The 144,179-nt window shown below is 45.1% G+C and overlaps 2 protein-coding genes across 2 annotated transcripts; one reads left to right on the top strand and one right to left on the bottom strand.

Moving 5' to 3' along the window:
* Window positions 1–25,879: 25,879 nt before the first annotated feature.
* On the top strand, window positions 25,880–37,510 carry UPK1B (uroplakin 1B). The gene is made up of 8 exons (XM_041410938.1): window positions 25,880–25,943; window positions 31,111–31,198; window positions 31,724–31,924; window positions 33,414–33,488; window positions 34,211–34,321; window positions 34,606–34,785; window positions 35,562–35,645; window positions 36,270–37,510. The coding sequence occupies exons 2-8, from the start codon at window positions 31,130–31,132 to the stop codon at window positions 36,318–36,320; spliced, it is 771 nt and encodes a 256-aa protein (XP_041266872.1). The 5' UTR covers window positions 25,880–25,943; window positions 31,111–31,129; the 3' UTR covers window positions 36,321–37,510.
* Window positions 37,511–43,295: 5,785 nt separating this feature from the next.
* On the bottom strand, window positions 43,296–103,384 carry ARHGAP31 (Rho GTPase activating protein 31). The gene is made up of 12 exons (XM_041410806.1): window positions 103,184–103,384; window positions 67,501–67,603; window positions 66,874–67,018; window positions 62,227–62,309; window positions 61,504–61,611; window positions 59,658–59,803; window positions 58,148–58,346; window positions 56,278–56,402; window positions 53,814–53,873; window positions 52,351–52,971; window positions 51,732–52,042; window positions 43,296–50,832 (listed from the first exon to the last, which is right to left on the bottom strand). Exons 1-12 carry the CDS (start codon window positions 103,281–103,283, stop codon window positions 48,379–48,381), a joined length of 4,455 nt encoding a protein of 1,484 aa, XP_041266740.1. The 5' UTR covers window positions 103,284–103,384; the 3' UTR covers window positions 43,296–48,378.
* Between the last annotated feature and the right edge of the window lie 40,795 nt (window positions 103,385–144,179).

Here is a 144,179-nt window from a genome sequence, read left to right as displayed (position 1 = left end):
AAGAGCTTAATGGTGGGAGCTCCTGGGGGATAAGGTATTTCATGCCTGAAGAGTATTGCCTTCACCAGTCTCATAAATAACACAATAGGAACTTCAGTAAGATAGACTGTATCTTTTTCTTCAGGCAGAAAATCACACACAATTCCATTATTTATACAAATGCAGAGCAGCCATTTGCCTTGTAAGACAGATGAACATTATGGAGATCTTTTCTCACATGTTGTTGGAAAGCTGAAAGGCAATCTACTACACAATCGATAGTAAGGCTTTGCCAAAGAAGAAGGAAATAGTTTGTCCTCCATATCCTGACTGGAGAGGGCAATATACTGACAAGGTGGATAATGACAATGAAACACTGGAATAGTTGCTGAGTTGTGGGGGGTGTGGAGCCTCTAGCCCACAGATGCTTTGGGAAGTAGTTTTACATCTGTCAGGAAGGACACTAGTGAAGCTGTTACTATCTTTTGAAGAATTGATTAGCCTAACTTCCCAAAATCTGTGAAGGCCTACAGTTCAGTAAAAGCTACAGTGTCAGGATCAAGGCCCCCACAGGCAGGCACTGTTAAGCCAAGATGGTTGACACATTAATATGAGGCCACCAGCTCACACTGCACTGACTTCTGCACTGCAAAACATCTGCTGAAGACAACAAGAATTCAGATATGAAGAAAAGCAGGACTTGTCCTTGATATTCAAATAGCAAGAAGCTCCTAGGGTTTGGGCAGAAAAGAGCACTCTGTCTCACACAAAGACATTGCAAAATCCTTCACTTGAGTTACTTGATGCAAAATATCTTTGCTCATTCGTGCTGGAGCAGCTAAATTAAGTGTGTTGCTTTCTATAAATCCTTCCTGTTGTCAGTGGGTTGCCTTTTACTTATGGCCATTGTCCCTTTTGTTGCTACCAAGGAAAGAAACATAGCAGAGAGCTTTTGTTTAATGAGCCATCACATTTAAACATCATTTGTCTCAGTTGTTTTCCTTTTCTCATCTACCTTTGCTCATTAAATTCCACCCTGCATGGCTGTTAACAGCATAATCATGGGGAGCAATAGCATCACGAGATTCCTTGTACCAGCGTGATGCTGCTACCCCTGCTGCTTTCCCCCTATTCACCAGCTCTGATGGGGCTGTGCTTGCCTAGCATTACAGTCAGGGTAGCAGCAGCTTCAGAGCCAGCTTACTCTGAAGGCTGAACAGCTGGAACTGTACTTCCCCATATGGAGCAAGGTTTCAGATGGATTTTCTTGGTGCTGCCTCTGACGTTCACCTTGTCCTTCTGCCCGTCTGTCGCAGCCAGTTGCCAGCCCCTTGCCTCTGCAGAGGGCAGAGGGCAAGGGAAAGGGCCATCAGTCTGCTCAGTACAGATGGCACGTCAGCTGTGGCGACACTCATTGGGGACAGGGACAAAAAAAAGCGAGGTAGAGGAGTGGCATTTGTGCCCCTCTGCAGAGATGCTGCAGGAGAGTCTACAGCATAAAGGTTCTCTTGTGCTTCTTTCTCTGTCCAGGAACTTCAGCAATCCTAACCCAGGCCACCTAAGCCAAGCAGGCAGGGGAAGCAGTAACAGGGCAAAGCTTTGGGATAAGGGAGTTACTTGCTCCAGTCATTCTATGACTGCAGAGATCTTAGCCAGAGCTAGAGTGAGCAAAGACAAATGTCATTTCCACAGTTCTAGTCTTCATGTGTGTGCCGAAATATGAGCCAAAAAATTCCCCTTGCATCCCTGAACCTCTTGCTTAGTCAGTTTTGGGGAGGAAGGGTACACCCATTGACTCTTGCCATGGCTCGTTTTTTAGCATGAAGAATTATAATGAAACTCAGACTCAGAGTTTGTTATTTACCTCTGTGGCTTACGCTGCCATCTCTTCTCAGCACAGGAACATTCAGATGGTACTTGGATGGTACTTGGTATCTGTGATGGTAGTACTAGGACCAGGAAGCTGCAGCAGTATCCTGCAGTACCTGTTGCTTGTCATATTACCTGCATGAAGGAACACATGATGAGTTTAGCCTGCAGCTCACAGCAGCCAAGTCCAGGAATTGATGGTGGGAGATGCCAACTGTGCAGCTGTCACTCTTCTGGCTTATGGGCAAACAGCTGAGTCTGGAACAGCCATGAGTGGGACAGTGACCCCACAGTGCTAACACAGGCCTTGTTAACCCTGGCAGGAAGGCAGGTCCTCAAAGAGAGTGGCCACGTCCTTCCATCTGCATCACCATTAGCTGGCTCTGTTACATTTCTTGCCTATACCAGACAGATTGAGGGTTTGCATGGGATCTCATCAGAGGATAAATCAAAGACCCGAAGTTCATTAAAACAGGGAAGAGTAGACACAAGGAAGATATTTCTGAGAACACATTGTAAGATCAAATCCCTGCAGAGATGGTCAAATTTGAATATTCTTCCCAGACCATTAGGAATACTCAGTAGACCCTGTTACCTCCCACCAGTGGGAACATTAGCATCAACCTCAAATAAAGTCCACATGCCAGTTCTCCAGTCACTCAACCTTCCTTGAGCTGAAGGCACAATATTCACACAATTGGATGTGCATATTCCCATTCCATATGGAGCTACTGTGTGCAAGCAACCCTGCCTTGACCCCTGGGTAACCCGGAGCCCCTTTTCTTGAGCTGAATTGGCCGTTACAACTACCAGGATCACAATAAAAAGTATTCCCATGGCAGAATGAGGAACCAAGAGGCAGAACTTTTCTAATGGATGCCAATTTTGCTTCTTTATCAGCACCCAAATCACACCACATATACATGCACACAGTGCTGGGCCCATCTTTCTCAATTAGACAAGTTGTGGCTACTTTCTGCAGACAACTCAGCCTCAGCAAGGCAGAGTTGAGCATCTACTTCTCCAAGGCTTAACCCAGTGAACACTGTGAATGGGGCTCAACCTCTTTCATAGCACAAGACCACTCTAGACTTACAGAGGGGCAGAAGAGTTGCAGCTCTTCCATACTCACCTTACGTTCCTGATCTGCATCTCTCCTTTATTCACCCACCCAGGTTGGAAAAAACTCTGCCAGCCTTCTTAATTATTCTGTGTACCTTTCCTTCTCAGGAAAAAAATGGCACTTCCATAATATCATGTCCAACTGGCACAGCACAGCTAATTTCTCTTTTATGAAGGGCTTGATCCAGAGCCAGTGCAGTCTCTCCTGCTCCTCTTTGATTCTTGTTGTCCAGACCCAACTCATTCTTCTCAAGCTAAGCTCTTTATTCAAAAATACCCTCTATTTAGTCAGTGCAGGGAAATTTTACCAGTATAAACTAGGTTATGAGATTGAAAACTAAGTAGTTTTACTGGTGAATATATGGATAGAAACTCCTTTGCCCCTTTGTTTTAGTGATGTTTTGGAAGAGGCTTAAATTAAACCAGAAAGTCATTTATTCTAAAAGAATGCCTGCCGGGGACATAAACCAATAGTGCCTTAATTATGCCTGTATGCTCATTTTGATTGCTTTAATGTTTCTAATTACAGTGTTAACACTTTTCCCATTTGACAAGCAGGGAAGACAATTTGGCTCAACCAAGGAAGCTGGAGCATGGGTTATGGGAGATGTACATCACCTTCCAGAATGACTTGCTCCTGCCAGCTTGGAAAGAAAGGATGCTGTCATTGGCATTCTGTTATTTCAGCTTGTTCTTCCGCTGGGGCACTGATGGGGCAGCATTTTCAATGACAATGTGGTGGCAATGAAAATGCTTCTATTGCCACTTTTGGCAAGAAGACTTTGTGGACATTTGCAGAATCATAGAAAACACAGTTGAAAGAAACTGCAAAGAATGGTCTCTGCTTTCCTTGTGGGAGAAGACAAGATTCAGTGTGTTCATCCAAACTTCTCTACAGGCAGAAGGCCTCGAGCCATTTATTCCTGTGCTTAATTACTGTACCATTAGTAAAGGCTTCTTAATGTCTAACGAGATCTTCCTTCTGTTTAAGCCAATTACATATTGTCCTATCCCCCTGGAGACACAGCACTGATTATTACTTCAAAGCATGTTAAGGCCAATACAAATTTAACAGCAAAGGCTGGATTGTGAGTGAGGTATTTCAAGACTGATACTTACATACATTTGGATGAAAGCCATTGTCTGGATAATTTTTAAGGGGTCTCTGTGGATAATATAAGTGCTAAAAAACTTCACTACAGAAAATTTTAATCCAATTTGTTTAGATGGAAGAAAAGGATGGGAGCTTTTAACTATTGCCTGCAAAAACATGTTTCTCTTACATCCAGAAGAATGCTAATTCACATCCCTTAATAAAATAATCTAAACTATAATTTAGTTGGTAAGCAATAGATGATATTTTATCTTAGGAAACTTAATCAATGTATTGAATGCAGAAGGGCTTCTAGTCTCTCAGCTCTAAGATTGCAGTGCCCAAGGTTTAGACATAGCCTCATGATCGGACAAGGTTTTTGTCACCATGTCACTGCTGAGCCAAGACAGCCCATCTAAAACAGCAACAAGGGCAAGAGAAAGAAAAAACCCCACAGAAGTCAATAAAGTAATGCTTCAGATAACTGCATCACTCTCTTTGTAATCAGTTCCACCCCATTTTTAGTCTCAGATTTAGCCCCTGTGTGTGCTCAGAGCCAAAAATAAACCTTTTTATTTCCCTCTGAAAACACTGAACTTTTAAAGGTAAGTGGGTCAAACACTCTGAAGTCAACATTTCTTTCCTGGTTCATTCTCTAATGCCCTCTTTGACCACATCCCAAGAAAGTTGCCAGTATCCATCCTGCCTCCTTCCACCCATCATCCTAGAAAATCACCTGTTTGCAGCATCTGGAACCCCATGCTCCCAGGAGAGCACATCTGGTCTGATTTCTGTTGGCACTGAGACTGCTCCAGGTTTTCCAGGAACAGTAATTATTCAGGCCAGGTGGAGCATGCACTTCTCCAATCCCTGCAGATTAGAGCATTCATGAAAGTTAAGGTAAATTACCTAAAATGTGAAATGAGTGCATGGGAAAGCATGTTAAGCCCTGCATGGATATACACAGAGATAAACTGACCTTTGCTTTGCTTTTGTTTCATTGTCCCCACAGTGAACCACGGCCATTCTCCTTTATCAGAGCCCGCACACAGAAGTTAAATGCACTTCAACTTCTGCACATTACCTCACACCTCACACTAGTTTGTCTAACTCCCCATGTAAACAAGCTCTCAGAGGACTGGTTTTTTCCTCCCTCATGTGATGGTTCACTTTGTCACAAAGTGAAATGCATTGGAGAAAACCATTTGCAGTGAATTTTCCCTCAGTTGTGCCTGCAGTGACATCTTTGTTGTGAACTGCTGCAAAACTTCTCCCTCTGCCTAACTTTATCTGTTTTTTTCTCTTTCACACACCTATATTAGAACAGCTTATAGTTAGTAAAGCACCATCCCTCTACCAGGCAGAGAGGGAACTGCTGGCCTGGTCTACAGGTGAGGTACAGAGCTGATCTAGGGAGATTAACTGCTGGGCTAAGGATCACACAGGCTGTCTACATCTTAGCATAGAAAACATCTAAACCCAGACCTCTTCTGCCCCTGGAAACATATTTTCTCCTCCTCTCAGTGAATTTTTCCTTATTAGAAATAGTCAATGAGCTTCTTCAAACCTCAGGATCATGCCAGTTTTGTGGGAAAGAAAAAAAAAACAAAAATTACTGCCATCTGCATGACTACCATCAGGGGACAAATCTTTCCCCCTCTCTCTCCCCCTTGTATTCCATCCTCCCTTTTTACTTAAGAGCAGTAGGAGACCTTCACATTAAGATACTGAACTCATCACAGTTGGAACAGACAAAGTGAAAAGGGAGGTGATGGAGGCTGAGACAATGTATTTTTAGTCATTTTGATGAATTATGGAGATGTGAAGCTGATAATTTATTGAAGAAGGGAAACGGGGGACTCTATGTAAATGTTTTCAGATGAATAATTAATGTGCCTTTCTAGCATCAGGGGGTCTTTAATTAAAGCCTCTGTTAAACAAGGAAAGGCAGACAGGCCTGGCTCCTTGCAGCAGCTAATTGCACCTTTCCCATGTACAGCTACGAATCAGAGACAAAGTATCATTTGCACCAATAAAGAAGGACAGATCCTACCTAGGGTGAGTGGTGGGAGGCTGTAGAGGCCAGCTGAGTGACCCCAAGGCTGAGGTGGTCTGCATCATGTTTTAAATTAGCACGGCATACAGGCCAAATAAGGGGGTGTGGGGAAGAGAGGGTGAAGAGGGTTCTCTGGCCACAAGGCATTGAAGAATGCAGAAAGCCCCTCACCACCATCTGTGGATTACAGGCTCTTCAAGAGGGACATACTGACAGAGTTATCCACGGTCTTGCTGTCACTGCATGATACATTTGCCTTCCAAAATCCTGTTCCGTATCATGCCTGCCTCCCTTTCCAATGCCAGGAACGGGTTCACAGTAGAGGGGAGCACAGCAATGAGGCAGTGTTCACAGGATGGAGCAAAAAAGGCAAACCGGAGTCTTCCCAGTACCCAGCTGCTGTCCTTATGCCCAGCATCCTCCACAGGCACCACTCATTCAGCTGAACTTCACATCTGGACCCTTCCTTCCTTCTGAGGCTTCACAGCTGATGGAGACATGATTGGAAGAAGGGTCATTGTGGACTTCAGCCAGAACACAGCATCCCCTCTCTCTCATGCCATGTGATGGTGAGACCAAACTTAAGCCCTCTGCCTTACAAGGACTGGGCCTCCCAGAAGGTCTGTGATTATTTTCCAAGATAATGTATAAAACCATAATAGCTTCAGGAACTAGAATGGGACAATTAAGAAATGACAAAACCAGTCCCAGTTAATACTGTTGAGGAGCTTCTAATACAATCCCAAATTTGACTTATTTAACTTCCATAGGAACAGCAGGTAAATTTCCAAACAGGGAACATATCTTGTTTTCCTTGAGAACGTCATCTAAACTAGACACAGATTAATTTGTTTTGACACCTGGGCAAAGAAACTAGCCCACTTTTTTCATTCATCTTTATCTCCAGTAACATTCTTGGTAATATTACAAATGAGGGAAAAATAGTCAGTTGAAACTTTATTTTTAACAGAAAGGGTTAAATCTAAGCTAGGGTAAAGAGGTTCCCAAATCAAATATTTCCAAACACAGAAGCTAATAACACATCTTTTTCCTGCACTGCGGAAGACTGGACTCAAGGAGACCTTGAGGGGTTACCTAGTCCGTGTTGGTCATCTATGAAAGAGGTTTGCTTATCCTTCTTCCCCCACTTTCTGAAGCCATACTTGAGGCACTCCCTTTCAGGAAACTCTGAGCAGAAAGACAATTCGGAAAACACCCCTTCAAGAAAGGTCTCACTGATTTCTGCAAACATCTTGGTTTCCAGGAAAGCCCTGAATCTTCGCTATTGAGAGCACGTGTCTACTGTTTGCCCACACCAATGCTCTTGACAGGACTGGCATGCCTGCGAGCTCAGCGAAGGTTTACTGCTGTGCTTTGCGGAGGCAAGCGCTGCCACAAGGTCTCGGAGGCTGCCGCACCCCCAGGCCCTGCGAGCAGCGACGAGGCTCTGCTGCTCTCTGCTGGGAAACGCGGGCAGAGCCCGAGCTGCGGGAAGTGCTGCGGGAAGAGATGCATTTGCCAGCACACAAACACTCAGAGCCACCTGTACAAGCGCAGACACCTGGGTACAGGTGTCTCCTCTTCAACTTCGCAGCCAGAAGCACACCTACATCAAAGTTTACTGGTACAGGAGCAGTCTAGATGCAAATCAGCAGCCCCAGCCATCTCTCTTCCCCTTGCCCTCTACCTCATACAGGAGCTGGCTTTCTCCACTCTCTTGCACTAACACCTGCTCTCCTCCCAGCCTGTTTTTTTTCTCAAAACTCTCTGGATCGAGAGCAGAACAATTAACCCACCATTGAGGTAAAGAACCAACGTGCAGGGCAGCCTCATTACCCCCACAGATGAGCAGAGATGTCTCTCCAAGGGCCCCAAGCCTCTGCCTCACAGCCTGGGGTTTTTTTTGATCATTGTTCCATGACCTAAACCTGCTCTTTGTTCACCAGAGCTCAGGAAGGCTTTAACGATGTCTGGCTGCAACTGTGCAAAAGCACAGGTCACAGAGTTTTGGGACTGCAGTGTACAGAGAACAGCAAGGCCCCGGCTGTGGACATCGACTGGGCTGCTGCAGCTCACGGATCATGCGTCAGGTAAGCTCCCTGCCCCGACCACCAACATCAGCCTGGGGGAAACCCCAGCTTCAGACAGCAAATCCCGCACAAAGGAGAGGAACAAATCACCCGGCGTGGTGCTGATCAAGGCCCTCTGGCCCTTTAAGCAATGCCATTTAAATTTGCTGATATGTTTCATTCCATGCATCTCATTACAATTTTCAAGCAGCGGATGAGGTGACCAGAATTTGAGATAGGCACTTTCAGGATTTGGCTATTACATACGTATATTTACAGCTCAATAAAATAAGAAGAAATATATAAAGTAAACAGACTGTGGAAAGTGATTTCTTCCAACTCTCCACTGCAGACTTGCAAGAAACCAATCAAAGAGGCTCAAGAGTGGTTTGAGCATAATTTATTAACCCAAAAAGGGCCGCATTGTTAACCAACATTATTTATAGTGAGCAGCTCAACCATCTCTACTGAACAACTGTGTGATACTGCAGGGACAAATGCAGTGAGTTACTGCAGAGATAGGACAAAACCAGCAGCATGTCTTTGTTACAGCTGTTAGAAAAAGCGTCCCCAGGAGACAGGCACTGAATCTCTAATGGCTATCTTATTTCTCTGACAATTTATTTAAGTTTTAACTTAACAGCAGGAATGATAGCCACAGTTACACAGTGACGCCCAATAAAGGAGTGTATTGCTAATCTGCAGCTGGTGTTTTCTTATTTATTTCAAAGTCTTTAAGTTCCAGACTTAGCATATGGTGCCATATAAATAATGATATAATAATATGCTTTTGCTTTCCATGTGCCTCTATAGAAAAAAGCCATGTGATTTATCTTACATGAGCCTTGTATTTAAGGCATTATTTTGCTCAGAATTTTTAATGCATTTAAAATGCATCTTCTGGTTTTTTTAATCTGTTCTTTTGAAAGAATAAACAGAGCAGTGATGTTTATTTAATAGAGTCATTCATCTTACTTCCCTGTGCAAAATCCTAGCTTTCCAGACCCAGCAGCCAGACCCCTGCAGTAGGCAGTGGGGTTGGAAATGGAGAGATCTGCTGTTTACCAATGAGGCACAGATGAAAGGAACACATGGGGCTCGAGATTTACCCACAGCACGACACTATTTGAAGCCAGCAGGCAGCTGAGAACTGCTTAGTCCCGTCCAGTAGAGGATAGAGAGGAGAAACCCATGGGAGAAGTCCTGCAGGGAGTTATGCTGTGGAGAACACAGCTCTGGGACAGCTCAGCACACAAGCACCCTAACACACAACGGATATCAAGATGCCTCCTTCAGATAAAACTGTACCAGCGGTTACAAAAAGCTGGCAGTCCCGTGCTGTCTGGAACCATCGCTGTCACATGGAGAAATGGGAGATGCAAGAAGGGATCAGAGAGGGAATGACCTGGCATCCCATGAGTGCAAACAGCAGTGCTCCAGTGCAAGATGATCTAAGTGGTCAGCGTGGCTGAGGATTTGAACAGCACTGTCATGAACCTGGTACTGGAGCAGTGAGGCAGCTGTTTCTCTTAAAAGGCCAATGGTATAACCTGAAAAACACACACAAAGTGAACTACTCTGAATGGAAGTGACATCTGTAAGTTTAGAACAGCTTTTGAAGTCCTGTATCTCCCCTCCTCTCATCCCCATAAGCCCCCATGGCATTTTCAGCCAGTTGTTTCAAACCCAGCTCTTGTCAGACTGGAGCATGAACCAGAATATGTCAGAAGCTGGTTACTGTGGTAACCCAGCAGAGCTTTTATCTTTATCCTTTCATCTCCTCTTTGGGGAAAACTGGCAGAATGTTTATTTGCTTTTTCTGACGAAGTTCATCACGCAGAACACAAACTGTCTGGATCTATGTAAAACTGAGGACAGGAAAAAGTACCTCTCACATCAATGTACATGGAAATATTTCTCTCAGCACTCAACTACTCTACCTCTTGCTTCCCTGCTTTCCTGTACAAGCTATCTGATGTGTCCTTTTTCAGGACCGAAACCAGAACTAGAACCACACCAGAACCAGAGCCAGGGCCAGGACCAGGCCCAGGCACCACCAGCAGTGGCCTGTATCAGGAATTGTGTGAGCAGTGGGACCAGGGCAGTGATTGTTCCCCTGCACCCAGCACTGGGGAGGCCGCTCCTCAAATCCTGTCTCTTCTGAATCGAGCCCATTTCTGGGCCCCTTCACTACAAGACATTGAGGTGTTGGAGAGAGTCCAGAGAAGGCAATGGAGCTGGTGAAGGGTTTGGAGCACAAGTCCTACAAGGAGCAGCTGAGGGAGCTGGAGGATGCTCAGCCTGGAGGAGAGGAGGCTCAGGGGACCCTTATCACTTTCTACAACCACCTGAAAACAGACTGTAGCCAGGTGGGGGTTGGTCTCTCCTGCCAGACAACCAGCGACAGGAAAAGCGGACACAGTCTTAAGCTGTGCCAGGGGCGGTTTAGGTTGGACATCAGGAAGAATTTCTTCATAGAAAACGTGAATAGAGATTGGAATGGGCTGCCCAGGGAGGTGGTGGAGTCACCGTCCCTGAAAATGATTAAGCAAAGACTGGACATAGCACTTACTGCCATGGTCCAGCTGCCAGGGTGGCGCTCGTTGATCTTTTCCGATGAACTCCGGGATTCCCGCCGCCCCCGCCCTGGAACTCCGCCCACAATTCCGCCCTCACCCAAGATGGCCGCGCGGCACTCAGCGCTCGCGTGACGCCGGCGGCACCGCGCGCCCAGGCACGTGACGGCGGTTACCCCGGCAACCGCCGCGGCTTCCCGCGCCAACCCACCTCTCCCCGGCTACGGCGAGCGGCGAGCGGCAGAAAGAGCCGGAGCGGGCGGGGGGCGAAGCGCCCCCTGCCCTTCCCTGCAGAGCCGGGGGCAGGTGAGGGAGAGCCCCGGCCGGGAACCGCTCCCCCCGCTTCCCGAGCTGCAGCCGGCCCGGCCTCCCACGGCCCGCCGCCTCCCTTGTGCACGAAGCGATCCCCGTTGTCAACAGCCCGTTGTCCCCAGGAACTGCACCCTCCTTCCCAGTTCCAGGAGGGCGAGCGCAGCTCCTGCTCCCCCTCGGTCCTCACCCAGCGCCCCGCTTCAGGCAGCATTGGAGCAACCGGGACTCGGGATGGAAGAAGGAAACAGGGCGAGACCGCCCGCGCTCGGTCACAGGGCTGGGGATGGGCGTGTGGGGCATGGACGCAGCACAGGCCACGGCCAGCTCCTCCAGGGGCAGATGCGTAAAGCCTGCACAAATTCCAGCTGCTGCTGTCAGGGACCAAACCTGGAGCTGCAGCGAGCAGGGAACGAGGCAGCAGCTGAGGACAACCACAGTGCAGGCAGCGTGCACATAAGAGGGCTCGCCAGGAGTCACAGGCAAGGAAGGGTCATGAGTCGGGTCTGGGATCCATCCAAGGGACTTCCGCAGACACAAAGCTACCTAGAATATACACTCAGACTCACCCTAGGAAAACTAGTCAGTGCGGATCAGGCACAGATACAACTGCTGCATAGTTCACACTACTTATGAAGGTTTGGGCCAGAGCTTAAGTAGAGTTCTTGTGATCATACAGAAGGTGCAGCTGGGGCCAGCCACAGAAATAAACCCTATTAGTGCATGCTCTAAGTGTGGCTGCAGCATATTTGCAGAGGATGGAGTAATATGCTGTGTCTACTCTGTGGAGGTAGATGTTTAAAATACTTTTGTTCTTTATCTGCTAAATATTGTAGCAAGGGTTGGACGATCATTCAGAATCTGAAGTGGAGGAATCTGAGGACCACACATCTACAGTTGAATCCCCACCATCACTTAGCTGGCGTGGAAGCACCAGCATCTGCAGCCCAGCCATCTGTAGTGGAATTGCCAGTGTCTGCAGACCAGCTGGCTGTCAAGAAGCCACCACGTTCTGATCACCACTTCCTGCTCATTGTATAGTCTGCATCCAGGGAAAGCTCACCTGTAGGTGAGCTTCAGGTTTCAAAGTCAAGATGCACACCTCTGAATCCACACAGGATGGCAGTAACACCGTTGAGACTGTGTTGTCAGCAGCAGAGATTACATTTGAATCATTGGAGAATCCAGAGGCTTCTGGAGACCCCTATCAAGTTGCCATGAATTATGTGGAGGAACATAAAATTCTACAGATATTTCAGGTGAAATACATATTTCTCATCTCTTCCAGAGGCTTACATGAGGAGTTTGGCCTAAAGTTAGCTTGAACCAAATTATCTCTGCCCCAGACCCCTCCTTGTCCTGTGCTTTCTTAAGTATAGACTTAAGAAAAAGCAGTAGAAAATTATCCTAGATAATATTTTGGTGTGTGAAGAGATTCTTGCTTTTTAAAATGCAGATAGCATTGGAACAGGAACTGCAGGCACCCATCTATCCAAAGATCAATAATTCTCTCCTCCTGTTTGTCTCTTTCGCAGGAGATCACAGAAAAACTGCTGATCCATAAGCCTGATGACCCCTTGCAGTTCATATTGCTGGAGGTAGGGTGCCTTGCTGGGGCTCTGTGGGGATGGAGCCAGCTTTGCTGGGCACACCAGAATCATGGTCAGCCCGGGACCGTTTCTCTGATTGTGTGTCTTGGGAGGAAGAAAAGCACAGACAGCAGCAGAGTGCCTGGGGTACAAGGGACCATATGTGCTCTGAGAGGAAGGAAAGGTATGGGAGGGTGGGGGAACAATGGAGTGAATATGCCCTGGAATTACCTGAGAGGTGAGGGAAGCTTAATGACAAAGATCTTTGTGACCTTCTCTAGCTGCCTCTATTCCAAACTGGGAGGGAGCACTTTTTCTGCCCACACCCCCCTATTCAAGAGAGCTGTCTCTGCTGATCCTGAAGGGTATTAAAACAGAGGTAATTCAAAGTCAGTGAAGTGAGACAATAGTTTGGGAGTGAGTTAGAAGTGTGGGTTGCTTCTTGGGAGAAGGAGGATGTTAGAAGAAAGAAAGCAGACAGAGTAAAAGAGTGAATGTCTTCCTTCATTGCCCTCTAGTCAGTCAGGAGAGGCACCATCTTTGAGGTTTGCTGCTGGGTTCATGGTGTACTAAGCACAAAACCTCCAGAGGAATGGCAAGGTCAGTTCTGGGCATCAGTGTGAAAGCAAATAAGCTCCCAAATGACTCTTTTCCTTTTCCTTTTGGCCAGGTGCAGTCTATGATAAATTCCAGGCAAGCAGAACCGGAGAAACTATCGGAATAGAACAAAGATGTGTAGGTGTTTCTAGAAGAGGGCTTCTGCACTCCTTTTGGCCCCCATTGACCTTGCTGTTGTGGTATTGCCACAGCATGCCTTCACAGCACCGTGTAGTCATTAGCAATAACTTGGAAAAGATCTGTCTCTTGCCTCGTTTCTCTGTTTTGTAAGCTTGTGCTTCCCCCGGGTTTAAGTCCTGCAACTAAGTTTTGGGTTGGAATCACAGACTGAGATCTAAGTGTGCATGGATCTGCATGCATATGTGGCACGTCTTGAAGAGGCAGGTCTGCTGAACTTCTAGGCATATAAATGCATAAATCTCATATTTTGACCAATCCACACTCTGCCTCTCTGTGCAGAGAAACCTCACAGCTCAGACAATGCAAGGACAAAAGCCAGTAGAGTTAAAAAGCAGCCCTGGACAGCCCACAGCCTTCTTTTTTCATGCTGCATCAGTGGCTTGCTGTGTCCAGTTATGCAGCAGCACCAATGCCTATCTCGTACTTTGATAGCTTGTGTCTGGGTTTTCCCACTACCCCCAGAGCTCCTCTAATGCAAGAAGCTGCCTCTCTGCCTCTTCCACACGCTGGATACAGCTGTCTCACCCTTAATCATCCCTGCTGGACACTGATCACTCTGCTTTTTGGGGTGGCCCTGCCTGTATCATTGTAAGTACAGTGTATAACCAGAACAGTAAAGCAACAGTTGCACACACCCTTTATGCTTTCAGGAGACATTGTCACTCAGGTATGTGGCAGGTGAATAAAAGCAAACAAACCAAAACCAAGCACTGGTAGAGAATTAAGAGTCAAGGTACATTTCGCAAGCACATTATTTGAACTGTGTTTGATTTTTTAAACACTTACAGTCCTTATTTTTATACTATCCAAGTGCCTGCTTCTACCCTGTAAAAAAAAAACCTTTTTCTTTCTTTTTGTTGTCTCTTGCCTGACAATTATTCAAAATGTGCAACAGAGCATACTGTTATTTTGGCTTAATAGATTGTCTTATATGCAGTAGATGCCAGAAAGGGTTTTTATGTCACTACAGGCTTTTCTCTTTTTTAGGCAAGCGCTCTAATTTCCTAATGAATGGTGGTGTATTCCCAAATGACTGTTTCTATGGCTATGAAGAGAGCACCATAAAAACTTCCATTTATCTATTTAAAAAAAATGTATGATGATTGGGCTGTGTGATTCTACACAGCAAAGCTTGGGCACCAAAATTCTGGGAATAACAGAGGGCAAGTATTTGGCATACAAATTCCATGTGTGAGATGAGTTTCCTTTCTATCTGAGTTTCTCAAAAAGGATCAGTTAACTCATGTGTTTCAAGATTGAAAACAGGTAAGCACTCCTGTCATTCATAGGGAAAGGAGTTTTTGAAGGTTATTGTGAGCCTAAAGATGGCTCAAGATTCAGAGTAAATCTTCATTGGTTTTATAAGAGTTTTAATGTAAACTTAGGCATCTACGTCCCACTGCAGCAGTGAGATGCTTTTGAAATCCCTGCTTATCTCCAGCAACTGGAAAAATCTGACATTGAGAATCTGAGATTGATCTGCTGACAAATTCTTAACCAAAAATGTATCAGGCTGAAAAACAATGCATACATGCCCTGTCCTAATGTATCTCTGTGGAACAGGAAATGTATGGAAGATGAAGATAGTGTTTGAAGCCTTCTCATCTCTGTGGTCATTTGTCAGCACATTGTCCCAGGAGACAGAGAAGATGACATGTCTTTGAATTTTGTTGCAGAGCAGGATTAGGGTGCCTTGGGGTACAGCCTTCACTGTGTATTTCCTGTCTGTCATTTGGGTATTGCAGTTTGTTTTTGTCTCTTGCTTACGAAAAGCTTTTGACCTGTAATATGTTCTCTGACTATAAGTATATGCCTTCAACTTCATGTCAGCATTAAGGGAGTTATGCAAGGGAAGATCCTTAATTCCTCTCTCAGGTAGGATGAAATGAGCTTGAAAGCAGTCTTCTTACAGGTGACAGAAGTTTTGCAAGAGAGGCCATACCCAGTGTTCCTCAGTAATCTCAGGGCCACAATTTTCCTTTGGTGGCCTGGCCACCTCACCTCATCATGCTAACAAAGTTGCTGTGTGGCAGCAAGAATTTCTCCCCAATACAGATAAGAGAGAGCGTCAGTCTTGTCTGTTTCTCAGAAAAGAGAAACAGTGTTTTCTGTTCTTTTCTTTCTATTAAGGAGAGGTCCTTCTCCTTTGAGGAGCAGTTTTCGAGAGATGAATGAGGCTGTACCCAGGACAAGTTCTGTGTGCCTGGAGTTGGCATGTGTAGATGGCATGAGACTGAGGAAGGCAGTGGGCCAAGGGAAATCCTTCGGCATTCAGAGTTGGGGTGAGGGGGATATAATCTCTGAGCAAGGACTCAAGGACTTAGATCAGAAATCTTGGGGTTCTTACCATGAGCTAAGAAGAAATGTTACCTCCTTCACCTCAAGTTTCTCAGATGATCAAACTTAATTTTATGAAAACAAAAAAGCACTCTCCAGAATGTTTGCAGATTACAGTGTTTAAGGTAGTGTCACACAGCTGTATTTTTTATCTGCTTCAGACTTATTCTGATAAATACACTCTAGCTCTAGAAAAAAAATCTACTTCACATTAAGGCACTGCTGTTTTTGTATAAGAAGGCTTTTCTGTGCTGAAGAAAAGAAGAAAAGTTAGATTTAAAATGGAAACTTTTACTGTAGTCTTAATTCCAGAGTGACTGTCCCTTTTCCACAATTTCTTTCCAAAACCATTGGATCGTTATTTCTTCTTTGTAAATGGACATTTATCAACAGGACATTAAACTGTCATTAAATTTCTTGCCTTGAGTGCTCAGAAGGAATGAGCAGTTCCTCGTGTGCAACCGAAACTCTTCCATATAAGTCCTTTCAGCACACTAGTCACAGCACATTTGAATGCCCTCCAGAGTGCTAGGCAACGTGACTAACATCTGCTGTTTGCTCTTTCTCCTCTCCACAAGGGAAACGGCTGTGCACTGAAGTGCGTTCTTTTGGAAAGGGTGGTTTGGGTTTTTTTACCACACCTGTGTATCTCTGTGTACTTCTAATGGATAAGTCATGAAGTGGAAGGTGTGGAAGTTGGAGGTAGTTTGTAGTTCCCAAGGATGATTCCTCTGCAGTATGAGCTGGGTACTGAGAAAATGCATTATTTTCAAGGAAGAGATTTTTTTGTTCATCCATGGACAGGCACAGAGGTGCAACACCCAGTTAATCTGCCAAATGGCATGGTGTTATGGTGCCCAGACTCTTTCTGTTGTGAACCTTCTGCTCCTCCAGAGGCAGGAGGCAGAGGAGCCAATCAGGAGGAAAGTGCAGTCCTTGTAAAATAGGTCTCTTGGACCAAAACATCAATTTCTTTTTTCTGCCATCTCTGTATGGAACTTGAAAAGACTCAGCTGCCCCAAGCAATACTGAAGTTACTGTGTACTGCTTCTAACCAATGGGGGGAAAAAAGTGGTAACAGCTGAAAAAAGTTGTAACCGCTGATTAAAAATCCTTTGAAAAGTTCACGCAGCCTCTGCTCTGGTTCTTAGGTGGAGGGCACAGGCAAGATCTCCCTTCAATGGGCAGCTGCTTACAGCATGAGACATTTCATTGTGACTCACTGGATATGAATCACTGCCATATAACACCAACTTTAAGCTAGTTAAATGCCATTGATTTCAAAGTTTCACAATTGTGTGGAACTCATAGTAGGCAGCAGCAACTGCTTTCATGTCTGAAATTGAAGAAAATAACCTCTGGGTAAAGTCCAGCAAAGAGGTTAGCTAAAGAGAGCTCCAGCTGAAGACTGGAGAATGTGGAAGTGCTTGGAAAGGGAACATACTGGGGCAAATTGATCACACCCTGTCTGACATGCCTCCAGGTTGTATTCCAGAGAAAGCTTCTCTTCACCATTCTTTCATCCAGATGAAATGCAGGAGAAAATGAAGAAATATTTCCTTAAGGTCAGGCATTATTATCCATGGCTGCATTCCTTTTTTGGGGACTGTCCTTGTGGACAACACTGATGTAGCAGCATCACCAAAAGCTCACGGCCACAGTTTGTCACACAATAATTAAAAGAAGGACTTTGAGTTGTTGAAGAGACATAGGCTGGATGAACAGTCTTTCATCATCTCCTGGGGAAAGGCTGGAATGTCACTGCAGAACAGATGAATTTAGGCAAAGCAGATGCAAGAGATTTCTGTATACATAATTCAACACTGGAAACTGACTGTGGACACCCCAGTAGTTGTTCTGCTTTAGAAATTCCTGGTATGAATGAATGGAGTGGCTCTTCTCCCTCACGGCTGTCATCTCAATTCCCCATGCAACTCCTCTCACAGGTGGGAATGGCTCACCCTCTTTTGTCACAGACCCTATTGTTCTCAAGCACTAGGAAGGACATCTCCATGGCTTATTCATCCAGGAGTCTGAGATAAACTATCTTCCAGGGCAGAAAAGAGGAGAAACTGGTGGTGTCATGTCATAAACTGCAGTGAAATAATACCAGGAAAGAAACAATGAGATGGACTAATTTTTTTTTTTGACATTGTTACTTTGAGACCAAAATTAGCATCTTTTTCATTGTCATTAAAGAGACAATAGGTAGAGGGACATAGGGCTGCACAGAGCCAGACTTACAAAGGTGCACAGCTATCTAGTGCAGCTCTCAAAATAAAAAGGGAAGCAATTGGGAGTGCAACTCTCAGTTCACACTTGCCATGGAAACTTCATTATAAGCTTACAAGTCTTTAAGGCAAATGCCTTATTTAGAATCATGTGGTCCAACCTTAAAAATTATTATTAACTGGGAGGCAGGATCCATGTTAGGGTTAGGGAGTTTGTAAGGAAAAGAGGTGACCTCTGTCCTTCCTCCTTCCTGTTGCTCAGCTTAACTTCTAGCATAAAACAGGAAATGGGTGAATAAAGGCATGTGTAATACTGCAGTTGTTTGTTAATGGAAAAAACAGGTCATACCAGCCTTTGAAGAAAAACAGTTCCCACCTTGAGGAGCTTTTGGAGTTCAGACAGGTGAGTAGACATTAGGGGGAAGGCTGTATTGCATGCAAGCAAATGGTCAGAGACTCAAAGGTTTTTAAGTGTCTCAAATTTACATAAACATAATGAACACCCGAGTCCCTCTGAAGAGCAGATCAATCCCACTATTGTTTATACAATATATATAAGTATATCCTTGGGTCTGGCATAGTATCCTGCCTCCTTTTAAGGAGATTAGTGAAGGACAGCATTGCCAGTTTGTTGAAACCCCACAGTATTGAAAGCAAGCACTGCCCATTGGAGAACCGAGCTTTTGGCACTGTTATCTAAATCCTTGGTAGCATAAGAGAGCTATCTTGAGAGACTCCTTGACCATGGTGTGAAGCCATGATGATAATATATGTTTGCCTTGGCAGATAGGAGCACATATAGTAGAAGTTTAGCCATAGATCCCTATGTTATGCACCATTAGATGATTAAATCTTTGTAAATGAAGAGCAAAGCCCTTTAGAAAGGTAGAAGCTGAGCTAACTTTTCCTAGTTAGCTTCCATAGACCTCTTAGTAGTTGTTCTAAGCCTTCCTGGCTTTTCAGAAATCACATGTGGAAAAACAGCGTTGGAGTAGCAGGTTAAAAAACATCTTGAACTAAAAAAAAAAAAATATTCAAAAAACCAGAATAAAACATAACCTTGCCTATGTGTGCCCATGAGAGGGCAGCACAGACCGGCTGAGCCTTTGCTAAAGGCTATTCAGAGGCATGAGTTTACATTCCATGGAGTAGCTACAAGCAGAGGCAAAAATATCTGTGTAGAAGGGATGGCCTAAAGCACAAGCTCATCCATCGTCCACCTGAAACTAAAACCCAGGTACAGCTCGGTACAGACCTGACTGGATAAGACCCCAGGTGCACGGCAGGGTCTGAATCTCACAGATTTCTCAGGGTAGTTTCCCGTTACGTACTGGATCCTTGAAAGAGTTTCAGTGGAAGAATTTTGGATAGTGCCTACATTTCTGTTAAAGCTATGAGTCGGTGTGAAACATCAACCACACCCTTGCCGAGGCAGAGGCTGCCACCCCGGGAGCACTATAAACTCGCCCGAGGCGGGTGCTATTTATTTCCATCACAGTGTTGCACCAGCCAACACCCCTCTGCTATTCCCGTTCCTCCCGCTGCCCAGACTCTTGTGATGCAGCTTTAATTGACTGTCGTTCTTCTTTCTGCTAGGTGCTCCAGCCCTCTGATAAGGTGGATGGTGGAAATGCTGAGATAAATGAGACATATGCTTGCAGCGAGTGTGTTGGAAACTGGGTACTGACAGGCAACCATATGTAGATGGCAGTGCTCCACTGCCAGCCCTTTGTGGCCTCCTGCATCAGATGCAGCTAATGCAGAGGAGGCAAGCAGTGGGTTCGGGAGGAATGAGGTATCCCCAAACACTCTTCAATAATAAGCTGGAATCAATGTGAACAAATTTCTTTGGCCCCTTGCAAACAAGGAGTAAACGTTCCAAAACAAGATTCCTTCTTTGAAGCGTGTTGTGGCTCATGACTGACAGAGGGGATTTTGGAGGAGAGGTTTTTAACCATCAGCAAGAACAATGCAGTCACTAGATCCAGACAGAACAGCTTGTTCCCAGTCTGTTGGGGGAAACTCGACTGAACCAACAGTAGTAAAGGACCATCATAGTGCCAAGGCTGTTTGGGAGCAGGACCACATCCTAATGGCTGTATTGACACTGACATATGCAGCCTTTCAGAGGCCAGGTTTCATAACCAAGAGCAATACAGAGACACTGTCTAGCAGATCTTCCCTGGACAGCCTTTTAGAGAAGCTATCTGAAAGGCAAGCAGAAAATTTCTGCCTTCTCAAAAGTCTTTTCTCCTGCTAAAGATCTCTGAAAATCCCAGGCAATCGTTTGCCAAGGCACAATGAGATTTCTATCCACCTATAGCCTTCCCTGTGAGCTCCTCCCCTATGAAGACAGGCTGCCAGAGGTGAGGTTGTTCAGCTTGGAGAAGAGAGGGCTTAGGGGAAAACTCATTGTAGCCTTCCAGTGCAAGGGACTTATAAAAAGGAGGGAGATGGACCTTTTTATATGAGCAGGTAGTGATGGGACAAGAGGCAATAGCTTGAAACTGAAAGAGGGCAGGTTTATATTACATGTTAGGAAAAAATTCTTTACTCAGAGGATGGTGAGGCACTGGAACAAGTTGCCCAGAGAAACTGTGGATGCTGCATCCCTGGAAGTGCTCAATGGCAGGTTGGATGGGGCTCTGAGCAACTTAATCTAGTGAGTGGCATCCCTGCCCAGGGCAGGAGGGTCAGAACTACATGATCTTTAAGCTCCCTTCCAACCCAAACCATTCTATGATTCTGTGATTCTATGGTTGCCTGTGGCCAGGCTCCTCTTCAGAGTGAGCTGCCCTGCCCTCATCTGAAGATGAGATGTAAGAGAACACCATGTCCCATTTACTGGCCCCTTTGTGCCCTCAAGGGTGTTGGCCGTGGAGCGTCACTCTTGGGCTTGGCTCCCCTTCCCTGCCAGGAGAAACTCCTGCTGGTGGTCGGGGAGTCAGGGCAGAGCTTGACCTCTGCACTCTCCCATGCTCCTCCATGTTTATTTTATCTAATAGTTCTTGTGTATACAAAAATGTGACCTGTCGGTTGCTGAAAGACCTGGATGAGATCAGCCGCTCTAAGATGCAGATTCTTTGGTCTGGATTTTTCTTTGCAGAAATTGGCCTTGGGCATGTGTTGAGGCTCTCCTACAAATTCCCTTCATAGTCAGCAGAGTAAGAGACATTCTTAGGGTGAGATTTAGAGCCCAAATGAGTACAATTTAGAGCCCTCAGTGAGTACAAGAAGGCACCCTGAGGGTCTCCTTTATTAACAGTAGTAGCAGCCAATATAGATTAATCTTTACAAGAATCCACTACTTCTCTATTCTCTTGGTTTGAGACCACTGAGGAAGGGAGCAAGAGCAATTGGTATAATTGTTAGCAGCAGAGTACTGAGATTTAATTTGTTATTGCCTTTACCACACGTGCAAATATCACTATGAATACTAGCCCAGATCTCCCAGGGGAAGCAGTTCCCTGCCTGACCTCAGTTCTTTACCAGACAGAGCGTCTTTCTCCGAGTTGTTTGTCCTTTCTGCTTGCTGACATTCAGGAGAAACATTCTCTTCTGAAATGCTGAAAGTACAAATTTTCAAGCAATCTCATGATTGCAGTAGCTTGGGCTTTATGCAACTACCCAAAATTGCAAGTTTTAATGATACCAAAATACAGACGTGGTTATAAGCTCATTAATAAAGCTACCCTACAAAATTGGAAAGATAAGGTGCCTCACTCTCCTAACCCAAAATATTAAAAAAACCCAGTCCTTGAGAGTGTGCCCTATAAGTACTCTTCTTAGGAATGAAGAGTGCAATACCATATTCATTGCTAAATGCAAAACCCCAGCATTGCCAGCATTGCTTGTATCTGTGTTCTCTGTAACGCTCTTCACCAAGGTAGCTGAGGTTTCAGACAGAAGTTACTGACTGCATTCCACATCATACTAAATATGTATATACGCAGTTCTGCTTTTCAGCCTGTATGTTTGCAGGTTTAGCTGGGGTGGCCAGCCCAGTGACCCGGTGGTTTATCCTAACCCACTATAATTAGCCCATGGTTGTTGCTCATGGTATGCCATTTGTCTCCCCACACTCAGCACTGTTTGGTAAACAATTTCAGAGACAGAGTTGCACTCCCCTGATCTCACTAGGTGGTGTTCACTTATGTATTCTCTGCACCCCACAGTTATTCCTCTCTCTTGAGGTTGTGAGGTATAGAAGTGGCAAAAAAGGGCAACAATTATGCCAAAAGGGGGAGGCAGCTGTAGCAAAAGACACAGCTCAACTGGGGAGGCGGGATGCAAGGCTGGCAGGAGGCCAGGCCAGCTGCAAACCCAAGAGGCACAGTGGACATCTGTCCCCCACTGCCTGCATCCTCACCCCCTGGGTGGATGCACTGAGATGGGAGAGGAGGTAGCCATTAGGAATTCCCTTCTACTCCGAGGAGGATCTGGCTCCCAGCCATGGCACGTGGAGGCCTGGGGTGGCAGACACATGCCTCAAACCCAAATCTGGCCCAGGGAAGGAAGGTCAAACTGCGGACTGGGAAGCAGCTGTTCACAGCCCTCCCGGGAATGCAGGAGCAAAGCTGGGTGGCAGGAATTGGGGCTGGGGCTACTGGGAGCAGTGCCCTCAAGAAGGAGGTTGCTGACTCAGCTAATGAGGTAGGGACTCTACCAGGAAAGGTGGCAGCCCCTCCACTCATCAGCAGCCCCTCTGCAGCATGCTGCAACAGGGATGCTTGGCTTTACTCCCAGCAGTGCTGCCATGAACTTGCCACCATATGCTGGAGGGATAATCGTTTTAAAAGTCCCCTCCCTGGGACAAACAGACAGTGTGTAAAGCTGAACCTGTGCATGGGAGCACGGGCTTGGCCAACACTGAAGCCACATTGGTAGGGACAAGGGATTTCCCAAGCCCGGTTCCTCAACTGTGAGCTTTGATCTTACTGTGCAACACTGCAAATGCAGTCAGGAGCCTCCTGCTCACGGATGGCAGTGGCTCCATCATGACACTGATATGAGGGGGTCACAGAGATGACTCCTGGGAGTCTGCTACTTTGAACACAAGCTCCTTTTCCTCTCTGTGTGCTCACTCCCTCCCTAATTCCTCCCTCTCATAATATCTCAGCCTTAAATCATTATTTCCATGCTATGAAGAGAAGAAATTCAAAGGATTCAGGAATGCAGGAAAGTATTCTTAGAGGTGAAGAGTGGAACCAGCATACTGGAACTAACCACAACATCTAATCAGCCCTTCTCAGCAGCTTTGGGCATCCTCTAGCATGCCTTCCACACCAATTTTGAATAAACACAGCATACTTTGTGACAGACATGTTCTAACTTTGCCCTGTCACCCACTGAGCCCATTACAATAACCAAGTGATAGATCTCCTGAGAAATCCATTTTCCACCTCCATCTGAAAATAGGCCAGGCTGTGGCCCCAACATCTGACCATCCCTACAGATGGAACCCCAAACGTCAGCATGTCTTCACTCCCAATTTCCACTTTGCCTTTAACTTACTTGCAGCAGAGGTGTGCACATCTGTGGACCTGTGACTGGATACACAAAGCACACACAAAAACACGTGTATGGGTTTGTACCTGTGCACATACACACGTATGGTCCTGTGCAGCGTGTGCACACTCAGCAGTCTGGAGCCTTCCCAAGTGCAAGAGCTTGCACAAATCTATGGATCTGGCTGTATAGAAGTGTTGTTCCATCTGAAGTAGGCCAGCACAGACACAGTCCTACAGAGGAGGCTTTAGCAGCTGCAGGCACCCCACTGGAGATACCCCTGTGAGAACGGGGGCTTCCCAGCCCTGGCTTGTCAGCCCCACTGTGCTCCCTCCCCAGACAAGGCCTCTCTTTGACCCTCTGCTCTGAACAGGCATTCATGTAAACTCATAGTCTGATCTTGTTGGCACACGCCAAAAGAAGTGCAAAGAAACAAACAAAACCCTCATCCCAAGCCTCTCCTTTCCTATATCAAATTTCTCTCCAGAGATCATAAAAAATATTCTTACCCAGATTTTAAACCAGATTAACAAACTGTGAGAGCCAAATGGTGATGGCACCTGAAGGGTGACCACCACCCAGTCCAGCCTGACCCACTCTTCCAGCCCAAACAAGGGTTCACTCTAACAGCTTTTTGCAGTGTACTGGACAGGGCTACAGAGCTGCAAGAACTTAGCTGCACCTGGGTTCTCTCCCAGCAGCTACTTTCAGTGCTGGTGATTTGCAAGACTGTGAACTTCACTGCCAGCTTCCCCTTCCCTCTCCTCTCTTTCCTCGTCTTATTTTCTCAAGACATTATTTCCACAGTTGCAGCCTCTTTTCTCCTCCCAGCTGAGATGTGATGGGGTGTTTTACCATGGCAGGCTTTTGTCTAATCACTGCCCCAAGATCAGCCCAACTGTGATGCTCAAGAGTGCTGCAGAATGCACTGCTTTTTCCCCTGCCAGCTGCTCTCAGTGTCCAACAACAATGATGTGAGCCTGCCTTCCTAGAGCCCAGGACACCAGCTGGTGTGAAACACCTGGTCCCACCAGCATTGCCAAAATATGGCGCAGCAACTGCATCAAAATAGAAAGCATGGGTTGTAGGGAGCAAAATTAGTGGGCAAAGAGGTCTGAGTCATTTAAGTCTAGACAAATCTGCATCTGTATTCTTGAGGACCCGAGGGACTATGTTCATGTCCCTTTCTACTAGATCAGGCTGGCTACAATGGCTGTGTCTCCTTTTGCTTATGGCTGTGGTGCCTCATGGAACTGGAAATGCCAAAAGTACTGTCCTTTGTTCAGAGTTAAATCTCACACAGACCTCATGGGAGAGCAGCATCTCTCTTCAGTTGTCTACAAGTACCAAGCATCCATAAGACTTTAGAACCATTGCTCACTAATTTCACACAAAATATTTGCCAGGATGGCCACAGATAGGACATATACAGGTTATTTTTGTTCTTGCTTTTTGACTTGTGTTGAGCTCTAACATCATGGAACTCCCATTACCCTTCCCAAGCCTGTTATTTATTTGGCTGGTTTTTGCATCAGCAGATAAAGAACTACAAGTACAACCACCTGTGCTTTTGCCAGAGACATGTTCAAGGCACCAGTAATGTGAATCTTGACTTTTGGCAAACTTGTGCTGGAATGACGGTGAGAGGGGAAGGTGAGAGACATTCCTTTTTTTCACATTCTTGTGCTCCTCAGCCTTAGCTGTTCTCAGTTCATCACAGGCCAATTAATACATATATCTGTTATTGATTTTGCTATGTCTTAATAGGACTGACTACATGAAAAATCCAGAGTGCCCAAGGAAATGAAATATTCTCCCCACTTTTCATGTCATCCACAGTGTCCTGCAGAGTAGCCAACACTTACACTTCTGTTTCCAAAAAAAATCCCAAGCTGAATGAAACGAAAATGGATCCAACCCAAACAACTGGATCTTTCCCATGCTACATAATTAAATGAAAACATTAAAATTAATTTGCTTTATTTTTCTGTTCAGTGCATTCTTTTTATACCTATATTCAAACAGTGATCCAGCAATCCTCGTATATTTACGTCCTTCCAACTTGCCCATACTCTTTAAAGTTCAAGTGCCTCATATGAGTGACTCACTCATCCACCCTTTTGAGAGTATAATAATAGAAATTCTTTAAAGCTTTGTGTTTTCAGCACAACAGCATTCCGATATGATCTAAGAATCACAGAGACACCCTTTGGTTCCAGGAGGACCGGGGAACAGGTTTGGCTAGAAAAAAAAAGTTTTCCTCATGTGATGGGCACCCCACCAATCACACAGCACGCTCTTCAGCAAACTGGGCTCTTTAAAGAGCAGCGGAGGTGGGAGAAAGGGGCCTTTTCAGCTTTGCAGGTGGGTTGGGATTTCTGCTGAGAAGCATCACGAGAAGAGAGCGGTGAGTGCCTTGCTTTGGTCATGGTCTTCCTCTTAAAGAGGCATGTGAGCCAGAAGTGTCTATTAAGAGAAAAGACAGGTCTTATGTTCAATGTTTTTTTTATTTTAGTCCCTGGACTGTGTTTGGTATGTGGGAGTCTGGTACCTGGCTAAGGTTAACTGCATGAAATTATTAAGTATTTCATTTTTCTTACCTCAGGCTGTGTCTTCTCTATGGCTATTTTAATTTGTTTCATATTTTTTCTCCTAAAGACTGGGGAGAAGGGAATGGAAAAATTAAATCTGTTGTAAATCTGAGTGTTAAAAGAAAAAAAAAGGAAAAATTTTTGTAGAGGAAGATGAATCTTGTAGTTCCCCCTCACTTGTGAAAATAGGAAAGTTAAAAAAACCTGCTTGTTTTGGCTGTGCTGAATTAATAAAGGAGAGAGGAAAAACGTACCTCCCAGCTCTACTTACGAGGTAATTATGCTTGATGATGATTTACCAGCCACACCACTGTTCACACAGGCTTCATTTCATAGCAATCTCTTCGAAAGGAAACTTAATTAGTCTGTGACCCCTGCTTGATGCTGAGCTATGTTTTTGCTTTATTTTTCTCCTCTGGTAGCACAAAATAATTGTCTGCCTCTTCCATGTCTGAGTATGGTTGACTCCTAGCACACAAGAAGTTTTCTGTCAGAGGTGGAGCACTGGGGAGAGTCCAGCAGGGCAGGAGGAGTGTGTGAGTTTGTGTCCACTGGAGATGTTTGCTTTGAAATGAGTAAACAAATGATGAACTGACATTTGTAAAGCATTCAGCTTCTTACAGTGGAGTTCAAGCAATTCATCATTAACGTATTAAATTACTTCCTCTTAAAAACTGTGTCATTCTCAAGGTGTCCCAAGCACTTGGAAAATACCTTCTTTTTAAGCCCCTTAGGGGACAAATTTTCCATCATAACCAATTTTAAAAAACCCCAAAAGTAAGTTTATTGCTGATGCATCAGGGTCCACAGGAGGTCTGAGTGTGGGCAGGTCTGGGGCTCCCAGAGGCTTCCCTTGGCACTGGCAGTGGCCTTGGCACATCCCCTCCGGCAGCAGTTCCACCTGGATGACTTCCCTCCATCACACCCCAGGGCTAGCCCGGGCATCTTGCTCCTGCCTGTAGAGACATGCTCTCCAGCTGGGCTTGGACAGGAGGGGTGGTGCCCAGGCTTCTGCCCCGCAGGGCTGTGCGGGCAGGGACCAGGATTGTGCTGCGGAGCAGCCGGGTTTGCTCAGCTGCGCTCGAGTGGTGCAGAGCCCTTCAGCCAAGGCGGGCAGAGCCCATGAGTCATAAAACAAATGCATCCTTTGTCTCTGCCTCCTTGCACCAGGGCATGAGAATGCAACGCCCTGAGCAGGGACGCTGAGGGAAAGGGAGGTAGCAAGGGGCGATGTGAAGCCCCTGCAAGCCCCACCACCATGATGGGGAACCTCCAGGAAAAGAGTATAAAGCCAATGATGTTTTGGGATGTCCCTTTGTCGCAGTGCTTGACAACTAGCACAAAACACAGGGCAATCAAAATGCCACCTGGTTCTGTGTTGGGCAATGTCAAATGAATTCTTATCCATTGGCTTTTTTGGCTAGAGATGGAGTAGAGCTAGGCTAAGAAGGGGGAATTCATCTGTAAGGTCACTGAAATACTGTCCCAGCCTATAGAAACAGGGTGTGGAGGTTTCAAAAGATTGATCAGCACCATGTGTGTGAGTGGTGCACAACAGACTCCAAATTCCATTTGAATCCAGGAATTGTTGCCAGAAGAGTGTCCTTTCAAAGCCTGCATGAGGTTATCACCTAAAACACAAGGGCAGAAGCCAGTCTCTGCAGAAAGCATCTTCCTTTTCATCTCCCACAGTTGTGCTGAGGATATCTCAGAGGTACTGAGAGTAAAGGAGGTGAGGGGAGGTCAAGAAAGTTTCACGGGCATGGAAATAATAGATTGTCTGCACCTTGTGGGGTACCAGGGGGAGGGAAGGCTACCACTTCTCCTGGGCTCTGGCAGACTCAGCTAGACCCCCATGAGTGTAAGGAGTGTTTTGGGGGTGTGAGGGGAGAGGAGAGGGGAGAAGTTACAACTACTTGTACTGCTTGTAACCAGAGTGTCAGGAAGAGTAAGAAGAATGTGCCTCAGGAGGGACACAGGGGTTTTTGGTACAACAAGAGCAACAAACACCTTTCCAAAGCTGCTTAGAGCATGGAGCAAAGTCTGTGGTAGTGATAATTGAATACCTCAGACTTAGGTCACACCTAAATTGCATGGTTTCTAGGATGTGCTGAGGAACACCAGGTCAAGGTTGAAATTCCAGGACCGGGCTGCCTTCTTAGTGGAAGTTTTGGAGAAAGGTTGCAGCTGAAGCTCTAGTGTCCTCAGGGGTTTCCTTGAAGCCCCAGGAAAATGCATTTGGGTCATAAAACTAATTTTAACAAGCCCAAGAAGAAGGCTCCTCTACCTCCAAATGCATTTGTGTCTGCAGGCAGAAGCTGCTGGCAGCTGTGTCTCTGGGGGTTGGGAGGAAGGCTGCCCACCACTGTCACACCCACGGGTGCCTGTGAGTCACCTCTGTGCACAGCCTGCTTCGGGCACACCAGCCAAGTTTTGCCTCGTGCCTCTGTAGTTGTGCACCTGTGCCCAGTGCTGTGCAACCCACTCTTGCTAAACACAGCAGCTCACCTCCGAGGCATGAGAAGCAGTGGAAAGCTCCCGATCTCCCACAGCTTCTCCTCTGGGACATGTTGGAGGATTGGCTCTCCAGCTGGCCAGCTGTTGTCATGGCCTTGGAGCACCTGCCTGCTCTCTCATTGCTGACAGTAATACTGGACCACCTGCAAGGGAGGTCAGACAAGGGGACACCAAGAAATGAACTCTTTTGGCACCAATCACTTGGAGGCAGAGGGATAATTCATAGAAATATGGCAAGAGTGGGGGTTTTTAGGTCTAGAGTATATCCTTTTTTCCTTCCCTTTTCCTGTTTGTGGACTCTCTGCTTCCCCGTGTGCTGCAATCCCATTGAGCTTAGTTAATCCTTAGGCTGTCTGGAAACTTACCATTTTCCAGCTGATACCTGTGGTGGTGACTGTCCAGCTTTCCTCACAACCACAGTAGCGCACTGGAGGTGGGCTCACCCCAAGAGAAGAGGCTTGCTTTCTCCAGCTAATGTAACTGCAATAATACCTGCCCAAGGGGAGACAGGAGTGAGCCAGGTTCTGCCTGCCAAGGAGGAGAAGAAAGCCAGCTTGTGGGAAGAGCTTGGGCTGGATGGACAGCCCATGTACAAGGTGTCAGTGCTGTTGTTACACTGATCAGGGTAACACGTTCAGCCTTGCTTTATACAATGCAACTGGAGCAGACCCACTTTCCATGTTGCAGTCAGAGTTCAAGTGCCTGTGTTCAGGCAAGAAAGAGTTCCTTGCTTTTTGGATTGCTGCCTGGCTTGCGATGTCCCTTAGATAACTAAAGGGTTTTTTAACATCTCTGGAGTTTGCAGCACACAGGTCCATGAGCCAGGCAGTGGTCTCTCCAGCTCTCAGATGAGTGGGAAACCAGGATTCATCTTAGGTTTGGCAGACTCTGCAGTGTTGTGTTACAGAGCACATGGCTGAGCATTGTTCAGACTCAGATTTGACCTGCAAGACAGCCCCTGGACACCCTGGCTTGTCAGGAAGTTTGGCAGGGACAGAGATCCAGGTTGACCTCACAAGCCTGCCATTTTCAAATACAAAGCTATACATTTTCATGTGTACTGGTTCTGGTCTCCAAACACCTGGCTGGGACTAAAAATGTCTTCTCAACTTAACAATAATGGCTACATTAAAAAATACATGCTATTAAAAAATTCCTTCACATGCTTTCATACAAAAATAGTTAGGCACTGCCAATATAATGATGAGAGCACTGGGGATGTCTGCAGGCCTAACCCTCAAACCACTGCAGAAAGAGTGATAGGAAGTGCTTGGTTTTCATCTGTCACTGTAGGAACTCCTGCATACCCCAAAAAGGGCAGCTGCTGAGGAGGTGGGAGGTGACATTGTTAGAGAGGTCTCACAATGCTCTGTTCCTCAGAAAGCTGCCCTTTGCTGACAGATTTCCCTGCTCATATTTCCCAACATCTTCTTTGAAGAATCAGGAAGTCAGTGGCCCCAGCAAAAGAGAGGTACATGCAAGTACTCAGGCAGAAGAAGGAAATTCAAGCAGTTTTTGCTGTTGTCTGCTCAAGCTGGGCTCACTGCAGACTTTCTTTCCTGGTTTATATTTTCTTAACCACCTGGTAAATGCAGTTGTCTCAGGGTTGGGTTTTTTTCCCCTTATCCTCTCCATGCACACATGCTCCAACCCTTTGAAAGAAAAACTTGGTGGGATCTGGTGTCTGAGCTTCTTTCTCCAAGAGGTCTCACACCTCTGACTGATACCTGTATGCTGCTCTCTCTGGAAGGGGATGAGTTTGATGCAGGGCACCTGACTCTAGACTGCAGGATGTAAGCACTCTCAGGAATTCAGTAGGAATGCTATTTGGTCTTGGCTCCCATGAATCAGCTGCAACCTGAGCTGCCCCTCCCTCCTTCTCTTCCTCCTTCACACCTGGCTTGGGGGAGTCAGCTCCCATTCCCAGCACAGGTGGGAGATGGGGCTGCTCGTAGCAAAGCCCTGTGCTGTGGGTGTGTGTGGGATACAGCCAGAGCATGGTGGTTACCAGTTCAGTCCCAAGGTGGTGCTGGTCAAAATGGCCCAGGATAACATCCCCTGGAATAACGCTGGCTTCTTGGGAATGGGGGTGAGGTGAGGGTGCTGAACTTGTTTTCTCTCTGTCCAGATGTATTTGGTGTTTCTGGCCAGATAGAAATGACACACCATGAGCAGAGGTTGTTGTGAGTGCTGTTGTGAGGATCAAAATCCTCATCAAAAGGGAGCTGAAGACACCAGCTGTCCCCAAAGTGGTCTCACTCTTCTGTAGCTCAAGTATCAGGGAGAGTTTGAGTTAGCAGATCAACACCTGGGGAGGTCTCCTCTGCAACTACTATAAAGCAAGGGATGGGAGGCGTACAGATAGGCTGGCAAGTTCTGTCTACCCTTCTCATGGATAATTTTTGTTTCTGAGTGAAGCACGTTGTACCGATGACTTAATTGAAGACTGTATTTGTTGTTTTCTAGGTTGCATGAAGAATTAAAGATGGCAAAAAGTGATGATTGCGTACACATCTTGCAGGGTCTGTTAGTCTTTGGGAATGTGGTCATTGGGGTAAGTGAAGTGGAACAAGTATGGGTGGAGGCTTTCTTCCAGTATGACACTTCTTAAAACAGCAATTCTCCCTCTTCATTTGTGAAGTCCACACATACACGGTCCAGTAAAGCATGAGAGAAGAGGATAAGGAGAGCTGTCCTAGATGATCAGTTGGGTGGGAAAGGGACAGCAGGGGCAGATATCCACAATACCAAGATGTTTGCCGAGGAAAAGCCTTAGAACTATCAGCAGGAGCAGACCAACATTTTTCCAGCCACCTCCCTCCATATAGTGATGGAATGGTTCTGTTAATTCTTAACATCCTCAAGTCCTAGGCCTGACCTCTCAGATCAAGGCTGGGTGAGATTTGCCTGCAATTGTTCTGTGAAGTCCCAATACAAGAGATTGTAGAGCTGGGCAGAGGGAGTTGTGTAGCCCCTCACTTGGCAGGAAACTGAATTAAAGGAAAGCACTCTACACCTGTTTCTGTCTTTGCTATTTCTTTGGGGAACCTTGAACTAATGGGTTTCTTGTGCTTCCCAGATGTGTGGCATTGCCCTGACAGCAGAGTGTATCTACGTTGTGTCTAACCCCCATGGTCCCTCCCCTCTGCTGAAAGCCACAGAAAACAGTGACATCTACGCTGCTGCCTGGATTGGCATCTTTGTTGGCCTTGCACTCTTTGCCCTGTCTATCCTTGGTATCATTGGAGTCATTAAGGCCAGCAGGACCTTGCTGTTGGTGGTAAGTGTAGCAAAATTTACCTTCCTATTGCTGCCAAACTGGACAAATGCTGCCTTGGTGTCCCTGGTCACCTTGGGAAACAACCAGTGAGCAAAGACAACTTTGATACTGATAAAGAGCCAAAGGTTCCTCTTGATCATGGCTGTGATGTCCCAGAAGGTGACTCCTGTGAAGACTCATGCCCAAGAAGCTCCCGAACCAGGCTGAGGGAATAAATGGAGATAGCCACAGTGAAGGTTTGACTGGTTTGACCCTGACCTTGCCCTGAAGCAATGTGGGAGCACTTGTGCAATCACATATAGCTGGGATGTGGTTTAGATCCTTTTTTCTCCCCACCCCTTTTCAGCTGTCATACGCTATTCAGTTTAGGAGCTGATAAGTAATGACTTCTGTACATGGCATTAGTAAGTGTCAGGATACCAAATATGGGTGCAATGAAGAACATAAGACATCAGCAGGCAGGCAGAAATTACAGGGGTGGGGACAGAGCTTTGGATAAGCCAAAGATAATGTTAAGATGTAGACAAATCTCTGTACGATGTCTTCCTTAGTCGTTTAGTATGGCATTGGCAAAACTTAATTGGTGTTTGCATTAATGAAGGGTAGAGATGAAAACTCTGAAATGAGCTCTCTTGTGGATTACTCTGGGGTTGCAGGGTGTCTGTTTTAGACAAGAGGCACTCAGAGACTGGAACTCCTGAGCCAGGGAATATGCCAGAAAACAGCTGAGGAAACAGAATTCCCTTAACTCTGAATTTTGGTGTCTTGGCTGAAAGCCAAGGATGTATGAGAGGGTACAAGGGACAGAAGCTGGCATAAGTAGGAAAAAAATGCTTTAAATCAGAGAAGAACATTATAAAATGTGGGAGGAGGAACAGATCCATGAGAACTCCAAAGAAAATATGGAAACTGTCAAAGGGATTATGGTGGAAAGGGAAACAAAAGAGTGAAGGAGATTGTGAGAGGCGAGCCTTGTAATCTGTTTTCATGAGGGATCTTTGCTCACAATATAGGAGTGTTCAGGAAATCTGATGATGAAAAATCAGAGGGATCTGAATGATGCCCTAAGCTGCACCTTCCCTTTCCCCAAAGTACAATCTCTCCTGCTAGGAGTGAACAGCTTCCTGCTGAAAAGCTTAGAGCTGGCAAGTGGAAGTGAAAGGAGGACACATGACATGAACATAGGTTGCCAGTGAGATGCAACAAAGAAAAGGACAAAGTATTTTCCGTGGAGGCAGGGTAGTCTTAATGCCATGAGGTTCTGATGAAATCTTGTCTGTGAGATGGAGAACAATCCCAGTCATTCACCTTCAAGAAAGCAGATTGCAAATTGGAACAAGCACAGGGAAGGGCTATGAGAACATTCAGGCTGGGTGAGAGGGAATACGATACCTGGCCACCTTTGCATCAAGCAGGGTTTCCAGCTTAATCTTGAAAAAAATGCTGAACTGTTTCTCCAAGAACTAATTCTGCTCTCTTTCTCCCACAGTACATCATTCTGATGCTGATCACTTTTGCATTTGAAATGGCTTCGTGCATCACAGCAGCAACTCACCAAGACTCAGTGAGTATTTCTTTTCTCATGTATTCTTTTAACCTTGCTGGGAAACACAAGTTCTAGGGCACACAGTCACCCTGTTCAGCATAGTAAATATGGTAATACAGTGTAAACTCACAGGACTACTGCTGAGCAGAAGACAACCCCACAAGGAAAAACTCCAACATCATTATTCAGATCAAAGAAATAGCTTTGTTTTTTCTAACATAATTTTGTTATTTTTAACATTTTAAAATGTTTAACACCTTGTGGTTAAGGAAATAATAGCGTGGGTTAGTTGAATCATCCATACAGTGTTTAGTCTTTCAGCTACCAAGTGATTAATATATCATACACAGAGAAGACAAATCTTCAGCATTGCCCCAGGCAGCGTTACTAGTGAGGGAAAGATTACATGGATTGTTGGAGATACTATAGGGAGGGAAATTATTTGTGATGCTTTAGTTCCAACATACCAAATGCAATCCATAGCTTCTGCACAGCTCTTGTGATATATATCTAGTAGTGCCTGCTTGAGATCTTCATCTTTGTTGCTCCTGCTCCTCAAATCCTGCTCTTTATTCTCATGTGTAAAACCAGAGGAGAAGCAACATTCCTGTTCTCCAGCAGGACTCTGAAACAAGAAAACAAACCCTCCCCAAATAACCCTGTATTTGCTTTACATGGCCACTTATTTACATAGTTTCTGCATTTTTCTCTGTTGTTGTTTTTGGGGTTTTTTTCTGTAGCTGACTCCAGAGTTCTTCCTGAAGCAAATGCTGGAGAGATATCAGAAGTCAGAGCCAGCCAATAACAGTGACAATGAGATCACAAAGACATGGGATGAACTCATGCGTCAGGTAACAACACTGAAAAGTCACTAATTACTAAATGCTCTGCAAGCCTGGAATTTCAAGTCCTCCTTGAGGCTGCTGGATAATAAAGAGGATGGCATCTGCCTTGAACCTTAAAGAAAGTTCTGACACACTCCCCCTTTAGCTCGTTTATCAGACGGCAGACTGTCAAAGGCGGGCACTTCAAAAATCTCCCCCATAAATCTGTGATTAATGTCTAACCGGCGTCCTGACATGTGCAGGGCTGTGACCTGGGCCCACAAAGACCCTTCCCTTCTCTGTCCCTGCAGAACCACTGCTGTGGGGTGAACGGCCCCTCCGACTGGCAGGAGTACACGTCTGCCTTCCGCCTCACGCACAGCGACGCCGACTACCCCTGGCCACGGACGTGCTGCGTCCTGGATGCAAATGGGCTTCCTGTCAACCTTGATGGCTGCAAACTTGGAGTGTCTGGCTACTATAACAGCAATGTAAGGTCATCTCTGCTTTTTCCAGTTAGCATACATCAGTGCCTTGCTGGAAAGGGAAAAAACCCATGAATAGCCTTTCTCCTTCACTGTGAGCTACAGGTGTCCAAAAGCTTTCTGGAGGAGAAGAAATGCCTGTAGAGCCCTGGCCATGTTGATGAACAGGACAGGAATCTTTTTTAGGATAAAGTCTTTCCTGATGGAGAGAGAAATCTCCCAAGCCACTGACAAGAGGCAACATCTCTAGCACGTAGATGGACAGTAGCTAAATCAAACTTAGCCCAAAGATGAGAGTATACAATATGAGTAGGCAAATCAGCAGTTCTCCTCCTCAAGGAAGAACTTTTCAATAGACCATTGTGTCCTATTTATGAGGTTGTTAGGTCATGAGCATCAGCTCCTGCACTAGCTTGCATTTATAGAGGGCATTCAAGCTTCCAAATTTTCTTGATGCTTCTTGACTCTGGAGGTCAGTTCTGTATCAGCTGTATTTGGTTATCTAAGTGTACTTGACAAGTGGATGGCACAGCAAGTTGTCCTTGAAGTGTTTGAGATGGGTCTACTTTTTATTTGGAGCCAGAAACAGGTAGGTTATCTGCAAATTATAAATAAGCAGTGTAGCTCTGGCTTGGTTTTTTGAGACCCTCTGAGCTACCCAATTTGCAGTAGGAGATGAGCATGCCACCATGCCACCTCAGTCTCTCTCAGGGGTGGATAAGTTTGTCACCTTGCAGTGCAGGCTCATTGCTGGTGTTGAGTCATTGCTGGTTGTCTTTCAGGGTTGTTACGATGCTATTTCTGGGCCAATGAATGCACATGCCTGGGGTGTTGCCTGGTTTGGTTTTGCCATCCTCTGCTGGACTGTAAGTACTTAATATTTGCCTTTATTTCCTCTTCTCTTTTCTTGCTATGCCACACCCAGTTGGGTGGAGGTGGGTGACAGCACTGGCATTTAAAATGTCCATAGATTATCGTCATTCATTCATCACAAATCTGACTGTAGCCTGCTCCACTAAGGGCTACATTTACAAGTTCGCCTCCATTCTGGCTTCCAGAGGTGAGGAATTAGATGGCTTTCCAACCTGCCATGGTGTGCTGTGACCTGCTGGCATCTCAGCAATACAACACAGCAAACACAGCTTGCAGATTCTTCTTTGTGAAAGGTATTGGATCATCACAATAGATAATTGAGTTTGTAGTTCGAAGATTTTGTATGAGTGTATTCAGTACTCAGGGTTCAGCAGCTTCATGAGAGATAATCCCCAGTGAGCAGAGTGGTACAGTCAAATAGTTATAGCTGCACGTATCTTCTTTCTTTGCTGCGTATATTCTGCGCAGATAAAAAAACTTTAAGATCCTCTGCCTGAACAGGCTTTGCTTTTGAAGAATTTCTTTTACTCTCTCCACCAGTACGACTAAATGGGGCTGGGGAGGGGTGGACAGCAGGAAATGGGGGGCAGAGAAACTTAATAGTGTTGTCATTTCAGTTCTGTGTCCTCCTTGGCACCATGTTCTACTGGAGTGGAATTGAATACTGAAGGCCTGGTGTCCTCAGTGCTGTCCTGAAGAGCCATGTGAAACTGCATTTGTTTGTCTCCAGCTTCATTCTCCTCAAGCCATGGAGGATTTGAAGTTTTCCCACTACCTCTCCCATATATACTTTTGCCCCTCCAAAAACTTGACACAAAGAACTGATGACTGCAGGAAAGAATCTTCTTGTCCCTGCTTTGCCCCTTGTTCTGCAGCCTTAATGCCTCCTGGCTGAAGCACAATCCTTCTTTCACTGTGCAAGAAATCCTGGAGCATAAGATGAGAAAAGAAGTGATCTGGTTTGTTCTCTGATGACATCAGAAAAGAAAATGTCCATACACATTGGTCCAGAAAAATGTCTCTCTAAAATTAGTTCAAATTTAAATGATAATGCTTCAGGAAGGGCTGTGGGAGCAAAACTATAACCTCCTGTGACCAATAAGAACAGATGCTGCAAGGGAAAAGACTGCAGATCTCTCTGTTATATTCTACTGATCAACTTCTCTTGCTGGTCTCTGTCACCCTTGCCTTAGAATAAGGCAAATTCTCTGAGCATTTAAGTATGTCAGCAATAAAAACATGTCACAGATAGAAAATCTTTTGCTAGTCAAGCCCAATAAAAGGCTAGCTCGCTCCTCAGCAATATGCTGCCTATATGCAATCCTACCTCCTGTCACTGATGAAACTACTGCATGTGCTCCTACCTTCAGAAGTGCCAGTCCAGGAAAAGCTCGGCTTGCTAGCAAGCAACTCTTTCAAGAAAGTTGTTATGTACTTTGCACAAGATTTCATACATCTGTGGGCTAGAATTTGTGCAGAACACAGGGGCTTCTGTGCTGTAGTTGCCTTTGCAAATGTGGCTGTTCCACGCTCCTGGTTTATTGTGCTTCTTGCTTTAGCTACCTGTGTGTAAATGGTCACACCCGCTGTGTCATTCCCCTTCCACATCCCTGGATCAGGTAGGACAAATGGCAAATAATGGCAGTGAGTAACTCTTGTGAAAAAATGCAAGCAAGGAGCTAACTGAACCAAACCAGTCCTTGCATCAGTGCTTGCAGTTTTCACTCAGTTCAATAAAGGCTCTTTACTCTGGCCTGGATTGAGCTGGTGTCTTTCCTAGTGAACGCTTCAATAGTTAAATGTATTGTGAGAAGTGTGCTCCTCTGTAGAGTGTTTTAAGGTGAAGCCTCTTCCAAAGAGGTACTAGTTCATGTCCTGATGCTTGCCATCTGCCTTGATTATTTGTTTTTTGTATATTCACCAAAATACTAATTAAAAAGAAATGGAAGTGAATTTTTTCTCTTGTTCAAGATTGTGTCTGTGGGAAGGGAAAATAATAAAGGTCTGCGTCTGGGACATGTGGGGTAGGACAATGACAGGCTTTTACATCCTGTAACAGAGATGCTAAAGCACCAAGATGCAGCTACAGAAACTCAGCAGCCAAATAGTTCCTTGCCAGAGTGCTGAGGGAGAGGAGGAGGCAGATATAAGGGTAAAGTGATTAAGAAAGGTTGGGTCCCTGCAACACAGAAGGAGTTTTCCGTATGACTGTGCCTTCAGAACTGACAGTCCTCACGGATCAGCCACTCCCCTGATTCAGGGATGTGGTGACTGTCCTGGAAACTCTGGACTCTGAGAAATTCCATAAGGAAATTAGTCTTCAGCACTTTTGTTTTGAGACTTGAGTCATGGATTGACCATGCAGACTGTGTATGTCAGTGATTAAATTTTGGTTCTCAAGGGGGTGAGGGGAAGGTTTGGTGGTAGTGATGCTTTAGGTTTTAGCTTTTATGTTTTTCAGATTCTGTACTGCTTTAGTGTGTAGTTCTGAACTTCATATTAAGGGATGGTAAGCTCTCTTCACAGAACAGCTAGACAAACCAATTCTTTTTCTAGCTTGGGACCAAGGACAACGAACCCAAATTTCAGGCCCAAGAGCATAAACAACGTGGACTGAAGAGAGGAAAAAAAAAAAAAAAAAAGAAAGGATGGGACTTACAACCTAAAACTATAATTGGACAATTAACTCCAATATGCAAATGAACCAGAACTTATAAATGTGTGAGACCCGGTGACCAGTTGTCCATTTTTGTGACCATTTTGGTTCATCTTGGGTGTAGCCCTGGCTGGGTTCTTGTACTACCAAGGTGGATCCATTGAGGCCTTTTAATAAATACCTACTTTATTCTTTAACTCCATCCAGCTCTGTTCTAGGTCAACCTTGACAAGATATCAGTAGGGTTGGGTGTTTTTATGTTTATGCTACTGAAAGCTACAGTAATACCTAAATGTAAAGAAATCTAAAGAGAATCAGTATCTGCCAAAGTTAGGGAGCAATGGCAATGACTAGGTTCTCTGCTACTTGCCAGAAACTGCAAATTCCTGCTAACTGCAACAGCAGACAGGAGAGAAATGGAGCAGGAAGGACATGGCAGGCACAGAGACTGTCCTTGCTCAGCCAAACGCCTCCAATAACTCTTGGTCGTGGATAGCTGCCCTCCTGCATAAGGGCCTCTTGCTTGAGTTTTTTCTGAAACTCAAGCAGCTCTGCAAATGGGTGAAACACCTGGCTGTGGGACCTTCCAGAGGCTAGTGAGGTCTTGTGAATATGGATGTCACTGGTCATTCTGCCTGGAGAAAACTGTAGGACCACAGAAGTAGGGAAGATCAAATATCATTTTCCTCCTCTGGTCTTTTGCTTCAGACCTTTCTGCTCCATCTAAGTGTGGTATGATTACAGCAAGGCATTTAATATAGAGGAAAATGCTGCAGGATTTTGAAGGAGAAGAGAAACTGGCAATACTTAAATTGTACTATTGCAGTATTAACTGTTCCAACCAGTTGCAAATTATACCATTGACCTATTACATAAATGGCAGCTCAAGTCAATTCATTTTCGGTTCTTCAAATTTGCTTTCTGCTTCTTAAGCCTTTTCCTCCCATTGCACTTTTTGATTTGTGTACTAAAAAAATAAAAGCTGACCAAGAGATCCAGGCAGTGGTGGATCTGTGCAGAAGTGCCAAACACGCTACAGGGCATCCAGAAAAACCCAGGTTTATCTGCCTGAACTAAGGGGGAAGGAGAGGATTGGACTGATGACAGAATGATGTGATCATGGTCATGAAAAATCCTGCTGAAAAATCAGAAAAAGCTGTGCTTCTGAAGGTTGACTTCACCCTCTGAAATTACCTGGGGTGCCAGGGAAAGGGTGAGGAAAGAATGGAATCTGTGACAGGAATGGTGGTGACCAGGCTTATGTGTCAGCTGAGACCTGTAAAAAAATCCTGGTCATTCTCAGCTGTTTGGATTGCTTCCTGAAGGCATGGATGTATGTGGTCTTCAGAGCAGGCAACATGCATGTGTGCATGAGAACTGCTGGACTAAGACATCCTGCTAAGACAGGATGAAGAAAAAAAATGCTGCAGGTGAAAGTCATTTGGTTTGTTTGCAGATTTGCTCTGTGTATTTATTCTCTATAGGTGTGAATATTCACAGTTCTTTCGTGGCAATAAAAGCACACTTCTATTCTCCCATGGAGTTACCAAATGTATTTTTAGATTATTAACCTATTGCAATACTCCCAGCTCTGAGAAAACAAGTCTGGCTGAAAGCGCCCTCTGCTCATAGCTGATGGAGTGCTGTGTCCTCCAATCCAAAAAGAATCCCACATGCTGCCCTCCCCCGCACACAGAAATGTAACCTGGTGTTTTTCACACCGCTGAATGTTTGTTGCTGGCAGTACTGAAGGTGTCTGTTCCTTCAGGCGATGGGGCATTGTGGGGCTGCCATGGTGTATCTTGTGCCTCAACCCCCATTTTTCCATTAAGTTTTCCTACCCCTTCCTCCTTTCCCCTCACTTCTTCTGCACAAGACCTCTTTGCGCAGACCCTTTCAGGCCCTGTTTTTCTTCACCTTGCTGGTTAATGTACGATATACAGTGGCCATTATGTGCCATACGTACATCTGGCTACCCACCTCAGTGGGAAAACTAGGAACCAGGCTGGCAGTGGTGTTCTGTATCTTCTGACGTGGGTGATTTATTCCCTTTCCTGCTCACTGCCCTGGCATCTTAGTTTTTCACATTCCTTGCAACAGGGACTCATGCCAAGCAAATGTTCATTGGGACCGATGACCTAAAACTAGCTCCTAAATGAATCCTCCTCCTCCCAACCCTTGGCAGCCCTGCCCTCCTTGGCAACTGGGGAAATCCCCTGCAACGTGTGGTATGCTGGGAACCTCCTGCAAGAGCTCTCCCTGCAATCTCAGGCATCTTTAGGAGATCCTGCTTTGGGAGGAGTGGATTATGACTGCTGAGGGTTGATCCTCAACAGGAAAAAAGGTGAAGGTGTTTCTGACTTGCTTCCAAGGTAAAATTACATCACGGGCAAGGTCATGTGCAGTTCTTGCATGATCACCAGTTGAGATAAACCCTGCAAGAGAGACAAGCGATAAGCAGTGAGCTGCTCTGGCCACCCAGGGCTGTTGCTAACTGTGAGCCAATGCAGGACTTCTCTATTTTTCCCAAAACAATGCTCACCTTTAGCAGGGTACCATGGCTGGCACAGAGGCTGGAGTCTGTAAGTCCAAGTCACCCTGTAAATAACCAGCCTAGTCCTTTTCTACTGTCTGACCCTTGATATTTAAAGTAAATTATCTCACAATGAAGAAAAAAAAAAAAAAAGAGCAAAGCAGTTTGTGAGGACTATTTTCTCTGATTTCTTCTTCCTGATCCGTGTGAAGGAAGAGGAAAAGAAAACGTTACCTGATATTCCTCAGACTGGTTCAATTTAATCTCATGGCTATTGGGTGCTGGGTTTCTTTTTTCTTTTTGGGTTTCACTTATCTAGAAAATTCCTCTGTTGAATAATCATCATGTGTGTTATTCTCCTTTCTCCAGTTCTGGTTGTTCCCATGTTTACGTGCCTTGTGGTTCTTTCTTAAGCAGCTACAAAGTTTTTTTTGAAGTCATTTCCTCTCACTGAATTCAAATAATTCCTGGTCTTTTCAGATAAGGAATTTAAATGACTGAGAAATGTACCCTCTGCAGCAGATGTGCTGTGGAAGAAAACAGGTCCCATTTTAAGATGGATCTGGACCCAAAATGCAACCATAATTCCTAGGAGTTTTCTAAGTTTGCAAAATGTAGCTCATCTTACACTGCAGTTTGCTAATAAGACATGAAAGTACGTTTAATTATGGAGTGAGGCAAACATTCAAGTTTTAACACTCACACTGTGTCTAACTTCTGAGGGCATCAGGACTCGGGCAGATCTGAGCTTTGCAGATCCCATTCATTTCTAATCCTTAACACTGAAACTGTTCATCCTTTACCCTTGTGGCGAGGCACGTCCTTTGAATAGTTTATCCTGTCCAAATGGAAAATGAACTCAGAAATCTCACTGCCTTTCCCTACCTTGGCTGTTATGATTCTGTTCTTTTTGTTGGTGGTGGTGCCTTGTGCCAGTCTCCCTTTCCTGCACTGCCTGCCTCCCCTTTGCTGCCAGCTGACCTTTAGCCCCGTCCAGTGGGATACCAGGGGGATGTCCTGCTGCCCAGAGCTGCTGGACTCCTGTGTTGCAGTGGGGATGTACGAGACACCGGTGTCAAATGCTCCTTGGTGCTGGGTAAGGTTGATTCCTGGTTAACAGCCAGGTTGGGAACTTGCTTAATCCTGGTTTTGGTTTAGCTGAAAGTATCCAAAATGTTGTAGCTGTGGCTTCCAATACAACTTCCACAGGGTATTGCCCTGAGTCAGGCAGGCAAAAGAAACTGGCTGAAAGAGTGTTCAAGCACTTCCATGTGTTTAAACACCCTGATTCGGTGCACAGTGCCAACTGCAGCAGGAGCAGGTCTGCAGTGTCCCTTTGGCCTAATTTTCATAACCATGGGAATGCTGTGGGGCAGTCTGAGGTTCTCCTTGCCTTATGGCCAAGTCATTGCGAGACTGTGGCACAAAGAATGGGAAAATACTGGTTCTCATGCAGCACACTGATAATTGGCTCTGGCTAACAACAATTCCAGAGTTCAACAAACATGGTTTTCTCTCTCAATTTGTATGCCAGTTGCCATGGTAAGCAGGAAGCACACCCCAGGCATTTTCCTAAAGGGAAACTGAATTAATGAAGGAGGTAGGAATGGGAGTCAAGCCCTGAGTTCAGCTGCTGAGTAGGAAAAAAAGTATTTCATTTAACCTGATGATTCATCTGCCTTTCAGAGAGAACAGTGATCAAGCTGCACTGCAGACACATCCACTGAGGCTACAAGCACAAAACACCCCTCTTTTTTTTTTTTTCCTAACTTTGATCCCAGGATGGAATAAGGGACACATAATAACAATATTCACTTCCATGATACAACTCCGAGATTGGCTCAACGAGAGCCAAGGAACTAAATTAATAATTTGTTTAAGTTCTTGCTTGTCCTTTACAAATCAACAGAAGTGCATACATGATGCACCAGGAGCCTTCATTGTAACTTCTCCTGTTCCAGCCTGGCTTCTGCTGTACAAGAACTGGGATCACAAAGTTTTTTCATACTCTACTCTGCGTTGCTCTGCATTATCACAGGCAAGGCAGAATTCTGCTGGAGATGTGCTAAATAGGAGGACATGCTTGCACATCACTGAAACTTCAGCCTGGTAGAACTAGCAATGGTAAAAGAAAAGATTATTTTACCCTTAAAAATTTTAAAGCATTTCAGATACCAGTAATTCTACAGAAATCTCCAAGCCCTCACTTCATTTTCAGAGCTGCAGAGCAACTGCAGCTCCCAAACCCTCCAATCAGAAAAGTGTGTGGTCAGGACCTAACCTTCAGTCCCCACCAGCAAAGCCCACACAAACACAGATCAGTGCCCAGGCCACTCACAAAATAAAAGAAGGGCTCAAACTCCATGTCAGAGGACGGCAAAAGCATTTGCACTGTATTCATAAACCAAATCCAGAAATAAAAGAGATGTTCCACACATCACTAGGGCACAGATCTGTTTTTATAAAAACTCCAGTTTAATCTCATAGCTGAGACCTGGCAAAACATCATTCTTTTATGGCTGTTGTTTTCTTTCTTTCTTTTTTTTTTTTTAACAATCACGCACAGAGGCAGGCAAGTCCACACAGAGAAAAAAGCTTAACAAAACTGCAATTCATCAGAGCTAGCAGGAAAAATAATCACAAAACCAGGGCCAGTGGCATGGAGACAGTCCTCTTCATAGTGTCCAGCTTCCAGCCCTTCTCTTGACCTGGCAGCAAATAATATTCAAAGGGAACTAGTGTCTGCAGGCACAAGATCCAAGCTCTGGACTACTCTATGGAGCCCCCAGAAAGTTCTTGCCTTTTGCCATCCTTCCTTTCTGGGGCTGTTAAAGTCCTACTCCATCTCCAGTCGAAGTCAATGGGAAGTTTTCCATTCCTTGCTTGGAGCAGAATTAGTTATCATCAGTAAGCCTTTACATCAGTTAGGAGCAAGCAAAGCTTAAACAGAACAGGGATCAGCTGCAGCTTCTTCCTCATCCCTAGAGATTTTTATTCTTTTTTTTTCCAGAGATGGAGAGAAGCAAAAAGGACAACTGAAAAACCTGGGCATGCCTGAAAGGTTGTATATGCTTCAGTAGATTGGTTGCATTTTCAAGGCCTGGGGAGAAGCTTGTGGTGGAACGCTAAATCAGCCCTTCAACTCTGGTCTCCCCTGGTCTTGTCACCCCTTTCCCAGGACAAGATTCTTCTCAGCAAGGCACATCCAGGCCTCTGCCCACTACAGATTAACCAGAACTAATTAGCTGCTCTGTGGGCAAAAAGCCACTTGATCTCACACTCTCAGTGCTGCAAATGTAGCAGCACAAATCAGTTCCATGCATCAGCCAAAGTTTCACAGATGTGTAAAATACTATTTAGGCAATTCCTTCATGTTAATTACATTTCCTTTTTTTAACACATTTACATAGAATGATCTTATATATGATCTTATATATATATATATATATATATATATATATATATATATATATATAAAATTTAAATATTCACCATTACAGGTGTTTCAGAATCCATAAAGAAAGAAAAAATATTTTGATTGCACCATTTGGATATTGGATGAGGGGAAATGTTGCAGAATTCATGGATGCTCTCTAATACAGACTTAAGTTCCTCTGAAGCTCTAAAGGTGAAAAAATAAGTACTTCAGTCTTTCTACAGTGACAGCATGAGATGGACAGCCCAGAGGACTGGGGTTTATAAGGTAAATTATAACCTTCATTTTCTGTTTTCTCTCCTGCCAGTGAGGCAGCTCCCATATGAGCTAACATTATCCATGTCCCTCCTTTCACCTTTGCCAGCTCAGCCATTTCACTCTGAGCTACATTTAAAAGAAGCTGCACCAACCTTCTGACTACATGGGAAGAATAAATTAAATTTACTCACTCTTCTTCCACTTGTAAAAGCCCACAAGCAACACATGCTGGTGATACTTTGTCAATTCTGATACTGGAGCCATCTGCAAACTGGGCAACAGCCTTTACTTTTCACAGTCTCAGGAGAATTGAAATGTACTGCAGGGTCTCTGGAATGATCCTTGTGGAGCTGCAGATGATGAGCCAGTCTATTTAGGAACGTCCTTTCAATAATGCCAAGAAAAACCAGCTTTGCTCACCTGGGCCAGACTCATCTCCCATAAATCCAATCTACCCTCCTTCATAATGCTTCACAGACAAACGAGGGAAAAACAGAAACAAAACCCCCAAACAAACAAACAAACAAAGAAAAACAATAAAAACCAATCCCAAAACCAAGGAGAAAAAAACACAAGAAAGAAGAAAATCCTTTCTTGAAGAGATCAGGTCTGATCCTGAAACTGACATTGGGGATAGCTTAGTAAAGCTGGATCTCAGGAAGCTCCTGCCACCCAGCCAGCACCATTCAGTGGGAGGTGGCATCTGTCTTCTGGCCGTGTCCAATTCCCAGGCTCTGGTCCTTGAAGCTGACTGCAGGTACCAGTGTCAGCATGGATCCCTCATCAAACTTTACAGACTCTGCAGAAGGCTGAATCTGGAGCTGAGAACAACAGGGCACCTTGCAACTAAGAACATGCTTTCATCTCTGCAGGACTTGGGGCTTTATTTTAACTGTTCTGGATAGATCAGCTGAAGGCTGGAGATTAAATTGTAGATAAGCAATGGGATCAAGCTACAAAATAGAGATACCATTGCAGCATCTCTGCTTAATTAAAATCCAGGACCCAGATCTGAGTTGAAATTCTGAAACATCCTTAAAAAGTATAGTCTGGATACAGATCTTAGTTGAGGCTGATCTTTAATATCAAGTAAAGATCTCTAATAATTTTCTCTTGCAGGAGTTCCACCACTTATGCCAAAAGTGCTATTACTTACAGGAATGCTGTTAAGAGTTGAGACAGTGTATTATATACAAATTGCCAGACCTCATTTCTTGTTCATAGATCAGCTTATATGAGAATAAGGAGGTGAAAAAAAATGGTTGCAACATGCCAAGGTTTCATCACATTTTCTTTTCCTTCTGATGCATTACTTTGTGAGCTTCTCTAGCTCCCTTCCAGCTGCCTTGGCAGTCAAAACTTCTAGGACCTGAGAGACTATAAGTCCTTGTCCAAAGTAAACTCTTTTGTTGATGCCAAAAAACCTGGGCATCATTTCCATAACTTTTACTTCCTCTAAAGCCTTACCACAATACCTTGTATCACACCTTCCCTTTGTCATTAACCCAGCCATGGTGATTAAAAGCTTTCTCGTGAGGCAGTGCCATGTATACGCAGTGTGGAGCTGTGCTAACTATGAGGAGCATGAAGGACTGGAAATTCCCTAGTTTTAATAAGACGCTGCACAGGTATATTATGGTCTGGGAGTAGAATAATACAATTGTCATGAAGCTGCATATTCTGGGCCTGCTGTCCACAGCTTGCCCAGGTAAAGCATAGGCTGCTGCCTGTGAAAGAACACGGACCCAAACAAGAACTCCAGGCTCTCATCTGGTTTGATAATCTCCCTCAACAAAACTGACAGCACGGACTTAGTTCTCTGCTCTGTTCCCATGTGGTACTGTACACAAATAAAGAGTGTGGTGGGGAGGATCAAAGACTGCAGCTCGTGACAAGGAAAAGCCCTCTTGTTTTTAACATTCCCTTTGGAAATGGAAGGAGAAAATTCTGCTGAAGATATATTCCTTGCGTTTCTGGGCCCATAACTTCTCAAAAATACTCCAGCATGTCTCTCCTTTAGCAATCAAAGAGTTCAGAGGAAACACTGCATGGGGGGGGCTCAGGGCCCTCCAGCCACAATGGCACTAATAAAGTGACACAGTCTGTACAGACTAGGAGCTCATGGGTTGAGTTTGCTAATCACTGGAAATTGCCAGTACTTCATAAAACAAAGCCTTAAACACACATCTTTTGGGAAATTCTGGCTGACACTCATTGTGGTGGCTATAGCACTTCCTAACAGTTTACTGCTTAAACTATAGCACATCACACCCACCTGAGGGCCTGCAGACTCAGACATCTCCAGGAATGATGGCCCCTGCAAGCACATTACAGGGACAATCTCAGTGCTGGCAGCAACACCTGTGCTCCTGTCTCCTCTCTAGTCACGAGTGGCACTTAAATTGCAGAGACAGCACAGGCTGTACCTGACTTTGCCATCACCCACAGTCATAGATCAGGCAACAGATGAGCCTGTGGTGAATGCAGAGTTCACCACAGTGGCTTTATAAAGGAAGCTTTAATTCTATTCCCATGGCAGCTGTTGCATATCTGAACACGTATTTGCCTGTAACATTAATGTTTCCTTCAGGAGAGAGTTTAATTCACTTCAAATCCCCCTCTCAGGACTTGTTCATGATCTGTTCTGCAGTCCCACAAAACATCCTCTTTACCATACTCTTAATCAATCTGAAAGCACTGAGGTCCAGGGAGGTGGCAACCAGCCACACTCTCAAAGAAACAGTGTAAAATCATAGGAGAGGAAATTTAAATGGAGAAGAAGCACCTGGGGACATGCCACACAGTGGCAAAGAAAGACCAAGGGTCAAAGATATGTCAGTCAGGGTGCAAGAGGGCAATAGCCCAAGGACGTGGAGATAAGATCATCTTGGATTTGTCTGCTGTTGGCAGTGTGGAGCTCAGCTGGAGACAGCTGCAGAGGTGTCATCTGGCTTTAAGCATGATGAAAATAGTTGATACTGGCCTTTGGTGTGACCTTGCCTTGGCTTTCACTGCTTTCAGCCTGAGGGGTCTCTACCGCTGGGCAGCCAGCTGCACACTCATTCCTCAGCCACACCCATCTTGTGTGCCCAAGCAAGGAGAGACTGAGCACTCAGAGAGCAAGACCTGGAAGACTGAAAGAACAACTAGGCATTTCCTGTCCAGCTGCTTTCATTCCAGCCCTTGCGCATGCTGGAAAGAGCACATCTGTGGTGCAAGGAGAGAGCTGGAGGCAGCGTCTTCAGGTTGTATGTTTATCACTGGAACGTCCTTGGGTGTCTCATGCCCTGTGTGATTTGCTCATGCCAGCTTAACCTTCCTCTTCAGCTATCCCCAGCCTCCTGCACTGTTTATTTACACTATGTAAATCAGAAAGTCCTTCACTGGTGTCTGGGAAACAATGGTAGGAGTTCCCAAACATCTGGACTTACCTCCTCAGCAGATGTTGTGCCCCTGCACCCTGAGCTGCAGTGTCTTGTAACAATGTTTCCTCTCAGCTCTAAATTGTAATTATACAGAGATTTATCTTTCCTTTTTTCCATAGGGAGGATAAGACTTTCATGGGGCTTGTTAGAGAACAGGTGTGAGAAATGCAAATTCCCTGGGACTGGCTTACCATAAAAAAAAAAAAATAGACAGTGAGGGACTAGGCAGGAGTAACAAGGGGAATGAAAAGCAAGACAAAGATACCACAACCTTCCATAGCAAAAGCTTTGCAGGAAACCATACAGGATTCAGGTCCATCTTGCACAGATTAGTTTTAACAACAGCAAAATGGCAACAGACTTGGTCTTGGACACTCCCATTCCAACCCTCACAGAAAAGGAATAGGAGGAGCAGCTGCTACTCAATCTGCCTCCCACTTCGTCCATCCAGAATCACAGAGCGCCTCTGGGGCTGGTAGAAGCAGCTGGTAGAGGTCTCCAGTCTCTGGCCGTTCTTGGGGATGGTCATTTTGTTCCGCAGCGTCACCCCCTCCGGCGCTGTCCGCGCAGGGTCGGACAGATCGCCACAAATGGGGCTCAGCGAGGTGCTCTGAGTGGGGCTCCTGATGGGCGACAACAGCACCCTGGAGTCTGCTGAGGACGCGGGGTGGTCCATGATGGGGAAAGGGGGACTGAAGAGAATCAGACTCTGGGGCCTCCCAGGCCTAGATCTGTAGGAGGGTTTGGAGAACCCTGATGGCCTCTCTATCTTTGAAGACTGTGGGTTATCTCCAGCTGTCTCCCCGCCAGAGGTGCGCTTTCGGCGCAGAACAGGGGCATCCAGAGCAGGGTGGTGGCTGGACTGAGACGGCTCCAGTGGAGAGCCCAGGCTGCCATGCCAAGGGCAGGCTGAGTCCTTTTGAGCAGGGTCACTGTTTTCTTTCTCTGCTTTGGCTTTCTTCTCTGTCAGCGGGCTCTTGGGGGCCTCCAGGTGGCTCCATGCCACCCGTGGAGCTTGCCTGATGGCCTGCTTGGATTCTGATTCCTTCTTCTCGGTGGCTGGAGCAGCATTCTGAGCCTGCAGGGGCTGGGGGATCTGGGTATACTGAATCTTGGGCGGTATCACGGGCACTGCTCTAGCCTGGCACATCTTAATCATGAAGGAGGTCCTGACTGCTGACACGCTGACGGGGGCAGAGTTACGACGGCCGGTGGTGGCGTGGGCCACTGCCAGGTAATCCAAGTCTAGATCCATGGGGGCATTGAAACGAGACCCCCAGGGAACACCCCTAGTGGCAGCAGGGCAGTGTGTAGGCAGAGATGGGACAGAATCACTGCTTTTTACTTCCTTCTGCCCATACAGGAGGTTCCCAGGGGCAGATGGCATGGACAGGCTCTCAAATGTGAAGAAATCTGGGGCTGGGAGGAGTGAATCCAAGTTGAGGGATGAAGGCCTGGTCTTTACTTTGCGAGGTGTTTCTTCACCTTTATTACTCAGCTGTGACTCAGCAGCAGAACACAATGCTTTGGTGAGAATCTCTCCTCCCAGGGCAGTGTCCTGAGAGATGGATAACTCCTCCTTTGTGTTCTTAGTCTGTGAAGAACTGCCTGGGCTATTTTGGTATGGCAAAGACAACTCAAGCTTTGGGCTCCAAGGGTTTTCTTTGCTCACATGCACTTTCTTTCCCTCTGCCTCGGAAAGAGGAACTCTGGAGGGTCCTGCTTTCTCACCTGGTGCTTTCTCCCTGATAAGGTGATACTCAGGTTTTGAAGGTTCTTCTGGAGGACTTGGGCCATTCTCATCTTGCATCTCTTTGCCCAAAGTAGACATGGGTTGTGTTTTGGACAGCTCACATGTCACTGAATGCAGAATGTCACTGCATGGTTGCTGCTGGTCAGTGGCATCTATGAAAGAGAACGGGGTAGTCCACAGACTCAGCACTGTGTCTTTACTGTCCAGGGAGAGGCTGCGACTGAACCGCGGCCTGAGAGAAAGGCTGGTCTCTGCTCTCTGGCTCTGGGGGTGAAACTCCTGGGTCATCTTCTCCTGAATGTCCTTAAAGGTGGGGGAATGGAGAGGGCTTGTAACCCACTGGTGATCCTCCCAAGGCTCCACAAGTTCTAAGCTCTGCACATTATCTGTCCAGGCATCCTCATCATCCTGGTCAGCAGCATCCTGGGTTCTGCTAACAGCATTGCCTTCCTTCACCTCCTGGATTCCAGCTCCACTCAGTGCCTTGGAGGAGAATGTGTCCCTTTCATCAGTAGTCATTATCTCATGTTTCTCCCTCTGAGTCTGGACTCTGGTATGACCATCCTTTTCCCTCTGGAGCTGGTAAGTGCCATCTTTTTCTTTCCCTGATTCTGGACATGCTGCTTTGGAACAAGATAATCCATCACTAGTGGCAGTCTCACTAAATTCTGATTGACCATGAAGCTTCCAGTCCGGGGTAGGAGTGAGACATTCACTCCTGCTCTCCACTATTGACTGGTGGTTCTTTGGGGTGGCTGAGCCTGTGGGAAGAGTGCCCAGTTTGGGAAGGGCTGAAGCACCACTCTGCTCTGCAACTGCATCAGACTGGCAGCTGGGGAGGCTGTCTTGTTGCTCTGTGCCACTGGCACCAAATAAAGGCACCTGAGTTATCTGTGATGCTCTGCTTTCAGATTTCTGCTCAGCGAGTGTTGGACTCTGCCCTGGGCCAGAGCAAAGACTATCTGTTTGTTCTGTAGAGGAGGATTCGGAAATTGGACTTGTCTTGGGGACAGCTGCTGGCAAGAGCAAGAGCTCCTCTTCAGGTTCAACGATTTTCAGTTCCTGCTGTATCTCTGGCCACAGCGGTTCTAGAAGGGCATTGGCCGGGTCCTCCTCAGTCTGAAAAACAGAAAAAAGCCATCACCTGGGAGCACACAACTTCCCAGTAAACACCCCTCCATTTTCCCTAAACAGCCCTCCTAGAATAGCCAGGCTCCTGGATGAGCAGGCTCATGGGTACAAAAACACAGACACACAGACTGCTACCAGTTCAAGGAAGAGAATACATCTATAAACAAGTGGGTTTATGGTGGAGAAGGTCTGAGGTGCAGCCAAAAGGAGGCCTGGACAGACATACTGAAATAGTGAGCTGAATGAGTAGATGGAATGTTCCAGCCCATTTCTCAGCAATTCCCATTCAGGCTCGCTTGGCCTTGCCAGGGAATATGCATTCCCAAACTGCACACAAACTCAAATGAATAATCTATTCAAGGAGATATGCCAACAGATCTTTAAATAGCTGTCCAGAGATGAGTATCGCTGTAAGAAACTTGATGAAAAGGCTTTGCTAAAGAGAAGGCAAAAAATAGTAAAAATTAAAAAAATAAAATTGTGTGTAGAGAATGGGAGTGAAAAGGACTGTTCAGGCTGTCCAGGACAAATGGGACAGCAAAAATAGAAGGGGAATTCAGAGACCACGGGTCAAAATGTTCAGACATCCGGACAGTCTCACATCTGGAGAGTCTCAGAGCAGACAGATGGTACAGACTGATGTTCTACAGTTACAGGAAAAGATGACCAAAAGAGGACAGTAGGTAGTTACATAAAGGTAAATCACCACATGGTAATTTCACAGAAGTGAAATAAATCAGTTCATGGTCAATTATTGGTGCTGCTTGGCCTAAGTTACAGACTGAGTTTTTACAACTAAAGGCACACAATGAAACTTTAAACAACCTCCCAGTCACTACCATGACATGGTCCATGGTCCCCCATCTTTCTCATGCCTTCTTCCTTACCACATTTCTAAGGCGTGATCCTTCTTCTGTCTTAGCCATCTCAGTCTCCTGTTGGTCACAGCTGCTTTCTGAGGAGACATCCTTCATCTTGAGCTGTCCTTGCTCTGCTTTGTCTGCTGGGAGTGGTCCCTTGTGGAACTCCGAAGCTGGTGTTTGTTCCAAAGTGGGACTCTGCTCTAAGGACTGCTGGGGGCCGCTGGTGCTGCTTGTGCAGCTGCTTTGCCCACATGTCTCCTGATTTTCTGCTGCTGGCTGTGGCATTTCTAGGGACTCGGGTTTCCCAGCTGCCACCAGCTCCTCAGGATGAGAGCCTGGATCAGAAACATGAACGAATGTAACTACTTGAGACTGAAAACTTGTGCCCTGGGACAAAGCAGTGCTGCCAAGAGCCAACACCAACTAACAAAGCTAGAGAGCTCCCTCCAGGCACAACCAGACGTTTCTGGGAGGTCACCAAGCAACAAGCACCACCCTGACCTGCTATCAACATCCACCCTGCTATAGGTTAGTTTCTTTCCTGCCACAAGCTCAAGCTGGAGAAACCTCCACACCACCAAGCTGCAGGTCACTACCAGCAGCCCAGGTGAGGATCCATACCCCCCTCCTTAACACAACTTACCTCTGGATGCTGCCAATGGCAGAGTTGGCCCTGGCTGTTTCTCCTTGCGCTCCGCTGCCTGCTCTGTCCTTGTGAGGGTCCCTGGCTCCAGAGCAGAGGGGCTCGTGCTCTCCACCAGAGAAGACAGCTCCTCTAGACTGGAAAGGGAATGCTTCTCCTTGGTGGGCAGGCGGCAGGGTGTGCTGTTGGTACTGATGACTGCCGATACCCTCAGCGGGACAGAGACAGCAAATGGCTCCGAGATGTTCAGGGCTTTCCTCTGGTGATGAGGAGAGGCCTCCAGGGGAAAGAGGCTGCTTGGGAAGCCTGACTTGGTGGCTGTTTCAGAGGTGTAGAACATGAGTACTCCTTTGGCTGAAGTCTGCTCGTTTTCAGCATCCTCTGCTACCCGGAAAACCTTCAGCTGCTCGGGGGGTGACTTCACCTGCGGTGTCCGGGGAAGGCCTCTCTCCCCAGCCAGCTCTGAACTTCCTTTGGCCCCCATGGCAGATCCTTCCCGCTCCCACTCATTCTCCTTGCTGAGGTCATATGAGCTGCCTGTGCCTCCTGTCCGTATCTTGGTGGGAACAAAGAATCCTCCAGTAGTCACGGACCGTTTGAACCTGCTTTTGTCATCCTCCCCTAGAGACGGGAACATGGGAGCAAGTCAGTGGGAAGCAGAGAACTAGCAAACAAACTTCCTCTGTGAGGAGCCCTCCTCAATCCCTCCAGGGATGAGTCCTGCCCTGCTGAACACTCACATTTCCCCAGATAGATGGAGACAAGTGGCGCTCAAGGCTTTCTATGCTCTAGCCCTAGGGCATTCTCCAAAACGGGCAGGCAGCACGGGACTGAATGCCCACCAGTGGAAATCAGCTCAGACTTTTATTAGACACCTTTCTCCATCAGATGCAGCCAAGTCTAGGGCTATCACACAGTGCCCACAATGCTCACACCAGGCTTTGTCATCTTTTGTAGGCCTTTTTCACCTACAAATGGGATTTTTGAGCCCAGAATAACCAAGAAAGAAATCAAAGCAGTCCAACTGCCAATAAAGGTGCAGCTAAACACAGTGGTAACTCTCAGGTGGATGCACTGAGATAAACAACACAGAAAAGAGTCAAAAATGCACGCACACAGGGGTGGTGACACATGTCAGCAGCCATGGCCTAAGTACACAAAGATACACAACATGGTGAGATAGGCACAGACTGCTCATCCATTGGGTGTGGTGAGACACTGGAACAGGCTGTCCACAGAAGCTGTGGATACCCCATCCCTGGAAGCATTCAAGGCTTGCTCAAGTGTTGGTACCACCTGGCATAGTGGAAGGTGTCCCTGCCTGTGGCAGGGGTTTTGGAGCTAGGAGATTTCTAAAGTCCCTTTCAACCCAAACCATTCTGTGATTCTGTGATCCATGCTGCTGAAAATGCAGAGCTGCAATCATTCCCCCTTACAGTACAGGCAGGCTATGGATGTCTCACCTTCCACTGGCAGGGAACACAACGAGTCCATGCTCTTTGCAGGCCGGATAGTTGCTTTTTCTGTGGAAAAAGATTGTTAGAAGCAGGTATCAGATCCTGTGGCTTTGCAGGCTTCAGCCCATAAAGATCAAAGGTTGCATACATATAGACAGGCATGCCAGGCAGACATTTTCCATTTCCAAGCATTCCCCCATGTATCTCCACCACATGGCTTATTACCCACAACACTTGTCCACACAGCTGGGGCTCTGCTAGTGCTAACAACAGCTTTGCACCTGCTGGACATGTGGAGAGCTATACTTAACCCAGCCAGTCAACACCACCTCCACTCTGAAGCAGTTAAGCATCCCCAAAGCCGTCATGTGCCACTCCCCTGCCCGACTTAGTCAGGCTATTGGTTGTGGGGGACTTTTTAACTAAATTGACATAAATGCCTTATCACCTCTCATTCCTGATAGCAAATGTTGGGTTATTTTTACGTTGCACTCCCGGCTCTTTTGCTGATGTGAGCATACTCTGCCTCCAGCAAGGACTCTGGGAAATTTCTGAGGGTAGTGAGTGACCTATTTTGCTGGCCATCCTCACTGGACTTGCTTGTCCAGGAACAAGCTGTCGTTTGTTGCTATACACTCTACAGGTCTGCTCCTGAGAGGTTTTGGAAGCTTGTAACTGTTACTGCTGTGTAAAAGGAAGGGAGGTGGGGAAATGTAGCTGGCAAGGAAGACAGTCTCTGGCAGCCCAGAAAGGGTCCATGGAGATCTGGAAAATGTCTGGGAGTAAAGTTTGCTGTTTACAGAGTTGCACAAAGTAGGTAAAGCAGAAAGTCAGCAGGCTTGTTGGACTTCATTTGTTTATATAATTGAGGCTTCTGGCTCTGACTCTCACATGAGCATAGGAGAAACTCCAGCTACTTTTTACATTTATATGGAGCTCTGGCTACTCTTAAGGTTCATAAGACGTGATGTCTTGAGCACTGTTTCCGCTTTCCAGAAGGAACAGAATTCAAGATGGGGAGCTGTGTAAGTCACATTTTATGTGGCTTACAGATTTGTGTGCACAGACACAAGCTGTGCTAAAGCATGTGCTGAGTTTCAGCAGCAACTTCATCTGCTCCCTCACATTAGGCTGCAAGCAGAGAGCACTGAAAAATGTAACACGGCAGCACAGAAAGGCACTGCTTCAGTGCTGAAAACCCTGCACAAGGCTGTGCATTTGTCTGTCCTGCTGGTGAAAATGTGCAGCCCCCTGTCACTCAGCACTGTCCTTGGAACAAGGCTCAGCCTCCACAATGACTGGGGCTGCCATCATTCCTGGGCCTCCTTGGGTAAGCGCTATTTTGGGACAGAGTATTCCTTATCAAAGTGAGAAGGTGATCCCGTGATCAAAATAGGATAGAGAGCTATTTTGTGTCATGGCCACACTGTGTGAGGCCATCTGTATATGCAAAACATGGGGAAGGCAGGGGTCCAAAATGAGCTGGATCCAGCATTTGGCTTCACACTCATTCCTGATCCAAATAGAGCCTCTCTTATACATGGTGGTAACTAATGTTGCCAATATTAAGTGTTTTATTTGAAGTCTTACAATGTTAGGCAGTGGTCCTCCAAACACCAGCTCCTGAAGTCATGAGATTATATAAAGAAAAAAATCCACCTTCATCTCCCTACAGAAAATAATTCCCTGATTTGGAGATACTAAAAAATCTGGAACATATAAAACCAAAATATTTCTTTATGAATTCAAATTAAAAGGGCATGCTTTCTTTTTAAGAATGTGATTACTTTTGAGTCGAGTTCATGATTTTTAGAGCTTGAGTCATCATTTCTTAACACTGGGAACTGGCACTGCCATGTGATTTTCTAGGAAGCCGAGTGTTTAAGAGATTGCAGCCCAGGAGAGGTTAGAACTTGGGATTACAGCCAGAAGAAAACACAACTTCTCTCTTGTAAATTCTGCAAAAGTAATGGCTTCCCTCAAAGTGCTGAGAGCCCGAGCTGAAGGCACTCCTGGTGCCTCGTTTTTCACAAAGATACTGAATGCAGTTGGTTCTTTTAAAGTCCTTTAGTGGAAGGACAGCCTGGAAAGACAGCCTAGAAAGAGCCATTCACCCAGTGCTATGTAACAAGTCTCAGGAGACGGAGACTGGCTGGGCTGCAACAGTGGACTAATCCAAACCTACATAACATTTCCTAGTCCCCAGACTTGACAGCTGGACAACAGGAGCCCAGTTATCAGGTACTAAAATACAATATTTACTGTAGCTGTCTGTCCAGTCCTCCTGGAAGGGTGTTTCTTGCCATCACAGGAGAACGAGATGTGCATGAAACCAGGCAACAAGCACAATCCCATTAGACTATCTCAAGTCTATGGCATTAGTGGCAAGTGGATACAGGTTGTCCCATGCTACCAACAACACAGGAGAAAACCTCAGAGAGAAACATTCAGCTGCAAAATGTGTTCTTACCAGAGAGCTTCTGTGCCCTTACAAAGACACTCCCATTTCGACTCAGTTTAGACTTTGATTCTGAGCCAGAGCGGCCCAAATTAAATATTGATTTCCATTTCTTGGACTTGGTGGATAATTTCCTCCTGGAAGGAAAAAAGGCTCAGGTGGTCACCAAACCTCAGAGACTTTTGCCATTTTAATACTCTCCAAAGGCCTCTGAGCTGTCTCCCCTCAACACTTTCCATTTTTTTCTTCTCACACCTCTTTTAACTCTAAAGCATGCAAAGCATAGCTATACAACCAACCCTTGTTGGCTACATAGGTAGCAGTCATGCTGTAAGTGATTTATCTGTACTGCTGATTTAACTATTTCATGGATGGAAAGACACCTAAACCTTCAGATAGTTGGTTCTGGCATCATGCTACAGCAACAGTGATTGAGCAATCAACCATGCTTGTCTCCAGAAAAGAGATCAAGGCTCAGACTATCCTGCAATAAAGCAAAGAAAAATTGCCTTTTTAACAGATTTTAATGACACAATGTATGATAAATTCCAAGGAACTGATGGAACTGCAACCATTGCTCAGTGCACAAAGTTATATATATATATATAAATGCTCGCTATAAATGCTTCTCAGGCCAACCTTAATTTAATCACAGGTGTTATATATTCATATGCAAGGATAATGTACTAACCAAATAGGAGGAGGTTTCAGGGAATTAAATCAATTTCTCATAACCCTCAGAGGAAATGGGACACCAGTTCCCCACATCTCTTTGGAAATCCCAGCTTTTGCAGAAAGAAGCTTCTTGTCCTAATGCTTTTTTTTTTTTTTTTTGTATACATATTTCTTTGTGAAGCTCTGTTTCACTCCTTTCATTCTCATTCTGACTCCTCCTTCAATCTCCCCTCTTTCAGAGCAAGAATTCCCTTAGCATTCCCTGTCTTACTCTCCACACTGGGCTTTCTATCCCCATATTTCTGCTCTTCTTTCTGATCAATATGCAGAGAAGTACAAATCAGTCCTACAAAAGGGATTAATATTTGGGGATAGGACTTTTCTCTTCAAATGAGAAAGGAGAAGACTGTAGAGGGACATACATATTTTTGTCTTAAGCTGGTTATCCTCTTGCCAGTATTGTGTTAGATGACTCCTTTTTGCTTTAATATATCAAGTGCCAATAAATATCTTTGTTCTGGTGCTTTCTGGGTCAGTAGATTAATGAGTCTCCTGCTGCACAGGCTATAATCTATCAGAACCAGGCAGTAGAGGGGCTATATATTAACCACTTAGATAGACCAATAGATAAATACTTATTCTGGGTGGCTGTGCCAACCACTGCAGCAACCTTAGCTGAAATCAGACTCTTCTCCTGGCATAGACGTAGCTGGCATAGGTGCCACTATGTAAATATCTCTCCATGCTGGGAGTGAAAATGAGCCTTCCTGCTTGGCTGTAATTGCAGAGGAACCAGGAGAATGAAGAATCTGGAGCAGGTCAGTGGCACCAGGTGTGCCCTGGACCAACCAGCAGTAGGTGGAACTCGTAGATGAGCTGTGCCTCAAACTGCTCCATGCTCATCCCATGTTTAGCCAACTTCTGAGCTGGCACAAGGATGCAAAGACAATTCATTCCTCCTGCAGGAGGTCTGTGAGGTTCTGCCCTGATGGAGAGATGAGAACTAGTGAAGCTATGAACCCAGCACCTGAAATACTTCTCAGGAGTAGCTCTGCCTCTTTTGAGGACACTGAATCTTCCTTGTGTAGTGGCAGTAGATTCAGACGAGCGCAGGTGTGGGGGTATCACGTTAACAAAAGGATCGTGCCCAATCACACTGGGGAACCTGCACTTTTTTGTTTGTGCTTACACTCCTCTTGGCACTTACTTGCTGTCAGGAAGGTCAACAACTGTGTGGAAGAGGGACCCAATTACAGGCACAATTTCAGGCAAGCTGTTCTCTCTCCTCTCCTTCCGAGCAGGATGGGATGCAGACAGACTCCGTGCCTGGGCTTCTTCCAGGCTCACCAGTTTCATTGGCAGGGAGGCTGAGGGGAGGGTCAAACTTTTCACAACTGATGTGCTCTCTGAAAAACAAGAAAATACATTCCAGCCTGGGGTGAGGAGAGACGAGAGCAAGAACTTCATGACTTTATTTGACTGGAACATCTCCTGTGGAGGGGGGAAAGAAGTGGCACGTGCGGGGAGAAAGGCTTTTTGTCAGATAAGCCTTTCAGCTCCCCAGCAACCTTATCCCTCTGAGTACATTCCCAGCAGGGGCCATGCTTGCCAGCCAAAGGCTGTGCTGTGTGGATTTGCTTCCTCTGCTGCAGACACTTCAGTGTGAAGGAGGTGTATCTGAGAAACAACAGGATTCACACATTCCCTTTACTCCTCCCTCACTCCCTTCCTCCATGTCGCCCCCACCCTCCCCCAGTTTTGAAGCAGTTCAGTCGCTGATACCCATTTGGTGCCTAGTTCTTTCTCTCACTTCCACATCTTTCTCCTTGTCTTCTTGCAGGACAGGGGATTGTTCTAAAACCAGCATCACTTTAACTTTCTAATCCATTTCAGGGTCGCAAAAAGCAGTCTCACTGATAGCCCAGAGAACTGAAAATGTCTGTTTATGGGGGCAGGGGCAAAGCCATGGTATGGTAAAGATGGGCAGAATGAGCTGGCACAGGGCTGCAAAGCAGAAAGGTGGATACTGCCTGAGTACTGAAGGTATCAGAAGTCTTTTGAGTGTGTAAAATGAGAAGGTGCATATTTCTGCAATTATGTGAGGTCACTGTGGATCCATGCCTCCTCATTTCCCAGTCCTTGCCAACAAAACCATCACTAAACAGCAAAATCAGCATCTCTGAAAACTATTGATGTCCCAAGAAAAAAAATACATCTCTTTTATAAAGTATCCTCATAAACATGATATATATTTTTGGAGCAAAAGATTAATGTGTTTCTCAGGAGTGCCTGGGAGTGTGACCTCTGACTTGGGTGGAAATAGTGGCTACAGGGCAGGTATTGTTGGTATGAGGAATTGCAACTGGGGGAATCTGACAGAAGAGCTGAAACTGTGGCTGATGGACTTGGGAGAGAAAGCTTAGACCAAGACTGAGAATCAATCAGGTGGTCTTCCTTTGGTGGAAACGGGTAAGCCACATAGATCATGCAGAAGATGAGATATAAGGCAACCCGAGAAAACACTAAAGGAGGCTAGCATTGAAAAAGAAATGTTGAAGATAGGGATGAAGAAAACAAGAGTAATGAGATACTGGGCCCAAGGTGCCTTTGGGGAAGTCTGTGATGATAGCAAGGGTTACTGTGCTTGTAATACTAGCTGAAGGGAGAGCTGAAAGACATAGCAAGTGACATGGGAAGTGGCTCAGGGAGATTGCTACCAATGTTCTCTGCAGAGCTGGCTTTCCTGTTGTTGTTGAAGATCTGATCCACATGGTTCAGGATGAACTCGATCACCAACTGCTGCACTCGCACCTCCAGGAAAGCTGCATCCCCATTGCAGCCAACTGCCTCAATCTCCTTTGACCTGCATGAGGAAAGAGGGGTACCAGTACTGAGCATTGCCACACACAGCCCCTGGCAAGGACAGACCAGATTTCTTCCTGCAAGCAAGGCAACAGAGATGATTTTCCCACTCTTGCTCTTGCTCTTCCTCTCCTTCCCTCACAGGCCCTCATTCCCTTTTTGTCTTTTCACTCTTTTAAAAATTATTTTCCCTGTTTTCTTTGCCACTTCTGCTGCTTCCTTTCCTGAATGTGTTATTTTCCCCACTTGGCTTTTACATTCTTCAGCAGGTAAAACTGTCACTCTCAAGTTCCATTCTTCTCCCTTTTTCCTATTTTAGCTATTTCAAGGCTGGGCCTGAAAGACAGCACAGGAGCCTTCAAAGGCTGCTTCTAGATCCCTACTCAGTGCTTCAATCACCTCTCAGTGAAGTCCCTTAGACCCTGCTCAGGTCTTCCCCATGCCAATTTCTTCAATACTTCTCCGTGTGCCCCAACAGTCTCTTCTCTGCCCGCCCTGCACTCCCACATTCTCAATCTTGCTCTCAGCAAAGGAATATTCCTTATCTTGACATGCCAAAGTGTTGCTGAAGAAATTATCTTTGGGCAATGGATCCTTTGTAAAGTTAATGACTGGTGTGTTAGATAACAGCTTGGGGCATTGCCAAGAGGATAACCCTGTGAGGAGACTGCAGTTGCATTGCTTGCTCCTTTCTTTTCCTCCTGGGCTTGTACTTATGAAAGATTGCAAAGGGAAAACAGATTTTTTTTCCCTTTTTTTCTTTTTTTTTTTTTTTTGACAAGGACAGATGCTAGAATGAAAATGTCTCAGTAGTAAAGGCCCAATTTATGATATTCAATAGAGTCAACATTTGATTCATTTTCAGGACCTCCTCTGCCATTTTTGGCATTCAGAAGGGTGAGATAACTCTTTAGAGCATGCTTTTCAGGCTTGTACCTCTCTAGCCAATGTCCTCTGCCAGCCCAGGGCTACCCTGACAGCTCTGCCATCGCTGCTGTCCTGCCCAGCTGCAGTCCTGGACTCTCCCTGTATAGCTCATTCCTCTAAATGCAGGGGTATTGGATGGATGGAAAGGGAATTTTGACAAGATACAAAATATTTAATTTTTTTTTCCCAGATGCTATTTTTCCTTGTTCTGCTTAGCTCTACAACATAGCAGCCAAACCCCTGCCTGCATCTAATCCAGGCTTCTTCACAGCAGAGTGCCAGGCATAACAAACATGAAAAACTAGCTGGTGGTCTTGAGATCTGACACTGGCTGCCATTTCAAGCCCAGCAAGCTCATCCCAATTTTGCACAAGCAGATCTGGGAACAGGTCTCTAGTATTATTGCCCTGTTTTTCTCCCTTCTGATCCTTGCTGTCTTTCACTGCCCTGCTGCAGAAGCACTGGCACCATCAAAAATGTCATTAACATTCCCAAGTGATGAGTTAAGTCCTCATTTCTAAATCTATGCTCAACTTGCAAATAACAACCTTTTTTTAATAAGAAACACACAAACCCACAAGCTTCCTTGGACGCTGGCAGTAAAACCTTAGATTATTCAACTTGGAAGAAAAGCTGTTTGCTCTGCTATACTCTTCCCTTTAGTTGCTCATCTTTTCCCCGTCTTTGCATTTCCCTCAGGTCATTAGGCTCAGATGCTGCCACTCCCCTTGGAACTCAGCATGGCACTCTGGATTAGAGGAATCTCTACTGTACCTGAGGAGATTTGGAGCCCACACCAAGGCCAGGTTTCTGGTGTGCATGTTGGTCATGTTGCTGAAGGAAGCCAGGTGAGTCAGGTGCTTGATCAGGTATTCCAGCGTTCTGCAATGGTTTCACGCCAAGAAAGAAAAATGTGTCACGTTACCAGCGCCTGTCTGCTGGGACAGCGAGGCTCAGAGCCAGCCCTGTCCCTCCCCAGGTGTCTGCAATGGCACAGCAGAGCCCACGGGGCAGAGGAGACACAGCACCAGCGTTTGCATGGGATGGCAGTGAATACCTGAACAGCTGAGCTTGGAGTGGCCAAGCCCGGGCCATGAACCAAACTACCCTTAGCAAGATGGGAGCAAAGAACACGGGAGATGGGTGGAAGAGGGAATGGGATGCTGCAAAGGCTGAGCTCTTAGCTCTTGCTCAGGCACCTCCAGTAGATCATCATCTCCTTACCACACCCAGGACGCTGCCCAAGGGTGCCACGGTGGTCATACTTGGGGAAGGAGGATGGTAAGACTGCAGCAGGGAGACCTTGTTCTGTCTCTAACAAAGGTTTGTTCAATGATATTTAAATGCCAGATAAATTGTTGCCAGATTTGGAAATGGTGAGTCAGCTTTTGGAAATTGATTTCTGGAAATGAATCCTACAGCTATTTCAGGCAATATTCCCTGATGAGGGTGAGGTCACCACGCTGATCCTCAGCACCTCTGTGGACACAGCCTTACCTGTAATGTGATGGTGGCAGCTCCTGGATGACATTTTGAATTTGTGCCAGCTGCTCGTCCTCGGGGAAGCGAGACACTGCTTCCTGCAGGGACACAAGGAAACAGTACACCCTGGCAATGGACTCAGGGGAAAAGGAAGAGGGATAAGAAGGGTCACACGAGACACCCTGTCTCAGAGGGAATGCTCTCTTGTTACCCTACAGAGCTATTGGAAGAAGAAGTTTCTTTGTGTCCCCAGCACGGCAGAGATTTCCTGCACTGTTATTCCCTGTCTCAGCACACCATGCCCACACATTCCGACATGGTGGTCAGTATTTATGGCAGAGGGGCACTCAAGGACTTAGTCCTTCAATTACAAATTACAGGGAGTTTTTTTGCTTGCATTGGTTTGTTTTGCTTTGCTTTTCATTGGGTAATTTTTGGCTCTTTTTACTTTTTTTTAACTTGATTAATGATGGATGAAATAAAAAGAGAGGGGAAAGAGAGAAGTGAAACTACTGGAAAAGGCAAAAAGCAAAGACACCCCCCCAAAAATAACCTGTTAAAACATGTTTTTCAAGCTGTGTTATGAGAACACTTGGGATATACGTGTTCCGTATTCTTCAAAATAAACAATATTTTGACTGTCATAACAACATAGCTGAGGGGATTATTTTTGTGGGTTTGCATCTTTCATGATGGAAGAAGCCTTAGCAGAATCCCTGCCCAGCAGATTAATAAATTCTTTTACTCAGGGTTAGACAGAATCAAAGTTATACATCTCAGTCTTGAGCAAAATCTCTGCAGACCAAGAGCTCAGAGAGCCATGAGAAGCTTTTGTCAGCATTCCTGGGAGTTCACTGCATTGGCATTCATCTGTTCAGCTATTCCCTTTCAATATTTGTGCTGGGGGAGGACAAGCCACCAGCCAGTTCAAACAGTGCATGACTGTCTGGGAACCTCCTCCTACCCACCCGACTGCCACTGGATTTGGAGCGAGTTCAAAGGAAGATGCTGTGACCCACGCCGCCAGCACAAGCTTTGCCTCCAGACAGATGTCAGCACTGCCAGGGGAGGAAAGGAAGGAAGCAGCCCTTCCTAAGCCACTCGTCGCTTAAACATCATGAACCTGAAATTACCAGCCACTGCTAGAGAAACATCTTCCTGCAGCAGGCACTGCAGCACCCCCTGTGATGATGTTACCATCACTGGTTTTGTCACTGCCCCTTTCCCTGCGGATCACTTCTCATCTGCGACCATCAGCTAACCAAACACTGCCAGTTTCCAGGCCAGAGAAGTGATGGCAGATCAAAACAAGTGAGCTCACTAGTTAGGTATATATGAGATGCACATGTATTTGGTTTGCCCAAATTAAAGGCAGGTTAACTCCTTCTAATGATTTTACACATGTCTGTGGTGCTGTTAAAAAAAAAAAAAAAAAAAAAAACCCAGAAATCTGAAGCATAAGAGCTCTTTTAATCTTCATACAATGTTTCCAGTTGAATAGCCTTGTCCAAAGATGGAGACTGAGAGAAATAAAAACTTTAACTGATGCACCTAAAGCATTAGTATTTCAACTAGATTGTACATAGTATTTTCTCCTCTGGTGCACATCTTCATTCCTGTATTTGACCTTCCAGGTCTCAAAGACCTAATGATTAGACAGCAAGTGAATACCAGCTTCTCTGAGGTCATGACCTGTTCAGTCCTCCGAGCCACATGTCTGACCCACACGAGCTGTGCTTTTGCGACCTGACGAGCCCTCCAAAACTGCAGATTACAGCAGCAGAATACAGAATTCAAGGAAGAACCAATAATTCCATTTCTTGCACATCTGTTCATCATGGTATGAATTTATGCCATTTAAGATTTTTTTTTTTTAACTGCACTAGTGATTCTGGGGGTGCAGAATTCATAAGCCCTGGTTAACAAGTGGAATAAAGTCCAGAGAGAGAAGGTAAGCTTGGCCTCCTAGAGCTGGTCCCTCTATGCCCAGGCTAGAACAAGCCAAGCAGAGTCAACTTATCTGTCTTGAAAAACAACCATCCATCACTGGGATACAAGATGGCAATCATCTGGCAAAAATTTATACCCAGTGAGGTCATGACTGGGATGTTACACTTGTGAACTTGACATAGTGATGACCAAAAGGACAACCCTTCCCTAGTCATTAAGAATTTGACTTTCCTTAGACAGAAATCTCTGAATCACTGTGGTGACTCAAAGTGCAGGCTATTCCAGCTCAGAGCCAGCTCTGGCTCAGTCAGGCTGGGATTAGCATGTGTTCTTTATTCCTACCAGCACTCGTCTGCTGAGGTATAGCTGCCACTGTTCCCTGTTCAGACACCCCACGCACACACACCCTCCTAGTGGGTTTTCTGCTCCTTGGGGAATAGGTCTTTTTTTCTTTCTTTCCTCCTAGTATCTGACTGTGCTTCCTGTCAGCTGGGTTACCAATTATAAATCCCTTCTGAGCAGGCTCACATGAATAATGGATTTTGTTGCTAAGTGGAAAAACTGAAAAGCCAGAGATTTAAAAAAAAAAAAAAAAACCTTTTAGGTCAACCCAAAGTGATAACATTTTGGGAAGCTGGCATAAAATTTTAGAAAACAACTGTTCAAGGTTGACCAAAAGCATCACACTCAAACATTAGTTATAGAAATGATAATTAAAATTTGGAACTGTTTAACCCTTTTCTGAAAGACATTTTAGGGAAGTTAGATGTGTTGATGCAACATTGAAACATTTCCTTTAGAAAGTACTTGTAAAAGAAACACTCAGACTGTTACAGAAATGTTTTCCCTTTTGTTTTTGAATAAAGCTATTTACTAAATGTATCTACTGAAAACCTGCAAGTCATCATCCCAAAAGTTCACTTTTCAGCAAACATTCTTTCCTAAAAGAAGATTCCATCTAAATCTTAATGTTTCCTTTAGAGCATTTTTTCTTCCATAAATCAGTAGTGATAGCCAGGAAGACACCGGCCAAATAGCTCCAACAAGAATGAGACTCATCAGTTACAGTGAATGGTTGAATGATGCCCTGTATTTTCAAGACCCTATTCATCCTGTCTCCAGCAATCCTACCCCATATCCTCAGAATCCTTATATCCTGAGGATAAAGGATTTTCAAATCTGCTCAGGATTTTCCCTGAAGATTTGACTATACATCGCCTTGAAACAAAGACCAATCTTACTTAAAGTTTGGAACAGCAAGACACCTAACATTACTGCACAGCTGTCAGGCAGCACAGTGAGCCACTCTCACCCCAAAATCCCCAGCAGAGTCGTGTCCCTAAGAGCTACCTGACTTCTTACAGCAAGTTCCTGCTTGGCTGGTCCCATCTGGCTTTGCCCCACAGCAAGCACCCCTTGCACTGACACCTCTTCCCAAAACAGACAACAGGGAGACTTTGGAGAGCGTCTCCTCGTGAGGATCCCGTGGATCCCTCCCAGTGCCTCCTGTGCCACATCAGTGTCACTTGGAAGTGCTTGATTTGGGATAGAGGCAACTCAGATGGCAACACCTGATTTTGCAGAACTTCTTCTCTGCAACATCTGACATTTTTGGCAATGGCTGTCACCTCCTCCTCCCAGCAAATGGGAAAGAGCAGGATGACAGAAATTCTTAACAAAGGACGGATGTTTCTAACACTAAGAAAACAATCTTTCCCATCCCCCACACCAGTTATCTTAAGAAGCTGGTAAATTCTTTTAACTGAAAGTGCATACCTTCAGCATGCAAGATTTCAGCCTCAATGATGGAATGTAAATTTGCTGGTGTCATAAAAAAATGAAAGTAGATTTAGAGTGCTAAGAAACAGGCAGCTTTAATAACAAGCATAGCTTGCTGTGCCACCTTTTAATAAAATATTATCTGTCATCAAAATTAGCCAAGTCTCTTAAAAATTCAGGCTTTGTGGTCTTATATTTCTGCTCCCCCGCAGTCTGCTCCTAAGCTCCAACTGTATCCACGTATAATCTATGGCTGTTTTCCAGAATCAAGTAACTACTCTTTGAATTGTAATCTCTTTAAACAAAGTTAGAGATTTCTGCTTGGCCAGTTGCCACTTTCCTCTGCCATTTGTATTTATAATGTGATCATGATGGACCTGATATGCTGTATCTGGCATAACCAGTATCCTCATCTGCAGCCCTACAAACAGTATGAAAAATGTGACAGATGCAGAAAAGTTGATGCTTTACACATGGGCTGGACAATGAGCTTGCGCAGGTGTCAGGGACAGTTGGAGGGACAGGGACAAGGAAACCACACCCCTGTGATTATGATCGCAAGCCCAGGTGACCTAGAAGACTCTCAGTGATGGACAGTAATGAGGAAACGAAAGAGAATTAGTCGTGCTGGGAAGAGGTGCACAATGGGGAAAAAAAGTGGCAGTGGGGAAGCAACGCAGTGAAAAAATGAGCAAGATGAAGGGGAGGAAACAGCAGACAAACTGAGAGAAGTAAACACGAAACGGTGAAAAGAAACAAGGACAGGGAAAGAGAGCCAACATGAGATGAGAAGGGAAGAGCACTGCGAAGTGTTTATATGGATAGATATGTCCAGAAGCCAAGACATTGGAGTGAATCCCAAACAGCTGTCATGGAGGAATCTGCAGCACATCCACACTTCTGGAGAGGAGCAAGAACAGCCAAGGGTCTTACCGTGAATTTCTTGTAGAGCTCATAAGTGAGGAGAGGGTTGGGCAGTTCCCTGAAGTACAGCTTGCAGAGTGACCCCACACAGTGGATGTCCTGGAGGTAAACTTCCCTTGTCAAATCTGGGCATTGGTCAGAAACAAACTCTTGTCTGAAACAACATGGAAGCACAAAAATATGGGTGAATAAGAGTTGTAGCAGGCCAGCACTCCACCCTAAGTACTTATTTGCAACTAGAGAAAAAACAAATGGGAAAGCAGAGATGTTTCTGCAGGTCGGATTGTGTCCCAAGTTCAGGCCCTGAGGTTCCAATTAGTCTCCATTATCCCTAACACAGGGAATGGGCCTCAAATTATATGAAGACATTGCTTTGTCCAAAGCGAGAGAGAGCAATTCAGTATTTTCACTGAGACCCTCCTTGCCTTTCCCACTAAGAGATGCAGAGGGAGATAAAGGTTTTTTTGGGCTAATCCCTAAAATGTTGTCTTTCCCTGTTAGCAACTTCAAAGACAGTTTATCTTCTGCATCAGTCTGAAGCTCTGTTGGCCACAGCCTGTACCTGAGGGACTAACACCAAAAAGGTACTGAGCAATGTCCCTGAATCACTCTGACATTCCCAAACGTTGCCTTTACCTCAGCTTCTGTATGTTGGACGTCACTCCTGAGAGCCGGTAGATCCCATCCACGATGCCATGAGTCTCAATGAACTCCGCACAGCTCTTCAGCACGTAAGGGACTACGAGAGGAAAGCAAAGCAAGATGTCCAGTGAATACACACTGGCAGCTCCCACAAGTCAGCACAGAGGAGACAGTTCCGTGGAAAAACAGCAGAGGCTCTCTGTGGATGCAGGGAAGGGAACAGCAATGAAAGAAATACAGGGCAAATCAAAAATAACGCCTGCAAAGTGGCCAAGAGGATATGCTGTGGTTGTGCCATGCAATGCTCATTAACATGTGACAATGACTGACCCTGAAGTCACAGTAACATAGCAGAAAGAAAGGTAGGGTTTCCCTCTCTTTCTTTCTCTTCCAAAATAAAATAAAATAAGCTCTTTCATTCTAATTGAAAGCATGTGGTAAAGCAAGAGGTCCTGGGAATCTCCACTCTCCTCAGTATAGAGCTCCAGCCTTGCTGAATTGTGCCAAAAGGTCTCATTGGCTTGGATAAAAATCAGAGAAGCATTCACACTTCCATATAAGCCTACATACCCACAGTTTAGTGCTCATAAATCCCACTGAGGGGGTATAAAGTTCAAATATTGACTAGATCTGCACACTGACAAAACCTGACATTGGCTTCAAAAGAACTCCATCAGCATAACTAGACAAAGACTTAACCAGTCTTAAAGCTGAGAGGAGCCTGAGGCACAAAATTTACATCCAGACTTGGACCCAAAGTATATGTTTAATTTTTTCCCCATTATATAGGTATAAGAACCCCCCATGCTCTTGGTCAGATCAAGGCTCCCTGTCCCCAGTACTATAACAACCCAAGCTATAACAATAACAGTAAGAAAGCCCTTCCTTATTAGGTGCTAGAAACTACTGTGTATTTAATGCAATGCTTCACACAGCCATAGGCACAAAAGTCAGTAAATGCACAAGTCAAAAGTTCCCAGCTGTAATGCTGACTCTGCAGCACTGCACATTTCAAAAGCTGTATGAAGAAAAAACAGCTAAGCCATAGATTTGACTGGGAAGCCAGGCATAGCAATTACTGCATCTTTGTGACACCCCGGAGACAATGCCTCTGGCTGGACCTTCCCTGAGTCCTTCTGCTCAGAGTTCAGGACTGTAATGACATATTAACATGTGCTTCATTAGACGGCATCCAAAGACAGCCCTCCAACGACAGCCTGAACAAAAACAGTTGGCACATTATTATTTTTCATTATTTTATTATTTCTCATGGGAGCCACTGAGGCCAGAGCCAGCTCATGGGTGGACCTGTCCCTGCCAAGCACTGCAGGGCACAGGCTCTGGGGAGAAGGGCTCCAAGCTTGCACCCACCTCAGGAACACACTGCTACTGAGCCAGTCAGTCAGGGCAGTGCTGCCCTTCTGCCTCCTGACTTGCTGAGGGAAGTAAAAAAGTCCTTTTGTGTGTCCCTTCTCTTGTCTTTTGGCTAACCCAAATGCAGGTGTACACAAAGTCCCAGTGACTACTTGGAAGGGTCCAAACAGACTAATTCTTCTCAGCCAAAGGAGCTTCTCCAAAACAGCAGGGAAAAATTGACTTTATGGGGTTTTTTTGAGCAGGCACTCATAACATGGGCACATTGGTCGTGCTGTGTCACACTCAAAGCCCTTGTACTGACTTTCAAGACCCTCAAGTTGTTGGGCAGAGCTCATGGCAGAGGCCCTAAGCCTGCAACAGTGTTCATGAAACCATGGAATTGCAAAGAGAACAGTGAAGTCTACAGAGTGAAAGCTTTGTCCATAAGTCACAGAGTTATGGTATTCTCTCCTCAAGAACTTTGGAGAGGAAGAGCCTTCCAGAAAGGAAAAAACCTGGGAAGCATTCCTTTAGTGCATGCAACACCTACTTCCTATGCAGGCTAAATAGTGTGCAAAGAGACAGAGGCGGGGGGGAAAAAAAGTATGAAATTTCCTTAATATCCTTCCAAGAAAAGTCCAAGTGACACATCAAAAAAAGAGGACCTTCCTATCTCTGAGTAAGTCCTGATTATCTGGAACTGCAGTAGGGAACTCAGATCATATGATGATGAGAATGCTAAAAAAAAGGGAAAGACAAATTACTTCAGGCCTCATCTCCATTTCTGGAAAATCAGGCTTTAACATCTTTATGGTAGAAGCTATGCATACATGGCATATTAAAATCGCCTTCTTGGTAGAGGTCTTGGAACAAATGACATGTAACCAGCAAAAATGAAAGGCAGATCCACATCCACCTCAGACCCATCTGGGTGAGAGAAGTGAAACCATTGAGCTCTATGCAACCCAAAAAAAGAATTAACTGAACAGAAAACCCATTTGATCACGACAGACACATGACAAGATTTGTCTAAAGGTTAACAGTCTTTCATGGAGACAAGCCTCATATGATGGCGCCTGGCTGCCAAAAAATGGGGTCCATGCACAAAGCATGCTTTATTAGATACTTTTTAAAACCTCAGTATTAAGAATAAGAAAACCAACTAAAAACGTAGATACTGATGTTTGTTGTGACTAATTTGACCTCTTGAAAGTAAGACCTATTAAATCACACCATTTTTTGGCTGAGTTCTAAGTTTCCTTGGAGTAAATTAGGTCAAGAGGCCTCAGGCAGGTAAGCACACCCCCTATACAGAAGAAGAAGAGAAGGCTAGATCCGTCTGTTGAGGATCTACCTATTTTTTTGGTAAGCAAAAAACAGGGGCCCGAGGGAAACAATCTGGAGCAAATGTCTAAAATTCAACCCATTTTTAAAAGTGGGTGAAAACTACACAGCAGAGACAACCTATAGATTGCAAATAGGCAATATATACTGAGCTTTGCCAGCGTCTCTTACTGCAGCCCTGCATTTTTCCTTGCTTTTCCAGCCCTGGGCTTCTCACATATCTCTGCCAGTGCCCTTCACTCACCACGTACAAGATTTCCTACCATACCAGATCTTTGGCTCATAGGAAGAGAAACAGTCAGTTATGCCAAAATTTGTGGCAGTTTTGTGATGCCAAAAAAAATCCCATAGAGTACACTTTTCACTTGCAACTGAAAATTACAGACCTTGACCTCAGATCCCTGGAGGTGAAGGGACTACATTGACTTCCTGCAAATCAAGCCCCTAAATGCAGCACTTGTATGCAACTGGAGCACAATAAATGTTTTCTTTGAGCAGGACCTGTAGCTCTGGCATTCCTGAGCAGTTCTGATCTCCTACAAGCTTAGCCTTTTGGGCTTTTGGGGGTGGTGAGGTTAGAGCAGCAGTGAGCAGCTCTCTTCTACTTCCAGGAGTTTCTGAGCTGGTAGGATTATTTTAGATGTGGCTCCTGATGAACTGAGGGTGGGATCAACCCTGAATGCAGGAAGGTACAGGCTCTGGCATGTGCTTTACAACAGCTCTCTATGAGAGTCACAGGGCATGTAAATCACAGGGCTGGGTGTCTCTCAAAGGAAGATCAGACGTGGATGGGGTTTTGCAGCAGGGGCTATATGTGCAGGCACAGAAAGGAGATGGGGGGCCAGGGAGTCCAATCTTGACACTCCTATAATTAACACTGTGCTGGAAGCTTAGGAGTCTTAGAAGCTGGAAGGGGCAGCTGGTGTCACACAGACCCTGCTTGTTCTGCCAGACAGCCAAACTGTCCTCATTTAAAACTACAATAGAAACCAGATGGAGGAGGACGAGAGAGCATGGAGCAAGGCATCAGTCAGAAGGGAAATTGAGTTATAAACATTCTGCACACAAAAGACAATACTTTTCTTCCCCTAGACAAAAATAAACCAGAAAGGCAGCCGCAGTAACTCGTTCCACTCTCACTGGGTATCACCTCCAAGTCCAGTGTACACAGACGGGCACCTTCACCAGGGTCTGTTCCAAGACAACAGCCCATGCCACCTTCACTTGTCTGCTACTCTCGCTGGGTCAGACACCACTTCTCCTCCTTCTGATCATCCCAGCTTCCAGCGGAAATTCCTACCTCCCAGCACTGCTGGCTCTCCCTTCTCCTGTCTCTTCCCAGCCATGGTGCTGCCACCCACCAAATGTCCCCACCAGCAAAGAAGGTGCCCATTCTCTGCCAGCCTGACAGAGGATTCACCTGGCACTGGACTGAGCATTTTGGATCCCCAAGCAGCCCAAGCTGGAGAGGTCACTAAGAAAAGAGAGAGTGATCCCCTCCAGTGACTAGTGGGAGGATGGCCTCCTGGCCTCCCACCAAAGCCAGCAAAGAGCAAGGAAGATGCTGGTCCAGCAGGAAATGCAGGCAATATCCTGTGACTTTCAGTGCCACCTTCCAGAAGAAACTCTGCGTCTCCATGGGCTCAGAGGGACCCCAGGGAGGAGGTTGCTGAGTCAGACACCCTACCCAGTCAGTGTGAGTAGTGCCCAGTTAGACAGTAAGTTAGCTAACCTGGACTGGGCCATGTGCTCAGGGCACACTGCCCTGAACTGCACTGAACAGCAGCACACTGAATTTTCTACTTTATCCTTCTGTTATTTTCTCAGACTACTCCTTGTAAGGATAAGCACTGGTGACAGACATGCTCAGGGCCTCCTTGGTAGCTGGTTTCTGCCACATGGTGGAGGTTTTATGTCCTCTCTAATTTTACTTTAATTTTAGTTCAGCTATTGGGAGGATAAATGCAGACCTTTCATTTCACCTGGAACAACAACTTTTTGATTTTTGACTTGCAGGAAATAGTTTGGATTTTTTTCCATTTCTCCCCACTACGAATCCTGCACCATAAAAAAAAAAAAAAAAAAAAAAAAAAAAAAGTTGTAGACGTTTTTATTTCATCATTTTGGTTTACATAAGTGTTTTTTAAAATTGTCTTCATTTACCCTCATTAGTAGTGCATGCTTCTTAACATGCTATGTCAATACCATGACAATAAAGGTCAAAAGTCTCCTGTTTCAATTTAAATGACTAAAATAGGAAATGCTTACTTTTAAAAAGTATTTCAGTCTGTACTAAGTGAGAGTTGTTATTTTGTACAAAAAATTAATGAAACTGAACAAACTAATATATTCAGTTCCTAATCACAGGAAAGGAACAACACTGTACAAATGGCAACATACTTGATCATCAGTATCTCTGATATGATATTTTTCTGCATTTCCTGACTTTCTACTGTAAATCACGAGTTTTAAAGCTGATTCACTATTTTCTTTTTTTCTTTTTTGCTGACATGTCCCAGTTTTCACTAGGCATAAGGTTGGTTGAGAAACACTTGAGAGCAGATCAAATTGTGCTCTCCTCCCTGCAGCTCATCAACACCCTGGTGCAGCACATCAGTCACAGCACCAGATTTTCTCCCAGTGCACAGCCCTAACCAGTGGCAGCTAAGGATAAATCCTGCCTTCCCACCATGTAGCATTTCCTTTGCCTTCCACTGTCTCCTTGACAGCAGCAGCAGCCAGGGATGGAAGGGACCACAGCATCCGAAATCCATGCAGAGGGTCTCTCCTGCTCAGAGATGAAATTGGCAGAGCTGGGAAAGGGGATGGTTTGCCCTGTCAGGACATAAATGCTACAAGCACAAAGAGCTTCAGTTTCCAGGATGTCTGTGCATACTTTCACCAGCACTAAATTCATTTTACAGAATCAAAAAAATTTAAAATAAAATTTAAAAACAGGCCAAAACCTGTTTCACTCTCAAATTCTCGTGTTGAATTTGGCTGTTAGCTGTGGCTAAGCTGCCACAACCCCTCCATACACACACACACACACACACCCACCTGTATTTGAACATCATGAGACAGGTAAACAGCACCAGCACCAAACAGGCTTAAAAACAAACAAACATGTTACAATTCACCTTGGCTCTTCTCCCTTAGCTGCCATAAACACAGTTTAAAAGGATGAATGGCTGGCACCAAGATGATCCTGTCCACATGGGCAGCACAATTTATTCACTGTGTAAGTCACACACTTCATGTGTTTTTTCCCCTCTGCTTCTGTGGGAAATGCCCCTGCAATGTCATAAAGGTTATCACAACAGTGCCATTCCCTATGATGAAAGCACTGTCCTGTGCACAGTTGTGATTTTCTGGGCAAAAATGTAGGAAAAACAGATCTCAAATCTGTCAGATGCTGGGAGCCATCACCCTCCATGGCCTGCGTGGGAAGTGGAAACACTGAGTGCTGTTTGGGATGTGGCCTTCTGATTTCAAGCACACGTATTTCAACACAACCTGCAGGCTCAGCTGTGAGTTTGAGTGAATCCACCATCAAGGATTTTTTTTTTTCCCCCACTGATATTATACCCAGCTTACATCTAACATACCTAAATAAGACATGTAGGAACACCTGATTTTCCAGAGCACATCTGACAACTGTGATGTTTGAAGCAGGAATGAAAAAGCCCTTGGCAGACCCAGCCAGCTCATAGACAGCACACATCAAAGAAAGCCCAAGAGAAAGCACTGCCAAAGCAGACACTGAATGCTGACTCTCAGCCCCGGCGGTCACTGTGTCCCTCTGAAATGTGACTTTACCTTGACATAGCTGGCAAATTCTGTCATGCAGGCACTTTTGAAAGAGGTTGTACTAAATACTAGAATAGTTTTGTTAGGAAAACATCCTGCTGAGAATTTCCTGCAAAAAAAAAGACCAGATAACAGAACAGGATATCTCCACTCCTAACTTTTATGACTCTGTGGTACAACCACCTCGGAAAACAGTGGCTCAGGTTCTGCATGGCAGGTCAATGAGCTGTGCACGTCCTCAGCTAACCATTCAAATCCTAACAACCCTGATCCACAGGAGATTAGGGTGGATATCTTACAGCATTTTCTTTACCACATCACAAGCAATCGGGATAAATAATTCTGGAGATGGGAGTAACTGGACAATTTATGCTGTGTCTGGAAATGGACTCTGGTGTAAGTATAGAAAACATCAGAATAGTTTTGAAGCTGCATGTAGTGAATTGACCTCTGTCTTGGTAAATGCCTAGATAATGTGAAGATAGCAAGCTGCAAGACAGGAATTCTGCCACTGACCTTGATTCTGGTGACATGTACTAAAACCACTAACAAATCCAAAGGCTGCACCAGCTGATGGAGTGCTGAAGTGGGGTGATGCCGATGCTGCAGCTCAAGGGAGGTGGGAGAAGCAGCCTGCCAGGGAAGAGCCCAGGTAAGTGTTGGGTGATGGGATGGAAAGCCAGTAATGTAGGCTTCATCTGAAGTCTCTTGAAAGCCTGCTGTCTTTCATCCAGATCGATAAACAAGCTCATGGCATGTTTTCTGTATCACGCTTTCCTTTTTTCTTCTGCTCTCCTCTTAAGCATAGAAATCCAAGTAAACCATGCTAACCCACTTAACTGCTGGCAACAAAGCAACAAAATTGCATGGACTCTGTAAGTTTCTTCCTCCTTTCAACAGATCTTTATCTACATGTTTTCATTTACAAGAGCTTCAAAAGAAAGTTAAAAAACAAGTACAGTCTCCATCTTAGACCTGGGCCTGCCACCTGATGCAGACCTGCTCATTTTCTTACAGTCCCAAAATTACCCTGGAGGCAACTTGTAAGCTTTAACACACACTTCTTGACTGCTGTAAGGGTGTAGAAACCAAAATCTCCCTTGCCACTCTGAGATTCCTACACGGGATTCTTAGGATCCCAGAACCAGGAGAGCAGCAATTCAAAGGGATCAATGCTCCCTACCTGAGTGTCAGTGTTAGTTTGTCCCTTAGTCCTTTTCAACTTGGACTCTAGTGTACCAGGGAATAGGGATTCCAGGTTTCTCTTTATAAGACAGACTTTTGGGTCTGTTAGAAGGAAATTCTGAGTGCTTAGGTCTTGATGTGCACCTGAAAAATACCAGCAACTAGTTAAACAGTTTTGGAGTCCTTTGTACTGTGCTCTTCACAAACACCATCTTCATACACTGAAATCTGTAGCAATTTCTCTCTAGAGGACATGGAACCTGCCTGCAGTTTCTGTGTTGCTCTGTAATGATGTCTCACTGTTCGACAGATCCTTACTTCACTTTTGTGGTGATGGCATGGTGGTGACAAAGCAACCAATTCCCAAATAAATGCTATTGGAAGGCTGCAGAAGAGACAGGATGAAGCAAGGAACTGGGCTGTTTTCTCATGAACACCCATGCTACAGCAAAGTGGGCTGCTCTTCAGTTCTCTCTTGCTCTTTTCCAAGAAATTTCTGGAATGTGCAATTTTCCTTCAAATGTGCAAGGAGAGGATGGAGGTCCACCAGCACTCATGGTTCTCCTTCCATGCTTGCCACACATTCACAAGCATACATGACAGCCACTCCCAAGCTTTAAGGCACACATCCAGCTAACTCAGGGTGGCAGGGAGCTCAGGTGTGCAAAAGGGAGAACGGGGGCCCATCACCCCACTGAAAGCCCAGGTTATCATTCAGTAGCAAGGGACAAAGTAACAGAGAAACTGGTCCTTGAACAAGCTCTCATGTGGAAGAAAAACGGCATAGTTGAATCTCATAGAACTTACTTATATCTTCTCCCTTCTTTTTCTTTTGTCCTCTGTCACACTGATGGACTGATGCAGATTGACACTGCAGGTTATGCAGCAATGTTCTTTCACTCAGGCCTCTCCCTGATTCTGCCTCTAGGGCTCTCCTAGTCAAGAGCAGTACAGCAATTTCCAGAGGTTATTCCAAATAACTGTAAAACTGGACTGTTTTACAGACAGTCAACAACTTGGGGCAAAGAGCAGGAAAAATCGCTGAGCATCATTACATATCACAGGCAGACAGATGAGGAGCCTAAATGCAAACCCATAACGGCTGCAAATGAGAAGTGAAAGGCAAGTGAAAACAGACTTTTGCTAAAAAGCAAATAAGGCTTTATATGTCGATCGGATTGAAAACAAACATGCAAAGGCACTAGCAATAATCAAGCATTATAATTTCTAGCCAAGAAGCATCAAATCTATTCCATCTTTGCTCAGTTGCTGAGCATATATTTAGCATGAGTGTTTTCATTGCCAAGTTGCTTGGGCCTGACCCAAAGAAACACACTCATACAAAAAAATCCCACTGGACTCATCAGTATCTTCCACAAAAGAAAATAAGACCAATTTGTTCTACACCCTCTTACCTTTTACTGTGACGTGCAAATACTAGCAAAGGAGATATACAAATGATAGAAGCATTTTCACCAGCTTTATAGGAGCACAAAATGATGGTGTGAGTTTCAGCACAGAGTGGAGAATTAAGACTTCTGCTGGCAGTGGAAGGTCACCCAGAAATGCTCCCACCAATCCTGCTCAGAGGAGGCTGAAAACAGGTCAGTCTTTCTTTGAAGAGGATTAAGCTGTGGGTGACTCGGATTGCTGATGTTTTTCTGGTGAAACAAGGCTCTGTTCTACCCATCCTAAGTAGTGCCCATGGTATATGATCACAACAGTCTGTGGCCTCAGTTTCTGTGTCTGAAAAGCATGGAGAAAATTCTGCATGTGTGTGTGCATGTGTGAGGTTTCCTGTGCATTACCAGGAAATTCTTCTCAGAGAAATAGCTGGGTTTTATTAACGTGTCAATCAAAGCCTAACAAAGTCAAAAGATGTGAAAGTCATGCTAGGCCAGTGTCGTAGGTCTGGGGGACACATCATGACATGCTGGTCCTCTTGTTTCTTGAAGCATTGTCCTGCTTGCTGCTGCTGGAGGCTTTGCTGGGTGAAGCACTCACCCACAGCCAAGGAAAGCTGTTGTTCTGCGGGACTGTTCCTCAAGCATGCATGGACATCTGCGTCAGCAAGTCCAGAACCAGTCTCAGTGGAGTGGTGTCACTCGGTAGTTTAGTTAAGAAGGGCAGCCCATGGGATATGGGTCATATTGGCTACACCTTTTCATCTTCAGAGGCTGCAGTACTCTAAAGTGTATTTTTACAGCCATATTCAGAAGGATCTTGTTTTCTTTTCCATACACCAGGGAGGGTAAAGTGCTCAAGAAAAAGCTGCTGAGCAGCCCGGCTCAAACATCTGGATGTGGTGCTGCTCCTTCAGGGCTTCTCGCAGAAACAGCAGGGAGCACAGCACTGCTCCATCTGCCAGCCTTGTGGCACATCAGTGCTCAAATGTGTTGCAAGAGGGCAGTTTGCTCACTCTCCAGAGCCTGAGAGAATCAGCAAGAACATCTAAGGAGGCAGAACAACATTTGCAGATGGTGTCACAATGCCTCCCAGCCTTCTAGAGACTGAGCTGGGCTAGGATTGTTTAGAATGTTTCCTGCCATGCTGTTTGTGTCTGTCCACCTCCACCTCAAGACATCAGCACACAACTACTGAGATGCACCAAGAGGATGAGGAATGGTTTCTCCAAGGCTAAGCTGCAGGGACTGGACCTTTGCAACTGCCTGCCGGAGGTGGAAGGGCATCAGAAATAGAAACTAATTCTGTCTGATGGTCAGTGATGAAAGGAGGCACAATGTTGCTTTTAAAGACGCTAGTAAAAGAGGAAAAGAAACAAAGCTGAATAAAATATTCAGCATGATGGTATCTCCTTACTTTTCAAGAAGGCTTCTATCCCCTCACCTAGTAAGGACAAGTCAGGAAAGACATCCATCTACACAACACTTTTCTTTGTACTCACAAGGTCCTTTTGCTCCCAGTGGTAGCACTGTCCCCATGTCTTTCTGCACAAAAAATCCTCCCAGTTCCATAAGGGATACAAGCTTCTCACTCCTTTCACCTCTCAATAAATATGCATGCCAGGGGTTATCAAACTAAGGGTCATTCTCAGTGCCAAAATGGGAAAAAACCCAATATCAAGCAGTTGCTAAAGCAGTAAATATAATCACTTGGCAATTGTGTTCCTCGGTTTCCAAGCCCCCCAAAGGATTCCTGATATATTCTATATTTCACACTTTATTTTGTTTTCCATTTTGCAAAGGACAGGCTCTGAAGCAGTATGAAGAACAACAACTTTCCTGCTCCCCCTCCCCCCTCTCTTTTTTTTCCCCACGCTATCTGTGCTCCAAGTCAGGCCAGGTAGTGCTTATCATTTCCTCTGCACAGCAAACACCAGGGTGCATGCGTTTCCTGCTGGCCAGTCCTAAACTGCGAGCTGACATTGTTTTCAAGGCCCCCTCTCTCAGAGGCAGGAGCAGCTCTGCTGCACAGCTCTTCCTGTTGATGTCAGGCTCCTCTTCCTCCTAAAGCAAATGGGCTTCCTGACGGCATCTGTGTCCTTTTCCATGAGGACTAGCAGGAACCATTTTCCTACCCAGTGGCCGGGAAAGAAAAAAAATAGTACTGGAGAAAGAGATGTAATAGGGAGGAGCAGGGGTGGATGGTTTTTTTTTTCCAAGTAGTCTTGGAGAACATCTGGGGTCCCTCTCAATGAGGAGGAGGGAGAAGAGATAAGAGGTCAAAACAATACAGTTATGTCTTAGGGATGCTAGTATTTGCAAGTAGCAGAAAATCACTTATTAGCAGAGAACATCAGAGACTAATTACAGCTGCCGATTTCCCACTGCTAAGGAATGTAAGCTCACAATAGAATAGCTACAGCCACAGCCCCTGCGTTCCAGCAGTGCTGTCATAAGCTGTGGGAAATGCCAAGACCTTTACACCAGACTACTTACTGCCTTCCTTTTTATTCTCTCAAATGGAGGAATCACTACCACTGCCAGCGCTGTTTCATCAACAGTGGAGAAAATGGGCGACGAATGTGCAGAACACAGCTCACACCAAGCTGAATCACTTCAGCTCCACAGACTGCCATTGTGTGTGCCACTGCCACAGCAGAGAAGAGGAAACCTAACCAGACATCATTTCAGGCCTCCCCCAGCCCATGGTATTCAAGGTTTGCATTTCTGCCACTAGAGAAGCCAATGGGCTTGTCCCATTTCCCACCAGGAAGCCTGCAGTTTGCTGCACAATGTAAGAAACAGTCGTGGAGCTGTGGCTACGGGGACACACAGCAGGGCAGAGGGTGAGGAGCACAACCAGAGGGTAACAGTGCTGCCTGCCCTTCACAGGATTTCAGCCACAAGGATCCCATGGCCTTCCTCACAGAGCAAGGAGTTGGGTCCCCTTAGGACATGCACCTCAGCATGAAAGGGTTTCTCTTGACTGGGGAAATAGAGCCCCCCAGCATTTTCTATACCACATCCATACACTGTAGCCAAACAGGTGGGATGGGGAGGGTGTTTACTAAGGGATGCACAGCAATAACCAGAATAGGACCTGTCCCTTAGCAGACTGTCTAGAACTAGGCCTCCTAATGGTCCTCTAGGATGAGTCACAGGTATATGTGAATAAAATAAAATATATTGTTATAATGCGATTTTTCTCCTTTTTTTCCTATCTGTGGCCAAGTAGCCTTCCTGTGACACTGCAGTAACTAAGCAAAGGACTATACTTCCAATTTCTATCCATATATTGCCACAGAAGCAAATGGACAAAATTATTCCAGCTGTATGCAATTGTAGTCAACAGATGTGGCCCCAAGTCTGGCAGAGCCAGCAGAGCTGCAAGAGAGTGAACTGGGGCTTAGTTTTCCTCACCAGAAGAAATTCTTACTCAAGGTGCAGTTGCAAAATCTTAAAGGATGGTGAGGGTGTAAGACACAAAGGAAAAAAAGCCCACCTACATTCTCCCAGCAGGAGTTGGCCAGGGCTGCTGGAATTTGCAGTGCTGACACTGAGGCAAGCATTCCCAGGCATGGAGGGTGTGCCCCCCACGGCTGGAGCCGTGCCAGTGCTCACACAGGACAGTGGGATGGGGGATCACGAGCTGCTGTGGGAGCAAAACCGCCCGTGGCTGAAGGGAGATGAAGAGTCCAGCGAGCCCACATCTTCCTGTCGCCCTCTGCCCCTCTCTGAGTACTGCCTGCTATTCGTGAATGAATTACCTCAATCCCTCTTAAGCAGTGTACTGACCAGGAAAAGGGCGTGGGGATTATTAATGGAAAAATCCTTGAGTCTTTCAGCCCTGCAGTGTGGCTACAGTTACAGGGAAAACAGGATACCATGCGGCATATGGGGAGGAGGAAGAGAAAAGGAGCAGAAACTCTAATGACCGACAGGGATTAACTAGCAAGGAAGAACAAAGTGCTGGTGGCAAATAGGCACAGCTGGCCCAATGACCAGGAGAGAAACGAAGGCACGCAGCAGCGGTCTGCTCAGGGGAGGCACAACATCCAGGGAAACAGCTGCTTCTGGGTGATCAAGGGCTTGCAGCCACCAGTGAATGAAACTGTGAGAGGATATTAAAAGAGTAGGGAAAACCTCCTAAGACTGAGACATAGTATCGTGTAGAACTGCCTTCTCAGGGAGAGGGTGGGAGGCAGGATTCCTGGATATTCAAAATCCATCAGGAGACTACTCTGAATGGAATGGTTCTGCACCGGCCCCTGAGACAAAGGCAAAACCATCTCGGCCGGCCTTCCCATGCCATTATCAGGTGATGCCTTTTAAGCCACAGAAAGATTCCCTGGAAAAGTTTGTTGTGTTAAAGGAAAGCATAAGTGGCAGCACTCACTACAGCATGGGACGACCACAGCCAGCAGCTGGAGTTTAAATTGGATACTAAAGCATGTGGGAAGAAAGGCCACTTGAAAATCATCCAGCTGAAAGATTTTCCAGTAGGAAAGTGTGCCTTTCACAAAATCAAATTGTTTCACCAGAATGCATGGATTCTGTTAAATTTTTTCACCAAACACTCAAATATGCTGTTTTTAAAAGGTGAAATATGTTTACTCCTTTATTGTTATTTTTAACGCATTTAAACTTTTTGGAGAAATTTTATTTAGGGGTAGTTTCTCCTTTTTTACTCCAGTTCTGGATGAAAGGAAGTCTTGTGGTAGGGGAAGATGGAGTACAGCACAGTGCAAAACAGGAACCAGCTCTAATGGACATTGAGTGATATCATCAATGCCTGCCTAGTGTTTGCTCCTCTCTGTGCACTTCTGAGGATGGTAGCGCTGTTCCTTGCAAGCTGAAGTCCAGAATATTGCATGTGCTTCTTGTCAATAAATAGAAAAAAGGAGGTGAGTGTCCTATGGTTTGCTTTTCAACCCTCAGGACACAAAATCCCCTCATCTGAAATCTTGCTTGTATGTCACGTCCCCCATTGTGAGGATAAAACCTCAGCACAGTCTCACAAAATGTGCTTTGTTTATGTCAGCAAAAATCTAAGCCCTCGGCAAGGAGTCATGAATTCACAGAGGATAAGGATCATTCTCATCCCATAGGTGCAAACAGGAGAAACAGAAATCATTTGTCAGCTTGAGTCATGCACTGAGATAGTGGAAGACCTAAGGTTAAGAGCCAGTTTTCTTGTATCTCAACTCCTGGTAAACACAAATTTACTGTTAAAAATTCAGAAGTTGGTAAAGCACGCAGAAATTGCAACTGGTTTGTTGTTAGTTAGAATCACTAACCCAGAAAGTTGAGTTGAAAATCTCACACAAATGTGTTTTTCTGGAAGAGGATCAAGTTCCCCCAAGCTTCCATCAAACCAGAAAAATCTCCCTAAGCAAAGTTCTACCCTAAACCTGAACACACAGGCTAAAACCTCAGGAGATTTGAATCAGTGATCACTGATCAGATGGTCAGAGAAACCTTTCAGGTTGTTTGTCTTGGAAGCCAGTTGGTGCCAAAAGACCAGACTTCAGTAGCCCTTTTTCCTGGGAATGTTAGGAATCGGTCCAGTGCTTTGTGGCTTGGTGTCACTTCTATAATTCTTTTCTTTTTTTTTCCTCGTGAATGGTTGTCTCATAACTGAATACCACAATAACAGCAAGACTGTATCAAGGGGTCATCTAGGGAGAAACTGCAATATTTCTGATCATTTCAGGGAAGGAAGGTTGGGGGTGGGGGTGGGTGAGGAGAGGCCTGAACTCCTTGCAAGACATGCTCTTTCTGTTTACATATCAGTTATACCATACTTCTTGCATTCCTTGTCTACTGACTTTCTCCATCTCCTCAGCTACCCATTGTTTTCCTTTTTTTACCTTTCGCACACTCAGTTTTCAGTATAATTTTCTTTCCCTGGAATTCAGACCCAAGCCCCATCTTTGGGACCTGGATGGAGGTTTAAAATCCCTCCCCAGCAAAAAGGCGCTTGGATCTGGCATTTACAATTCAGGCCCGTATCTTCCGACTGCAGCTCTAAACTGCATCAAAGACTTTTGTTCCTAGCTTTTGTTCCCAGCTCTTGTTCCCTTCTCTGTTCCCTTGAAATGTCAGCAAACATGATGGCTTTGTTGATGCCGTCAGGGTGGTCTGGCCACTTCCCACGCTGGGCATGCGGATTGGCCAGCCACGGAGCAGTCAGCAGTTCACTGGGTGTCTCCTCTAGGATGTTGTTGTTCCTCACACCAAGGCACTGGCCTGAAGCAGCAACACTGCCATGAAATCAACAGAAAACAAATCCACCTCCAGCTGCCCTGGCTGGCACAAGGACTTGCAGACTGTTCCAAACCAGCAGCTGCTGGTGCTACCAGGCAGACAGGAAAACCATGCTGAGGATTCAGGGCTCTCTTTGGATATTGGGATGAATATCCACCCCTCCAGACATATTCCCTGCTTTGTCTGGAGGAGGACTCCAGATATATGCATTACTGCTGCCTCCTGAGCCAACCAACTGCAGGGCTGCCAGAACCCGGATCTCATGACTGTTCTAGCTCTGCTGACTCCCCTCAAATCCAAGGGTATGTGTGTCAGGGTAGGAATAGGGTGGTCAGGCATATCCTGCCCCAGAGACTTCCTCAGATGCCCTCAGGACTGCTCTGAGATGACCTGGGACCTTCCTGACCCATGCTGCTCCTTGAAAGGTTGCAGGAGAGTCTATGCTGAGCCCAGCAGGCTCTGCCTGACCTCAGGGAACTGCCCATAAAATGTGTCTTCCTGCTGTCACAGCATCCCAAGGCAGAGTTCTTGGAAGGAATGGGGAAAAAAATCAGCTGAGGCAACTACAAACCACAGGCCATTTCTTTCTGCCCCATCACAGGAAACACTTTTAGCCTGCACTGCCCACCATCTCTGCCCCTAGGATTGTCCTAGCATTGCTCCTCAGCCCACCTGAAATGTTTGTACCGAGGGGGATCTTCAGCGCTTCCAGGGCTTTTGTTCTGCTCTCTCTCTCTGCTTTGCCCACCAAAATGCTGCAAAATTTTGGTCATGGCCTCTCGGTTGTTCTGAAATAACATTTCAGTTGTTCTCTGCTTCAGCCTAAGAAGCCTGAGCAACATTCCTCTACTGCACTTCCCTGGGAAGCATTACGGTAAGGATGTGATCCAATTTAGGAATGAGCTGAGGCTCTTCCTGCTCTCTGCTCTGCATCTCTCAGGTTCAGTTGATCTTTTCCTATCACAATCCTTTTTCCCACTCTTTATTATCCATTAATTTCCTTCAATTACAGAAAAAAGGACCCTGGCCAAAGAGGAATTTTGCTGCAAGTTTCACAGAAGATCATATTTGTCTGCAGCTTGGTTTCATTCAAGGAAGGTCATTCTGTGTCAAACGCACTCAAAACAGACAATGCCTTGTCTCCAGGTCTCCAAAACCTCCTATCCAGACACTGTCATCGAAGTTTTCAACTTGGGCACTCCTCTGATCCGTATCCAGCCTCACCAAGAGTTTCTCAGCAATCTGAGAAGTGTTCTAGGCCAACACAACCTACTTCTCTTGGAGCTGACGGCACCACTGTCCTCAGTGTCAACTGCAGCAAATTAGAACACTCTACCTTCTGTTGACAAATCCACCTAAAATTTAGTCCTTTTTTTCATTCTTGGCATCAGTTGAGTTCAGGCACATTCCTTGGACATCCTTGGAATTAATTGGCTCACTCTGGTAGTAACAGGGAAAGTGTGGATGTTGCAGAAACACTTTGTCACAAGAGAGATTTGCAAGTATACCCATCACATAGAAGTTGCCTTTGATCTGCTGTTTCACTAACCTAAATCATAAGCCCCTTTATGGCTGGGAATACTTTCTGTATATTCAGAGCTGAGTACTTCCATACCAGTTGGCTGCAGCATCCCAGATTTATACTAGTATCACTGAGGTCAGAGGCTGGCCCCATGCCATGCAGGCCGGGCCTCTGGAGGAGCTCAGCGGTAAAAGGCAGCATGTTGAAATGGAGGCAAGGAGTCAGAGGGCTGCAAGATGCTGGAGAAACCTTTCAGAGCCACAGTAACAAAATGAAGACACTCTTCTTCTGACAGCATGAAAATCCTTTAAACTGCTTGTGTCCCACTGTGAGAGACTCTATGTACGGAGTGCTTGAAAGGACACATGGATGGACGAGATCCCCATGCTAGGGAAGGCTTGTGGCACAACATACAGACAAGGTGTTTGCTCCTAACTGGATCCCTTGGGTTGTACAGCCCTGCTTCATCCAACTTTGCCACACTGCTCTGCACATCCCCTTCCACTCCACAGCTTCATACACCAGAGGATGCCGGGCAGGGGACATCCAGTGAGGCCAGCTGCGCCTCTGGCCCACCTGAGCAGAGGATGAAAGGAGCTGCAAGGAAACACATCAATACAAATCCATGAAGTGCAGATGCAGCTGCCAAGGTCTAAAGACCAGTGCCCTGGTCCCCTGGGCACAGACGGCCCCATGTAGAGACTGGTTTCACACACAGCATTCAGGTCATCCCAGTTTCTAAGATGGCTCTGGGCAGAGATGGGAGACAGTTGTATGAACCCTACACATGATGCACTTCCCTTGATCTGAAATGCTGGGCATGATGGCATGATTCAGCTGCACAACCTGGTTCATAAACCAGTAGGTTTTGCAGTATGCAAGCAGATATTTGGGTGGATGATATCTTGTTGGACTGGAATGGAAGGGGAGATGGCAAAGCAGGCGGGAGTCACAGTCAGGTGTACATAGACAAGCTTGTCCTGCTCAAAGAAAACTAAGGAAAAGTTGCAAAAGATTCTCAGGAAATCCAGTTTTGAATCTGGCTTGCCTCACCCTGACCTGAGACTCCTTTATAAATTGCATCAGGAAGGCAGCACTGGCCAACAGAACACAACAGCTAATCATAAAATGCAAAGAATATCTATTATGTGCTCAGCTAGTGACATTTTAAAGCCTATAATTTTTTGCATCTGCAGTCTCCTGGCCTGTAGTATTTATTCTCTTTTCCCTTAGAGCCAAGCTAGAGACAGACTCAGATAAAAATCCTGAGATGAACACCCTGTATTTCAGGGAAATTGAAGTCAGGCGTCTGTACTTCAAATTCAGCCCTGACCAGAGAAATCTGAGAAGAATAACTTCAAGAAATGAACAGCATTTCAGAGAGGCATCTTCATCTCTCATTTTGGCTAAGACACAGCAAAGGCTCCAGAGAGCTCCAGAGTGTAATCCAGCAGGCTTCTGAGATATGCAAAACTCAAATGTAACTCAAGTCAGCTTTGTGGGCCTGTAGACCTTTGTAGACAACAGGCACAAGGTCTGTTTCTTCTGACTTCAGGTTTTGTTGGGGAAATTTCTTAACTTCAGCTTAGTAGCACTTGGGTAACGTCCATCCTCCTTTACACAAAAGCCTGGGCACTCCTGATAGGAACCTTTACAGAGGGTTTGAAAAAAAGCCATTGGAAAAACATGAATTCAGGAAACAGGAATGTTATAACCCTGCTAGTACAAAGGCAAAAGCCATTGTGTGCACACAAATTTAGAAGCAGCAATGGCAAAAAACTTTGAAGGAAAACAGCAGCGATTTTTATTATTGCCTTATATGAGTCCAGAATGTTGCAAAGTTAAACAAAGCAATTATAAAGCTGGGTATTTAAAAATACCTAATGTTTCACAGTCTTCTTTGAGATGAATCAGGTATCCAAACATCTGGGGATTGCAACATCCATCAGGAAACACAGACAGATGAGACACATCAAGACAGGAAGGTTTAGGGCTGCCATCGAAGAGACAAGGAACAGCAGGAGATTCCCGCAGCTTCTTTTGGGTCAGAAATGTTAGTTCTACATGAATGTGTACACTAAACAAAAAGAGGAAGAAAAAGAGAGAGCTAAAAAAGGTTTTTGCAAGTCTCCTGCTGTTCTGTGTCTTTCTCACTTTGCTCTGATCTCTCTGTACATGTCACTGGCTGGCAGGATGACTGCTTCCTGATTCATGATTTCATATTTAATTCCTTCTATATAAAAGCAATTTAAAGGAAATTATTACAAATAGTTTGGCCACATTGCATCAAGTCACTGGAAACTATTTCTTTATCCCTGACGTTCTCTTTTTCTTTTTCTCTCCTTTTTTTTTTTTTTTTTTCCTTTAAGAGAAAAGTTAGATGCTTTCCTAAACACTTTCCAGACTTGAGCTATTCACAGATTGCATGTGGAAGGCAAACACAGCCCAGGCCTGGAAGAAAGACTCTCTCATGCTGGTCACCCCAGTAGCTTGGGGCATTGCAGGCGGTGTCCTCAGCAGTGTTTCCTTTCAGAGGGCTGTGGCTGCATGAAAATGCTTTGGGTGTAGCAATCCTGTGCTCATCCCACAGGCACTTGATGAAAGAGGCAACTGTTCCATGTTGAGAATTCAGAGAAACCTCTGGCCAGCAGTGGCTGCTGGAGGCACCCTGATTAAAGCCCCATTGTTTTGCCCACTCCAGCTAAACTGCTCCCTGATGAAGCCCCCATCTGTCCAGTGGCTTGGGAAGAAGCAAATAAGTAAATAAAGTCGTTGCTGGGAATAACAAAGACTGGAGGAAGCAAGGAAAGAGGAAGCAACCAAAGAAAAAATCCTTTAATGCACTAGATCTCTCAAAGGCATATGTCCAGGAATTGGGTTTCTGGACTGCATTTCTTTTGTCTTTCTGTCTCCTGGATCTTGCTGTACTAAGGGCTTTGAGACACTAACAAACACTTTGCAAACACAAGAAGGGGTGTTGCAGGAAAAGGGCGTTGAGATCATACTTAATCAAACTTCCTTACATTTTGATAGCTACAGTACTGCTCTACAAGTCCATCATCTCTTTGCCTTCACAGTTCTCCACAGCCAACACAGCTGAGCCACACACTTCAGGCCATGACCTGTATCCTAATTTTAGTACATGGCTGATGTATTTCAGAGAGAAGAAAACTCCAGGCTAAATTCATATTCTTGCACAGGTGTGTCTCAAAGGGGGGTGAACTGAATGATCTAAAAGCAGGACCTTACTGCAGACTGTAAAATCAGAGAAGTTTTGATTCATAGCGCAGGCTTCCAAAGCAAAGGAAGCTGAAGTATGCATCCTTCAGCAGGCAATGAAGATGAGCACATTTAAACATTGAGAGCTAATCCAAGCAAGGCAAAGCTGCTCTTGTTCACATCCATAGACTTTGGAACTAGTTAGTGACTGAAGCTCATTTTAACCTCAGTTAGGCGCCAAAAGGGAATGAAAAAATGTAGTTAGCTGATTTTAAAAAACCATCACTTGCAATGTAGTAACTCAATGACATCTCCTTTGCACTTCATAAAACTAAGCTTGTTCCAAGGTCTGAAACAAGTCAGAAATTATTCTTTTACCAACTGCCCTGTCTCACTTTTGGGTAACTATCTGGAAGAGAAGTTTTGGATAACAAGAGTGGTCGACACTTTGAGCATGTTCCTGTCTGTCCTTCAGCTGTCTGTACCCAGAACAGTGTCTCTTCCTCTGTCGCACCCCTACTAACAAAGCTGTCACAATGTTGAATTTTCTTCCCATTTACAGCCCTCTCTCTCCCACCATTCATTAGCAGTCTCCATTTGTTCCAATACAGTCAGTTTTGCCCTCTGACTAGTTTTTCCAGCCTTCGCCTCCTCCCTTTCAAGCATGTCGGAATTTCCTCACATGCTTTTCTCCATACCACTTTTGCCGTTATTCCCTTTTCCTATTCATTTCCTCCAGTGTCCTTTTCCAATTCTCTGCCACACTTCTTTCCTCCCAGCTCTTTCTTTGGATGCATTATCATTAACTTCTATCCATAAATTAAGGTTGGGCCCGGTCCCAAAACCAGAATCAATCACAGTTGCTGCAGACATCTTGTAAGGGGCAGTGAGTCAGTAATGAACCCATCCCATGGTGTGCAAAGGGAAAGCTGTGTTATTGCATATTCTCCCTTCTAAATCAGCGACTATAAAATGAAGTCTTGCAGAAATTCTTTGTAGCACTTTTTTATTTTTCTGCTTGGTTTTTTTTTTGTTTTTTTTTTTTTTTTGTTTTGTTTTGTTTTGGTTTTTTTTGGTTTTTTTTTTGCAAGATTAGCAGAAGCATCCTGGCCAAGTTCCAGCCTAGGGTAATCTCTTCTATTTCAGATCCACGCTGCATTGTTTTTCCATTTCCTAACCCCAGGGGTTAGATGGTAAATGGCTGTCATGTTCTCTTCAAAGCTAAATTGTCACATATCGGGGCAGAAGCCTCACCAAGCCAGAACGAAGCACTCTGGGCATGTAATGCCACCCTGGTGCTCCTCACACCTCAGAGGCTCTCGGCATGGAGCCTGCTGAGACAGGCAAGCTGGGTGAGCCTGACCCTTTCCTGCCCTCACTCTCACCCAATGTCTCACTCCCTAGAGCCGCAGGAGCCACTTTTCAGTTACATGAAAACAACTAGGGCTCTTCTCGTTTAATAACAACAATAGTGGGAACTTTGCACCGAAAAGAAGGTGACACCAGCATCATTTAATCACTGAGGGAGGTAGGATGTGGAAAAAGAAGGAGTGCCAGCCGCAGGAGCCCACTCTTCAGTACATGAAAACAACTAGGGCTCTTCTCGTTTAATAACAACAATAGTGGGAACTTTGCACCGAAAAGAAGGTGACACCAGCATCATTTAATCACTGAGGGAGGTAGGATGTGGAAAAAGAAGGTGCCCTAAGGTCTCTCATTGAGTCAGGCAGTGGCAGGAGCAGAGCTTGCCACAGCCTGTGGCGTGTCATGGATGTGACTCCTGCCACCTCCTTCATGCAGTCCAAAGTCCTCACCGGTGCACAGATGCTGGAGTGCAGAGAAACTCAATTCATGCCCTCACCGGTGCACAGATGCTGGAGTGCAGAGAAACTCAATTCATGCCCTCACCAGTGCACAGATGCTGGAGTGCAGAGAAATTCAATTCAGCCCTCACCGGTGCAGAGATGCTGGAGTGCAGAGAAAAGCAAAAGGTGTGCTTTTAAGTTGCTTACATCTCCAGCAGGACACCAAACTGGATGAGGGATACAGGTAGCCAAGCTGAGGCTGCAAAATCTCCCTCCACAGGTGAACACTCTGTAGCCACCAGCCCTGCCTCAGCACAGGGCATGGAGTGGGTGCTCACATGAAGCGCTTCCCAATATTTCAGGCAACTGCGCTGCTGGTAGCTCACGAAAGCACTCAGCCAAAACTGCTGACACGTGTCAAATTCCCAAGCAGCGTTACTGGGCCAGCCAAGGGAGTCTGAGGAGCCATCTGGCCAGGGACATGGAGCCCACGTGTCAGGGAGTGGCCTCTTGCTCCCAGGGCTGGGATAATTGGACATTGTTCAGCATCTGAATTGTCGCTCTGTTGGGCTGTGGGCTTGTCTGGTAGGGACGAGCTAATTACCATGCAAACTGCCGAGGGGAGGAGAGGGTCAGAGATGGCCCTCACCCTTCTTCTGCCCCATAACAAACAGGAGGGTTTTGTGCCCCCCCCAGCACCCCGAAGCAGAGAGGGGAGAATGGGTGGGAAAGCAGAGGTGAAGGGAGAAGCCTGTTGAACACTTCCCATTCAAACACAAACACGGGACCCCGTCACACCTGGGAGTGGATTTTCCTGCCATACATGGAGTTTTGTTTGCAGCCAGTTCCCTGGGAACCAGCAAGCAGCCATCAAAGCTGCCCAGAGATCTCAACAGCTCATGGTGCCACGTTTGTTACCTTCCCTTCCTTGTCCCTCATCAGCCAAGGCGCTGTTTTTCACCACCACAGCCCAGCCAAAGAGCTGAAGTTTCTGCACAGACAGGGCTGCATTCAAAGTCCCAGCCTCTACCCTGCCATCACCAGGAGGTAAAGTCGGCAGCGCTGCTGCTGCCAGCCACTTTTCAAGGAGGCAGGACTGGGGAAAGGGATAAGAATAAGGTACGTTACAAGCTACAGTATCTTTCCTTAAGCACTTAAGAGAATTGATGTCAGGTGCACCTGCACTGTTCCTTGAATCACAACTATTCAAAATCTTTTCATACCCTGCAAACATGTTCTGTCAAGAGGCAGGAACACATTTTTCTAATTTTTCCCATTCTCCTAAAGAAAACATGCACGTGTCTTTCCCCTTTTTTTGCCAAAGCTCAATTAGATTTGCTTCACAGGTATATAATGCTGCAAAGAAAAGCCTTGCAGTCACCCTTTGTCCATCTGCTAAATCCTTGCACCATCCTGCAGTGAGTTCAAATCTGTAGTAAGAGATGCATGAAAAATCCCAAACAGGGAACCATCATTAGAGCAGGGATAAGCCTCTAAAGCCCTTAGGATCCAGAGCTGCAGTTCACATCTGTTTAATGCCCAAGAGCTAACATCAATAATTTAATGAGTGCCTTACATCCTGAAATATTTCACAAACTGCAAAAACAAGACTCACTCCACCCACCTCTAGGCTGGGAGGTGGCAGCTGCTGAGCCAAGCAGAGCAGCAGTACGTGACAGTTTAGGACACTGGATAAAAAAACAAATCCTAGCTCCAGCAGAAATTGCTTCTGCAAAGGAAAAGACACAGCACAGCATGTGCATTTGTAAAAGAGACCCTGTCCTCTAGGAAAGAAAAAGATAAACCAGGGGTTTTCTCAAATATTGGGGTCCTTGTTTTACCATGTGCCCAAATGGCAACATTTCCCCAAATGATGCCAAGACAGCAACTTGACAGAGCTGATACTACATTTGCCATCTTCTGAATGAATGACTCCATTCCTGTAGCAGATTTTTTTGGGCCACTCCTATGCAAGCGCTAACCAGACATAAAAACCTGCCTGGGGTGTAATTGCTGCAAGCGTGGCTTAAAGATGAGCAGCGGCACACTTACTGAGCTGCCATGCTGAGGGGCCTCAGTAGTATCCAGTTAATCTTCTCAAATCTCATTATTGTAGCAGAGTGACAGATGGGTGTTTTAGCAGGATAGAAATTAGGACTAATTAGGACTCCTAGCCCTCCTTTGTGTTTGTCACATCGGCTCCTCCCCGCCTCAAGCAGGTTTGTGAGCAGTGATGGAGGGCTGCCTCTACCTCCGTGTTCTGCCTGCCACCCCGAGGAGGACAGCAGCCACTGGGTCACCTACATCCACCTGATCTACAGACAGGGCTGCAGGGGATTCCATTCCTTAGCTGGGTTCTGGCAAGTCTGGAGGGTGACCCCAAACTGAAGTTACCGGGATATGGAACTGAATTTCCTGTCTCAGCCCCTGTTTGTGGCTTTACACAGAGAACCTTTGGCAGCAGTATGTAAGTCGCTATTGAGCCAGGAGGGAAGAATGATGGACTCAATGGATCAAGACCAGCTCTTCTCATTTACTGCTCCTAAGCCTGCCTTGGGCACAGAGCTTGATGTATTGACTTTGGCAATGTGTGCATACTGCCATCCTGGCAATAAAGTTATCAAAATGGAGGGAGACGGGGAGGGTAGCACAGGGGGGAGGTAAAAAAGTAACAGCTAAGCAGAGGGAACTGAGAACACTTGAGAGAAGGGAGAATCCTCCACGCCCCCTCTGCACCCCTGAGCCATCACCTCAGGCCAAACCCCATGCTCTTCTTAGAGATTCCAGGACATTTGTTTTAACTTTTTTTTTTTTTTCTGCATTCCTCCTTGTTGTACTTCTGGTGTCCAGTTGGGACTGGAATGGAGAGAACACGATTACAGAAGGAAGTCTGTTGCTCTATTTTTCTGGCTTGATTAGAAGCAGAAGATGCAATAAATCTCACAAGAGAGTTTGTTCTCATTTAGCCTCTCATGTATCTGAAATTACCTGACCAGAACAATGTAAGCAAAACGCACTACCAATTGGAGCACACTGAGAAGATAAAAACAGAAAGAGCAAAATGGTGAAGCTGTTTCCCTCTCTGATTTTGCACAAAGAAAGTAAAAATTCAGTCCCACTGACAGCTTATTTATTTCACACAAATTGCAGCACAGATGCAAGGGCTCAGGAAGGAAGCTCACCCTGCCTGATCACAGCTCTGAACCTCCTGAGGTGTGACTGCCACCACTGGCAGCAGCACCACAGTGGGAGAGGGATAGAAAAACCAGCACCAGTTGCATGTGCAGCAAAGTGTTTTCCACATGCCGGATGGCTCTGCTGTGCTGCCAAGCTGCCTGTCTGCAACAGGACTGACAGTCACATTCACTGCTGAGATGGTAAATGCAGAATGCCAATGTATCAAAAATATCCCAACTGAAATATTCAGCTGCAGAAAAACACACACACACACACACACACACGCTTCCTCCCAGTGTTCTGTCTGCTAAATCAGCATTTTTTGATGAGCCAGTGAATATAGGTGGTGAGTTCAGGCACAGATCCAGCCTGGATTCTCAGCCTTGCATCCTGAAAGATGCTGAACATGTGAGCATGTTCAGCATCTTTCAGGTAAAAAGGCAGTATTGATGCCGCTGTGTTTAGTGTAAAACCAGCCAGGGCATCCTTTAAACAAAGTTTGTATCAGAGAAATTGACCCAGTCTCCTGTCTGATGCTCTTCAGGAAATAAGTTACACAACTTAGATATATCAGGAATGTCTCCTGGCCATTTGCATGTTCAATCCCTATTCTAGAGATGGAGGTATATCTCCTCTAACCATTTCCTCATGTGACAGTATCTAATGACATGACAAAACAAAACACATGCACATTCCCACACTGGCAAGAGCAAATAAAGGGAGTGAGATTTAAAGTGAGTTTTGCATTTGGTTTGGCATTTATTTTTTGTTCTTTCTTTAACTCTTCTGTAATTTACAGAACTAAACAAAGCCTCCTGTTCCAGATGATCAATCTCCACGCTGCTCCTGGCCCCAGAGAGCACAGGAGATAATAGCATTTCCAAAGGCATTTAGTTAGCTGAGCCCTGAGTGTAGAAGAGGGCAGTGAGGAGCTGGAGATAAATTACTGTGAACCCAAGTCAGCTGCTCAGGGCATATTTCTAAGAGCAGCAGACACAGCTGAGAATCCTGCAAAGGGATGTGAGTTTCCCCTCCGCTTGCTCGATCCCCGTGCTGAAGATGCAACACAGCTTCTGCTCCCCGTGTTCCCAGTGCCTTTCTGCTCTTCCTTTTTGCCATAGAGGCTGGTACCTGGGACTCAGAATGTGATGCTCCACTTGTGAGAGTGGGTGGAGAAAAAGCAAGATTTGCATTATTAATAATTTCCCCCACAGTATCCATTTTGGCAGCAAAGTTTCTCACTCTCCAGTCTGCTGGACACGCTTTGGCAGAAAGGAGCTTGGCCACAATGCCCTGGTTCTGTGCACCGTGGCTTTGGGGGAGGAGAGGGGGAGCTCTTATAAACACCACCTGATAAAGGTGTGCTACTTCAAAGCATTTTTTGTAGGCTTTCTATTAAGCCAAGGCCCTGCACGGCTTTCAGAAGATGCAGTATAGCAGTGTATTATATAAATTAATTTATTCGGGCTGAGCAGCAGCAAAACTCCAAAAACCATTAAAGAACTGGGGCTCTTTATGTAAAGACAGTTCCTTCTGAGTATTAACCAGACCATAAAGAGCGTTAAGCAAGGCAGAAAGGATCCTTTACAAGGTCCTGATTGAACATCACTTATTGCCAGCAAAAACTGGAATACCAAGGAAAATCTCTGCTAGTAACTGTATAGATTACTAAGAACATCAGAAGAGTTAGGGGGTGAGTTGCCAGCAGGTTGAGGGAGGTGATCCCTCCCCTCTGCTCAGCACTGATGAGCCCACAGCTGGAGTCCTGTGTCCAGCTCTGGGCTCCACAGTACAAGAAGGACTTACTGGAGCAAGCTCAGCTCAGGGCCACAGATAGGATTAAGGGACTGGAGCATCTCTCACATGAGGAGAGGCTGGAATTGTTCAGCCAGAAAGGATCTATCATTGTGAATGAAGACCTGCTGGAAGGGAATGAAGAAAAGGAAGCAAGTCTATTCTCAGTCGTGCCTACACGACACATAAATCAAGAAACCAGGAGACTCCATCTGAACACAATACTTTTTTATTTTGATGGTAGGCTGAGGTTGGATCAGTTTGCTCACAGAAGTTATATTCAAAATTCTGTGGAGATATTCAAAATTCAACTGGACACAGTCCTGAGCAACTGGCTCAAGGTGACCCTGCTTGAGCAGAGGGTTTGGTCGAGTTAATCTCGAGAAGTCCCTGCTCAGTAATTCTGTGACTCTGAAACATGTTCTACTGCTGCTAAGGTAACTCTTCCTACATGGACATTAACTCACCTAAGTCAAGGCAGCCATCCAGCCATCCTGACACTGCCTGGAACTGAGTCAGTCACACACATCATCATCAGCTGGTGACACCAGGATGGAAGAAGGCTGGTTTGAGCTTAGGCCAGGCAGCTGCTCCCAAATGGGAACACAGCAACTGAGGTGGAGGAACAGAAGGCAACTGCAAAAAGCATGAGTTTTGCTCTTCCCCTTTTGGCGCACTGTTAAAATCAAAAGGGCCCCCACTTGGGTGAAAATGGGGAATCTAATCCAGCTGCAGGGTCCTGTTCAAGGCAGGGGCAGGGGGGGAACAGAAGAGGACTGGCACTCCCCTGTGCACTTATGTGCCACAAGACTTGTTAGGCACTGAATTCCTTGCTCTCACACACAGGGGTAGCAGTGATCTGGCAGGGTGAGGGTGAAGGTTAGTACTGGTATCTGTAACTTCATTCCATGCAAAGGCCCAACATCTGACAAAAAGGTAGGCCTAGAGTACTTTCATATCTGCAATCACACTGGTGCAGAAGATTGGAAAGCCTGCTTGCGGTTTCAGATAAATGTAGAAAACAGAGTCTACATTATTGAATTAAGTATGAAAGTTATAATAATACAGTCAGCACAGTTGCACAATGTAATTTCATTTAACAAAAAATTCAATTTATGTTACACTGTTCTCTGTGTGCATTGTAAACATACTGCAGATTCTTTTTTTTGTTTTGTTTTGTTTTGGGTTTTTTGGGGTTTTGGGGTTTTTCTGTTTCGTTTGTTTGTTTTGGGTTTTATGTTGTTGTTGACAATGCAAAACACATTAACTGAAGTTATCAGCAGAGAAGCTGAAGGCTCTGGCATGCGAGCAAAGGACAGCTGCGGCTTGAGGCTCTGGGAATGTATGGAAAGGAGCCACTAGTAGGAGGCTAGGAACACTAGTTGCCCTTGAAATAACCAGCAGTGCAGCTATTTAGCAGCCTTTGCATTTCAGTAAGATATCTGTAGGCTTCCATGTCAGAGCTCTAAGCGTCTCTGGCACCCTGTTGGTGGTGCTGGACTGGAGGCAGATGCTGGTAGCTCTCCATCCCTTAATCACCCTCCAGACAGAGATCCAGTCCAAGCCATGATGTGGGCAGTGAATCTGACAGCCACCCCACCCCAGCCCTTCGGAGCAGGGCTGGTTGTACCATTACTGACAGGCTGTTTTCATTTCCCTCATTACCGTTAAAGAAGAAACACTGGAACATACATTTTTGGCACAACCCTGACTGCTAGCAAATGTTGCTGCTGTAGAACTGCGTCATCTATGCAAAGCCCAAGTTACAGATGCATGCTTTCTGAGCTCTCCAAACTAGAACCAGGCCTACACCAAAGGTTGGGACCCAAGCACTCCTGACCTATGGAGACCTCCCAGACTTGCTCATCACTTGCTAGATCAGCCTGTCTTGGACATCCACCCCTGCACTGCCAGTGTTACATCCACTACAGCTGATTTCCTGAATCTTTGAGAGCTGTGACACCAGAAGCAGTGGAGTCCCTACTCCTTGGCTTCCAAGTTCAGATGAAATCAGCTGCTACCAACAAAGAGAAAACATTTGCTAAATCAAAATATGTGTCCTAATCTAAAACCTGCAGGCAAGATGTGATTCATGCTGTTTGCAGGGGGTGGGGGAGAAGGCAGGATCAAAGTGGGGCTCAGTGCATGCAAACCACACATCTGCCTCCTGCAGTGCTCAGTAAGGGAAATGTAAAGCAGGAGGCAACATGCAAGAGTTCTCTGCTAATCACACAGTGCTAGCAATGGAAAGTCAATACAGAACAAGGAGCTGAGCTTGCAACATGAATGTTAAACAACAGTAACAGTGTGCCGCAGAGACACAAAAATCCAGGTCCCAGGAACCAGAAACAGATTGAGGAAGTAACACAAACATAATCCAAAACAAGAAGGAACAGCAAAGTAACAGAAGCAAACAGATGGCTTCTGTTCCCATTGTTCCCAGTGTCTTTTTACTCTCACTTGTTGCCATAGAGGCTGGTATCTGGGACTCAAAATGTCATGCACCACTTGTGACAAAGGGTGGAGAAAATGCAAGAATTTGCATTATTAATAATTTCCTCCACAGTATCCATTTTGGCAGCAAAGCTGCTCATCTCTTGTCCACTGGACATGTTTTGGCAGACACTGAAAGGCCAAGGAGCAGTCTTTCCCTCAAAGCCCAGCCTAGCTCCTCCACCTGCCAATACATGTACTCAGCTCTCAGGCCCCACTGCCACAGCTGTCCTTCACTGTACAATAACACAATTCCACTTCTTTTCCCCCAGAACCTCAGAGTTCAACTGCCCCTTCTGCTCCTGTCACAAGGATGAGGGGATGCAGCCTTAAACATCCACACAGCCTGCATGACTAGAGCTAGGAACAGACCCCACAGAGCACAGGCCATGTGGCTTCCCAGCATATCAGCAGTGTGAAAATGCAGATCAGACCCCAGCAGCACACCACACACACAAAAAAAAGAGGACTAAAGCATTTCTGAGCCAGCCCAAGAGGCCATTCTTGTCCCGTTCTCCTCCCAGCCCCTGCCGCTTCCTTCCTTGAATGGAGACAAGTGTTTGCATAGCCACAAAGGTAGGTCAGGAAAGATCTAGATTGAAGGTAATTTGGCTCCACAAAAAGGTTTCTTTTCAGCTTGATCAGTTCTTGAGACAGAAATCCCCAGTGCCACAGTTTCTAATTTTGAGAATGGGATGAATGCAGCTCTTCATTCTGCCGCAGCAGATTAAATGAGCGTGTGGCATTTTCATTTTTCCAAGGGTACTTTAAAAACAAATAAATAAAAGCTTTGTCTTTTTCCTCCACTTTGCCTTTAATGATTCTTCAGCAGTTTTCCCAGGACTTGTTGCATGCATCACTAACCAAAAGCACCTACCCAAAAGTATGGGCATGCCTTCACTTTGAAACATCACTACAGGAAAGGCAGCTTTAAAAAATGTCCTAAGTGAACAAAAATGCAGCCTTGTGCGGCACACACTTACTTGTCCTATGCACTTGCATGCACCCTCATGCTCATCCCAGCATGCTCCTGTCCCAAAAGACATGCAAGGGTGAGGAAAGAAAGCCACAGGGTCCAGAAAAGCTGTTTCACATCTGTGTAGCAGGTTTAATGATTGACTCAAAAGGGACTCTGTTCTTGAAGCAAGAAATTTTTTTCCTGATTGACAGGTCACCTAATCCAGTCACGTACGGACAAGGCAGCTTCACAGTGAAAAGCATGATGACAAAATCACTGTGCAGAGGACAGTGTGCTTGAGGGGCTGTACCAAAACAAGCAAGCAGTATCCAAGCCCACCTTTCCTTTGTACCTAGCACAGTACTCCTGAATTATTGTTATTGCTTTCCCTCTGCACTGCTTGCCTATGCTACAGCAAAGTCTTTGCCTACTGCTGCTCCCAGATGCATTTAAGAACCTGCTTGTGGAGCCAGAGCTGGCCAGAGCCACCAGCCTTTTGAGACCACTAATGCAAAATGAAAACTTTGCTTATTCTTTCATTCAAATGCAGTTGTGACCAGGCAGAAGCAGCCACTGCACAGCCACACAGCACAGAAGATTGTCATATGGGCTAGCTGTGTTGTTGTCTCCTTTCCCATACTACAATCAAGGGACTTGTAAGGGCTTCCTCACATGTCTCCCTGGGTACAAGGGAGTTGGTGGCTTCAAAACTTCTCAAATGAAGTAGCCCTTTTTCTACATCAAGTTACAAACAAAGCCAATAAGCTGCATTAGATGAATAGATAGGAAGGGGTTTGGGTGCTACAGGCTCAGAGTGAGAGCCATTGAGGGAGCTGTGGGGAGTGTGGGAGGGGGTTGAGGGGAAAAGCTGAGCTCATTGCATCCCAACCAGACAACATCAGGCAGGAAACAGATGTGGAAGAAACCACAGAGGGGTACAACAACAGAAGAATTTAACTCTCCAGCAAATAGGGGAATCTCAGACACACAGAGCTGACCTGCACCATAAGAACAAGGGCATCAAGTCTGAGATTTGGCTTCATGAACAGCTGGTAGCACCTCTTAGCCCAACATCTAGACACCAGCACACCAAAAAGAACCCCAGGAAACATTCAGAACTTGGAAAAAGTTCTACCTGGCTCTAAGCATATGAAGCAAAGGCAGGTCTGGATCGGTAGGGGTTCCTATACAAAAGACTGGATTATCTTTTAGCATCACAATCCAGTTCTTGTAGATGCTGTGTGCATTTCCATTTTAAAGAGTGGAAGTTGTACCTGGCTGTATACCTGAAATTCCAGCTTGAATTTCCCGCAGTTAGAAGCACTAGGAATATTAAAATTCCTTTTGATTTAGTTCCTCTCACTTTAACAGCTTTGACTCTTACAAGAGCCTCCTCTTACAATACTTCCATGATATAACCAGAAGCAAGACTGTTCTTTGTGCCTGTTTTCTTAAGCAGTTCAGAGTGTCCTGCCCCAGCCAAAGATGGTGCACAAACTTGTGTCTTGTCTTCTCTGCGGGCCCACTCGTCACCAGAAAATTATACTGTTGTTATTATAGTAACTGAGAGCCTGATGTGCAACTCCCACTGATTTCAGCAGAGGCACAATGCATTTTTCTCCTCTGGAAACCAAGCTGGTTATCAAGAGGCCAAAACATGACTCTAATGTTAATCCTTCAAGCCTATTATCTGTTAGCCTCATTACACTGATATATTTCAATAAAGTTTGGCACAGTAAAAAGTTTTAGTAGAGGGCATTAGTACTCACTTCTGCATGGACACCTATCCATGTCCAAAGCCTGGGCATGGACACTGCTTTCTAGTGAAGCTTTTATATTCCAAAAGATCACTTGCCTTCAAGTGTGGATTCAGTGCTGGAAGTGACACAGGAGGGACCACGTAAAATTAGACAACTTTTCCTCATTGGTATTGCCAGCCATCATTCCTTTATGTCTGATGTGAGATTGTCCTCATACACACTGCTATTTAAGCCATTGTTTGATAATTATGGTGAGAAGGAAGAGAAGTTTATTTTTCCCCAAGATTCTAGCCCTCTTACCAAACAAAGACTTGAAAACATAACCCAGATGCACACTGAAGTTTTGGAAAAACGGAGAGCGGACAAAGAACCCAGCATAGATTTTATGCTGTGGTTTTTGTGGCCTGAGTCATGATTTAAAATGCTTGTGTGCACTGATAGCAGTCTGCCCCCGTAAGAAGTGTGACCAGTGTCTGTGCAGAGACTGCCAGCAGGAAAAGGCCAAGTAGGGTCAAATGTGGTACTGACAGGAACTGACTTGAAACACAGTAAATTCAACACATCTGAGTGTCCAACCAGCCACCAGACATCCATATCTGCCCATCACCACTGACCTATGTCAGATCTGAAAGAATCAACTTAGGGCTAAAAGCTTTGTATCATGTTTTTGGCTCCTGAGCTGCTTCACTGTACCTGCTAAAGTCTCCCTATTTGATCATTTTTAAATACTTTGTAGTTCTGCTGCAGCTTTTGTTGTATTATCATAAAGTTCTTTCTAACAGAGGCTTAGGTACATGGATCTGGTAAGGGAGACAGCAGGATCTTTGGCTGTCTCTGAAGAGAAATATAGCAAGTCATTAAAGAGTTACATGGGAAGAGAGGAAATGCTGATACCTTTAGCAGAATATAATTTTCTCCACTGGAATTTGGCAACAACACAGGGACTAAGGTCCTTACAGAAAGCACAAGCTGCTCGTCAACAACCACAAGCATGTAGGGACTTAGGTTGTGCCTCTCCACCACAAAGCATCCCACAAGTAGTGCAGCACCCCCTAACTGTAAAGGTCATGTACTTTCCAATTTTCCAGAGGGGAAAATTCCAAATTGAATCGTCTTCACTAGCCTTGGCCATCCCTGTGCTCCCTTGGTCAGCACCAGCAAAGCAGGTCTCGGCCTCTCCTTGCCTGTGCAGCTCCTCACGCACACGACGGCACTGCAGGATGAGGATGGCATAAAGCAAACCTGAGCACGGAAAGCACAACCAATATGACTCACGTCCTGCCAGGCCCACAGCATCTTCTTTTCTAGTTAACCCTTCTGGGTGTGTTTTCTGCTTTCAGAAAGGCCCACAACAAAATTTTTGCTGGACAGCAGCCAAAGAGCTCTCCTGCTCCTCACCACTCTCAGATACCAGGAACAGTCTTAGAACTTCTTTGCTTCTTAGTAGGGAACAACCTGAGCCTGCATCCCACCAGTTAAACACACAGCACTGAGAAGAAAACAAAGCAGAGAGAAAGCTACAGTTTCATGTCCCTATAAAACCTGCTGCTTACAGGAGCACTGACTTGCCACTGGAAATAATTCTTAGCAGGACAACCCATCTCTCCCCATATCAACCATCTCTCATATCCTGAATGCTCTTCTAATTTGGTTGCAAGTTCATGATGTCCTGGTGACATCTAAACCTTCCTTTTTTCCCCAACACATCACTTCAGCATTCTTGGTCATTCCCATTTATCCTGAGAGTCCTACTGCCAACAAAATTAATATCTCTAATACTTTAATTTCTTTTTCCCTTGTCCTGATGAATTGGAGCTTCCAATCCAACTTACACCCTTACCAATAAACCTACAACAACTGAGTCTGTCATTTCTGGATCCCACAGCACTGGGCAATGGGATGTGCTACTGAACAAACAGCAGTACAGGATAAAGGAAAGGAACTTCCTATTCTCCCCACTGCTCCTTAGCATGGAGAGATAAGTACACTGGAACTGTGAACCATGCCACAAATGAGATTTAAGAAAATGTCCTTCCTTCTTGTTCTCAAAAGACTATTAAAATTTTTTTTAAAAATTTAAAAAATAATTTTAAAAAATCAGTGGGATTTTAGGTAAAAGATTTTACTCGTCTGGCTTAATTTCAACTGCAGTAAGTATGTTTTTGCCTTTAACATTCCCCTTGCTGTTTCAAGTGAATATACTGCCTGTGCCCGCCTTCCCTGCGTTGTTTTCCAGTGCTCCTGTAAACACCTGTAAAGAGTTCCTCCACCACAGAGGTCCACGGTAGCACTGGACGGAATTTATCTGTCTGCACCTCACACTGGCAAAGGGACATCAGCTCATTAAGTCTGTTAATTTTTGACATTTAATTCAATTGCTGTTAAGAGCTATATAAGTTAAAAGATCCAGTACCTGTTGCAGACAACCCACAATGCAATTGAATGGCTGGTTTTCCCCCATACCTAAACGAATGCACATATGTAACATTTCATTTTAGTGATACATTTACTGCCCTCTTCACTGTGCAACGGAAAGTACTCCTGTTATTTAGCCCATCCCTCTGCCAGTGCAGTTCCACACTGCACTTCATCAGCCATGCTCATCAGCAAATGAAAGACCTGATTGTAGAGCTCTCCCTGTACAAAGCTGACATTGCTGCTAGAAGCCTTTTTTTTTTCCCTTGAAATAACCTGACATTGGTACAATTGGTCAATTCAAACTGGAACATAATGCTAAATTGGGATCATAATGCTAACATCATGGATGGTAACAGGCATGCATTTATTTTTTCCTCTTGCTAAACTGCAGGTCCTTCTGCTGGCCAAACTCACAACCACTTCTCTTGTCATCCAACCCACTTTAAGAAAAAACGTTCTGCTCCTTCCCTCATCAAGGACTGACCATTTCAAACTCAGGACCCCCTTATTTTATTGGAATTACCTCAAGTCTGAGCTGGGAGCATAAAGGTCAAGGGGAGAAGGAGTGAAAGCCAACATGCAGGGTGGTGAATGTGCTAGCTCAGATGTCTCCTACACCACACACCGTACTCCACCCCATAACCCAGTCTCTGTCCTGTCCCCATCCAACCGTCCAAGAACAACATGGGAACTGTACTGGAGTCCAGTTCCTCCCTAGAGTCCTCCAAAATTCTAGTCTCGTGGACTTAAGGTGGATTTTGAAATCCTGGAGGAGGCAATACATAGCACAGTTCAGATTTCCAAACCTGACTCCCTAAAAGCCTGTTACTCCCTTCCACTGCCAGGCAGATGGGAGAGGGCATCACGAATGCTGTCGGGCTGTCTTTGTACACACTTAGGCAGCCTGAGAACCCCAGCCCAGTCCTTTCCACACACACAGAGCACTACTCATGCAAGGGTCATGCAGATGCATCACCAAAGCAACCTTCCGATCGTTCATTCATTGTGAGTAACGGGGCAGTGACTCCACTTCCCGGGGATAAATCAGCTCCAGGTTGTCTAACCCTTAGCTTTTGGGAAGGTCTGGTTTGCAGTCCTGCCAGTAAGAACACGGGGACACGCGCTTGGCTTTTCTGCAACCAGAGGAAGAATAAAGAAGCATTTACCATCCTGCCCAGAGCTCTCGAGATACTCCGTCAGGTCGCAGCCGAACGCGCTCGCGGCTCCCTTCCTCTTGAGTTTCTGTTTGGCTCCCTTGTTCTTCATGAGGTTAGTCCCAAAAGAGGTTCACCCCCCTCCTGCCTTGCCCCCCTCCCCCCGGCCTCACGCTGGGCGACAAAATTCTTGCTCTTCTCCTCAGACCACCGCCCGTGTCCCGCTCCCAGGGAGCAACATCGGGGGTCCCGTACAGCGTCCAGCCAGAGAAGCAAACATTAATCCCCACCAGATGTTGGGCTGCTCCTGTGGCAGAAGAAGGTCAGGGCGAGAGGAGGCTCCACAGCCCGCAGCAGCAGCGATCATAGCCTGAGCCCAGAAGGGTTCTCATCAGAGGCAAGTGGGTGGTGGATGGGTGCCCGCATCAGAGCTGGCAAGCTGGGGGCAGGAGATGGTGGGGGGACGTCTTTTCCCTCAGCGCAATCCCGGGGCCCTCCTCAGCCACCTTCTGGGTTTCGTCAGTCGCGCTGTCGCCACTTCCAGCAGAAGGCGTCCCAGTCTGGTCGTCCTCCTCTTGGCTTTCGGAGGAGACTGGAAGTTCAAACGGACTAATGAAAAGGGACTGGGGAAGAGTCTGCACAAGGCTCCTCTTTGGCTCCCCCCCTTCCCCTCCTCCTGCTTTGGACAGTTGGAGGAATGAGAAACCAGCTTCCTGTCCTGACTCCCGCTCAGTCGCTCTCTCCTTTCCCCCGTTTTACAAATCCTAGGATAATCCAGCTCAAAAAAAAAAAAAAAAAAAAAAAAAAAAAAAAAAAAAAAAAAAAAAAAAAAGAAGCTGAAAGGAAGTTAGCTGAGGAGGGGGGCGGAGGACGCTTTTTGGCAGTAAAGTGCGTGTGTGTGTGTGCGTGTGTGCGAGCGAGAGGCTGAGGGAAGGCGGGGAGAGGAGTTGGGGCAGCAGGGATGGGCATGGGGCAGGAAGAGGGAGGATTTGCCCCGGCGCTCGGCAGATAGCGGACTGCCCGCAGCAAATGACGGCGGGGCTCCGCAGCCCCAGGCGCGGCCGGGCGATCCCTGCTCTACCAGCCCGCGGCTCGCCAAGGGCCGAGCAGGGTCCGGCCGGGAGCGGAGAGACCGGGAGCCTCTCCAATAAATCTCTGCTCGCCCAGTCCTTCCCTGCGAGGCGCCTTCCTGCCCTCCAACGTGACTCTGTCACTGCAGGATCTGCCTTCCTCTGCAGAGGTGCGGGCTGGAGCTGCTGAAGTGCAAGAAGGGCACCGGGAGTGGGGGAATTAAAGAGAAGGGGAAGGAGGGAAACCTGCAGCTCCCTCCTCCTCGGCAAGCAGAAACAGATGCTGTCCGGGCATCTGAGTTCACATACTTTCGAGTCAGCTCCCAAAAAAGGCTCCCCCTGACCAACAAAGGGATTTAGATAAGGAGCTGAAATGACTCAGTACAGCAAGAAGGGAAATGGGACAGGTCTGCCTTCAGGCCCTGAGCCTTGTCTGTGTCATCGCCCCCTTCACCCCACAAATGCTTTTCTGGTCCAGTTTTCAATACACACATATGCCAGCTCATTAGAGCAGTTCCTTGCACTTACTTCACATTTTATCCCAGAAATTCAGATTTCTTTTCAGGACTGGGTATGCCCACCAGCATACCGAGGGAGGCAAAATTAACTCTTCTAAGGCTTCACTGACCCCTCTTACTCTGTGCCAAATGTAGCTGTATGGGTCTGGGTTAAAAAATGAACAAACAAGATATTACAGCTTATCACTAAAAATCAGGACAAAGACAAGGAAAGTAGTTTTGGTTTGGAGGAAAACTGGCCAGGGAACGGGGCAAAGGACACCCTTAACCCACCTCCCTTCAAAAGCCTCCGTTCTGCACTCTCACGGGGCAGAGGAACCGCTCTGCAAACTGACCACCTCATTCACTTGAGAGTAATTTTTCAGAGAAATCAAGCCTCTGTCTGAGATCTGACCACTGCCAAAATCAATTCAGGTTCTGTTGGTATGGTGATTTTTTTTTTCCTTTAGAAGTGTTGGATGTTACCACTTCAGACGTATGAAAAACACCAAGAGACCTGCTGAGGGACCTTGCACAATTATAGCTCCGATTGTGCAGTTTATCACCACAATTATCATAATTATCCCCATTTTTACAGCTTGATGCCTGACGGGTTGAAGGGAAAGTGATTTGCAGAATGTGTCATAGAGATGTCTGGCCTGTCACCTCCCTGCCTTCTGCTCCCACTCGCAGGTTAAGGAGGAAAACTCAGCTCTCACCTCCAGACCAGTGGTTGTTCTCAGGAACCCTCAGTCCTCATGAAACACTTAGAACTTCCTTGCATTTATTCTGAGCTTCTCACAGCACCTTGATGTTGAGTCAGAGCATGGGATCCCTCCCCGCACCAGCGTGCCGCCAAAGCCATCGCGTGCCACAGCGCATCCTGCCTGCCTGCCAAGGGCCGCACTTCACACAGCTCGCACAGACATCAGGATGCTCAGACCTGCATGCCTTGCCAGCCCTTCCTCCCACTGTCTGGGTGGCTGGAAGATGAAGCTCTGTCCTAGCCCCCTCAGCAAGGGGACAGAGAGACTGTCCTGCACTCGACAGCCCTTTCCCACATGTCTGAGTCCCCACACAGGACCAGCGGTGAGAGAACAGGTTCACTATGGCAAGTAACCAGACCAAGTTCTTTGAAGTCCTGAACTCCCCTCTGCAGACCCCTCCCTTCCTCAGCTAAACAAGATGTTTAATCTCACTGTGCTGGTCTTCTCCACTGCTCTACATCAGATGGAGGTCGCATCTCTAACAGGGTCTGTGTCCACCTGTACTTTTGTCTGGTGACCCCATACATCACACTCCTGCCCCATCTCCATTGCCCTCCCTCATCTTAGATATGGTTTCTCTTCTCCTCTCTTGCAAGTCTATCCAAACAGAATGTCTTCAGAAGAGGACGCCTTCATTTTAAAATAAATAAATAAATAAATTCAATAAATAAAATCACCTGCATGAGCAAAGCTTTTTCATGCCACCAGTGAGGAAGTTCTGGCCCCAGAACCCTGTGCAGCATGGACCCCCTCCCATTCCTTGTACACCCCTGCTCCAAGGCTCACAGTCCCAGAGCATGGGCACTCAGCAGCACTGCTGGGTCAGCACGTCACCCTCACCCCGTGGTGTTTATTACAGGCCAGCAGGCATTTTCAGCTGGAAGCACCATTTCTTGGTGCCATCTTTGGAAGCTATGGTGGTGGGTCCTGCTGGCTGATGAACACTGCAGAAATTAGGTGCTGCCATCTCATTTTGGTTGTTTGGGGTTTGTGGTCTGCTGCCCTGATCCCAGCCAGGACCCTGGACCCTGAGTGCCCAGCGCCAGGTTGCAGGACCCACCAGCAGCCATCAGCACCCTGGTACCCTAGTGGGGAAATCAGAGAGACTGCCACCCCCATGACAAGAAAAAACATTATTTGAAGTACAAGTACAGGGAAGAGAAGCTAGAAACAAAACAGGGAACATTCCCACTTTATTCATAGAAGCTCTTTCAGATGCTGTAGGTTTGCTGTCCAGCTCCTTGTTCCCATGGAGGGAAGAGAGCTGGAGAAAAGAAATGGCATGGCAAGCTGGGTGAAAGAGGTGTGTGCTGCAGTGAGAGAAAGAAACCATGGTGGGCTCCAGAAGAGCTCTTGCCAGGCAGGCTGGGCTACAGGGGTGGCTCTTCCCGTGCCAGGATAAGGTTCAGCAAGAGGACAGAGGGGAGGTTGCTACAGGAGTGCCCAGGGAGCCTGTGGCCAAGAGGAGAGGAAGAAGGAGGAGGAGGAGGAGGTCAGGCAAGGTGAGCGGGAGCCAAACAAGGGAGGCTTTACAAATAAAGCACTTCATATCGAAGCCTGAAATCAGTGCTGAGCCAAGGGATTTTTCTGAGGGAAAGGGGCGATGTTCTCCAGAGAGGAAAAAATATGAAATCTGGATTTGCGCAACGCAGGAGGCAGGGCTCTGAACTTGCTTGAGTGAGCAGGGCTAAGGCGTGAGCCAGTGTCCCTCCTGTGAAAACTTCCACAGACAAATTCAGGCCAACCTGCAGAGGAAAAATTCTCAGGCAAGTATAGAAATCAGAAAAGAATTCAGGGTTGAAACAGCTTCAAAAGAAGGAGGAAATCCTCTCCCTCCTAAACAGAATAATAGAAAAAGAAAAAAGTGAATGCAGAATAGGAGCAACACCAAGCCAAACCAGGGTTCTCACAGCAGCTATCTCTCCATAGAGATTCCTTCCTCATCTCTGCCAACATATGCAGAGTGTGATGGCCAATGGCCCCACAGTGCCACAGCCGAAGTCCAAAAGCCATGACAATGACTTTAATTCCTTCCCTTTGAACCTGTAAATATAGGTCAGGATTTTAAGTCAGTTGCAAAGGCCTCCCTGTCAGCGAGGGCCGCAGATTCACGCAGGAAGGTGAGGCACCTTCCCACCCCGCTTCACCGCTGATCTGCCGTGCCTCACCCGCCCTGCAGCTTGAGAACGGATGTGGTGAGCCAGCCTCGTGTGTGAATGAACATAGCATGGATAATGACTTTACAGTTCTTTACAGTTCTCTCTGTTCTCACAGACAAGGTATGGGTGACACCAGGAGCACTCCGAGAGCCTGAGGAAGGAGCTTTGGCCATTAGGTCTAAATATTTCTTCCCCTTCCACGAGGAGCTGGGGGCTGTGGCTGAGGTGCTGTTCAGGCTATTTCTGGGCACCCATTTCTCCCCTCCCTGCTGCGTTTCCTTCATTGTGTTTGAGCTCTTTCCTATCTGTGGCCTTTAAATCTCCACCGATCTGCCAGGCGCCACTCAGCACAGAAGAGGGGGGGAGGCAGACTCAGAGAGGGGGAGATCTGAACCCCTAAAAATAGCCCTGCCGAGTACGTCTGTTTTCCTGACACAGACAGTTCATTGTTAGACTCTGACACGCCAGTTCACCCTGCCTCCCCACCCCTCAGCATACTCTCTTTCCTCTCCTGCCCCTCTCCACAGCAGTTTCCTGTCTACTCCCATCTCTGTGGCCAAAGCTGGAGTGTATTGTGAAGCCGAAGGCTGGTGTGGAGTCTTTTGTTTCTCTGAGTACATTTTGGACTGCAGACTATGGGGTTGATCCTTGTCACAGGGCACCTACCACTCTTAGTTCCTAATTTCACCCATTCCCAGCCACACAAGCCCTGTCTCCTCAGCTCCCACCTCCCTTTTTGCCTTCCATCCTCTTGACCTACACCCTGACATACCTTGTTCTGTGTGTCTCTCTGCCCTATGCAAGTGTTGTTGTCAGCCACTTTGCAGATCCCAGCGTCTCAGGAACAAATGAAGGAGGCACCCCACACATGCTACCAAGTCTCCTTGCTGCTGCCTGCCTGCCCATGACATGACAGTGTAACCAGGGGCAGGTTTTGTAGTGGACTTGGCAGTGCTGGATTTACAGTTGGACTCAACGATCCTAAAGGTCTTTTCCAACCTACATGGTTCTAAGTACTCCAATATAACATGATAATTCAGTACTGACCATACAGAGCACAACTACAAAACATGCCACTAATGTTTTTAGCCAGATTGCCTTCTCTCACTGTTCACAGTCCTTTCAGAGATGTGTTGGATACAGAAAACAGGATGAGGAACATATCTCCATTCCCTAACTCAGAGCACAAACTTGTTTGAACCATGACGTTTGCCTAATTCTGTGTTTGTCCAGCATCTAGCACAGAGGATCTCTAATTCTTGACTGGGGACTCCAACTGTTTGTTATTTAAACAACATGAAGACCATTATAGAAAGGGTCTCTGTCTCCCTGTGTAAAACTCTATTGACAGCTCAGTAATATATGACAGTACTGTAAAACAAACATTCAGAGAAAAGAAATCTATCAGACAAGCCACACAGCTAGCAAAATCTTCCTTCATCTCAGAGGCATGGTCTGAACTTCCTCCTAGCATCTTACCAGCAGTGAGACCCATTTGGTGGGGCAGGAAGACCACAAAACTTCCACGATGGAGACATTCCAAAGTCACACAGGCCTTTTTGAGAGCATCCTACCAGCAAATTTTTGAATAACTTCGAAGAGACAGCTGGCAACTTTATGCTGAGTACAAGCAAGGTAGTGTGTCACAGAGGGTGATTCCTTTAACACATTGCCTCACTGCAAATATCAACCATAAGGATTCCCACCAAACCAGGAAATGTTTTTGCTGCTTTTTTTCCCACCTGATCAGCTAACCAAAGAGGCCCACAGAAATTAAAAAACTTGCTTAAAACTACATTTTTACTCCATAGCACAGCAAGAAAGCCCAATCAGCTACACCTGTGAACATGGGTAATGTCTTAAGGCCATTTCTTCTCATGTCTTAACAGTCTGTAAATACAAGTGATAATCAGAATTTTCAAGCACAGATGGAGTGTTTAGGAGCTGAGAAAACAATTGGGGAAGCAGATCCTGAGGAGATCTATCTAGCTATCCCTTCAGACACCCCTTGCTTTGTCACTATGTGGCAGCTTTACTACCACAGCCTAAGAGATAGGAGAGTTTCAAGTATGAATCTCTTCCTCCACATTTGCAACTTACTGCTTTTGTGGCAGTTTCCCCAGCCCTTTAGCCTTTAAACACTGTCCTAACAGTAACAAAAAATCTGTTGAGCCAGAGGCCTATAATAAAATTTTAAAAACCATTTTGTCTCTCCTGTCCTCAGTTCTGCCAAACAACAGCATTGGTAGCACTCTGTAAAAAACCCCAGGTGCATAATTTCTGATTAGCCCAGCTCACCACCACGCAGAGGACACTGAAACCAACACCCACTTTACTGCCTGTATTTCCACTTTCAGATGTACCTCTCTTATCATCCATTCTGCTAATCATGTTGCCACAGGAGAAGGAAGTTGTGGGTTAACATGACTGCATAAAAACAGCAGCCTTGCATTATTTTAATAGTGATTCAAGGCTAAGGGCTGAGAATTAATCTCTATTGTAAGGACTAAGCTGGAAGGGGGAAAAGAAGTAGGTTTAGGGGTTCACTCCAGCAATCATCCATTTTGGTCCCTTTCTATAGAAGATAAGGGCTGGTTCATAATAATCTTTTTGCTGTTTTTGTTGTTGGAAATAAAAACGCCAACAAATAGCTCAGGGGAGGCTTACTATTTTAGGGATAAAAGCTAGCCTGTTACATGCTATTTTTAAAAGTCGCTTAAAACCTGACTTCTTTTATTCTGAGGTCTTCTCTTGATGACTTGCATGAATCATCTTTTGTATGAGAGACTTATATCTTGTTTTAGCACAAGCGTTCAACTAATATTCCTTCTTTTGTGCCTGAACATCCAGCACAAGGATGAGTTCCTATGAAGAATCACCAGCTATGATGGTGGCCTTCAGCTAGGACAGTCTGCCGCTCTTTCTCTCTGTCTCTAAGAGGGCAAAGCGTGATTTGGTGGCAGGAGTGGGGAAGAGAGGAAATACAAGTTTGCAAAAGCCGCACGTTCTCTTTGCAGACACCTCTAACGAGGGCTGGCAGCTGTGAGGGGTAGAGAGTGCTGGCAGCTGCGTCAGGCAAGGCCAGGTGTTCCTGCATGTGGCAGGCTCTGGCACATTTGTTGTTTCTTATTTCTGCTTGCTGAGCTACATCCCTGTAGGAAATGCTCTGGTGGGTCTGCACAAATGATCTCCTATTGTCTTCCCTGCAAGGCTGATCATATTCCCTCTTCCTTCATGGTTTTTCTTCCTCTTCCTTCATGTTTTTTCTTGCTGCCTGTCCTTCCTCACACCACATCTCCCTTCATGGTCAGGCATGCCCCTAGGTTAAGTGGAAAAACAACTTGCTTTTCTACTGTGCTCTCAAATGCTGAAGGTACTGAGCAGGAAAATCAGCTCTGTGGGGAGATTCCTTCTGCCTGAGTGTCCCCTTGCTCAGGATGTGTAAAATTAAATCGCCTCATATACTACCTCAGGAAAAGCCACGTTTCTCCTTTAACATTTCCTTACCTGTGCCCTGGCTGTTCTAGCGGGGTGTATTTTCTGTGGGTATATGCCAAGTTAAAGAGGATGTTTTTAAACTTCTTTAGCACACTTGTTTTCTCTTTTCCTTTGCTTTCAGAAATGTCACCAGCTCTGCAGTGCTGTCAGCAAAATTATTTCGTTTGAATCCTACTGAGTCTCAACACCTCCAAGCAAAGGTGGCACAAAGTTCTCTTCTTTCCATCACAGGTTGAAAGGGCTTGGCTTGCCTTCATTCTGACACCTCATTGCCTAAATCTGTAGCTCACATTATTTTCTGACTCGTGCTGAAGTTAGACTGTGTGTAAACTATAGCAGAAACTACTCAGAAAATTCAGGCTAAAACTGGTTTTATTCTCTTTGTGCTTTGCAATTACTTACTCAGCTTAACAGGCTGCTTTCAACTTTTGTGGCTAGTGCAGCATCGTTGTAGCTGGTCCAGAGGACCGCGTCATCTAGAGAGCCCTCTCCTGTGTAACAGGGGTGCCTACAGCAGAACTGATGTCTTTTCTTTTTTTTTTGTCATCTTTAGAGTAAGCTTTGGCTAGGAAGCCTGGCTCCCTAATGCTGCCCTGCTATATTTAGACCCTCTTCTGGTGTGCCCACCCAGTGCTGTTCCCCTTGTTTGTTTCCTACCAAACAATGAGACCTGAAAGAATTGCTTGGAAAGGGGCCAAGGCTCTTGCAAATGAAACTGTCAGGCAGCCAAGCTTTGCAATGGGCCCCTTGTAACATACTGTACTGAGAAATGGGAAGCAATTGTGCCTCTTCACCCCAACCTCCGCCATGGGCTTTTTCCCCTTGCTAAGAGCTCTGCGCTGTGGCCCTGCCACAGGGACTGTCTTTGAGGAGGTGTCAGAAGACACGGGGGGAATGCCAAGAGAGAGCAAATCAGGATGGCAAGGAGCAATGTAAGATCTGCTCAGTGTTCTCCCTCACCCCTAATCCTGTATTCCTGCCAGAGCGCATTTTAGCAGCAGGTTGTTCCTGGAAAGCTTTTGCTATCTTTGCCCTGATTGTAGTAGGAGCTGCTCATGTACATATAGGGTTACAGGTGTGGTCAGATGCCCTTCTCCCTCACCCCATTGTTCTTTTCTGTGCTCTTGTGGTGTTTGGCCACCATTCTCTGCTACAGCAGCACTGGAAGGGGAGAGAAAAGGCAGCCCTAGCCCTACTGGTGTGCAGAGCAAGAGCAAGATTACTTCTGCTTATTTTAAACAAATGGAGCCAAAGTAAAAAACAGAGAGGGGGAGAAACAAACAAGCAAACAGACAAACAAAAAAGTCATATAGGGAGAAGAGAGAATGAAAGTATGTTTTAAGACTGAGAGGTCTGTCTAATCCACAGCAGCCTAAATGATGAGAGCCTGGAAATCACAGATTTGCATCCAAAATGGATTTGTTCCATTACCTTAAGCTACAACTTTGCTGCTTCTTTTGGCCCTCTGAGACAAAATATCTCTAGCCAGAAAAGGACATGTGTATCCCTGAGGGAGATTCCAGGAACATCCTTCAGCTGGATCAGGTTTGGGGCTTCCTTTAAACCCATAAGCACTAGAGAGGTTTTCTTGGGAAAAAAAAAAAAAAAAAAAAAAAAAAAAAAAAAAAACAGCATTCCCAGCTGTGTAAGAAAGGTGCTGAGTACCAGAATGATAGCAAAATTTATGGAGAGAGAAAGACTAGCGAGAAGAGTATCTGCCTAAACCACACAGCAGACACCTGCTAGTGCTGTCTGAGAAGAGGGGTATAAATCTATTGTGAGGAGGAGGGCAGGAGTGCATGCGACCCCCATGCCAGTGTCGTACTCTCAGTACATTGATCACCTCATACACACAGTTCTCCAGCAAACTTAAGAGATGCTGGGACAAAGCCAATGGTTTGAGTTATGTAGCATCTTTTTGTAACAATACCAAGTATTTCCAACTTGAAAATGGGACCAACTTTTAAGAACCGCTTAGGAGAAGGCATGCTGTCAGGAAAAATGCAGCTGGGGCAAAAATAAGTAGATAATAATATTTTGAGACCGTGGGCACACAACACTGATTCATGGGCTTTGTGGGAGAGCAGTCTCATGGAGAAACTGTGTATGAATGGAGGGTACAGAAACTATTCAAGTGCTACAATTCATGTTTTACAGGTAAATCAGTAAAAGGGAGAAATTAATGCATCAAGGAGAGAAATGCATTTCAGACGGACCCCTAGCAGATAGGGTCTATAGGATACAGCATGCAAGACCCTACAGTGTTGCACTTCAACATATCACAGAAGATAATTTGAGTAACTCAAAGGCCTCCAATAAAACTGAGTCAATTGGGAATTGCCTTTGTCATAGGAGATAAGGGAGTTATTAGAAAACCCAGTATATGTTGGTTTTCTGGATTGTAATGTTATTGTCACACAGCAACTGCTGTAAAGTCCCAGCTCCTGGTGTCAAGGGGTTTCTTGTAAGACTCAGATTTCAGGATAAACCACTACCGAAAAAACTGCAGCAATCATTAGTGCATACAGAAATTTTAAAGATGCAAGCCCAAAAACCTTGGAAAATTTTAGACATCAAGCTGAGAAAAATAGGCCTTTCTCTGTAGCAGCTCCTGATTTAATGCACACAGGCTGGACAAGAAATCTGTGATCTTGGTTTGTGTTGCAATAGAGAAGGAGGTTATTTCATACTTGCTGTTTATTGCAGAACACAGATCCACTGTGCTCAGTGACTAAAGATCATTTATGAAGCCTTAACAGTCAACAGGAAATTATATTCGCATTTTGCCAAATCACTTTATCATTATGCCATTTTGAAAAGACTGTTCATCCATTTCAGTGGTTGCTTAGGAGATGTGACAGGGGTTGGTCTGCAGCCACATCCTTTTCTGACTCTCCAAGACAGCGCTGCAGTCCCTTACCTATAAGAAAGCTACAGGGCAACCACTTGAATTACCAGGGAGATTTTGAGCTTGGGGTCCTTTTGTGACCTGTTGTGGCAGCAGGGTCAGGGGGAGGAAGTCCTGAGCTCCAGCTGAATATGAAATGGAAAAGGTTGCCAGCAGGGAGAATCAGGAGAAGGTGGATTAATGACATCCTGAGAAGCTCAGGGATGGCAATGAAATGGCTGCTGAAGTGGTGCTAATTGTTTGAGGAACATGCAACAGAAAACCTGTGTTTGGTTATTGCAGAATGGGTCCTGTTCTGGGAGGAGCCTCTTGCAGAAACTTCTGTTTAGATGTGAAATGAGTAGGAGCAATGGGAGGACTGCTAGGGGTGCAATCATAGCTGGTTTGGGGTTTTTTAATTGTGTTTTTAGCTTTTAAATTAAATGGACCTTCCTTTTAAAAAATGAAACGGTTTAAGAAATCAGAGGCAAATTTTGTATATTAAAGGTCTAATCTCACACCAGCAATGTGAGATAAGTGACCAGTGAAAAAACTAGAAAAAACTAGCTGAAGTCCAAGAGCTCCTTTCCCTAAAATTTGCAGACTTTTTCTGGAAGTTCTGGGAGGTTTTCATGTTACTTCATTATTTATTATTATTATTTTTCTTCAAGAACTACTGCTCTTATCAGCACTACGAGTTCATAGCATGCTGGAAAACCAAGGAAGACTAGATTTTCTTCTTCTCACCCTCAGTTAGAGGTGAGGGATAACACTGAGCACTTATGGTGAAGCCTCACCACTGAGCTGTGTGGAAAGGCTGAGATCTATTAGCTCTAAAACCTTGTAAGACATATGAACCAAAAAGAAACAATTAAATTCACACCTACAGATATTATTTCCTTTCCTTTCAAAATCTGTTTTATCAGCTTCTATGTCCTGCACAACTACTGGGTAGCTCCATTATCAAATAAAAAGTGGAATTTAAATGCTGTCTTTCTGCATCTTAATTGAATTCCAATTTTTATCTAAAAATAGCTTGACACAAATCAAAGTAAAGAAAAAATTATCACATAAATAAGCAAAGCCATTCTCTATTTTCTAACATAAGTAAATGCAAATTGTGGATTTGAATAAAAGTGAGTGATTAGATTGTTCTATTTACATATTGCAGAGACCCCAGTCTAGCAAAAAATTACCAAATTTAGAGGAAGAGCTATATTGAGTTTCAAATCAGGATGTTTTAATTACCAGCTAACAGGAAGCAACATTTTTAGTTCAGTTTAGTTTTGTTTTCTGGTAATTTTTATGGAGTTTTAGAAATAACTACAAATATGAAGCATAATTAAAATAGATTACACCAATCATAATTTTTTTGCTATCTGGTATTTTTAAAGCACACCATCTCAAACAGACATAATCATATATCACTCATGTGGAAACTACAAATGCTTTTCTAAGATACCCCAATTTGTGCCAACTCACAGTTGTCTCCCTTTTAAACTATCTAGGCTACCCACAAATTATTTTGAGCTGCATCATCTCTTTTCAGGTTAACCTTTGCAATAAGTAACACGATTTCTCATGTGTTTGCTGGCTTTTTTCATTCTTTATGGCCAGAGAAGTAGTAGATAGCAGTGGAGACCCCCCACACTCAGGATGTGCCTAGCAGCCTCCAAACAAAAGAAAAAAAATTTACAAAACACCATTTTTTCTGCTCACTCTAGGCTAACACTAGCTCCAGCTTATTACAGGCATGTGAAACCACAGCCCCTCGATACCTGAGGGTTATGAATGCTTTTTGAACTCATTGTGAAATGCCACAGCACCTGAGCCCAGCTCTTGCATCAGGGCTAGTTAGGCGCCACATTTCCAGGGGACCTTGGAGTCTCTGTCACCCCTATGAGTTGTCCTGCTCTGCCCTTTCCGGGTACAATGTTTCCCGTAGTTCAGCTTTTTGTGTCGTCCTTGGGTTCCCAGAGCCCGTTTGGAGATTGCAGAACAATAGCAATTGCTGAAAATATGAAATGAGAGAAAAGAAAACATCTTGGTAAAACACTCACACACTGGGAGTAGGATATAAAAATAAGATGTGACAGCTCAGCTCTGGGGCCCCAGGATCTATAGGTTGTGGATAAAAATGGCTTCTATTTTTCTTCTAGAGCCTTACCTCTTGTTGTGCTTCTGAAAAATGCAGTAAGGAGACAGATCCTTTTTGTCATCTCTCCTAGGAAGTACATTCTTCCTGTGCCAATACTATCATACCTTCTATTACCATAAAGCATTCTGGATCCTTCTCCCTCCTTTTATTTGGCTTCTAATCTCAGTGAATAATTTTGCCATTAATTGTTTATTCAGCAAATCTCACTTCTTTTTCTATCCCAGAGCAGACTGAAATTTCCTCAGGTTCTTTATTATCTTAGGCTATCTGGCAAGTTTTCTGCAGTTTCTTTCTCTTGTCCATGGATTGACTGTGAACTTTGACTAGTTGTGGTTTCAGGCATTTGGGCCAGCTGTGACGAGTGAGACCACATGGCCTGAGAAAAATCAAGAGCACAGTCTCATGCTAATGATTGTAAAAAGATCATCATTTTTAATTCAGGTGCTGTTAACTTTTACACCTGTATCCTTCACTTAAGGAAGATGTTGAAGGGAGGAAGATTTAAGTGTAAGACTGCGTGCCATCGAAGGGGAATATTTTTTTTATTATATTCAGAACAGGATATAGCCTCAGATACAAAATTCAGAGAGAACAATGATGACAGAGAAATTACATTGTCAAGCTGCCAAAAGCCACTTCATTTCATTGCTATCCTGGGGCACCCTCGTGTTCTCCATGTCCCCATCCCTGCCCCAATAATCTGTTGCGTGGCTGCTGGAGGCAACTCTTAAGGCAAGTGGAGCAGGTAGTGACACAGGGATAACCCCAAAATGATCCTTCTTTTAAATACCGTGTGGGTGTGGGTTGCCACAGTAAGGAAATCCCATGAAAGGGTGTCCTGGTGTTGGTGTAGTAGGAAGGAGGGCTCTTTGAAGGGAAGTGCTTCTCTTGGCTGGCCTTGCTGTGGTGTGCTGGCCACACCTTGCTCTGATGAGAGCTGTGGTGCAAAGCTCCGGCTTGCTGCTCGCTCCTGTCATCCCTGAGCTCCTTTGTTTACCTTCTGAGTGAGAGAAGGAGAGGCAGGGGGTGGAGAGGAAAAGCGACATGGTTTCTTTGGACAGTCACTGTCCAAGAGCCAGAGCACTTTGTGGAAAAAGAGGAAAACAAGAGAGCTCCACCCTTTTACCACTGAAACATTTCAACCACATCCCAAACCTCGGCTAGCTAGAGATTCCTTCCTCACACTGAGAAACAGAAAGGGAGCCAGGAGAAGTGGGATGTACAGGGACCCAGAGATATTTTTAAACATGCTGGAGGTCTGATTGCATAGTTTTGGCCTGGTTTTGTTGGCACAAGGCCCTTTCTTTACTGGTTTGGATAGAGCACACTTGCTGAGGAGGCCCTCCTCATGTGTCAAGATGAAATTTTCTGGCTGGAGAGACAGCTTTGGGGAAGGGTAACCAGGCCCAGCAGCTTCCTTAACCATGCTCGTTTTGCAGCCTGTTTTGTCTAGGAGACCCTCCTCTCAGACACGTAACAAAGCAGGACTGCCAAAGAGGACCTGCTGTGGGCCTTGACATAATGTCTTCAGGTGAGGACTTCGGGCCCAGACAGCCTTTCCTTCCAACACAGCTCTTTGGCTGTCCCACAGACAGAGCCTCCATTCCCTGTGTGGGAGGCAGGCAGCCACCATGCCAGGTTGGACCAGACCCTCTGTCCTTACAGAGCTGTGCCTCAGGGCCTCTTACCAACTTGGCAGCCACAAAAGAGGAGCACAGGAGGAGGGAATTGAGGAGGAACCAGTTAGGAACATGAGCTATGACTAAACTTTGCATGCAAGTGTATGTGGAAAATGGACAGGGAAAGAGCTGAGGCTGTACTCAGGGGGATAACTTGGGTGCCTTATGCCTTTCAGAAGTGTAAGACACTACTAAATGAGAAGCTCAAAGCCAGATGATGAAATCCTCCTGACTAGGCTGTGGAGGGAGGCTCTGCACCCAGTGTACTTGATTATTCTTGATCCAGTGGGGGATGAAGACAAGGAACTGAAGGCAGGAGAGGCCCAGGCACTTCCCCACACATGGCTGATCTCAGCCCATGTCATGCTGTGGTGATGTGGTATGTTGTGGTGATGTGGGACATCCTGTGACACAACTTATGACAAAGCCAAGAAAGCTTAAAAGTGTTAAAGAAGAAAAGCTTCGCTGTGTTTATTTTTGGTAGAAACAGGAAGGATGCTGGTGAGGCTAAAAAGAGCCCAAGCCCTGTCCTTTCAGAAGCCTACACCTAACAAAATGTATTTTCCAACACAGGGTAAAGGCAAGAACTCATCCTTTATGTAACAGCTTTCACAAGAAAGCATTCAGTTAGATGGGAATTTCTTCACCTCCTGTTAAGAAACAACCCTATCTGGGTGGTAAATGAGCTGTCATTTAAACATGAAGGTAACAAAAAGAAGCACACGTGTGAGAAATCAAACTCATGGTAGGTGGGAGTTCAAACCTGTCCAGAGTAACAGCGCCATGGGCCTCTCCAGAGGAAGGAAGCACAGGACTTGTAGTTAACACCCTTCATTAGGGGTTTCAGTGTGCAGCTCATCTGCAAGGCAGCACCTCCATCAATTCCAGATTAAAAAGCTTGAAGGAATAAGCTGCTCTTGTGGGTTTTGTTTCAGGGGAATCCTTGATCCACATGCTGATCATGATTTTTGTGCCTTGAGTACAAATGCTGTTAGAGCTGCAATCCTAAGCTAAGGACTCCTCAGTTTTTCTTACTGATTTTGGTTTCAAAGCAACTAAAACTTGCCAAGAGGGAACAAAGGAATAATACAGCCTCACTTGCTGGTAAGTTAACTTTTCCCCCTATGGACCTATATTAGTTTTTTCTTTCATAAACAGTACAAGCAGGTAGATTTAATTTTTGAACAAAATCTCACTTAGTAGCTGTAACACCTGATCCTGCCTGTCTGGGCAAAGTACCCATTTAGAAATCCCTGTGTCTGCAGTAACTAAAGTCCCTTAATTCAATCATTCGTCTACCATTTTCCTCTGAAATAAAATTAAAATCTGCTCTGACACGGTTGCTGCAGCAGGAGCAGCACGTAGGGCCCTCCATCACTTGACGCTGGAGGCACTTGTGGGATTTGGGACACAGTTTGACATCTAGTGGTAACGTGTGGTATAATCCCAGAGCTCATACAGCGGGTGCAAGGGTCACAGTCCTGCATCAGGAGAGGTGAGGTGTATGCTGGTGTGTTGCACGTACAGCCACACATCAGTGTTATGTGTCTTCTTGTCCTGCACTCACTTTTGACCAAGGCAGAAAAACAGCTAAGAGTAGACCCAGGTCACATTTCATCCAGAAAAGAAACATCTTTTAAGATTTGTGCTTTGATCTCTTTGCTTATGATCCCTTAGTCCATTAGGCTACAGCAGGAAGGTCTTACACAGGTCTTTACCTGTGTAAAGGTCTCTTTACTTTTACACAAGTAAAACAGTGCAAATAGTTAATTCTGAAGTCTGGCAGGAGGCTGATTTTAAATAAATTTGGGGTATTTCAGCTTCAGGTTTGATTGGTGCCATTAATGATTGCAACCAGGAGAGTCTTAGCTGTTCTGCTGCTAGGAACTGAATAATGATGCACTGATAGAAACATCTTTATTAAAAGAAAACATAGGGAAGAGCAAAATTATTCAGGTGATTTCAGCAGCCTGAAGTAACACTCCTGGAGGGTTACAAAAAATTGAAACGTGCTTTATTTTTTTTACTTCTCCACATTTCCTGCAATCAGAATGGAAAAGTATCATAATCTCTTCAGAAACACAATTTTAACCCAAACTACTCAAAATCTCGCGGGGAAATTGCATGCTGTCAAAAGTTTGGCCAGTTTCTCAGCTTGGACTGCAAGGAGCAGCTCCTTTGAGCTTGCAAAATCTGCTTCTTCCCACTGAAAACAACCTGTACAGACAGTGGTCAGGAAAACTGTCTGCCTGGTAACATTAGATTAACATGTATACGGGGATTAGTAACAATTTACCAGAGATTCATTTGACTTGCTGTGTATAGCTGCTGAAACAAAACAAAACAAAAAAAAATAATAGAAAATATATTATGCAAATACATTGTATATATTTAAACATATCTAAATATATATCTAAATGGATAAGAGTTCTGAAGCATTTTCTTTTCTCCTAACTGCAGTCAAGAGTTCCTCAGGGCAGGAATTATCTCTGCCTGCCAGGAGGGTGCCACAAACATTTGTGGTACAAAACAAACAGGGTAGTGCTTCTTCTAGAAAACAGGTACAACCACAGAAAGAGGAGAAAATCCAGCAGTAACAGGAGCTTGGCCAGTGCCATTTATAGTGCCTTCTAGTTGGTGGTGATCGTGAAAGAAAATTTGGTGCGTGATAAGCTTACACATGTGTAATATGACAGAGGTTTAAAGGAAAACTATCAAAGAAGAACAGTGAAAGATCATTCATAATCATGATCCTGCTATCAATGTGAAAGTATGTAGAGTTCTTTTGAAGGGAGAGCGTGACAAACAGAAGAAATATGGCCATTACTTCATAAAAGAGCTTGTAGCCTTCTCCTACATGTCCCATCTTTGCCATCAGCCTGTATGGTTGCATGTCCATCTCCAAGCCTGGGAACAGCCAGTGAAATCCTCATTGAGGACCACAGCATAGGAGTACAAACACAGAACAGCTCTAACATTTTTAAGCATTCTTTAGAAAGTCTATAAATCTATGTTCACCCATTACAAGTACTCTTAAAAAGTTTCCATTAATATGTTTTTCAAATAACACATGAATATTTTGGAGAGTGGCAGCTCAGATGAACAGAGAAAAGCCTATATAGGAGAAAGTTGAAAAGATAATGGCCATGTCTTTGCTCTCCCAACACATAACAACTGAATCTTCTTATGTTGTTAGTATGATCTTGATAATGACAACCAGTGTTGCTCTTGCTTTGTATGATATTGTTCCCTTAAAAATTTGTGCATTTTGCTGTGACTGTACATTATGTTAAAAAAAAATTTACAGGGAAAGTCCTTAGGGAAATTTATAAAATACTGGTGGGGATGGATGCTGCTGTCCCCAAGGTAAGAACTGTTGTGGTCTTGGTCTTCAAAAGAGGAGGAAGAAATAGGATTTTTGTTCCTGTGTATGGGAGTTCTTTCTTTCCCTTTCTCCTCCCATTATGTCTCCTCTAACAGTTCTGCAGTCCTGTCAGCTGGAAGGTGAAATTCTGAAAACTCAGGTGAGTGCTGGTTTCTGCTGTGCAGAGAGGGGATCCTGGTCCTGGTGTTTTACACCAAAAAAATCTCTCAGCCTTAAGGGCATGCTGTATTCCCTGCACAATATCAGCTTTCTGTTCTCTTGTTCCTCAGCACCTTGCTCTCTCTGCTCCCGTTCCTGCACATTTAAACAAACACCAGTTCATGTGCTGTGGAGAAATGGCTGAAAGAAGTCACATATCTCAGTGTATCAGCAGCTCTGATGCCCTTTTGCAGACACAACAGAGCAAGGATTTCTGCAATCTGTTTCTGGGTACTGTTCCTATTTATCAGGAATGACTCTTCCTGTTGCTGCCTCAGTCCCTCTGAGCCCACAGAAGCCATGCAAGGCACAGAGCCAGGGAGGCAGGGTACACAGCAGCCAGTGACCACCACCCACTGTGCTTAGAGCGACGAGCAGGAGCCCAGTATCACCACAACTCCAACACAAACCAAACAGCCGGCATAGATCTGCCCGTGTACTCCTGGGCAACAGTTTCCTTCACAACCCAGCTCTCAGACACTGGCTCTTTGCAGCAGTGCAGCTCGGAGGCAGAGCCCATGCAGAGGCACTGGAGGAGCAGAGCTTTCTTTCCCTGCCCTCTGGCAGGTGCCCTCCTTACGCAACGCCTTTGCGGAGCCAGTGCCATTCTTGCGCTTAGCTGGGACCTGGGCCCACCACGTGCCTGGCCATCCTTCCCCTGAGGTACATCCCGCATCCTCTAAACTGCAGCAGCTCCAGGGCTGGAGCTCAAAATATTTTCCCTGACAGATTTTCAAAGGAGATGTCAGGGGAGGATTTGTCTCCCCCAGCTGTGCAATGCCTACGTCAGACCTTGACATCTACAATATCTCTTTTTATAATCAGCCACAACTAACAGGCACTTGAAGGGCATGGTTCATTTCTTTTTGCTGACTATAAAGGAGGTCCACAATGATGAGCCTAGATGCAAACATCTGCATTCAATCAAGGGAGGGAGATGAATTCCATCCCAGTGCCCAAAATTTTTGGAAGCTCTAAACATTTAACCCCATTGCTTAACATTCAGAAATTATTTCGCATTTTTTAGGCTGGAAGCATTTCTCTCTTTATTCTGGCAAGCTCAGTCTTTCTCTTCTTGCACGCTTTGAAAAAAAGGAAAATCTTGGCATCACCTCAGACTAAAATGGTGGATGCTAGTTAATTGTCTAACAAAATTGATTGATTAATTTTTTATCTATCTATTTATAAAACTCTCTTAACACTATGAAGTGCTATAGAATTGCCATGTTGTCAATAATTAATGAAGTAACATCTGGTGGGCACAAAGATGGATCAGTGTCCCACAAATAAGGGTACACTGTGTTAACTTAAACACTATTTTTAGGTAAGTGAAGCTCATTACAAGCCTCCACAGAACAGTTTTGCCTAAAGAATGGTCCTTAGCTCAGAGCTTTTATTGTTGTTCTTGCTGCAGCTCAAATAAAATAGTAGCCCAACACTTTGTTTCCATCAGGATTATTATAAATATTCTTCCCACTTTCTCCATTCTGCTCAATTTCTGGAGCCACTCCAGCAACTGGGATACCTGGTCTCCTGCCAATGCTCCATCGAGCAGCTGTCCTGTGAGTCTCTCCAGTACCCTCCCCAAGAGGTAACTTCTGTGAGTGTGTGTGTGTGATGCTAATGAGATGCATGTGCCTTCGTTTGATAAGTTCAGAAAAATGTGTTGTGCATTTGGGTTCCCACCGATCCCTCCTTTTCAAGGCTGCAGGAAGTAAATCAGTCATGTTTTAAATGATCCCACGCTCCAGCTGCTGCAGATTTGGAAATTGTTAATGAATGCTGCTCACAGCGTTATCTGCTTGTGGCCATATGGCTCTGTGGGGAGAAACTTCCATCCCAAAGTATTCTGTGCACCTTTCTGCCTTTCTGGCAGCACCGCTGGAAGGCGACCGTCACCTGGGCTGGAGGGTGACAAAACAAATTTTCTTCAGTAGCCAGTGCATTTCAAGCAGGCCTGAGGGAGAATTTCATTTTTATGGCTTTTACACAGTCCACTGGGGCAAATGTTGCTTTCTGTTCCAGTGTAGAGCAGATCTTAAAAGCCTTGACTCCTAATGATGTGTGGACAGCATCCTGCTTGGCATTATAATGCATGAAATTAATCCTTTTTGATGCTGCATTCTGACTTGGAAACTCTCTGATTCTCTTTTCAAGGCTCAGCAACCTTTGGAACAAATGCCCATTCCTTATCCCTGCATTCCAGTTTCAGAATTCTATCCCCCTGTGTGTGACTAGTAGGAGGCTTTATCATATTGAATGTAGACTAGTAAAAAAAATATGGGATAAAAGGGACCTCAAACATTCATTTTACCAATCTTCTGTCCAAAATAGAATTACCTATATCTGGGCCATTCCTAGCAGATACTTATCTCATGTTACCATGATGGAAACTCACCCATCCAAGACAATCTACTTCAGTGCATCTGTAGACTTAAATTCCTCGTGCTGCAGTTCATTACATTTCCTTTCCCCAGCAAAAATATGAAGAAAAAATAATCCCATATTTTTGCAGTGGCCTTTTCTGTATTGAAGACTGCATCACATCCTCCTCCTCCTCAAGCAATGTCATTTTCTCTAGCTTAGGCAGTACTCTCTGTCTTTTCTCACACATCTTGTTTTCTCGACCACTGACCTTTGTTGGCACCCTCCTCCCAGACTCTGCCCAGCTGATGCACAAACATTTTGAAGTGTGATGCCAGCTGTCTGAATGAGATCATACCGATCACCAGTGCTGAAGGATTGCTACCCAGGCTCTTCACAGGAGTCTAGCCGTACATCTTAGTATGGTCTTACACATTTTCACAACAGTGTGACATTGATGATTCACAGCCTTATTTTGATCTGGTGGAAACCCTTCCCACCCACCCTTTTCTCAAACCCCTCTGCACAGGACTGTTACATAGATAGCAACAAACAGTTGCTTTTCAGTATCTAAGGGACTTGCTTCTCTTTGAATGTTGCTGATTTTTCCCCTGGGAGAGATAAAAAATCCACTGTAGCTCCCAGATATACCTTAGAAGACCAATCTCTGAATCATTAAAATGATTACACCAATTTACAAAGCTAATTAAAAATAGACTTCTCCCCGTGTGAGGTCCTTTTAACCCCTATATGAAGCTTTCAGCCTATTTTGGTTGGCACCAGCTGGGCCTTGGCCCTCTCTGGCAGGAGGATGGAGCTCACTACAGCAATGGGAAGGTCGAGAAGGGTTTGGCTTGAACTGCAGCACCCCATGAGTAGGAAAGAGAGTTTTGTCACCTCTTCTATGTAAGAGAATACTCTTACAGTTTAGAGAGAGGACACTTTGAAGAGCCCTTTGTTAGAAAACCAAGGGCATGGTTAGCATATTTTCTTTTGTTGATTCCTCATGCAGTGGAGAGCTGCAACATTCCCTTTGACATTTCATTGCAAGGAAATGGCCCCTTTAAGTGTTGTTCCAAAGGCTTCGGAGCAGGTCAACAACAACAGACAGGGATGATTAAACTACAGACCAGCAGAGGTGAGTTTGACACAACTGCTGATGTCTGGGTCAGCCAATGCCTGTTTTCTGTCCAGAGGATTTTCCTTTTGAACAGAGGAGGGTCCAGTCACACAGCTTGCTAGGCTGAAACAGGGAGACTGAGGTGAGGGAGGAACTCCTCACTGGCCCAGGGGAGGCAGATAACTTCCTAAGGGGCTGCCTCACCATTTTGGTGCTGTTAACGTGCATATGTGGCTGGAGGTGAGTGCTGAGAGGAAGATCCATAGCAAAAGCTGGCTTGTTCCTCTGTGAGGATGACGGGACAATGCTCTGCACAAAGCAATAGGTGGGTTACTCCTCACGGTAGCATCACCCCACCAAAAGCTTCCTACCTGCCTGTGGCCCCTTTCCTCTCCTCCTGCCGCCCAGCCAAGTTCTTTGACCTCCATGTTCCCCTCCCAGCAGAGAAGGAAACAGCCCTGCAGCAAAGAGGAGGACAAGGCACAATTGTCAGCCTCTGCCACCCGTGTCAGGGTCAGGCCAGCTGACAGACAAGGCACCATTTGAGCTCAAGGCTTCGGCAGGCCAAACGAGCGGTGCTGGGATCGATCACACATGGACCTGTGGATATTCATCGTGGGTTGGAGGTGCTGTCCCCAGAGGATGGTGCTTCACACAAGGGGCATCCCTCTGTAAGAGCTGGAGTTGGGGAGAAGACCTGAACTATTTGGAGAAACTTGTAGGAAAGTTAATGCCCTAATATGTTTAAAAAAAAATGTCGGCTTTTTTTCTCAACAGAAAATCTCTAACTCTTTTAAAATGAAGCTGGTTGCTGATCTAATTCCAAATGCTCTCTGCTTGACTTGAAAGTGATTTCAGCAATGCTTTGATCTACACCCAAAAGCCACTGGGAATAGTACCAACTGCTCAAATAGGCCAAAGCCAAGAAAGGAAAGGATCCCTACACTTAAAATTAAAAAAAGAGCATCCTGGTTCTTAGGCCTCCACCAGATCCACCCTGCACCCAGGGAAGCTCACAGGCTCTTAGGAATGCTTCTGTTCAAAAACAGTACTACCCTCTGGAAGGTCATGTGCTGTTGGGAATGATTTCCTTTCTAGATCACTCTATCCAGCCTTCTAATTACAGCTGGCTAGATTATTTTTACAAATAAATTATCCAACTAATTCAAGCCTTTATCCAGCTCATGAATCATTAGCAAACAGACTTCGCTTTTTGTTGCTCTTGGTAATTATTTCATGAGTGGCTCATGCAAATAGACTTCATTCAGTGGGGGGTGTCTGCAGTTTGCTCCCTTCTCCCATTCAGGCCGTGTAAGTGGCTCCCTCGCTGATGTGCTGTGCTTTACAGCTCTTGAACTACATGTCAGAATGCTTTTAATTACAAGATTTCTGCTTCCTAATGCAAACCCCCCCCCCGCCACAGCTGTGTCCCAAACGTACATGTCAGACAGAACCCCACTCAGACCCGTCCTCATGAATAAGAAACAAAAGACAGTGGGGGAGGAGTGGAGATGAGCAGCTGTGCAGAATCTGAATAAATATTCACTGATTCCCTTTCTGCAGCATCTGCTGTCTAAGTCTCCTCCTCATGTGCAAATAACACATGAAGTGTGTGCGGGGAGGGCTCAGAGACAGTGGTATGCTGCATTTTTCTAGGGACTGGCCCAAAGAAGTTAACAAGTCCTCACCATGTCTCCAGACAGAAATAAAGTTCCTTCTGATTATTAGAATCCTCATTGCTGCCTCATCTCCACACCTTGTGCTTCAGGCTCCCACTGCCCATCTCCTGTGGGCATGCAGCTTGGCATATCCAAAGGAGCCAGAGGAATAGCAGAAGTTTTCGTGCTAGAGGAGCTCTGTTCATCACAGCACACTCTCCTAAAAAATTATCTCAGAGATGTGTTCCAAGATGTAGTAAAATAGCTGATGACACACTTCATGTTTTCATGTATATTTTGGAAAGAAATGACTTCCTGACTGTGATCCATTTAGACCTTGACACACAGCAATTGGCAGTGGTGGTTGTTTTCACCTACTGGGTTGTTGTGCAAACTCTGTTGTTTTGCACAGGCTAAACTATTCTTTCCCCATACCACCCACCCTGCCATTTCTCCCTAATATCCCTTGCTGTACTGTCTTGAATCTGTTCTGCTGAGTGATGTTGTTCTTTGTGTCTGTGTGATCCCAATGCAAAAAGAAAACACTTTCTACCCTTTACCCAAAACCAAAATAAAACAATAAAAAAAAAACACACCAAAAAAAAAAAAAAAAAAAAAAAAAAAAAAAAAAAAACACCTTGGAATAATCAGTTCACACACAGCCCTAAGGCAATTGTTCACAAGATGCTATGAGCCAGATCCCTGTGGTTCAGTGTTCACGTTTTCTGTTTAATGGTGCTCCCCTTTATTTACAACTTTTTATCTGCCATGCCTTGAGGGCTCTAACAGACTTGAACTGCCCTGGCTGGCTTACCTCTGCCCATTAGCCCAGACCTGAGCTTCAATAAATCTCCTGGGTGATGTTGCCTGTGTACCTGTGCTCAGTGCTGTCCTGGTTTAATTATTTCTTTTTCTGGAGATATACTGGGTCCACCTTGTAGGAAGCCTGGTCTCGTTCCCCAGTGAGAACCTGTACTTTACTCATCACCTTGCCTTGCCTGGGGCTGTCAGTGGACTCTGCCTCAATCAGCACTTTGCCTGGTGCTGTGGGACTGTGCCTGGTCAATGAGAGCACCACCTGGGCTGTGATCACCTCTGTGATAATAAATTCCTCCTGGTTGCTTTATGCCATGGACATCATACTCCAAGGAGTTGTCATTTATTCACAGTGTTGCACCAGGAGCTCACAGAGTGGCAAAGATACATATACATCAAAATGCGCACACATAAAAATGTGTGAAGCTTCTGACTTTGAAATAATATGACTACCTCAAATCTCCTCCACTCAAAAATAACCATAGCCATAAGTGGCTACCTGTGGCTACCAATGGCTGCCTCTTGTGGACAATCCTCTCCTGCTCCTCTTGAGGAATGGTCAAGGTTAAAGCTGTCACCACAGTTGTCCCCCTTATACCCAAACTTGTCAGAAGGGATGAAAAGTTGCTGGAGTCTGTCTTACATTTGGAGTATATTCCACTTTCCTGTGGAAGAGGGGGGATTTCAGCCTGAGCAGTTGTCAGGGTGACATCTTTCAGCAACGATAAACTTGACAAAGAGAGTGAAGGGCACTATTATAGACAATTAACCTGATTTCAGACTATATATAGCCCCTATATGCACTGCTGACATTCACAGTCAGATTCCTGCCATGGTGTAGAGATTTCTATAGCACAGTAGCCTTAAGCTGGAGGTGGGAAAGTGTCGTGAGGAAGCAAGGTAGGAGCATGCTGTGCCAAGTTCATCAGTCCATAAAAAGCTATCACATGCAGTTATCTGTTTTAAGAGGCTATTGGGCTCTTTCTGCTTTGAGAGCATTTCATTTATTATCCTGGTTAGAATGAACTGCTAATACGTTCATCAAAGGCTTGCTTTTCTTTTTTCTTTTTTTTTTTTTCTGAACAAATACTGAGTTTTCAAAGGAAAAAATGCTCATGAGAAATGCTCGTTCCCTTAGAAATTTTAATTCTTTGGAATAAAAGAAGCACTTGATTCTTCTCTAATTTTTTGTTTGTTTAGGCTGAGGAAGGGGTAGTAAAACAAATATTTTTGTATTAGAAATTAAATAGGATAAAATTGCTTCATATGACTGATGAGAGATGGTCCACACGAAATGAAACAGAAATTATGATTCAGTGATCATATCTAAATGAAACAAAGTTGGGGGTGGAAGAAACTTTGAAAAATATTGAAAGCTATATATTTGTAAGGAGATGTCATGAGTAGAAAACAGGCACCATATTTTGCTATTCCTAAGGAAAGGTAAATGTGTTGGGGGAAAGTTGATGGTAGTTTATAGCTACTGTTCATCAATTTTAGTCAGAGCTCTGGCTGTGAATTTCACAGCCACAGATTCCCTGTTGATATTCTTTTTCAAGACCTTTGGCTTCACTGAATGCAGAAGGTTTTTAAAGTGTTCATTGCAATGAGTGAAACTAATGTCAGGATTGGAGTCGGCTAAGAAAGCATGACAGATTGAAGAAGCTCTGTCATCAGAGCACTGATTTGGGACCCTGGCAACAGGATCACAGAGCAATTTAATTCAGATTGAAAGGGAGGACTTCAGGATATTATGTGGTCTGATCCCCCACTCTAAGCAGGGTCAGCTATGAGATCAGATTGAGTTGCTCAGGGCTTTGTCTATTCTGGTCTTGGAAACATACAAGGATGGGGACTGCACTTGACCCATCAAACTAATGGTTAGTGACCTGAACCTTATCATCCTGAACCATTTAATCTATTTTGTGCTTCTGTTTATCTCCTCATGTTCCCACCACAGCAGTATCTCCAGTCATAGCAGCAGAGTGTGATGCTAAAAGAGCTGTTTAGAGAGGAGCTATCTCTAACTCTGCTGCCTTACTCTAGGATTTGGGTGCATTCACTGTCAAATATTCATATTCTTTGGTGATAAACATGAGCAAGATCAAATAACAGACTGAGAAGCTCTCCACGTTGCTTTGAAATGTGTCATGTCTAGCAAACTCTTAATCCAGAGGTATTTGCATGGAGCCCCAACTTCCTGGGATGTTATTTTTCACATCCCTGTCTGTTAAGCACCTGTGCTGCCTGCTGATAGGTAGGCTGACGTCAAAGACATGTTGGCTAAAATTCAGAGGCACAACTGTTCTTAATCCCCGAGATACAATCAGAGTTAAAGATTTATACTTGGTACTTGCAAGTCCATACTAATGGCTCAGGGCTTGTTATAAGCACTGAAAGGTGCTTATAACAGGTACAGGAAAGATCTTTAAGTACAGGAGACCTGCTAACAAAAATGGTGTCATGACTAAATAATAAAGTTCTGCAGATTTCTCATGTTCGTTTCTGTAGTCACGGCTGTAATGGAAACTGAGGTTGCTCTCCAGGACCGGATTAGTTCTACACCAATAATGATAACTTCAGCTGACTTTCAATGCCAAAAATAGAGTAAATTACTTGTCATTACTCACACAGCTGCCTGTTTTTATTAGGGCTAACTCCTGAACCATTTAGCGGACCATGCAGTGTGGCTGTGCATTGAGAATCTTCAGTATTAGACTCTGGAGAGGACAACAGACAGCGAGGTGGGTGCAAAGTCATCTTACTGCCTGTTTCATTACACAGTCTGCGAGACAGGGCTCCTGGTCAGTGAGGGTGCCTAGGAGACACTTGGTGATAATGACAACTGTTACGCTTTTCATTTATTTCTTGTCAATTGGCTCTAGCAGACAGCCTCAGCATGTAGCCATACACTCTTTTATCTACGCTGGCATATGCCAAGATAGATGGAGTCAAAGTGCCTGTATGTCTACAGTCTTCATCCTTAAGTCCTTACAGGAACAGAAAAACCTGGGAGTCAGCAGGAAGGCTGCCAGCATTCAGTCCACAGCTGCTTGTGAGTGTGTCCACAGTGCTGCTTTAGGGACACAAGGAAAATGTTCCTTTACTTTAAAGTCCAACTGCACCTATTAGGGATCCATGAGATGGCTGAGAAGAGCAGGCCAGAGGTGGCCAGAAGGAGTCACTGACTGCTGACTTCCTAAAAGTTCTTGATATTTATTATCCACGGGATATGGTGTAAAAGAGGGTCTCCTTTTAAAATTATTTTTTTAGGTATGACAAATTTGCTAATGAGTTGCCTTCCAAGGGATGGTATATTCATAGTGGGAATTTCAGAATAAAAGCCATAAAGAAAAAGAGGTATTTATTACTTAGTCTGAGAGCATCTGTACATATTCTGGATTTCAGGAATTCAGTTTATCTATATATTTTTATACTATCATATTTATAGCTGATATGAGTGACCCATATATTTTACATTAAAAAAGGAATACTTTGTTAAAACTGTTACAGACGCCAACTGCTAAAATCCACTTACAGAAATGGTTACTGGCAAAGAAAAGTCCTTTAGCATTCCCTTCTTCATATTCCCAGCCCAATAAAAGCTATTCACATTTTCAGCTAACTGAATCCCAGTTCTCAGGTTCTTTGCAAATGGGCAGTAACACAATAAATACCAACTTTCTTGTAAGTCACACTGAAAGTCAAAAGTTCAGCTCTCTGAAAATCCAAGATGGATATGCACTTTCTGCAACACAGAGGATCTCAGATGTGTTACTTTTCCAGAGGGAGGAAGAGATTATACTTGAGATTTTCCATTTTAGTGCATTTGAGAGATATTTTTTATCCATTTACTCCTCTAGCATCAGTAGCAAGAAAGTGTGTGTGAAACAGATTACTGAAAATATAAAGCCATTCAATAAATCAATAGTGTGCTTTCATGTGGAATATTGTGTTCATTCCTAGTCACCAGCCATCAAGTGGTAGCAGTAGAAATGGAAGTAGCTCAGAGATGGGTGACATGAATGATTATCTGCTTGGGATGCTCCTGCTAAAGAAAGATTGAGAAGGATGTGATCTCTTAGTTTACAGAAGACACACATAGGAAGAGCAAAGTTAGGGAAATATATAACAGCAAATGGAAACCAAAAGTAGGGTTAGCATTTCTTGAGACTCTTCCCAATAACACAAACACTATGAAAATTCTGGGCCTGGAGCATTTTTGCATGTGTATACTATTATAATACTGGTGTTTAATACAGCATATTTTAAAACTGTGAGCTTTATAGACAGACTTAAAGACACAAAGCACCCATTCAGCATTCTGCCTCACCATCCTGTGGAACAGCTGCAACCACTCTCAGTCAGCACAAGCCACCACAGAATGAAAATTCTACATTTACAAACATAAGTTTCAATAAATATTTCTACCAACACATATAGGAGTGCTGTACTGTTCTTCCTTTTCCTCCATCTGTTTGGTTTGGATTAACATTGGAATGAAGCAAAAGTTTTCAATAACCTGATTGTTAGGGACAGCTAATTGGGGTTCTGTAACATTTAGGGCTCTGTGAGATGATTCCTTGAATGTATCAATGTTCAGCAGCTGAACTTTCTCTTCTACTATGGCAAGTATCTTCTCTTTGTTTATGTGCTTCTCTTGGTTTATATGCTTCAAAGTTTTTCACAGCCCTTGGTCTTATGTGAGGTCCAAGGGAGAGAGGGGTCAAGCCACATGGGGCTACTCTTGATCAGTTTATAAGAAGCCTTGTGGTACAGTTTCTTTAGTTAGGAGGGACTGGACTGTATCACCATGGAAAACTCTTGCATTCAAATGTTCCCAAATCACTGCATATTGTAGCAGCAGGATAGCAGTGTGTCCACTATGAAGGCCTGCAGGATTTTTTGTCCATTGCAAGCTAAACTTCTGCTCATACTCCTGGTTCTTCCCACTGCAGGCTGAATAAATGATCCATAGGAGAGTTTACACACATAAGTGTTATCTGCTATTTCTTTTTTTACCATTAATTTCTTACTCCTGCTGGAAGAAAGAGAGCTTTTAGTGATGGAAAGAGGTAGAGCTACATGCTGGGGGAATTGGTGAAATTTGTGAGATCTAGTTGAAGATGCAAATTCGTCATATTATCTCAGAGTCTGGTAGAATAAATCCTGACACTTCAGACCTGAAGGCACGGAGCACATTTGCACAGGAAGGCTTGGGGTGTAAATCATGCTTTGCTCAGAGCTTAGGCACTAGGAATTGTGGTGCCTATGTCTAAAGCTGGCTCCTTCCAAGGGAGCTCTTTAAGCACCATCAAGGCACGTTGCAATGCAGTGCTGTGATTTTTTATTTTTTTTTTTGTCTGTTGTCTTCACTGGGATGTTAGGGTTCCAGGAAAGGTAACAGCCAGGTGGGTGACATCCCTCATCATCCCAGGGTTTCAATCCAGCCCCCCCTGCCAGCACAGAAGAGCCCTAAGCTGTTGTGACAAATATGCTTCTCTTCACCCACACTACTGCTAAACCTTTCTGCCTGTAGCACCAGTGACAATCCAGCCACGATTAATACTGCTCAGATGGAGCTGAGCTCCTCTCCCTTTCATCATTCAGACACAGATGAAAGGCTGAGGGAACAGCTGATTTTCCCCTTCCTGTGATGTATTCTCTTTTAAACACTTGACTCAGCGGAGAGGTGACCAAGCATCTCCTGAATGATTTGCATTGCAGCAGGCACCTGGGCTTTTCCTTAGCCCAGAGTGACACAAGTGCTGGCACTTGCTGACTTGACACTCGCACTGTATTGAATGTCGCAGGGGAAGAGATGAAGGCAGGAAGAGAAACTATTTTCTAGCTGGGGAAAAGGAATAAGATACCCATCCTGACCCATGTCCAATGGAAATGGAAACTATGGTGTGCAGAAAGCTGGACAGCAATATTCCAGGTGGTTTTGCACAGAAGCTGTGTTGCGAACACACACCGGAAGCAGTTTTCAGAGTAATTGCCGTTTTACGTACTGCATTTCCCAGATAAACCCCTCATTGCCCTCGTGGGTGTTTACTGTTTGTTTGTTTATGCTGAACAAGAGCAAGCTGAGGCATATGAGCAAATAACATCTCTGTCTGGTGTTGCACTTAGTGATAAAACATTGTGGCTGAGAGTCTAATGATAAGTATGGACCACAGGCAAATTTCTGATGAAGGTATGATTTTTGCTAGGGAGAGTTGTTTTTTCTTGCTTGGGTTGGTTCCCTATTAGCCATTGTTGGTAACCGAAGAGCCTTTCCCTTACAGAAGAGGATGCTGGTTGAGTAGATGGTTATCTTGCTTCAGGAAGAACCAAAGTTGACTCTCTCCCTTTGGCCTGCTCCTGGAGACCCCAACAAGCCTGCTGTGGACTGGGAAATCACTTATCAATTGCGTCAGCTTCTCTTTCCTGGTGATTCCAAGGATTTGAAACTGATGAGTGAGGTCACAACACCTGTGGGATTCACCATTTAGAGAAAACAAGATTTTTTTCAAGAGATTATAATGAAATTTTAATCTGCATTATCACTATATATCTATATCTATATCTATATCTATATGGTTATCAGTTCTTCCAGTCTCACATTTATTACTGATGTTTGATGTCCTCTGCTGCAAAGACTTTCTCTCATCTGTCTGTCCCCTGATCAGCAAACAGTCCCTGTAGCCCCAGGGAGGCTGCAGATGAGGCATTCTGTTAGGATGGACAGTTGCTCATCTGCCTCGGAAGCTCCTGCCTGCACGACTTAAAGCACTGCCCTCTGAAAACTCTTGGGAAGATGGAGAGATGCCACTGATTCCCAGTCTATTGCCAAACAACTGAGCATGTGACATGGCCAGCACCACTGGCCCCATTTCAACAAACTCTGATAATTAGCTAGAGGGAAAGCAATGACACGAGAAAAGCATTTAGGTGAAAAGCAGATAGAGAAACATTCTGTCTTGCCTTATGGCTAATATCTAAGGGACTTGCTCCCTCCAGAATAGTTGCACAGATCCAGCTGTGTCCTGGACTCTATCTTGTCATCTTTGGACCAAAGCACAAGTGCCTTTTCCACCAACTCCCACAAAACTCTGCTGCTGTAAATATGACAAAGACATCTTTCCCTTCCTTTATTTAGTATGTCTTGGCATTAAATATGTTGTCATGAGCTTACTGAAGACAGACAGACTTGACAGGTGCCAAGTTCCAATGCAGTAATTTTTATGGTTCTTATAGGCAAAAGGGCAAGCCATCTTAAAAGTTAGCCTCTAGCACTGTTATAAAACAGAGATGTTGATATAATCCTGACACCACGTCACACACTCACACCCTGTGAGACAAGCCAGAGTGCAGGAGTGAAAAACTGACACTCAGCTCATCACAGACAAACTGCACTGAGATGGCAGCATGTAGGAAAGAAATGTTTCAGCTGCTCGTGTGGCAGTGCAAAGAGACTCTGTAACAAGCAGAAGAATTAGAAATTCTCATTGATATAATTGGCATTGCTGAAACCCAGTGGGACAATTCACATGTCTGGAATGTTAAAATCCATGGGTTTAATCGGTTTAGGAATAAGTGAGCAGAAAAAAGAAGTGGAGGTGGCAGTCTGCATTAAAGTCATTACTTGATTTAGAGTTATTGATAATCCAGAACCAAAGGATGTTGAATGCATATGTTACCTAATAAAACTCAGGAGGCATGCAGGTACAGGGATGTTCCAGAGTGCTAAATCAAAGCAGAAAATAAGGTGAGTTATTCTTTAAGCACCTGTCTCTTCTTCATACCTAATGCAGAAGGGAAAAAAAAAATGAAAGCACTGTTTTAATGAGCTTTGATTATAAGGATATATGCTAGGGCTGACAGAGTTTAAAGGTTTCTAAAATTACAGATGATAATGACTGTGAGATGATTACATTAAATGTGGGCAAACAGAGGGCAGTTGCAAAGAGCTAATTTCTCAACAGCAGAAGAAAAATACAAGTGAAATCAATGGGGAAAAATTAGGCATGAAAGATAAATGAAAACTGGCAGGTCTTACAGAAAAGTTTGCTAGGAAAAAAGTACATCTTTTCAATCAACAAAAGGGATGCTTTGCCTTGAGAGCTCATCATCCTTATTCAGATGCAAAGTCAAAGCAGCAATCAGAAACTGGGAAGACATGTACGATAAATGAGTTATACTGTATCAGAAAATAGTTGACAGTCAATACAAATTAGAAGTCATGAATACAGAAAATTGATACGGGAAACTAAACATAAGTTGAAAACAAGTACGTGGTAAGGTTAAGGACATTAAGAACTTTAAGTGTCTATAGGACGAAATAAATTCTATCAAGATTCATGAATAGTGGAGATAATATTTTTTCGTATATTGGAAAAAAGGAGACTGGCTTAAGTACTTCTGCTCTGTATTTTAAAAAAAAAAAAAAAAAAAAAAAAAAAAAAAAGTAACATTTTAAGAGGATGAAGAAGTGCTTTCCAGTCCATTAGTGTCTTAAGCTATTAAACATCACCTGCTAAGGTGAAACATATTTTAATGTTTCCAGATTTGAATGACTTTTACCCAGGAGTCCAAAGGAGTTCACGATGTCACCTATTGATTAGAGTCAGTACTCTACAGTAAACAAATCTTGACACAGAGGCAAAATCTCAGAAGACCGAGAGAATTCTAATGCTGTTAATGTAGCAAAAAAAGGCAAGCAGCTTGTTCCAGTGGTAGGTCAGAGAGCCAGATGTCCACTGCTGACAAAGTAATGAGCAGAAATATAATTAATGACAATCAACATGTCAAACCTGTTGTGATTTTCTTGGACTTGCAAGTTTAGCTGAAGAAGTTAACCACACAGATTTCTCTTCACTTAGTAGTGCATGATATTCTGATTAAAAACCAGACCTGTGATGACTTTACAGCATCCATAAAGCACATCATAAATGGGTTAAGAATAAACAGCTGTAAGGCCTTTAAAAAGAGTTGTCGGGAAAAACAACTCTTCAAATGGGGATGGTGTCTCACACAGCTCCACAATCAGAAATGGGCCTGATGCTTAATGATCTGGAAGTAAATAAAAAATCACAGCCAGTAAGTTTATAGAGAGATAAAGTCTGGCAGAGTAGTAAATATAAGAAAAAAGCCATCATGGATCTTGAACTATATTCAATAGCAAGTGGATCCTTACAGACAAAATGCATTTTGACGTGGTTCAATGAAAAACTAAGAAACAGCACAAGCTATTCCTACCACAAGTGTCTTGTGACACATCAGCTCTGAAGAGGATCTAGTGGCAAAGCCAGACAAGCAATGATCATCTTGTACCACTGTTTAACAAAGAGAGATAATAAGAGCTTTCAGTGCAGAAGAAAAAGGTGTTTCTTACTTGTGTGTTGTAGAAGGGTTACTTTATATTTGCATGAGAGTATTGCAGAATCACATGATATGCTGAGTTGGAAGGGACACACAAGGATCATGGAGTCCAGCTCCCGGCCCTGCACAGAACCATCCCCCAGAGTCACACCATGTGCCTGAGAGCATTGTCCAAACTTTTCTTGAACTCTGTCAAGCTGGGTGCTGTGACTGCTTCCCCGAGGAGCCTGTTGCAGTGCTCAAACACCCTCTGGGTGAAGAACCTTTTTCTAGTATCCAAACTCAACCTCCCGTGACACAACTTCAGGCCATTGCCTCAGGTCCCGGTTGCCAGCGGGAAGAGATCAGTACCTGTCCCTCCACTTCCCCCCACACAGAAGCCATATAAAGCAATGGAGTCTCCCCTCATTAATCAGACTAAGTGGAGAATACTACGTTCAGCTCTGGGGTCCATCCTTTAAAGGATGCTGAAAAATCAAAGCAAAAAACAAACAGCAACTAAAATCTTTAGAGATCTGGAGAAAGTGCTTTTCTATGAGAATCTCAGGATTGAGTTTGTTTAGTTTATCAAAACCAGGACAGAGAAGTGATTTGATTGCAACTTACAAGTACCTTCAGGGGGAGAAAATGCCAGCTACTAAAGGGGTACCTCTAATCTAGCACAAAAGAAATAGTGCAGGAATCACTGACTGAAAGCTGGACAAATTTGGGCTGGAGGAAAAGCATGAATTTCAACAAAGAGGATGGTCAGCCAGGAAACAGCACTGACATAAGATGTGGACGTCATATCCCCTGCTCTCCTTGAATCACGACTAAGCGCTCATCTAAAAAAAAGATGCTTTCATGAAACACAAGTTCTTCCTGCCATTATAGTAGCAATGAAATAAGAATATGAAAGACCTGCAGTGCACAAAAGGTCAGATTGTTTGATCAAACTGTGATTCCTTTTAACCTGAAACGTGGCAGGCCCAGGAATTGCATTTGCATTCAATTGGTCAAATGAGCCACACTGTAAAAATCTAATCTCCAGAAAAATGAAAAGAGGGTCTTTTTCTGCCACCTGCAAATGTGTTATTCCCCTCTACTGACCATTCACTGTGGAAGCAGATGGGGACCTTAAAGAAGGAAACCTAACATTGTGCTGCTCCTTCATCTGTCTTCTTTATTGTTGCCTTTAGAGGTTTGGGTAGCAATCCCTAAAAATCAGTAAAACATAAGCACAAGATCACCTGTGGCATAGCATCGTGGAGAGTGTTGAACTCACTTCTCTCATTTGGAAGTCTGTCTTTTGCTAAAACCCTCTGGCATTACTTGCTAGTATTGCATTGTTCCATAGTGTAGCAGGGAAAGAATTTGTGCAAAGCAGGACCAACTAAAGGCAGCCGCAGGGCCAGGGAAGATCTTTAATTCACAGGACAAAACAGCACTGATAATACTTCCAAAGCAGTTGGGGGCTGGTTTACTCATCGAGCCAGGCTGGCTGCACAGCCCAGACCACAGAAAGGTAGGAATTGCCCAGATTTACGAGGTATCCCCAACAGTGATACACCACGTGTTAGCACCCACTTGCCAGAGGCCACCACAGCACCTCACCTCCTGTTTCAGGTATGAATGCCCAGGTATTCATACCCATATTCACGCCCAGGTATTGTTTCTCTGCTGTTTCTCTGTTTCTCTGGCTCCTGAAGGTCAATCTGGTGAACTTCTCCTCACAGTCTCCTTGAGTAAAGGCAAAAGAATGGAAAAAGCCAAAAGGAAAAAAATTCAACTCCATCTTGCAGCTAATTATCAATCATATGTAGCTCCCCAGAACTTCCAGAGTAGTTGCTTGATCCCCTCAGGACCATGTGTTAGCCTTGTGAATCAGAAACAAGCTTTTATCTTTCTTTTGCCACACAATTGCCACATATTTTTCCATTCTTTTGCCTCTTTTCTCCTCCCCATCATCAGTACACCTTCATTACTTTCTTTGATCCTTCTTTCCCCAGCTGATACTTTCCAGTTTCTGTTCCCTGTATCTCTTCTTCCATCATCTCTTTTGCTCCATACTGTTTTCTCTCATATTCCCTCTCTCACAGCTCTATCACAGCAGTGCCCTGACACAGGAAAAGTGATCTGTTTCTATAACAGCAGTACAGCTGCAGCCTCAGCCTATTTAATGACAGCCTTGAGTTTATGACAAGAACAGCTTCTGAGTCCCTGAGGTAGAGGTAATATTTTGTATTAATATTTGATATCTTATTTAGGATGTTAAATCAGATGCATGAAATCTCCCAGGAAGATATGAAGGCAGAGTTCTGTTTAAATGATATAGTGCTAAGCCAGGCTGATGGACCACCCCTTCTTGTCTTCCTGCCAGATTTCTCTGAGCTGCCCTGGTTTTAGACGGAGCACAACCTGCTGTCAGTCGGAGAACCAGAGGAACAGTATTTATGAAACCCCTATAACAGCTTACGTTAAGATTCTCTGCAACTTTTACCTTCAGTTGCTTCTCTCTCTGGTGGAGTGCCTAACCCCAAATGCTGAGTCAGATGCCTTCCCACATACCTTAGACCAAGCAAAGAAGATGACTGTGCATTTTTTTACTCCCTCATTCTCACAGACACATGCACATATGCAGACGGACATTTCCCCACTCTCTGCATCCACATATGCAACTGAGGGAATCAAAAAAAGACCTTACACTCATTGCTTCAAGATGCATAAAGCCAAAGGGATTTGGACCCTGTTGAAGATGAAGATTTCCCAGCTTTCCCCTTTAAGCTGCATTCATTTGATGCTTGTACTTTCTTTCATGTTACCCATGTGACATGCACCCTTATCTTTTCTGCAGATGTTCTGGAGACCCTCATCTCCAGAGCAACCTCATTCTTCCAGATCTGCTCCTGCAGCTCCTGGCTGAGTTCTTCTCTCTCCTTTCTGAAATTCTGCATCTCAAGGTGGCATTAGCAGCAGCCTATTTCCCTTCCCAGGCCTAAAAGGGCTTGGTAAATGTAACTCGGGCCACAATTTGCTCTCATTGCATTTTTCTGTGCTTGAAGTAGGGGGTGGGAGGAAAGGTAGATGCTTTCTCTATTTGTCTCTCATCTTCCTGAGATAAGATGATGGGATGCAAGGAAATAAGAAAAGAGGGGCAGAGGAAGGATACGCCTCTTTTAAGCCCTCACTGCCTTTTCTGCTCCAGGAGGCAGGTGAGACTGGGAAGATCAGTCCTTCATGCCACAGGCATGGCTTCTGTTCAGACAGGCATCAATGCTGCAGGACCTGCAGTCAGACACAAATCATGAAGCTTGGAAAAAAAACATTTCTCCAGCCTGGAGTTTTGGTCTGAAGAGGTCAGAGCTATAAAAAGCTGTGATCTTTGTGTACCGCTTCTTGAAGATAACATTTCCATCTACTCTGCCCCGGGGAAGCCCTGGCACAATGGCTCTTCACTGCATGTCTGCTACCCTTTACAGAGGCCCTTTTCAAAGCCTGGCTTCCTTTATTCTGGATCCAGTATCTCAGCACGAGAGAGACCTCAGCAAATGGGTCAGTGGGAGAAGGCAGGTTACCTGCCCCACAAATGCCCAGAAGGGCAGTAACAGGAGTATCAAGGAGAAAAAGAAAACCAGCTTTAGGGCAGTAACAGGAGTATCAAGGAGAAAAAGAAAACCAGCTTTTTTCCTCCCTTCCGGGCTTGGGCAGACTGACAGGCACAATAAAATGTGTGGGTGTCACTTGGCAGGTGTGAATCGTTCAGACAAGCTACAGTACACATCTCTAGTTGTTTTAAATTGTCTTCATGCATCAGACCTCACCGCCCCTTACACAGATTTATTGCCACAATCTTTCATTGAAAGGATTAATGTCACCAAGACCTGGCTGCTTTGGACATTTGCATCAAGGCTGCCAGCCTGGCAGTCAACCTTTCCTCCATGGCAGTATCTTTCCCAAGTCATTTAGGAGATCAATGCAGGAAAAGGGAAATTCTGGCATCCTTCAGGTGAAGCAGCGTCCTGTCAGCAAAATGACTGACCCTCTGCAGCTCCTCTCTGCTAATGCACAGCACATTGCCTCACTGAGCAGAGAAATCCCACCCAGGGCCTGGGGCAGGTTTGGGGAGGAAGTACAGCCAGAGGTCTGGGCAAGCATATGGAAAGTCACACTTTCTCTGGTTAAACTCTGAGGCTGACTCACCGCCTGACCCCCAGGCAAACCACTGCCTTTGCTGAGCTTGTTTTCCTGTGTGAGTTAGGGCTGACGGTAGGGACATAGCCCAGGGAAAAATGGGAGGGATCTAAACTTACTACTGTGAGCAAAAAATCATTGTTGGTGTTGAGCAATTAGGTGTGCATTTGTGAGTAGTGTTTGGCAGATCTGGCTTCATGCAATCAGAGGATTATTTTTTTCCTGAGGAATGGTGATCAGCTTTATCTCAATAATAAATCAGCATAGCTTTCCAGTTTTTTTAATTTCCTCATGAAAGCAACACAAACATTTTCCCACCCCAGAGCTAGCACTTCCTCCTCTCTCTCGTTCACTGCTGGCCACACAGGAGCCCGTGAGCAATTAAATTTCTTTTATCAGGCTGCCTGCCAGCATGATTAACCCACCAGCTCCTCAGCAGAGCCATCACACTTTTGGGGAAGCAAAAGCCCATTGCCACTATGGACTGACGGTCCTGCCTGCCTTGCTCTGCGCAGTGCACACCCACAGTTTCCCCCCGTATGCATGGATTACATCCTCCCCAGGACTAACCATTTTTTAATGGCTTTTTAAGGCTTTTTTCACCTCAGGACTGTGAAACCGAGTGGCACCTTGCTCTGTGTGTACTCGTGTCTCTCTGTGTATTTAAGCAAGCTGGAGGATGCTGGCCTCTCACTGCAACAAGCACAGATCTGAAAGCTCTGCAGAGCTGCCTCAGTGCCAGGCAGCCTCTCTACAGTACTGTACCGTGGCTCCCAAGGGCAAATTTTCTTCCTTATATAAAATACACAGTTCTTCATGTCCTTCTTTTTGCTACTGCGACCAGTCCTATTTTGGTCATATACATCTGTGCTATAAATGGTATCCTGAAGTCAGAGCTTATCAACATTGGCTCTGGTCTCAGGGCTTCTTTTCAAAGGTGCATTGACATTCGTCCATCTAATTTACTTCTCTTATTTTTGGCTGCTTTTTTTTTTTTTCAGCAAATTGGTCAGGGAACATGGTAATAAGCAAAAACTTAAAAATAGACATCTGATAATGATCTTCTACCCCTAAAATTGTCTTGCTTTTTGAAGCTAGTAATTCAGCACTTCCCCTACAACTCCAACTTTAGAAACTACTTGGTTTTGATTTTCCCAGTGTCCTTAAGATACTTTAAGTATCGACTCTCTGAACAGTCAATGTATGTTTAGCAGGGAAGGTAAAAAAGAAAGCTGCTGATAGTTATCCCCACTTTGACTGTTCAGTTTTCAGACTAATTTCACTGAGGTTGAACATCATTGCAGCCAAAGATCTTGTCCTTTAGGCTGCCATATCCTCCCCTTGGAGCTGCAGAAATAAATCCAGGAGATGCTGGAAGGCCACCTGTGGCCCCGAGAGCCCAGACATCAGTGTCATCTTGCAGAGGTGGCAAAGCAGATTTCCATTTGCATCCCAGCTCCAGGGCAATCAGCCATACACACTGGCAAGGTCTCATATTGCCATGTACCTGCTTCTGTTTGGCACTTGCAGCAGACCCCCTCAGCGAAGCAGAGGGTAGCTGGTGCTTCAAAGGGAAGCACCAGGGAAGCACCAAGTGCTGTGAAGAGACAGCAAAGGCAGTGATTCTGTTTGCTGCAGCCACCAAGAGCTGTGCTACTTCTTTCCTTCACCCCACACTTGGAGGACTGTTTTGTGGGAAGAAGCATGTCTTTTTGATATCATGCATTGCCTTGCATTGCTGCCTTTCCTATGTACAAACGTGTTTACAAACCTGCTAACGGTGTTAGCTCTTCCTGCTAGCTGTCCCTTTGGCTATATATCCCCTGTTCTCTCCACAACTGTGTGTTCTACCTACAAAAAAAAAAAAAATAAAAAAGAAGGGTCTGGGTTTTTTTTCCTACATCTGAAGTGCAATTCAGAGCTTCCTGGGATTTCATTCAGGCCAGAGACATAGTAAATCAACTTCAAAGATTCTCCTCAGAGTGCTCCATCCCATAATCTTCATCACCTCCTTCCCTGCTCAGCCCAAACGGCTCTTGCCATGTTGCCTGTAGTTTATCTTCAGTTGCAGGTAGTAACAATAAAGCTCTTCCTCATTGCCAGGCTGATTAGTTTTATCAGCCAGCCTGCCTTGCTTTTTTTTTTTTGTCTGGGATTTTTCCTTACACTTCTCTCTCTTATCTCTAAACGGTGATGGAATTGTTTGGGGTTTAGTTTTGGACTGAAGTCCAGAAGGCTTTAGGCTGTCTGCCATTCAATACATCAAACAGAGTAGGTCCTGCTGAATCATGTGCAACCTCCCACTGGGCACATAAGATGTAGGACAAAAATCACCTGAGCTCCATTCACCTGCTTACATTTCTTCTTAGGGCCTGATTCATCCTCTTGACTAATTTTTCCATCCAGTGATGATCAAAAGACCTTCAAATGGCTTTTCTTGGGGGGAGGAAAGACTGGAAGCAGTCCTCTACTCCATCAGAGTTTCGCAGCCTACTCAGAAATGTTTGAGCAAGGCTTGCACAGCTCTTTCTGCTGTAGTGCTGTGTAGTGGAGCTCCCTCTGGCCATCAGGTCATATTATCAGAGATAATCAGAGCGTATCAGTTTCACACAATGCTCAGCCAGACAAGCAAGACAAGCCAGTCTCCAGTGTGCCATGAATCTCTCACTCACATCACATATCATTTTGCTTTTAGCAAGACCACCATGTCACAGCATATGATGTACAGTACCCATCTCCTTAGAGGGCAGCAGTGAAAAAGAGGTTATGGCTGTAAAATGTTATATTCTTAAGGTCTATTTATTATTTCTATCCTCATTCTGAATCTGAACATCTCAGTATCTATCTTTCTGTGTTTGTTTTAGCTTTGTTTCGCTGTCATGCCGCAGAAAACACCTCCTTCTGCTCAGTAACACCAGGCAACAGAGTTTTCCAGGCTGCAGCAGGGGAGGAACCAGAGTGCCACAGTACTGATTCAGAAGTTAAGGGCATACAGCTGGTAACCAACATGGTGCAAGAGGTCATAACTGGAGGTCATGGATGTTCTTTAGGAAAGACAGGCAGGGGCAAAGAAAGAAACATGAGGAGGTTGCATTGGAGTTCCATCACAAAGCCCTTGACCAAGAGGAGGAAGTAAATGAGGCTTTTTAAAAGCAGTTAACAGAAATCTCCTTAGTGCAGGCCCTGATCCTCACAGGGAATATCAACCATCCAGAC

The sequence above is a fragment of the Onychostruthus taczanowskii genome, unplaced genomic scaffold (genome assembly GCF_017590055.1).
Source record: "Onychostruthus taczanowskii isolate IOZ18803 unplaced genomic scaffold, ASM1759005v1 scaffold34, whole genome shotgun sequence".
Classification (NCBI taxonomy): Eukaryota; Metazoa; Chordata; class Aves; order Passeriformes; family Passeridae; genus Onychostruthus; species Onychostruthus taczanowskii.
The sequence above is the reverse complement of the archived record's forward strand: the minus strand, read 5'-3'. Positions and strand labels throughout refer to the sequence as shown.

Bases quoted from the DNA above. Each gene is read 5' to 3' on its own strand.
- UPK1B (XM_041410938.1), top strand. From the start codon at position 31,130: ATGGCAAAAAGTGATGATTGCGTACACATCTTGCAGGGTCTGTTAGTC. The intron at 31,925-33,413 runs GTAAGTGTAGCA...TTTCTCCCACAG, and splicing joins GCAGGACCTTGCTGTTGGTG to TACATCATTCTGATGCTGAT. The intron at 34,322-34,605 runs GTAACAACACTG...CTGTCCCTGCAG, and splicing joins GGGATGAACTCATGCGTCAG to AACCACTGCTGTGGGGTGAA.
- ARHGAP31 (XM_041410806.1), bottom strand. From the start codon at position 103,283: ATGAAGAACAAGGGAGCCAAACAGAAACTCAAGAGGAAGGGAGCCGCG. The intron at 67,019-67,500 runs GTAAAGGCAACG...ATGTTGTTTCAG, and splicing joins TCCAACATACAGAAGCTGAG to ACAAGAGTTTGTTTCTGACC. The intron at 50,833-51,731 runs GTAAGGAAGAAG...TCTGTTTTTCAG, and splicing joins GATCACGCCTTAGAAATGTG to ACTGAGGAGGACCCGGCCAA.